This window comes from Bos javanicus, chromosome 3 (assembly GCF_032452875.1).
Source record: "Bos javanicus breed banteng chromosome 3, ARS-OSU_banteng_1.0, whole genome shotgun sequence".
NCBI classification, from domain to species: Eukaryota; Metazoa; Chordata; class Mammalia; order Artiodactyla; family Bovidae; genus Bos; species Bos javanicus.
In genome coordinates this window covers 16,829,531-16,952,282 of record NC_083870.1, presented here as the reverse complement: position 1 = coordinate 16,952,282, position 122,752 = coordinate 16,829,531, and the positions used below count along the sequence as shown (strand labels likewise).

The 122,752-nt window shown below is 47.1% G+C and overlaps 8 protein-coding genes, 1 long non-coding RNA gene and 1 other non-coding gene across 25 annotated transcripts; 5 read left to right on the top strand and 5 right to left on the bottom strand.

Annotated features, from left to right (window-relative positions):
- Positions 1-19,522: 19,522 nt before the first annotated feature.
- Positions 19,523-38,278, bottom strand: S100A16 (S100 calcium binding protein A16). 5 transcript variants are annotated; one of them, XM_061405879.1, is made up of 3 exons: positions 38,255-38,278; positions 20,556-20,733; positions 19,523-20,267 (listed from the first exon to the last, which is right to left on the bottom strand). In XM_061405879.1, exons 2-3 carry the CDS (start codon positions 20,706-20,708, stop codon positions 20,109-20,111), a joined length of 312 nt encoding a protein of 103 aa, XP_061261863.1. In that variant the 5' UTR covers positions 20,709-20,733; positions 38,255-38,278; the 3' UTR covers positions 19,523-20,108. The 5 variants fall into 5 exon arrangements, with proteins under 5 accessions (XP_061261863.1, XP_061261861.1, XP_061261859.1 ...); XM_061405877.1 differs by lacking the exon at positions 38,255-38,278 and adding an exon at positions 26,709-27,091; XM_061405875.1 differs by lacking the exon at positions 38,255-38,278 and adding an exon at positions 26,336-26,538.
- On the bottom strand, positions 27,559-29,862 carry S100A14 (S100 calcium binding protein A14). 2 transcript variants are annotated; one of them, XM_061405867.1, is made up of 4 exons: positions 29,617-29,862; positions 29,136-29,243; positions 28,552-28,698; positions 27,559-28,329 (listed from the first exon to the last, which is right to left on the bottom strand). In XM_061405867.1, the coding sequence occupies exons 2-4, from the start codon at positions 29,163-29,165 to the stop codon at positions 28,192-28,194; spliced, it is 315 nt and encodes a 104-aa protein (XP_061261851.1). In that variant the 5' UTR covers positions 29,166-29,243; positions 29,617-29,862; the 3' UTR covers positions 27,559-28,191. The 2 variants fall into 2 exon arrangements, with proteins under 2 accessions (XP_061261851.1, XP_061261854.1); XM_061405870.1 differs by having other exon boundaries at positions 29,659-29,806.
- S100A13 (S100 calcium binding protein A13) lies at positions 32,860-39,602 on the bottom strand. Of its 2 annotated transcripts, none has more exons than XM_061405881.1 (3): positions 39,500-39,602; positions 38,367-38,560; positions 32,860-33,084 (listed from the first exon to the last, which is right to left on the bottom strand). In XM_061405881.1, exons 2-3 carry the CDS (start codon positions 38,517-38,519, stop codon positions 32,941-32,943), a joined length of 297 nt encoding a protein of 98 aa, XP_061261865.1. In that variant the 5' UTR covers positions 38,520-38,560; positions 39,500-39,602; the 3' UTR covers positions 32,860-32,940. The 2 variants fall into 2 exon arrangements, with proteins under 2 accessions (XP_061261865.1, XP_061261864.1); XM_061405880.1 differs by having other exon boundaries at positions 38,722-39,518.
- A 1,143-nt stretch (positions 39,603-40,745) lies between these two features.
- Positions 40,746-44,374, top strand: S100A1 (S100 calcium binding protein A1). 2 transcript variants are annotated; one of them, XM_061405851.1, is made up of 3 exons: positions 40,746-40,854; positions 42,742-42,894; positions 44,070-44,374. In XM_061405851.1, the coding sequence occupies exons 2-3, from the start codon at positions 42,754-42,756 to the stop codon at positions 44,211-44,213; spliced, it is 285 nt and encodes a 94-aa protein (XP_061261835.1). In that variant the 5' UTR covers positions 40,746-40,854; positions 42,742-42,753; the 3' UTR covers positions 44,214-44,374. The 2 variants fall into 2 exon arrangements, with proteins under 2 accessions (XP_061261835.1, XP_061261844.1); XM_061405860.1 differs by having other exon boundaries at positions 40,748-40,854; positions 42,694-42,894.
- Positions 44,375-45,575: 1,201 nt separating this feature from the next.
- On the top strand, positions 45,576-55,080 carry CHTOP (chromatin target of PRMT1). Of its 9 annotated transcripts, none has more exons than XM_061405783.1 (7): positions 45,585-45,881; positions 47,014-47,095; positions 48,407-48,560; positions 49,174-49,257; positions 51,061-51,244; positions 52,064-52,201; positions 53,850-55,080. In XM_061405783.1, the coding sequence occupies exons 2-7, from the start codon at positions 47,031-47,033 to the stop codon at positions 54,053-54,055; spliced, it is 831 nt and encodes a 276-aa protein (XP_061261767.1). In that variant the 5' UTR covers positions 45,585-45,881; positions 47,014-47,030; the 3' UTR covers positions 54,056-55,080. The 9 variants fall into 9 exon arrangements, with proteins under 9 accessions (XP_061261812.1, XP_061261821.1, XP_061261795.1 ...); XM_061405770.1 differs by having other exon boundaries at positions 51,058-51,244; XM_061405779.1 differs by lacking the exon at positions 45,585-45,881 and adding an exon at positions 45,922-46,131 and having other exon boundaries at positions 51,058-51,244.
- Positions 55,081-59,894: 4,814 nt separating this feature from the next.
- On the bottom strand, positions 59,895-71,696 carry LOC133240776 (uncharacterized). Its single transcript, XR_009734381.1, has 2 exons — positions 71,365-71,696; positions 59,895-61,003 (listed from the first exon to the last, which is right to left on the bottom strand). It is a non-coding gene; the product is annotated as an uncharacterized LOC133240776 (long non-coding RNA).
- Positions 71,697-71,788: 92 nt separating this feature from the next.
- Positions 71,789-73,509, top strand: SNAPIN (SNAP associated protein). The gene is made up of 4 exons (XM_061405862.1): positions 71,789-71,987; positions 72,249-72,295; positions 72,527-72,645; positions 72,895-73,509. The coding sequence occupies exons 1-4, from the start codon at positions 71,845-71,847 to the stop codon at positions 72,994-72,996; spliced, it is 411 nt and encodes a 136-aa protein (XP_061261846.1). The 5' UTR covers positions 71,789-71,844; the 3' UTR covers positions 72,997-73,509.
- A 182-nt stretch (positions 73,510-73,691) lies between these two features.
- On the bottom strand, positions 73,692-84,182 carry ILF2 (interleukin enhancer binding factor 2). Its single transcript, XM_061405758.1, has 14 exons — positions 84,077-84,182; positions 83,314-83,373; positions 83,061-83,103; positions 79,323-79,427; positions 78,864-78,941; positions 78,464-78,566; positions 77,910-77,975; positions 76,592-76,708; positions 76,058-76,136; positions 75,325-75,412; positions 74,857-74,918; positions 74,664-74,778; positions 74,365-74,455; positions 73,692-74,224 (listed from the first exon to the last, which is right to left on the bottom strand). The coding sequence occupies exons 1-14, from the start codon at positions 84,079-84,081 to the stop codon at positions 74,064-74,066; spliced, it is 1,173 nt and encodes a 390-aa protein (XP_061261742.1). The 5' UTR covers positions 84,082-84,182; the 3' UTR covers positions 73,692-74,063.
- Positions 84,183-84,417: 235 nt separating this feature from the next.
- On the top strand, positions 84,418-84,489 carry TRNAM-CAU (transfer RNA methionine (anticodon CAU)). The gene has a single exon. It is a non-coding gene; the product is annotated as a tRNA-Met (tRNA).
- Positions 84,490-95,337: 10,848 nt separating this feature from the next.
- NPR1 (natriuretic peptide receptor 1) lies at positions 95,338-109,738 on the top strand. The gene is made up of 22 exons (XM_061405720.1): positions 95,338-96,629; positions 97,308-97,507; positions 97,922-98,035; positions 98,445-98,580; positions 98,939-99,030; positions 99,627-99,762; positions 100,129-100,213; positions 101,163-101,283; positions 102,336-102,410; positions 102,568-102,645; positions 103,049-103,153; positions 103,407-103,478; positions 103,586-103,742; positions 104,018-104,173; positions 104,414-104,582; positions 105,533-105,679; positions 105,764-105,887; positions 106,044-106,112; positions 106,598-106,772; positions 107,004-107,102; positions 108,483-108,574; positions 108,727-109,738. The coding sequence occupies exons 1-22, from the start codon at positions 95,918-95,920 to the stop codon at positions 108,787-108,789; spliced, it is 3,177 nt and encodes a 1,058-aa protein (XP_061261704.1). The 5' UTR covers positions 95,338-95,917; the 3' UTR covers positions 108,790-109,738.
- Positions 109,739-122,752: the final 13,014 nt, after the last annotated feature.

Below are 122,752 nucleotides of genomic sequence, written 5' to 3'. Positions count from 1 at the left end.
GGGGAAGGGAGAGTTAGGGAGTTTGGGACCTACATGTACACACTGCTGTATTGAAAATAGATAATCAACAAAGACCCACTGTGTAGCACAGGAAAATCTGTTCAATGTTATGTGGCAGCCTCAATAGGAGGGGAGTTTGGGGGAGAGTGGATACAAGTATATGTGCGGCTGAATTGCTTTGCTATGCGCCTAAAACTCTCAAAACATTGTGAATTTGCTATACTCCAATATAAAATAAAAACTTTTTTAAATAAATAAATAAACTCCTCAGTGTGGCTCTCAAGGGTACAGCTCTCCATTTCATTCCTCATTCATACACTCAACAAATGTTAATTAGGTAGTAACATTGCAGCAGGCCCTGGGGATACCTTGGTGAAAAAAAAAACAGACACATTCCTTACACTGGTGGGGCATGTAATCAAGTGAGGATGACAGCAAGTAAACATAAATTACAAGTTATAGTAAGAGCCATGCATGAAAACCAATGCATGCAATGAGAGAGAATCATCACCTGGGCAGGGTGGTCAGGAAGGGCCTCCTGCGGGATGAGGAGTTCCCCCAAAGGGAGTGGAGGATGAGCATTCCAGGCATTGACCCAGAGATGGGAGGGAATTTGGGGTGTGAAAGAAGCACATGAAGACCGGTGTGGATGGGGCATGGATGGCGAGGCAGAGAATAGCACAAGCTGGAGCTGCAGAAGTCAGAAGGGGGTCAAGTCATACAGAGCCTTGTAGGCCAGTGTAAGGAGTTACGGATTTTATTCTAATAGGACACCGGGGAAGGATTTTAAGTAATAGAGTGGCATAATCTAACTTCATTCTTAAACATGACTCTGGGGCACTCTCAATGAAAAATGGCAGAGTACACAGCAATATGGACGGACCAGAGATTATTAAACTGAGCGAAGTAAGTCAGACAAAAACAAATATCATATGATATCACTTAATACGTGGAATCTCAAAAAGTGATACAGGGACTTCCTTGGCAGTCCAGTAGTTAAGACTCTGAGCTTCCAATGCAGGGCATATGGCTTCAATCCCACGTTTAGGAACTGAGATCCCACGTGCCGCGAAGTGAGGCGAAAAAATTAACTAATCAAAAATGTTTAATAAAATTTAAAAATGATGTAAGTGAACTTATTTACAAAACAGAAATAGACTCAGACCTAGAAAACAAACTTATGGTTACCAAAGGGAATGGGGAATGACAAATTAAGAGGTTGGGATTAACACATACACACTACTTATAGGACATTCCATCCAAAACCAGCAGAATACACTTTTTTCTCAGTGCATACGGAATATTCTCCAGGATAGATCACATACTGGGCCACAAGCCAAGCCTCGGTAAACTCAAGAAAATTGAAATGATATCAAGCATCTTTTCCAAGCACAAGGTTATGAGCTCAGAAATCAATTACAAGAAAAAAAAAAAACTGGAAAAAACACAAATACGTAGAGGCTAAACAATATGTTAGCAAATACCAATGGACCTCTGAAGAAATCAAAGAGGCAGTCAAAAAGTAAATAGAGGCAAATGACAATGAAAGCACAGCAATCCAAAACCCACGAGACCCAGCAAAGCAGTTCTGAGAGAGACGTTTATAGGAATATAATCCTCCCTCGGGAAACAGAAAAATCTCCAATGAGTATATACACACTCCTGCATACAGAAGAAGTAAACAACAAGGATCTACTGTATGCACAAAGAACCATACTCAGTGTCTTGTAATAGTCTATACTGATGGTAAAGAATCTGAAAAAGCATGTGTGGAATGTGTGCGTGTAACTGAATCACTGCTGACACTTGAAACCGACACAACAGTGTGAATTAACTATACTTCAATTTAAAAAAGGAAGAAATAAAAAAGAATCAGACTTCTATCTCCCTCTGATTGAGATGTAGCATTCGTACTTTTTCTAATTCATAGCTGAGCTCACAAGAAAGGAAATTTTCAGAGGCCCAAAGCAAAGAAGAAACTATAAAGAGTGAGCATGAGTTAATGCTACAGCTGTCCTTGGGAAGGGGTGGTTTCTAGTCTCAGAAACAAAGGGCTTCAGTTTTTAGGGACCAGTTGAGAAGAAATGAGTCTTTTATCTGCAAGTATCTGGGGACTGGAAAGCCCCTTACACGAAGCAAGACCCTCAAAGGACTGCTTCCTCAGTGAAAGAATGGCCTGAAAGGAAAATCTCCCACCAGCAAAATGAGATTACAAGGAAGCTCCTATAGCTTGACCTGGACTCTGGATGGGGGAAAATAGGTTTCCTAGAGAAATTTTAACCTTGGGTCTGTCTTTGTGCAGATTTGGGACTTTAGTTTATGGGGCTGGCATAGTTCAGAAAATCTGGAAGTAAAAAGTTAGCATAAAATGTGGTGCTAAACTGGTGATGGCCTGGGGTACTCAATAAACGAAAAATGATTTTGAAGGCCCAAACTCTTAAAACAGATTAACCGGGATTTCCCCGGATAAAACTGAGCGTGACATTTGAAAAATTACATAAAATAGGCAGTTTTGCAGGGGAGAAATACATACATATATATAACTCATCAACATGGACTAAGAAGACTGAAGCCCTGTAACTATCAAAGAAATTGATCACTAGTATAAATCCATACAACAAAGATAAAAATTAAAAATAAAACAGATCCTGACGATTTTTGCCGACGTTTACCAAATAGCCAAGAAAAAAAGTCTTATACAAAACTTATATTTCCAGAAAACAGAAAAAGAGAAAATAGTGCCTAGCTTACTTTATATGGAGAAGGCACCGGCACCCCACTCCAGTACTCTTGCCTGGAAAATCCCATGGACGGAGGAGTCTAGTAGGCTGCAGTCCATGGGGTCGCTAAGAGTCGTGTCATTTTCCCTTTTCCCTTTCATGCATTGGAGAAGGAAATGGCAACCCACTCCAGTGTTCTTGCCTGGAGAATCCCAGGGACGGAGGAGCCTGGTGGGCTGCTGTCTGTGGGGTCGCACAGAGTCAGACACAACTGAAGCGACTTAGCAGCAGCAGCACCAGACTTTATGAGGCAGATACGATAGTCTCTGAGGTAAAGACTGCTGGTTGTCCCATTACTTATTCTCCTCTTATCTCTTGTAGCAAAAGAACGCTTACTTTTAAGTTCAAGTAAAGGCCACAGGCCCCAGTCCTCCCTGCCACATGACTAAGCTCTGGCCAAGAGAAGTAGATAAAAGTGATGAAACAGAGCAGGAAACTGTGGGGCCTTCCCGGGGCAAACCCCACTCCACCATCCATGCCCTCCACTTGCTGCTTCTTCATAGGAAACCTTTGGTCTCCCAGGCATTCCATGAGTCAGGAAAAGCCAGCTCAAGCGTCAAGGATTGAAAGAATGTGAATATATAGTAACAAAAGATAGTAGCTGGGCCAGGAGAACCAGTAACAATTTAAACAACAGGTCAGCCATCTGGCAGTCCCAGAAATCCTAGCTTCTCCTGAAAGACATGGAAACCAGTGTCCAGCACAAATTCCTGAATTGTTTTGTGAATACTAAAACCATCACCAGGAGGAAACGGCTAGCTGCATGATGACCAAACTGTAGCCTTGATATAAGCTGCTCCATCTTGAGCAGTACTGATATCTACAGCTTGCCTAATGTCAGAAATGGGCCTCAAGGAAATGTGAACAAATCAACCCTGGAGCTGTAGATTACAGATGTTACTGACCAGGTCACTGTATGGCTGGTTTTGAGATGCTGGTCAGAGCCGACTGTGCTGTTCTGCATGTAACCCCTGCCTGCACACCCTGGAAGTTCCCAGTTTTTCCCTATAAAATCCTTTTCCATCTAACTGGCAGCTGAGAGATGGTTTGGGTAACACTCATCCATCTTCCCAGGTTGCCAACTTCCTGAATTAAGCATCTGTCTTTTCCCATCAACCCTTGTCTCTCAAACATTGACTTCTGAGCTGAACCTGGATTCGGTCCCAACTCCAGCCAGTAACAGTGATATGCGAAACTTTTGTTTGTTTGTTTGATATGTGTAAGTTCTGATTCATGCCCTTAATAGCAGAGAACATGCCATTGTTCCTTCACTGCTGCTTAAAATAAAGATGTGCCATTTGAACCATACAAACCAGAGACAGCTGAGCAGAACCACCAAACCAGCCCTATACCACAAATCTCCAGATAGTACAAGATAAACAAATCAATTTCTGCCTCCTCCTTGCCTCTGCTATTTTTGATATTCGTTACACAGCCAAAGCTGTGGACTAAGTAGATCACCCTAGATGCTAGCACCAGAAATGTACCATATGAGACAGGAAAATTAGAAATCAATCTCAATTATGCTTACAGATGCAGAATCCTAAATAAACTATTAGCAAATGGAATCCAGCATTACAGTTAGGAAAAATGCATCATGATTAAAAGTTGGGTCAATGCCATGAATGCAGAGATGGTTTTAACTGTATTAATGTAAGTTACCTCATTAACAGGTTAAAAATAAAAATTATATGATTATTTCAACAGATGCCAGAATAAATTCAATACTCATTCATAATAAAAACTCTTAGTGATCTAAGAATGGAAAGAAATGTCTTAACTAACAAAGAGCATCTATCAAAAACCTACTGCAATTTCATTCTCAATAGTAAATGACTGCTTTAAATTATTCTTATAAAAGTCAAGAACAAAGAAAGGGTTCCCACTGTTACCACCTTGCTGCTGCTGCTCCTGCTGTTAAGTCGCTTCAGTCGTGTCCGACTCTGTGCGACCCCATAGACGGCAGCCCACCAGGCTCCACCGTCCCTGGGATTTTCCAGGCAAGAATACTGGAATGGGTTGCCATTTCCTCCTCCAGTGCATGAAAGTGAAAAGTGAAAGTGAAGTCGCTCAGTCATGTCCAACTCTTCAAGACCCCATAGACGGCAGCCTACCAGGCTCCTCCGTCCATGGGATTTTCCAGGCAAGAGTACTGGAGTGGGGTGCCATTGCCTTACCACCTTACTCAACATTAAATTGAAGATTATGGCCATTTTTCTTAAGATCTCAGGATTAGAAAAAAGATAATAAGATGATTGCCTCCATGGAAAGACAAGAACTCTTGGTAGCTGACTACAAACAGGGCAACATAAAAGCCCTGTCAAGAAACTGATGAAAACAGGTGTGGGCTGACCTAAGGCAGCCAAGCCTCCTCCTCCTGTAAATCCCCAGAGCTGGAGGATGAAAGAGACTGCCTCTTCCCAGAGTTTAAACTTAAAGTTTGGAGGTACATCCCTCCCCACAGTGCTGCCTAGTAGAGGGGCAGCAAAGAAAAGAGTGACCCTAGTTCTCTGGTGTCTTTGGCTGAGGGGCCCAACACCATCAGCAGACACGGTGACTGAGAACAAATCCCACCCCAGCCCAGGAAACGTATACCTGCAAGCCAAAATAATCAGAACCTGAAGTGATTAACTATTATAATGACATAGAAAAAAGAGCAACCTAAACTGTTTGAAGCAAAAATGTTGAACTTGATGAACCAAGAAGTTAAAATAAGATAATAAATATCCTCAAAATACAAAGAACAAATGATAGAAATAAAAAATAAGAAGCCATAAAAAAATAACTGAGTAGACATATCCAATATAAAAGACATATTCATTGACATTAAAAGCACGACAATTGGGGAAAAAATAAAGGATAGACACAGCTGAAGAACAAATGGGAGATCAGGCTGAAGAAATCTCCCAGTTCAGTTCAGTTCAGATGCTCAGTCGTGTCCAACTCTTTGCGACTCCATGAACTGCAGCATGCCAGGCTTTCCTGTCCATCACCAACTCCCAGAGCTTGCTCAAACTCATGTTCATTGAGTTGGTGATGCCATCCAACCATCTCATCTTCTGTTGTCCCCTTCTCCGGCTTTCAATCTTTCCCAGCCTCAGGGTCTTTTCCAATGAGTCAGTTCTTCACATCAATTAGCCAAAGTATTGCAGTTTCAGCTTCAGCATCAGTCCTTCAAATGGATATTCAGGACTAATTTCCTTTAGGATTGACTGTTTGGATCTCCTTGCAGTCCAAGGGACTCTCAAGAATCTTCTCCAACACCACAGTTCAAAAGCATCAATTCTTTGGAGCCCACCCTTCTTTATGGTCCAACTCACATCCATCCATCCATGACTACTGGAAAAACCATAGCTTTGACTATACGGACCTTTGTCAGAAAAGTAATGTCTCTGCTTTTTAATATGGTGTTTAGGTTCATCATAGCTTTTCTTCCAAGGAGCAAGCGTCTTTTAATTTTATGGCTGTAGTCACCATCTGCAGTGATTTTGGAACCCAAGAAAATAAAGTCTCCCAGAGGGCAGATGAAAAGATTAAAGAGACAGAATATTTCAAAAGATGCTAAATGACATAAAAAGTGTGAGATCAGGATAATAGGATTCCCCAAAGAGCGGAAGAAAAAAAGGGGGCAGATATAGCTAAAGAAACATGGTAATATATTTCTGAGAATTAGAGAAAGGTTAAAGGTCTCAGATTGAAGGCATTTGCTAAGTGGTAACTGGGGTAACTAAGATGGGGGAGGTGGGAAACACATTCAAACTCATATTGAAATTTAAGAACATCAAATCAGATAAAATTCTAAATATCTTCAAAAGAAATACAAAGGAACAAAAATCAAAGTGACATAAGACTCCTCAACAGAAACACTAAATGCAAGAAGACAAAACAGCAAATTTTTTCCCTAGTTTTCTTTTTTTATTGGAATATAATTGCTTTACAATGTTGTGTTAGCTTCTGCTATACAATGAAGTGAATCAGCTATATGTGTACATATATCCCCTCCTTCTTGGACTTCCTTCCCACCCATCTAGGTCATCACAGAGTGCCAGGTGACCTTCCTGTGCTTTCTAGCAGGTTACCACAATGTTTTAAAATATTCAAAGAAATCTTGCAAAGAGCTAAATAGTCAATCAAATGTGAGGGTATTAAAAAATATCCTCAGTGCAGTCCAGTGGTTAGAACTCTGTGATTCCACTTCAGGGGAGAGGGAGGAAAGGGGACAACTCCAGGGAACTAAGATCCCACAACCTGTGTAGTGTGGCAAAAAAATAAAATAAAATATGATTATTTTAAAAGGCCAAAGGGCAATGAGGAGAGAGAGAATGAAATGGTTAGTTGGAGAGCAGAGTCTCCAGCTGCTGCAGGTTATAGTTGCAAAAAGAAAAGGGACTTGGCACAGAATTTTATTGTCAGCCTGAGGGAAAGCACTTGAAGGACAAGACAGCTAGCATTTGGTTGGGGACTTAAGCAAAAGAAGAATCAACCTGAATTTTAGGGACTGTCAAGATGATGGTATAAGAGAGAGAGGAAAGGACAAGATTAAAAGAATACAAGGGTGTGAAAAAGTACTTTTCCTGTTAAGGGAAATACAAAATGAATGATACACTTAGAAATTATTCCAAGGAGGAACGTGGGGTTGAGTTAAAGCAATCACAATATTTTTAAAATTTAGAAGGTATAACTTTTGAAATATAAGAAGAAAGTTGGCTTTATCCATTGGAAAGCAAGAAAGAAAAAAAAGGAGGGGGGGAATGACTTAAAAAGCACACTATATGAAAAATCAAAATAAAATGGCAGAATAAGTCTTAATGCTATATAGATATCTGTAATGTGTGTTATCAGCTCAGTCCTGTATGACTCTTTGAGACCCCATGTACTGTAGCCCGCCAGGCTCCCCTGTCCACGGAATTCTCCAGGCAAGAATATTGGAGTGGGTTGCCATGCCCTTCTCCAGGGAATCTCCCCAACCCAGGGATGGAACCTGAGTCTCCTGCATTGCAGGCAGATTCTTTACCATCTGAGCCATCAGGGAAGTTCCAGTGTCTGTAATAAAGATGAACAAAAGAAACATACTTCTTAAAAGATTCTCAGATTGGGTTTAAAATTATTTTCAGCAATATGTTGCAACAAGAGAAACATTTAAAAGAAATGTTTTAAATATTTACATGTATGCAGATGACACCACCCTTATGGCAGAAAGTGAAGAGGAACTAAAAAGCCTCTTGATGAAGGTGAAAGAGGAGAGTGAAAAAGTTGGCTTAAAACTCAACATTCAGAAAACAAAGATCATGGCATCCGGTCCCATCACTTCATGGCAAATAGATGGGGAAACAGTGGAAATAGTGTCAGACTTTATTTCTGGGGGCTCCAGAATCACTGCAGATGGTGACTGCAGCCATGAAATTAAAAGACGCTTACTCCTTGGAAGAAAAGTTATGACCAACCTAGATAGCATATTGAAAAGCAGAGACATTACTTTGTCAACAAAAGTCTGTCTAGTCAAGGCTATGGTTTTTCCAGTAGTCATGTATGGATGTGAGAGTTGGACTGTGAAGAAAGCTGAGCGCCGAAGAATTGATGCTTTTGAACTGTGGTGTTGGAGAAGACTCTTGAGAGTCCCCTGGACAGAAGGAAATCCAACCAGTCCATTCTGAAGGAGATCAGCCCTGGAATTTCTTTGGAAGGAATGATGCTAAAGCTGAAACTCCAGTACTTTGGCCACCTCATGCGAAGAGTTGACTCATTGGAAAAGACTCTGATGCTGGGAGGGATTGAGGGCAGGAGGAGAAGGGGACGACAGAGGATGAGAGGGCTGGATGGCATCACTGACTCGATGGACGTGAGTCTGGGTGAACTCCGGGAGTTGGTGATGGACAGGGAGGCCTGGAGTGCTGCGATTCATGGGGTCGCAAAGAGTCGAACACGACTGAGTGACTGAACTGAACAGAATTGATATATATAGCTAACTCCCTTTGCTGTTCACTTGAAACTACCACAACATTGTTAATTGGCTATACCCCAATACAAAATGTTTTTGTGTTAAAAAAAAAAAAACACATTAAATTTAAAATATTTTAAAGTAAAAAAAAAAAAAAAACAGAATGTGGTGCTGGAGAAGATGCTTCAGAGTCCCTTGGACAGCAAGGAGATCAAACCAGTCAATCTTAAAGGAAATCAACCCCAAATATTCATTGGAAGGACTGATGCTGAAGCCGAAGTTTCAATACTTTGGTCACCTGATGCGAAGAGCTGACTCATAGGAAAAAACCTTGATGGCTGGGATAGATTTGAGGGCAGGAGGAGAAGGGGAGGACAGAGGATGAGATGGTTGGATGGCATCACCAACTCAATGGACATGAGTTTGAGCAAACTCCAGGACATAGTAAAGGACAGGGAAGCCTGCCATGCTGCGGTTTATGGGGTTGCAGAGTCAGACACAACTTAGTGACTGAACAACAACAACAAAAAAAACAGGTGAAAATATACCAGGTAAATATAAAGCATAAGAAATATCAGGGGGACTTCTCTGGTGGTCCAATGGCTAGGACCCTGTGCTCCCAAGGCAGGGCGCCCAGGTTCCACCCTGTCAGGGAACTAGATCCCACATGCTCCAACTAAGACTGACTGCAGCCAAATAAATAAATAAATACTTGCTGTTGTTGTTATAAAGAAATATCAGAGAAGTAATTTTGATGTTTGATAAAAGAGAATTCAAGTTGAAAACATATAAGAAACAAGAGGAACATAATACAAGAAAATACAAACATCATGAACATACAAACACCAGTAATATAGCCTCAAACTATATAAAGCAACAGCTAACAAAACTTCTGGAAGAAATAAATAAAAATTATGGTTAGAAATTGTAATACACTCTTCTCAGAAACTGATTAAGGAGACAAAAAATAAACATAAATATAAAATAGCTGAATGATGTTATTGGTAAATTCATACTATTAGTCTCTATATATATATAAAATTCTACACTCAACAAAAAGAAAATAAACACATGTGGATCATGTAATATTGAATAAACTCTAGGATGCAAAAGAAGTCTCAATCGGCTCCAAAGAATCATTATTACACAGGTTATAATTATGTTTCCTTATTATAATACAATAAAAAATTTAATTAATAGGTAATAAAATAGTTTTAAAAGAAATAGAAAGAAAATGAAAAGGGCTCTAGTGTTCATCAACAGTATAGAGAAATAAATTAGAGCATATTTAAACAATGAAATATGATACAGCAATGAAAACAAATCAACTCCATCAGTTTGGATAAAACAAGAGAGGAAGCTACAAAAGAATCTCTGCATTACGGTACTGTTTACTTAAAGTGCAAGAACATGCAATACTAAATAACATATTGCTTAGGAATATGTATATAGGTGATCAAAATTATCTTTTTTAACCAAGAGAATCATAAACACATAATTGGGGATGGTGATGTTTGAAAGCAAACTTTGCCACCCCAAAATGAGTCCCTTTGGCTTGAAGATTCATTTAATTTTAAGAAACATCAGGAAGTCTTTCTTTTTTGTTATTGTTCTTCAGTCACTAGGTCGTGTTCAACTAGAGATCCCATGATCTGCAGCACGCCAGCTCCTCTGTCCTCCACTGTCTCCTTTAGTCTGTTCAAAATTCATGTCCATCGAGTCAGTGATGCCATCTCATCCTGTGCCACCCCCTTCTCCTTTTGCCTTCAATGTTTCCCAGCATCAGGGTCTTTTCCAATGAACCAGCTCTTTGCACCTTTTTACCTCCCCCTTAGCTGCCAAAAAGTGTCTATATTTATTTTTTGGTTGAGCTGGGTATTTGTTGCTTTTCGTGGGTTTTCTCTAGTTGCGGCCAGCAGTGGTGGGGGAGGGAGGGGTGCTACTCCTCCTTGCAGCGCCCTGGCTCCTCGTTGCACTGGCTTTTCCTTTTGCAGAGAACAGGCTTGACTCAGTAGTTGTGGCGCATGGGCTTAGTTGCTCCACAGCATGTGGAATCTTCTGGAACCAAGGATCAAATCCATGTCCCCCTGCACTGGCAGATGGATTCTTATCCAGGGCACCACCAGGGAAGCCCTGCCTAAAGAATTTAGATAAAAGCCAAAACAGAGCTATCACCAAAGATATCTGCAAAGAATCTAGGCTAGGTGTGGTAGGGCAAGATCAGAGTCCACTCCTATCCCATTGTCATGGCCCAGCAAACATTTATTTACCAAATATTTGCTTTTCCATCTCCGACTGAATTGTCTTCCTTCCCTCTGAAGTTCCAAACCACTGCTCCCTAAATTCCTCTTTTGTCTTTAGTTGAAGATGTTACTCAAAGTGAGGGTTTTGACCATTCTGGTGAGATACTAATATGCAGTTTTCCTGGGTCTTTCCCACATAAACGTATTATTAGACTTCTGTTTTATTTTCTCCTGTTAATTGGTCTCATGTCAATTTAATTCTTAGACCAGCCAGAAGAACCTAGGAGGGCAGAGGAAAATGTCTTCCTCCCCAACACTGGCTACAGCTGTGGAGAAGGTCAGTGCAATAAATGATTACACGTGGAGGCCTTCGCCTAGATCTGTAAGTTTTGTTTGTTTTAAGGGACCTAAAGCAAATATTTTTTAATGTTTAAATTCAGAAAAGATTATAATTGGATGCTGTGCTATTTTCTGTACTTTTCTATATACATGAAATATTTCATCATGAAAATTGTAGAAAAAGAATATGAAAGGAGAGAGCGTCCATGAAGGGAAAGTAAGCCATAGACAAGGTAGGAAAAGTTGTTTAGCCTGAGATTTTCCCATGGAACTCACATCAGCAGCAAATGGAGGAGCCATATCTACAGGGTACAGAGAGAAAGAATGTAGGACCTGAGAATTTTATGCCCTGCCAAGCAGCAAGTCTCAAGCTGAAAGAACTCAGGAAATGCAGAAGCCAAGAGCCCTTTGAAATCCAATCAACCAAATAATTACTCAAATAAAGGATGTTGAAATGAAGCCAGGCTTAAAGGTCTGTTTGTGAGTGCTGAATTCATAGAACTAAAACTAAACTTGCCTTGGAAATCGTGGTTACAAAACAGAATATAAATATTGTATATGTCAACATTTTAAAATTAACTAATATAACTCTCAGCAATTGGTAGATTGGGAGAGGGGAAATGGAAGTAAACATAAATATACTGTTTTCCTCATCCTTCTGGTAGGTGATGAGGAGTTGTTTTTTCATCTCTGACTCTTTTACACATTAATATTTCTCATGATGAAAAATAATTTACCTGAAATTCAATAATTTGTTCATTTTCCCGCTGCTGCTTGTCCCTTTTATCTACAAGCAAAACTTAAAATATCTTCTTTTATTATAAATAACGTGTACTGTGGTCCCATTTTTATAACTTTTTATTCTGTAATCAATCAGTCTCTCTAGCTATCTGTACTGATAGAGAGAGCACCAAATGATATTGAACAAATGGTTAATGTGTATTTCTGGACAGTGGGATAGTGATTAATTTTTTTTCTTTCTTCTCTGTACCTTGCTTCTTAATTTATTGTTCTTGTTGCTGCTACTGATGGATATGGGTCATGGGCATTCCTTTAGAAGGAGAAAAGATGACCTTGGCAGTTATTTCAAGAATGAATTGAAGCAGGATTTGTGGGAAGCAGAGAATACTGGCCCTTGCAGTGACAGGGAGATAGTGATGGCTTTGAAATGATGGGAAGGGTGGTGGTTCAGTGGTTAAGACTCTGTGCTTTCATTGCATGGGGCAGGGGTTTGATCCCTGGTCAAGGAACTAAGATCCTGCATGTCACATGGCCAAAAGAAAATTTTTTTTAATTTTTAATTGAAAAATTAATGAGGTGATGGGAAGGGCATTATAGAGAGAAAGAAGTGAATATTTTGAGATTTATTTTTAAATAAAAGGACTTGTTGATCAATTAGGTATGGGGAGTAAGATGTAAGGAAGAATCCAGGAAGACTTCTGGATTTGACTTGAACATGTGCAGATGGTTCAGTTCAGTTCAGTTCAGTCGCTCAGTCATGTCTGACTCTTTGCGACCCCATGGATCGCAGCACGCCAGGCCTCCCTGTCCATCACCATCTCCCCCACCATTAATATGGGAGGTGGGGTTGAGGAAACGGATCAGGAGGGAAAACCAAGAGTTTGTTGTTGGACTTGGTCAGTTTCATGTACTGTGAGTCATCCACATGGAAGTTCACTTATTCAACAAATACTGTGTGTGTGTGTGTGTGTTTGTGTGTGTGCGTGTGTGCGCTCAGTTGTATCCGGGTCCTTGTGACCCCATGGACTATAGCCCTCCAGGCTCCTCTGTCCATGGGATTTCCCAAGCAAGAATACTGGAGAGTGGGACATGGAAGCAACCCAGATGTCCATCAGCAGATGAATGGATAAGAAAGCTGTGGTACATATACACAATGGAGTATTACTCAGCCATTAAAAAGAATACATTTGAATCTGTTCCAATGAGGTGGATGAAACTGGAGCCTATTATATAGAGTGAAGTAAGCCAGAAAGAAAAACACCAATACAGTATACTAACACATGTATATGGAATTTAGTAAGATGGTAACAATAACCCTGTATGCGAGACAACAAAAGAGACACAGATGTATAGAACAGTCTTTTGGACTCTCTGGGAGATGGCAAGGGTGGGATGATTTGGGAGAATGGCATTAAAACATGTATAATATCATATGTGAAATGAATCGCCAGTCCAGGTTCGATGCATGGTACAGGATGGTCAGGGCTGGTGCACTGGGATGACCCAGAGGGATGGTATGGGGAGGGAGGTGAAAGGGGGGTTCAGGAGGGGGAACACGTGTACACCTGTGGCAGATTCATGTTGATGTATGGCAAAACCAATACAATATTGTAAAGTAAAAAAATATATATATATACTGGAGTAGGTTGCCATTTCCTTCTCCAGGGGATCTTCCCAACCCAGGGATTGAACCCAGTCTCTTGCATCTCCTGCATTGGCAGGCAGGTTCTTTACCACTGAGCCACCTGGGAAAACCCAACAAATATTAAGTACTTACTATGTGCTAGGCACTGGGGGACACTGCCGTGAACAAGCGAGACAATGAAATCTTCCCTTGTGGTGCTTGCAATGAACAATGAAGAAAAAGTAAAAGCACATGGAATTTTAGAGGTCATGAGTGCCATGCGGAAAAATAAAGCAGGCAGTGGGAATAGGGTATACCAGCCTGTGGAGAGGTTCAATTTTAAATAAAGTGATCAGGAAGGTTCTATTGGGAGAGTGACATTTGACCAAAGACCTTAAGTAGATGAGGGAGATGCCACGTGACTATCTGGGGAAGAGAACTGTGCTCTAGTACTGAAAGAAGGGGTTGTGAAAACCTCTCTTTATAGGCAGACTTTCGATTGGTAACTGAACTGGGAGGGTTTGGGGGGACGTTTTGTAGGACTGAACCCTTAACTGGTAGGTCTGATGCTGTCTCCTGGCAGATAATAGTGTCAGAATTGAGCTGAGTTTAGGACACCCTACTTGGTGAAGTGGGGGGAAAACTCACACTCTAAAATTGGAATTGGTGTCAGAATTGCAGATGCTCTTTAGACAGAACCTCTTCTCTTCTCATTTCACTCTCTATCCCTTGCAAGCTCATCCATGCCCCATGCTTAGGTTTCCATCTATATGTCTCTGCTTCTCAACCTGCCAATCTAGCCCTCTCCTCTGAACTCTGGTATGTATATCCAACGACTCCTTTGACATTACTACATAAAACTAAACTTGCTGTATCCACACACCTACTCCCCCAAATCTAGGCCTCCAGTTTTCCCTGTGGCAATAAATGGCACCACCATCCATCTGGTTTTACAAGTCAGAAATATTGGTCTCCTGGACACCTGCCTCTCCCTGGTCCGTTATGCCCAATCCATCAAGACCTGATGATTCTACCCCCTAAATCTCTCACAAATGCATCTGCTTCTCACATCTCCCTACCACCCCTCTCCCCACAACTCACTGTTCTTCATCTCTGTTTTATTCTTCTTTACACACCATATGATTTCCTTGTTTGCTTGCTGCTCATGTATCTCCACCTGACTAGACTCCAAGCTCCCCAGAGATAGAATACTGCCCCGCAGGTAATGAGCACTAAACAAGCACATGCTGATTGGGGTAAATGAGCCTGCACTCTCACTCTCTCTACCGGAGGTCAGGAGACAGTCGTAGTTGAGAGCCGCAGCTCCCAAATCAGACTGCCTGGGCCCCACCGCTTATCAGCCGTATGATCTCTGGTAAGTTATGCAGCTTCTCTGTGCCTCGGTTTCCTCACCTGTCAAATGGGGATAACAGAAGTACTTAGTTCATTGGGTTCTGGGGATTAGGGATTTAGTATGTGTGAAACACTCAGAACAGTGCCTGTATAGAGTACGTTTGTTTGTTTAGTTGCTAAGTCGTGTCTGATCCAACTCTTTGCAATGCTATGGACTGCAGCCCACCAGGTTCCTCTGTCCATGGGATTTCCCAGAAAGAATAGGGGAATTAGGTGTTATTTCATTCTCTGGGAGATCTTTCTGACCCAGGGATCAAACCCGCATCTCCTGCATTAGGCAGATGGATTCTTAACCACTGAGTCACCCGTTGTTCAGTCGTCCAGTTGTGTCTGACTCTTTGTGACCCCATGGACTGCAGCAGGCCAGGCTTCCTTGTCCTTCACTGGAGAAAACCAGAGAGCCACCAGAGAAACCTCGTATAGAGTAAGTACTCAGCAACAGTTAACTATTATTTGTTAAAGTATCTCTTCACTGGTCTCCCTGCCCCTACTTTACCCCTTCTCTTAATCTTTTCCATGTGGCAAAATAAGTGAAATTTTTCAAAATGCAAATCTGGGCACATCACACACCCAAGTGCGCGCGCGCGCGTGTGTGCACACATACACACACACACACAGTCACACACACACTCACATTGCTGAAAGAAACCATTCAGTGGCTGTCAATCCTTAACATGCCCCTGAGGGAACTCTCCAGCCTGATCTTGTTACGGGGCTTTAGCCACACGCACTTTCCCTCAGTAAAAAGGAGCTTCCTGCCACAGAAACTTTGCATATGATGGTCTATTTGGGTAGCACTTCTTCCCCTCAACTTTACTTTCACAATCTTCCCCTTGCCTGGATAACTTCTGCTCATCTTTTAAATCTCAAGAGTCACTTCCACAAGGACACTCCCCACTCCCAGACTAAATCAGGTTTCTTTGTTTAAAAATACTATAGGGAATTCCCTATGGTCCAGTGTTTAGGACTCAGTGCTTTCACTATCATGACCCAGGTTTGATCCCTGATCCAGGAACTAAGATCCCACAAGAGGCCTGATGCAGGGAAAAAAAAAATTTTGCTGTAAATATGATCCCTTGGCAGTTGACCTCAGTTTGTAATCATCCACTTGTTTGTGTGATTGCATGGTTATTTGTTTTCTTCTCTAAACTGTAAGTCCCATAAAATCAGGAAACATATTTTTCCTTCTCTTTTTACTGCACTATCTACTGTGCCTGGCACATACAAGTACTATATTCATTTTTTAAATTTATTTCTTTGGCTGCACTGCCGGGATGGAACACATGCTCCTTACACTCCTTACAGTGGAAGCTCAAATTCTGAACAACTGGACCAGGGAAGACCCCAAAGAACTATGCTCTGAATGAGTAAATGAATAAATAAATGAATGTTTCTTCAGCAGAAGCAACCACGACCACCATCCAGGGCCTATAAGGGGCTTAAATGCTTCATACTCACTGAGGCCAAGACACAGACACAGCCTCTGCCCTTTGGGCAGCCCACACAGAGTTAGGAATAGCAGGGGCCTGAGCGGCAGGTCCACTGGTCAGATCAGCAGTGTGTCTTTAACTAAGTCATGTCACTTCTCTGAGCCTCGATATCTTCATCTGTAAAATGTGGATTATGATTCCTGTCTCATAGGGCTGCCAGGAGGACCACAAGAGCCTTGGATGAGAAAAGTGTTTTTAAAACTTTTAACACTGGACTTACAGAAAGGACTGCTTTGTTTTCTGAAAGGGACTTTACTAGGAATAGAAATGGAACAGAAAATCAAAATGTATAGGAAATACAAAAGCTGACCCAGGTGGTTTTAGGGTTCTTACCCTAATGTGGGAAGATAAGCCAGGTTCTCCCCCTGTAGAATGACAAGCCTGGAGACAGATGGGTTTGATGGGCACAATTTATTGGGTACCCACCCCCTTAGTCCCAATAGTTTAGATACTAGGGCAGGCCAGTGTGAGACCCCAGACAGAGGGACCCTTCTCAGCTCCACTGTGGGACCCCCACAGGAGCCTGTTTCTGGGCCCCATCCCCCTGCTCTGCTCAGGCCCTGCTCATGCCATCTGGTCCCTGACTCCTGGGTGAGGGAGAAAGCCTGGCCCTTTGCTGGCCCCAACACTCCCCAGGGAGGCCTCCAGCTGAGCTGCCTGACCTCAAAGTGGCTGCTTTTGTTCCTTTGGGGCCTCTCTGGCTCCAGGCCCTGGAGCTCAAGCAGTGACTGTTGGTAAGCTTCTCTGACCTCCACTGAAGCTCAGCGTCATTGCCAGCACTCTAGGGTTACACTTAGAACCCTCTAGAAATAAGCCGCTAACTGGGGTCACACATCTGCTCATTTCCCACCTGCTGTTCTAAACTCTTGATGAGTAAAGTGTTGGTCTCCAGGCGCAAACCAGGGACAGTGAAGGGAGCTCTATTCTGAGTTGCCTCCAGGATCTTTCATGGCATCCTCACAACTTAGGCTTTAAGGAACTACCACATCAAGTCCTTGGCAAAAGGCTTGTACACAGAAAACTACAAAAGATTGCTGAAAGAAATTAAGGAAGTCACAAATAAAGGGAAAGACATCCCAGATTCATGGATTGGAAGGCTTAATATAGTCTAATGTTCGTACTATCCAAAGTGACCTAGAGAGTAAATGAAATCCCTATCAAAATCCCAATGGCATTTTTTTCAGAAATAGAAAAAAACTATCCTAAAATTCATATGGAATCTCAAAGGACCCCAAGTAGTCAAAACAATCTTGAGAAAGAAGAATAAAGCTGGAGGCCTCACACATCCTGATTTCAAAACACATTACAAAGCTACAGTAATCCAAACAGTATGGACAGGCAAAAAGACAGACATACAGGCCAATGGGCCAGAGTGGAGAGCCCAAAACTGCACCCTCACATATTTGATTGAATGATTTTCAATAAGGATATCAACACCACACAATGGGAAAGTGATAGTCTCTTAAATGGTATTAGGAAAACTGGATATTCATATACAAAGGAAAGAATCTGGACCTTACCTTACACCATATACAAAAATTAACTCAAATGGGAACCTAAACATAGACCTGAAACTATAAAACTCATAGAAGAAAAGTTACGGAGACAGCCTCATGACATTGTAACAAGCCAATATTCCTTGACATCAAATACTTTGGCCACCTGATGCAAAAAACTGACTCATTGAAAAAGACCCTGATGCTGGGAAAGACTGAAGGCAGGAGGAGAAGGGGACGACAGAGGATGAGATGGTTGAATGGCATCACCGACTCGATGGACGTGAGTTTGAGCAAGCTCAGGGAGTTGGTGATGGACAGGGAAGTCTGGCGTGCTGCAGTCCATGGGGTCTCAAAGAGTCAGTCAGACACGACTGAGTGACTAAATCAAACTGAAGTGATGACACCAAAAAAAAGTAACAAAAAAACAAACAAACAAAAAAAAAAAGAAAGAAACCAAGTAACAAATAGACAAATGACACCATATTAGACATATAGTTTGACTGCAAGCTCATACTGAGGCAGGTCACTTTTAGAAGGTTGAGGATCTGTAAACGGAGAAGGCAATGGCACCCCACTCCAGTACTCTTGCCTGGAAAATCCCATGGATGGAGGAGCCTGGTGGGCTGCAGTCCATGGGGTCGCAAAGAGTCAGACACAACTGAGCGACTTCACTTTCACTTTTCACTTTCATGCATTGGAGAAGGAAATGGCAACCCACTCCAGTGTTCTTGCCTGGAGAATCCCAGGGATGGGGGAGCCTGGTGGGCTGCCATCTATGGGGTTGCACAGAGTCGGACACGACTGAAGTGACTTAGTAGCAGCAGCAGGATCTGTAAAGGATTCCAATAAAACTGTAAAACTGTTTATGACTGTGCATCTTTTGAAAAACCTTAAACCTTGGGGTACACTTCCTGGAGTTGAAAACCACTGATCCAGACCCCTGCAGGCTAGAACTCCTGCCCTATTTCTCCTGGGGGCATGTGCTGTCTTTCCATGTCAGGGAAGAAACACAGAAGCTGTCATTGTCCCCCACATCAGGTGTAACGCCTAACTCTGCCTCCCACACCCCTCTTTCTTTGCACCCCACTTCCTCATCCCATAAACTTCTCTGTGTACTAGAATCATCTATGGATGAGAATTTAGTATCTCAGTCCTACTCATGACTCAACATGAGAGTCGTGGCCCCTCTCTCCTGGAATTGCAGTGAGAACTAAATGGGATGCAGTGTGTGCCAGAAGTTGAATGTGAGTTGAGTTTGGGCTATGAGGGCCCAGAGGTAACGACATGTGACCTTGGCCCTTCAAGGAGGAGGGAAGAAGTTGCTGACCCTTTGCTGACAGCACCTGCAGGGTCCCAGAGTCCTTCTTTCTTCCTCTGCCCTTGGGGTTTCTCATGAGATTCCCCCTTGCTGCTCCCTTGCCTTAGGGCCCCTGGCAAAGATCACCAAAACAAGAGGAGGTTCCAAGGAGTGGAAAGGCTTTAATAAACACGACAAAGGGACTGGGTGAGGGGGAGGAAAACTCCAGATCAAGCCTTTTTCCCATTTCAGTGGCTGAAGAGAAGGGAGGGGGCTCGACCCTGTTTCCAGACGCAGAGGCAGCTGGAGGACAATCCCTGGAAATCTCCTCTACCCAGCAGAGGGGCTAAAGGGAGAGCGAGAGAGAAGTCCTTGCTGGTGCTGCCAGGAACCCGGAGACCTGAAACAGCAAGCTGACCTCTGAGGTCAGGAGAGGCCTGGAATCAGGCAGGAACATCGGAAGTCAGAAGGGTAGATGGACTGAACAGGTAGGGAAACTCTTGGGTCCCCATACAGCATTGTCACAGAGGGGCCCCAGGGTCCTCTGGCTCCAGGGACTGAGACCCACAGGGAGGCACCCCCAGACTGAGACACTCACAAAGGGGCCCTGACGTTTCCCCTTACCCTGTTCGGCTATGGTCCTAGGAGGGTCTAGAGGGAGAAGAGAGGACGGGCCTGGGTGGGCAGAGGAGGCTGAGGAGGGAGCCTAGGAAGGGCGTGGCGGGAGGGACGACGGGAGGGCCTCTAGCTGCTGCTCTGCTGCTCCTGCTGACGGATAAGGTTGGCGATAGGGCTAGTGATGCCGCCTATCAAGGTCCAGTACTCGTCAAAGCTGATGCGCCCGTCGTGGTTGGCATCCAGGTTCTGGATGAGCTTGTCAGCAGCCTTCCGGTTCCCCGTGTCCTGGGGGAGAATCAAGGATTAGCAGTGCTGATGTGGCAGCTCTACAGCGGCCCCAGGCAGGACCCCAGGCCTGGGCTGCTGCTGCCTTCAGAAAATGGGAACAGAGCCTTCACTGGCTCAGGCCTGGGCACGCTGAAGACAGAGGCCCGCGTGGAGTTGAGACCCTGGTTTGGGGGGCGGGGGGGCGGGAATCTGAAAGGACAGAGAAAGCGGTCAGGAAGGACACCCAGAGGGGACAGGGCTTTGGGGGCTGAGGAGGGCCAGGCCCCTGGGTCGGGGGAAGCTCACCGTCAGCATATGGTTGAGCTCTTTCTGAAGCATCTTCCGGAAGCTGCTCTTGCTGATCTTGTTCTTGACCAGGCTGTGCTTGGAGACGTATTTGTAGAAGTTTTCCACCAGGACGACCACCGCCTTCTCTAGCTCCGTGTAGGAGTCCGCCATCTCACTGCCTCACACCTCACGGGGCCTGGGCGCCAGGATGAGGGGAAGAGAGGACAGCTCACAGACCACATCTCTGCCTAGGTCTCCCAGCCCCTGTCCTCCCGCTGGTCCCACCCCCTGGGCTCCTGCCCCCCATGCTAGCCGGCTAGACCCCGGACCTCGGGAGGAGGGAGAGAAAGGAGAACCCAAGAACCCAGGCTGAACGTGGAGGTGGGCCTGGAATGAGAACTATGTGTCTCCTCTCATCCAGGTGATCTCCAGCTCAACCGCCTCAGCAGGTTTTCCAGGCCCTTCCCCAGCCCCAGGCACTGGGCTTGTCAGAGCCCCAGAGAGAAGAGAGGATCCGTGGGAAGACAGAGAGTGCCAGCACCCATCCCTCTGCCCTCTCCATACCCAGCCTACCCAGGGTCCCTGCCCCGGGAACAAGTATCAGCTAGAAACTCATAGGATGGGCCACGGGGGCTGGGGAGGGACAGGAGCCATGTCCCCCACCCCCCAGGTGGCCTGAGACCTGGCCCCAGGCCACAAAGCAGGAGGCAGACCTAGGATCTCCCTAATCCTTCAGCTGGGCTCCAGGACGGTACATTAAGGGTCTCAGGCCATGGCTGTCCTTCTCTGGTTAAACAATATCCTGATACACCAGGTCAGGCTTTGTGCAGGTCCCCACCCACCCCCGGCTAGCCTAACCTCCCTCATACCCCCTTCGAAATATACAGCAGGATCCAAGGACCGCCCCCCCACCCCATTACCTAAGGAGGAGCCAGGCCTGGTCCTGCCCTAGCTGGAGACCGCTGGAGATGGAGCCTCCGAAGCCAGCCAGAGGCTACACACGTCACCCTCTCGCCCCAGGACAAAAGGCACTCACATTCCAAACGGATACAGCCAACAGAATAACAGGATATGAGGGGAGCAGGCGGATCTACTCTGTGAGTCACCACCCATGCCCGGAGCCCCCCCAAGTGAACCCTGGCAAATGAGCCTTCCCTCCCACCCCCAAGCCCAAGGATGAGTTGCAGCCACCTTGCCCGTTGGTCCTGGCTCTGGAAGATGGACACCGTTATCAGGGCATCCTGTGGTTCGCTTTGGAAGGGAGGTCCGCTTCCCTGGCCCACCACAGCTCCCACCCCTGCCACCTGCTCTCTAATCCCCTCTTGGCCCTCCATCCCTCTTCCTGGGCCCTTTACCCTGCCCTCTCCACCTAGCTGAAGCCTGCCCAAACCCCACCTCCTGGGGGAGGTTGCCCTGGCCCTTGCCGTCAGTACCCCCCTCCCCTGACTCCCACAGACTCTCAGCCGCTGTCGGCTGGGCCCACTAGCTAGTATGGCTGCAATCTCTTCTAAGATCTTCTCTCCTCAGACACCAGACATTCCTTGACACAAGGATGGTGTTTCTTACATGCAGCCACTGCGTTTCCTGAACCAAACAATAGGACACGGAGACTTTGGGACCACTTTTTAAAACCCAAGATATACAACCATCTCTGCATCTCCCCTGGCCCACATGACCTGGTCAATGCCTTGCTCAAGGTAGAGGTTCTATAAATATTTCACCTCCTTCCAGCCCTGACACTAGGCAGCCAAGGTCCCTGACCACCCTTCTAAGATGTCTCTTCTATGAAACTTCTTCTAAAGGAAGGGTGAGTTCAGAAGGAAAGCCAGGATGCAGGAAGGAAGGAGAGTTGAGAGGGAGAGAGGTCAGGCTGAGGCGACTCTAACCAGGTATTCTCCCCTTCTCTCTGCTGCCTCGTCCACCTGACCATCTGGCCTGTGGCCAGAAAGATGAAATATGGAACCAGAAATATAGGAAACCCTACTCTTTTTCCAGTGAAAGTGAAAAATGAAAGTGTTAGTCGCTCAGTTGTGTGCAACTCTTTGCAACTCCCGAGGACTGTATATAGCCCGCCAGGTTCTTCTGTCCATGGAATTCTCCAGGTAAGAATACTGGAGTGGGTTGACATTCCCTTCTCCAGGGGATCTATCTACCTGACCCAGGTCTCCCGCACTGCAGGCGGATTCTTTTCTATCTGAGCCACCAGGGAAGACATCTTTCTTTATTGTGTGTAATTGTGTGGTTCAATGTTCACACCTTTGTGAGACTTTCATACAAACGCTCTAACATTCACAAATGAAGACAAAAGTGTTTCAGCCCGTGAACCGTCTGCCTTCCTGCCCCCGGATGCGGAATGGGCCACGCCTCTGACCAGTATTCCTGAGAATTCCTGATGCTGCATTCATGTCAGCAAGAATTTTATCAACTACTCCCAACTAACCTTGGGAGTGGGAGAAAGTTCAGAGAACCCTTGACTTTACCCATCCCAGACCTTGTTCCCCAAATGAGGAATCCTGAGGGAAATAAGAATAGGAAAGGGAGGGACTCCCCTGGTGGTAGGATGGATGAGAATCCGCCCACCAATGACATGGGTTTGATCACTGTTCTAAGAAGATTCCACCTGTAACAGAACAACTAAGCCCAGGGAACACAACTACCAATCCTGCGTGCTCTAATGCCTGAGCCGCAACTACTAAAGCTCTCGTGCCTACAGCCTGTGCTCCATAGCAAGAGCAGCCCCCACAGTGAAACCTGAACAGCGCAACTAGAGAGTAGTTTGCAGTCACCCCAACTAGAGAAAGCCCATGCACATGGACAAAGACCCAGTGCAACCATAAGTAAATAAATAAACGATTAAAATAAAAAAGGAGAGCAAATGGGAAGAAATGGGTTTGGGGGCAATGTGCCACTGTCCCTCTCCCTGCTGGTCACCCACTCCCCTCCCACCACCTGCCTTCTTGGAGCCCAGTCCTGCCCTTCCTTTTTACCATGTCTCATGGCACCCCACTCCAGTACTCTTGCCTGGAAAATCCCATGGGTGGAGGAGCCTGGTAGGCTGCAGTCTATGGGGTCGCAAAGAGTCAGTCAGACACAACTGAGTGACTAAATCAAACTGAAGTGATGACACCAAAAAAAAGTAACAAAAAGCAAAAAAAAAAAAAAAAAAGAAACCAAGTAACATAGACAAATGACACCATATTAGACATATAGTTTGACTGAAAGCTCATACTGAGGCAGGTCACTTTTAGAAGGTTGAGGATCTGTAAACGGAGAAGGCAATGGCACCCCACTCCAGTACTCTTGCCTGGAAAATCCCATGGATGGAGGAGCCTGGTGGGCTGCAGTCCATGGGGTCGCAAAGAGTCAGATACAACTGAGCGACTTCACTTTCACTTTTCACTTTCATGCATTGGAGAAGGAAATGGCAACCCACTCCAGTGTTCTTGCCTGGAGAATCCCAGGGATGGGGGAGCCTGGTGGGCTGCCATCTATGGGGTTGCACAGAGTCGGACACGACTGAAGCGACTTAGCAGTAGCAGCAGCAGCCTCTATCTGGCAAGACATAGGTGAGCTCCCAGGAGACATCTCAGCACCTCCTGTCAAGCGCACAGTCACCCAGCGAGGTAGGCTTCAGATCCCAGGCTTCCCAAAATTCCCCACCCCACCTTCTAGTCAACCGGACAACTCCGGAGTTAAAAAAATGCTCTTCTTTTTTCTGAAGGAAAGATATCAGAGGCTAATAGTCAGGTGTCATCACCTCCCTCCCCTGGGGGCCAGGAGACAGGCCCTCACTACACCCATGCCAAGGCCACCTGCCCCTCCTGCCTACCAGGCCACAGGGTCCCCAGACAAGGGGCTGGGGTGAAGGGAGGTGGTGGGCCTTCCCCTCAGCCCCTCCCTGGGAAGGGCGGGGCAGGAGGTAACTAGTGCACTGACTTTCCTCTAAGCAGATCCTGTCCTGAGAGTGATAGGGGAGCTGGACTGTATACTACAGCCTTCAGAAAAAGCAGAAATAGAAGGACTCATCCTGCAAAGGACCCTCTCAGCTGGGGCAAAGCTCTCATTGTCTTCACCTTGGCTGATTCATCATTGAGCAACTGAGAGGCCCCCACCCCCACCCCGCCCACCTCAGCCCAGCTTGCTGACTTCTCCAAAAGCTCAAATTGCCCTGACACCACCTTCCTGGGTCTCAGTCACTCCAGCCCCACCCTGTCACCCCCAGGCACTGGGCCCCACCCCTCCAAGGGCCTCTTCTTCACCCCCTCATCTGTTTAACTCCCCAGTCCCCTTCCACATGGAGCCCACACCCTCTAAAACTCACCTTTTCTTCCCCACTCCACACATACTTCTTGAATCTTAAATTGTTCCCAAGTTTTGGGATATGTCCCTGGACTCCTATCCCTCCTAGTCATCTCTCCTCTAGAGCCTAGTCCATCCTCAAGCTTAAATTTGGCATTCTCTGCATCCCTTCCATTGACCTCACTCCTGTATCCACCATTCATTTGCTTACTCATTCATTCATTGACTCATTCATTCACTCATTCGTTTCTTTCTTAATTCACTCATTTGCCCCAGCTGTCTGCAAAGCACAGGAAGGCAAAATCTACCACCAGGCTGGTAATGCTTTGCTCCATATGCAAGGCTGTTCCAAACTACTTCTCCAGCCTCTACAACTCCACTGTCTGTCCCCCTCCTCTAGCTCTTTTCCCAGTCCCAGAATATCTCAAACAGGTGTCCCTGCCTCACCCCTCCTCACCCTCACAGAACTCACAGCATCTAATACACAAATATACATAATCATAATAAGCAAGGAATTCTGCCATTTCTGATCCTCTCTGCTTGGGTGACCCATCTACCTTCCAAACGCTTCTGCTTTCAGAGTGTGTAGCTGGAGGAAGAAACCTGTTTATCTGAATTTTTTTTCCAGACAAGTTACGCTGGAGGAGCTTGCTATGGACACACACATACTGCTGCACTTGGCCTCACCAACACCCAGCCGGCGCCTCTCTAGCCGAAGGGGAAAGTGTGAGCCCTGCTCCCCAGCACTCAGGGGCTCCATCTCCCAGCATCCCTGCCCCCACCGCCACCCTCCTGGGCAGGGCAGGGCAGGGGAATGCTCCATAGGGCCGGTGGCTCCACTGAGCAAAGCAAGTCAAGCCAGAACCTGCCTGGGTCCTGAGGTAGAGGAGAAGCTGCCCAGTTTCCCAGCCCCTCTCCTAGAACTCGGGCTCCAGGGGGCCTCACCCAGGTTTCTCCTGGTCTCAGAGCACTGGGACCTGCTGGAGTCAGAGCTACAGAGAGGCCACCCAGGAGCTGCCTCCCCTCCTCAGGCTGCTCTCAGACCCCCTCGGCCCTTGCTGGCTCCTCCTGGACTTCATCACCTGTTCCAGGACACAGGCCTCAGAGCCCAGCGAGGCCTGTGTCCAGGGTCTGGCTATTCCCCAACCCCCACCAACACACATCTGCCCTGAACTGTGAGTGAAAATCGGAGCAAAGCTCAACACTTTACCCGGTGGCCCAACCCAGGGAGACGATCCCAGGCAGCTGCTGGGCTGGGGAAGGGGGTCTCACCACTGCAACCACTCCTCTGAAGCCCTCTCCAGCCCCCGACCCCACTAGAAAGCTCCATTCCCAAACTGGCTTTGGGGGAAAGTTAACAATTAATGAAACCTTCCTGCTCAGTCCCTGCAGGGCCCCTCTCCTCAGGCCCCCTTCACCGCCCCTTGTCCCGGCCTCCCAAGCCTACGGGGGCCCCTCCGGCAGCCCCAGACCTCCCAGGATGGGCCTGAGGTGCTCACCTGCCTTCTCGGTCCACTTCCTCTCCTGCAGGGCTCTGGGGCCTGGGCTCTGGCACTGCCAAGCAGCTCCCCACGCTCAGCCCAGCCAGGACTCCTCCCCGCTGCACTCCCAGATTCTGTCCCACTCCCTCCCGGCCCTGCCCGGCGGAGCTGGCTCGGTGGGGAGGTAGTCACTGAACTCCCTCTCGACTGGGCCCTGGGGTTGGGCCCTTGTTAAAGGGATACACACCTTTTTTAACACCCTTCTGCCCCCACCCCAGAGGGAGTGGTAGAGGTGGCGCTCCCCCAACCCCACCCTCCTCGTTCCCCAGGCTCCAAGCAGAATTTACAACTTCGAGAAAGGAAGGGAAGGACAGTCACCTGCCCTACTCACCTGGGGTCACTGGGAGCCCAGTTTCAGCGGCCCCTGACAGACAAGTTCAGTTAGCATTCCAGGCCAGCCTGGCTGGCCACAGAAAATATGACTGTTTGGGATTTCAAGAGTAATGCCCATTTCTGTCAGCTCCAGTCAGAAGGATCCAGAGTGTGGCTCCTGTCTTCCCCATTCAGTGCATGCATCCCTAAGACCTCATGTGCAACAGAGAATTCTTCTGAAAACGACCCCTCCATCCCTTTCTCTGAAATACCATAGGAAACTGGTCAGGGATGTCCCAGAGGCAAAAGCTGACTCCAGGAGGGCCCCATCCCCCGTTCCAGTGACTTCAGCTCCCTGGGCTCTCACTCTGCGTCAGCCTCTCTGTTGAGTAGTCACATCACATGTCTGATCCCATTTTTACAGATGAGGAAACTGATACTCTGAGATGATGCCCCCAAGTTCCAAAGATAGTAAGCGGCAGAGCTGAGATTCAACCCCAGGTCGGTCAGCCCGTTTCGCAGCCTCACGGCTCCCTCGCTGCTAGTCATGCAGGCCCCAGCACACCTGGGTTCATGTCCTTCTCCCCACATGTGCATACATGCCCCGCTCTCCTGCCAGAAGGCCAGGCCACTGGCAAAGTACAGCTTGATCCTCAGAAAGGACCAGGTCTCCCACCTTTTAGGCCTGGTGCCCTCCTCAACCCAAATTCACGGGAGAGTGTGAGTCCCCCCAGTCACTTCCGCTGCCGACAACTGCACCTCCACATGAACCCTGCCACCCAATGACTCTGCTATTCACCCGCACTCACCCCAACTCCTTCTTACCCATGGACCCTTGGGATGGGAGGTAGACCAATCAAGACAACATCTTTCATTTTTTTCCATTTTTTTTATTAATCAAATGATACAAAACAACCATCATCCTGTAAATGCCCAAGCGCCCAGCTGGTCCTCTCACTCCCAAGTCCCCGTCCTCAGCCTCTCCCCGAGCCTGCTCTTTCTCCCTTCCCCTTTCCTAAGTCAGGGAGACAGGGTCCTGAGAGGAGGCTGAAGCAGAGCTAGGGACAGGGAGGGAGAGCACTGGACAGTTTGGGTTGGGGAAGAGATTAGGAGGGGTAGTTTCATAGAGACCCTTCTTAGTACCAAATGTCCATCCCTATTGCCACACCCTCCAAATCATTTCCCACAGCTCAGCTCCTCTCTGCCCTTCCCCACTACTAAATGATGTGGCCCTTACACCATCCTCAACCCTCCAGCAGCCTTCCACATATGTCCCTGGCCCCAACGGCTCCCCGAGCCTCCCCTTGGTGGGGACCCCTGGACTCATAAGCTCCACAGGGATGAAGTGCACAGAGGCCCCAGAAGGGCCATTATGAACCTGAACCCTGCAGAGGCGAGCCAGATGGGGCTGGGGAATAGTGTGGGGGTGGTGGAGAGAGGTGTTTAAGGTCCCCTTTCCCCAGCATCCCACCCGACCCATCCAGAATTCCAGGGGAAGGTTTTCAGCTCCCCTGGACAGCATTCTCCAGCTTCACACTCTTGGCTGCTTCTCCAATCAGCTCCCAGAAGCTCCCAAACTCCAGTTTAGAGTCGTTACAGTTGCCCAAGTTGGCAATTTTCTCTTCCAGCCCACAGTTGCTCTGCAAGGAGGGAAGACACCACAGCTCAGACAGGCAGTACCTTTCAACCTTCCCACCACACCCTGCCCAGGGGCAGGAAGCAGGACCTGAGCCTGCCTGGCATTGACAGAGGAAGGGCTAGGGGTTGCCAGTGCCAGGGGCTGTGGCAGCGTGGGTGGGGTCTTGGAGCACTTGCTTGGGAAGTCAGGGTACTGCCTGGGGCGGGGTTCACTCTCTCAGTACCGGCATGAGGTGGGGCAGCTGCTGGGTGACCAGGTCCCGGAGCTCGGAGGGAGTCAGCGTCTCCTTCCCACCCTCCACCGAATACTGGTGGAAATTCTTGATCAGGGTCTCAATGGCCCTCTCCACATCACTGAGTTCCTGGGCATCCTAAGGACAAGAGACATCACCCATGTTAAGGAGGCCTCACCCACCCTATGACAGCCTGCTTCCCCAGGAGCCTGACAGAGCCAACAGAATAAGACAGCTGACAGGCCCATGGGCCCTCGCCCACCCCCAAAGCCCAGCATCCAGCACCCTTTGCCCCCACTGTCCTCTGCCCTCAGCCATGGGTTGGACAAGGCTTCCTCCCCGCCTCCCCCAGCCTCCAGGCAGGGCAGGTCCTAGCATGAGGCCCAAGCATCCTCTTCAGGGGGGCCCATCTTCATCACCCTGTGTGGGCACCAGAGAGGAGGTTCAGGTCTCACAGGCAGGGTCTGGAGTGCAGAGCAAGGCCAAGGTGAGGGGACAGAAGTCAGTGGGGGACACAGACCCTCAGGGTGAAGGAGAGGAGCGGGAACAGGAAGGTCAGGAATGAATGGGCCCACCTCAGCGTTGGCTGACCGACACTGTCCCATGATGCTCGACGCGCTTGGCCCTGTGGTGAGAGTTTTGTCGTCCTACAGCAGGCCCCAGAGGAGCTGATGGCTCATGATCTGCTCAGAGGAGAGGGGCAGCTGAGCTAAGGGGAGAACTCAGCATTTCTTGCTCAACTATCCCCTTTGGCTGCACCCCAGATATTCTGTGCCTCACCCAGGGGGTCAGAGCCAACACCACATAAGCCCTTCCCTGCCCAGGCTCCAGGAGCTAAGGTCACAGCCCCAGGCCTACTATCTAGAGGCCTCTCCTCAGCCCCCCACTGTTCTGTACATACACACACACACACACACACACACGCACACACACACACCCCAGCCTCCAGGGCCTGGTCCCCCAGACCTTCCCCAGCCAGACTAAGCTAGGATAGGCTAAGCATGCCCTCTGAACCTGGTTCAGTCCATTTGGGTGAAAAGCCCTGGGTCTCCTTACCCGCTGGCAGCCTCTGAGACAGGACTGAAGAAGCTAGCTCACCTGAGCTCAGCTCTTATACCTGGGCGGAGGGAGGGGAGGCAGGGGGCTGGGCCTCCCAGCTCTGGCTGGGCCACCCAGCTCTAGCTGCCGCCTGGACTGTGAGCCTGCAGTAGGGGCTCCACCTCCTAGGGCCCCACCTCCATTGGCTGCAGTTCCGGGAGCCCGCCCCATCCTGGCCGAGAGGAGGGAATCGTGGAGAAGCTGGGTCTGGGATCCCCCTGGCCCCAGACCAGCAGGCAGAGTCCAGGGAAGAAAGGGGAGGAGAGGCTGCTGAGGGAGAGAGGGAAGACTTGGAAACACAGTGGCGCAAAGCCTGGGAGGAAAGGCCTGGAGGAAAAGTAAGACAGAGAAGCAGAGGGGCTCTGAGAGGCCCTGAGTCAACCACCAGGAAAGGAGAAGAGGCTGGTCAGGGCGGGTTTTGTGGCCTAGGGGAATGAAGGACACGTGGCTTGAAAGATGTCCCCAGGGACCTCTCTGTCCTTTAAAGTGTCACACACACACTCCTTTCCCCTCAAGGCCAATTTAGATAGCGACACTCAAGCCTGCTGAGGTCCCAGACCCCAGCCTTCCCCAGTCCTGAGGGAAGAGACTTGGGTCAGGAGAAAGGAGCCAGAGAAGGGCAGCCTGGAGGAGGGAGCCGACTGAGGGTTGTCTGGGACTTCCTTTCAGTTCCCAGAGCAGCTAGCACGCAGGCTATCTGTCAGCTAACAACCTCTCCAAACTGGTTGGGCTAGCTGCTCCTCCCTCCCTCAGAATTCCATATCTTCCCTGAACAGAGGCTGCATTGCAACCCCCTTCCCCCAAACACACAATCCAGCACCCACGACGACATCCAGGGAGCCTGGACCGGAGTTTGAGGTGGGGGGACTCAGCCCAACCCCAGGGGCCCTCCTCAGCCCATGGGGAGGAAGAAGGCAGGGGAGTCAGTGTGATCAGGCGAAGCTCAGAGCCAGAGTCTCTAGGCTCCTTTCCTAAATTCTGAGGTCCAGGCATATCTCTCAGTGTCCCTCCCTCGTCTCTCTCCTTCCAGGGTTCCTCTGTACTTTTGCCCTCAATTGGGCTTCCCTGGTAGCTCAGGTGGTAAAGAATCTGCCTACAGTTCAGGAGCTGCTGCTATTGCTAAGTCGCTTCAGTCGTGTCCGACTCTGTGCAACCCCATAGACGGCAGCCCACCAGGCTCCCCCGTCCCTGGGATTCTCCAGGCAAGAACACTGGAGTGGGTTGCCATTGCCTTCTCCAATGCATGAAAGCGAAAAGTGAAAGTGAAGTTGCTCAGTCGTGTCCGACCCTTAGCGACTCCATGGACTGCAGCCTACCAGGCTCCTCCGTCCGTGGGATTTTCCAGGCAAGAGTACTGGAGTGGGTTGCCATTGCCTTCTCCAATGCATGAAAGTGAAAAGTGAAAGGGAAGTCGATCAGTCGTGTCCGACTTAGCGACCCCATGGACTGCAGCCTACCAGGCTCCTCCGTCCATGGGATTTGTCAGGCAAGAGTACTGGAGTGGGGGTGCCATCGCCTTCTTGGAGTGGGGTGCCATTGCCTTCTCCAACAATGCAGGAGACCCTGGTTCAATTCCTGGGTTAGGAAGATCCCCTGGAGAAGGGATAGGCTACCCACTCCAATGTTCTTGGGCTTCCTTGGTGGCTCAGACAGTAAAGACTCTGACTGCAATGCGGGAGACCTGGGTTCGATTCCTGGGTTGGGAAGATCCCCGGAAGAGGGCATGGCAACCCACTCCAGTTTCTTGCCTGGAGAATCTCATGGACAGAGGAGCCTTGGCGGGTACTGTCCATGGGGTCCCAAAGAGTTGGACATGACTGAGAGACTAAGCACACAGGGGTGTCTGTGTCTCAATGAGAGGACCCTTCTGGAAGTGTCTTATTCTTTTTTTTTTTTTTGGCTGCACTCCGAGGTATGTGGGACCTTAGTTCCACAACCAGGGGTTGAACCCACATCCCCTGCATTGGAAGGTGGATTCTTAACCACTGGACCACCAGGGAAGTCCCCAAAGTGTCTTATTCTGAGAATTCTTCTGAAAGGGTCTCAATCTGGGGACCCCTCTGAGGGTATTTCAATCGCAGTGTTTCTCCAAGAGTGCCTCAGCCCGAGGTCTCTAATATCTCAGTCTGGGCGTCCCTCTTAGGGTACCTGTCTTGGGGGAGCCACTCTGGAATGTCTCAAGTAGACCCTCAGAGCTCCAGCCTGGGGTTCCCTCTGAGGTTTCTCTGTCCAGGGGTACTTACAGGGCAAATCTCAATCTAGGACCCTTTTATGATGTGTGATGAGGAGACTGTCTTAGACTAAACGTTCCTCTGGACTCAGCGGCCTCAAACGATAGCCTCCTGACAGTAAGGCGGTGCCAGGCCCTGGAAGGCAGCACCTGCTGAGTTGCCCCACCCCTGTTCCCTCTGGTGGCAGATAGTGTAAACCGCATGCCTCTCCAGCCAAGAAGGATGAGAACCTGGCCCAGTGTACCCATTGAGAGACGATCCCAATTCATCACAGAGGCTCTGGAATTTCAACCCAGTTTCATCTATTCTTTTTTTTTTTTTTTTTGGCTGCACCGGGTCTTAGTCGTGGTACGAGGGATCTTCGACCTTCACTGTGCAGGATCTTTAGTTACAGCATATGGGATCTAGTTCCCCGACCAGAGACGAAACCCAGTTTCTCCACATTGGGAACGTGGAGTCTTGGCCACTCCACCGGGGAAGTTCCAGTTCCACCTATTCTTGTCTTTGTGACTTAACCTCTCCAAAATCTGTTTCCTCTTCTTTGATACAGGACTTAAAAATAGTACTTCCCTCAACAGCCTGTGAGAATTAACTAATGCAAGAAAATGCTCAGCACCATTCCTGGCACAGACCAAGCCCTCAACACATGTTCACTGCTATCATTACCATCCAAGGACACAAACCCCAGGAATAAGAAAGTAAAAGCCAAGACCAAGCCCCAGAGCAGCTGGCGGGATATAAGTCCCCTCACATGTCCCAGAGATCTCAGTCTACCTTTCATATATTCACTCATCAACCATGTATTACTGAGCACCTACCCGTTCGAGACCTGATGCTGCAGAATATTTGAAGACGAATTATGTTGGTGCTCATAATTTTTGGACTTGCCCTCAGGTGGGGGCAGAGCTTTCCCACCCCCCTGGTCTCAAGAGAAGAAATCAGGATGGGTCTGGAATAAGCAACATCCGTGTTTCAAGGAGAAAGCTTTATTTGCGGGGAGTGGGGTTCAACCCAGCCATGCCATGCCCGCCCCCATCCCAGCCAGCTGGCGTCACTTCTTCCGGATCTCCAGGGCCTTCTCTTTCCTAATCTCCTTTGCCAGCTCCCCAATCAGCCTCCAGTACTCGCTGAACTTGAGCTCTGAGTCCTGATTCACATCCAAGCTCTTCATCTTCTCATCTAAGGAGCCCACATCCTGGGGAGACACCACAGCAAACAGTAGAGTTAGAAATGACTGTTTGGACACAGGGAGACAGGGAAGAATTGCCAGTCACTATTCCCTTCCCTCAAAGAGCACTAGAGCTACCCTCACACCTTCTGGGTGAAGCTGCAGCCTCAACATGGCACTGCCCTGGTGCCCGACTCCAGGGGGAAGCAAAGGGTGGAAGTGGGGAACCTGGTTATAGTGTGTGCTGTGGTCTAAATACACCCACCATGGGGGATTGTGAACCATAAACGTGATGTCACTGAACGCAGAGAGGGGAAGAGATGCACAAATGGGCCTTCAACTGCAGGTACCAGGAGGTTTCAGCACATCACTGCACCAGCCCTGGGATAAGCCCAAGGACACTTGGGGAGCCCTTGTAGGCATGGACTCCCTCTGACCACCCTCAGAGTCTTCTCAGGCCACCCTCCTCCCTCACAGAAAGTTGGAGGCATTCACAGCACTTTGCTGCCTGCTTGTGTAACCCTAATGCCTTCTCATTCTTCCAGCCGGGTCACTAGCCTGGTAGATCAGGGGAATGGCAAGGACACAAGGTATCTGGTTTTCTAGGGGGTCCTTGGCAAAGTCTCTCCCAGCAGACCTGTGAAATCTAAGGATATTCTAAGTTGGACCACCGTGATCAAAGGGTTTGTTGCCAGATGGATAACCACAACAGAAAAGTTGACTGTTGAACAACAGATCCATGTCAAACCAGACAAGGATGCCTCAGGCACAGCGCATGCCCAACATTTGAATCAACGTTTGGATGAAGGCTAAGGCGGCTTTCCAGATCTATAGATGGCACGAAACTAATTCATAGAAGAGCTCAACAGACTTTTTTAAAGGACACAGTCACACTTAACTGTAAAATACTATAAGCATTGCCAGGGGAAAGCAATTGCAAGTGTTACATGGGGAGGGAGAGGGGAAACATACAATTAGTCAAGAGAAAGAAATAAAAAGTAAAATTGTTAAGAAAGAGGATGTAAATTCACCCCTTGTAATATTAGCAATTAGATAACTGTATACCTAGGAAAAACCAAAAAGAGCAATAAAAGCTAACATTTCAGCAAGTGTAAGCATTTAATAGTTCTGACTGTTCCAAGCATTATGCTGAACATATTACATGCTTTACATCATTCAGTCTTCATAATCTGCTAGAATGAAAGGCTCCAGGAACATAGGGCCCTTGTCCATCTTGTCCACCACCGTGTTACCAATGCCTGGGAAAGTGTTTGGCACAGAGTGGAGGCTTGGTCACTACTATAACCCAAAGCCTAGGTCAATGTCAGAACAGAACATAGTAGGCACTCAATAAATACTGACTGAATAAATGTAAGACCAATCCAACAAGAACGGTACGAGTCCAGTTCACAGGTGAGAAATCAAGGCTCAGAAAGATTAAAGTACTCACCACAGATGACAAACTAGACCCTGTATTTGAACCTAGGTTGTCTAACTCGGAGCTTATGCTCTTAGCTACAATTCTGTATTTCTTTCCCCCCAAAAAAACTATTAGAAATGATAAAGTATCTGGTGATAATATTAATACTCAAAAACAAATACCATTTTGGAAATATAATATGAAAGATTCCACTGAGAATAGTAAAAATATAAAATAAAGCACTCAGGAAAAATGTAGAACTATATTTTAAGCTTTTGTGAAGAAAACTGAACTGAAGGATATGGAAGAAAACATGGATAAGACTGAGGGCAGGAGGAGAAGCGGGCAACAGAGGATGACATGGTTGGATGGCATCACTGAGTCAATGAACATGAGTTTGAGCAAGCTCCAGGAGACAGTGAAGGGCAGGGAGGCCTGGCATGCTGCAGTCTGTAGAGTCACAAAGAGTCAGACAAGACTGAGCGACCAACCAACACCACCTAAGAGTGAGACACCACTCTAAGTGCTGAAAATAAAGCAGTGAGCAGATTCCTCCCCTTTATGAAAATCAGAATGTTTCCTCCAATGGAAAGGAAGGAAATTACATGTTACTTCTTGGTAACATAAAATTATATAATGGAAGAACTTCCCCGGTGGTCCAACAGCTAAGACTCCACACTCGCGATGCAGGAGGCCTGGTCAGAGAACGAGATCCCACATGCTGCAACTCAGACTTGGCGCCGTCAAATAAGTAAATAAATATCTTAAAAATAAATTAAATTAAATTATGTAATGGAGGCTGTTGTGAAGAAACTGTCCTGAAAGAAAACAGCTCTAGGGTAAAGGGGACAGAGGGCTACCCAGGTGACACAGTGGTAAAGAGTCCACCTGCCAATGCAGGAGACGCAAGAGGTGCAGGTTGGATCTCTGGGTTGGGAAGATCCCCTGGAGCAGGAAATGGCAACCTGCTCCAGTATTCTTGCCTGGGAAATCCCATGGACAGAGGAGCCTGGTGGGCTACAGTCCATGGGGTCGCAAAGAGTCAGACACGACTGAGCGACTAAGCACATATCAGTCCTGATGTCTTAGGCTTCCCTGGTATCTCAGCAGTAAAGAATCCACCTGCAATGCAGAAGATGTGGAGATGAGAGTTCAATCCCTGGGTCGAGAAGACTCCCCTGGAGAAGGAAATGGCAACCCACTCCAGTGTTCTTGCCTAGAAAATCCCATGGACAAAGGAACCTGGCAGGATACAGTCCATGAGGTCACAAAAGAGTCAACACGACTGAGCAACTCAACAATAACAAAGGTACAGGGCACAGGAGGTGATTTCTGTGCTCGGTGGCGAAGGAGGGCCACGCTGAGGACGTGCCATCTGAGTCAAATGAGGAGTAAGTCTAGCAGACCCCTGGGGGATGTGCATTCTGAACCAGGAGAGGAAAAGCAGGGACGGCAAGTATAAATAACTCTCCCTGCTTTTGAGGAGTTTTACTACAAAGGGGAGCAGAGGTGTAAGGCATAGCTGGAGGGAATTACAGGGTCAAGGGCGGTAGAGAGGGAAGTTTTAAGATTTTTTTTATGTGGGCCATTTTAAAAGGCTTTATTAAATTTGTTACCGTATTGCTTCTGCTTTACGTTTTGACTTTTTGGCCACAAGGTATATGGGATCTTAGCTCCCTGACAAGGGATCGAACCCGTGTCCCCTGCATTGAAAGGGGAAGTCTTAACCACTGGACCACCAGGGAAGTCCCTACAGAGGGAAGTTTTGATGATGCAAGAGAAGAGAGGAAGAATTGGGAGAGTTACATCTTTCAGAAGGTGAGAAGGGATGGGATTTAGCGCCACCAGCAGAGGGACCAGCCTTAAAAGCAGAGAGAGATCATTCCCGTAACATGAAGGCAGGCAGGAAATGGGCTGATCAGTTAGTAAATTTGGGGGAGGAAGCACACAGAAGTTTCCTGATGGCTTTTATTTTCTCAGTGAGAAAAATTCTCAGTGACAAGGAGATTATGAGAAGAGGTCCTGGAGTTGAGGAGAAAGGAAAAGTTGTGAAATAATCATCTGAAAGGGCTGGTAAATGAATCAAGTAGGGGAATGGAGAATGACCAGGCATTGCCAACAGTCATAGATTTAAAGTAAGACAAGTCAACGTGGAAGTATATTTTTCTCCAGCCAAATTCAGCCGCAGAATGGTGGGTTTCACCAGCAAGCTAATGGCGTTGAAATGTCGGATTTAACCCGGGTTGAGATTTTGCCAAGTAACTAGGACAGAAACAAAGAGAATCAAGGGGAGTTGAGCAAGTGATTATAGTGGTGAGCCTTAGAACCCAGCAGAGTAAGAAGGGAAGTGAGGTCTTGAGGGATGGTGATGGAAGATGGAAAAGTGTTAATTAAGGTCAAGAGACTGAAGGTTCCAGTGGAGTCAGAATGGTGGAGTGAAGGGATGGAGTGGATGGAATGGCAGGAGGTGGTCGATGAAGACAGGCCTGAAACTGAGATTGTGGAGACGATGCACTGGTAATGACAAGATGTAAAGATCTTGAACAGGGCAGTGGGGCAGAGAGACAAGAATGCTGAGATGCAGGAAGACAGAATCTTTGAAAGTAAGGAACTGAAGAAATCGAAAGGCCCAGGTGTGGAATGAGTTGTCTGTGTGGATTCTGACAGTGGCAATGACGAGAAGAAAAACAGTAAGCCAGAAGCTGAAGAGCTATAAGGTGTACAATTAGAATGGCAGGCGTATATATGAGCTTCCAAGGAGCTGAGTGTCTCACGATGAAGATGGAATTTCCTGGCAGTGCAGTGGTTAGGGCTCTGTGCTCTCACTGCCAAGGGCCTGGGTTTGACCCCTGGTCAGGGGAACTAAAAAAAAATCCCACAAGATGCCACAGGTGCAGCCAAAAAAAAGAAGAAGAGATGGGGAGAGCAGGGACAGGAGAGGGAGAGTGGGGGAGGAGAAGGAGAGGAAACTATCATTTGGAAGTTGCAATGAAAAGCAAAGAGGTCACTACCTGAATTTCCAGGCCCAGAAGGAATTAGATTTGGAAGAAAAACCAGTCATTATTTGACAGGGCTACAGGGAATGCTGTATTTTCAGGGGAGAGCCTGACGTTTCCTGTGAGAAGAGGAAGGGAGAAGTTTAAGGATGTAGGAGATATTCCAGATGATAGACTACGCATTTCAGAGACTAGTTTGTAGGGATTTTTTTTTTTTAATCCATATTCACACACTTTTGTGTGCCTGTGAATTTTCAGAAAGGATGTAAATGAAACTGAACAGCCTGGGATGATGTGCCAACCCAATGAAGATGAAACGTAAATCCCTACCCCATCCTGTAAGTAGGAGAGAAAGAATGATGGTGTCAGTTGCATTACCGAGGGGATTCCCAGAGAGCGCAGGGAATAACCACAAACCACTTACAGGAACCTCCTGCTTTGAGATTCTGCGACTCTGTGAGTTCGGCTGTGTTTTTATTTTTAACAAACCCTTTCCCATAGCTGAGCCTCAGTTTCTATACATGTGAAGTGAGGACTTTGGACCATATTTTCTCTTGGCCTCCTTTCAGCTCTGACGGCCTATGAATCTTCCGGAAACCAGCTCTGGGTCCAGTCCTGTGCTGGGAAAATGAAACCAGAGAGACCCAACAAGAACCCAACAGCCTCGCTTGGCAGGAGCACAAAGCCCTTTGCAGCAACACACATGCACTCATAGTATTACCTAGTCACACACACAGCAGGCAAGAACAGCCAGAACCATTTACACATGCAGTTGCCACACACTTCTTCTCAGTCCACCTGTGGTCACCTTATGCTCAGCAATATCTCCTCACGGACCCAGTGTCCTTCAGTCCCTGGCTCCCAAAACCGCATGCCCAGAGACCCCCACCCACCTTGAGCAGGTGAGGCAACTGCTGAGTGACCAGTTCCTTAAACTCATTGACGCTGAGGCTGCCTTTTCTGCCTTCCCGCCCTGCAAAGGTGAAGAAGGTGGTGACCACTGTCTCAATGGCCGCCTCCAGCTCAGTGAGTGGCTCGGCTGCCATCAGGACCCTGCAGCTGGGGCTGATGTCCTCACGGGGCTGGCCTGCCGGAGGGGAAGGAGAGGAAGGGAGAGTCAGGACAGGCCAGAGGCCCCTGCCCTGGCGCTGCCACCTCAAGTCTCTGCCTGAGGAAGCCTCACAGGGAAGAAGAAAAGGGACAAGGATGAGGGGATGGAGCTTGGGGCAAGGGACCAGGCAACGGTACCTCAGCGTAAGGAGGCAGGAATGTTCACTTCCAGGAACCCCTTCCTCTCTAGGTCTCACAGTCTGGGGATCCTTTTGCTGTATCCGTGTCTCAGGGACCCCTGTGCGTTGGTCCCTCAGTCTGGAGACCCCTCCATCTGGGAGGAGGCTTTCGGACTGGGGTCTTTCTTTGGACTCCTCTCAGTCTCGTGTGGCCCCTCTCGTGGGGTTTAGTCCCAGGGACCCTTTCTTGGAGTTTCACCAGCCTCAAAGGGTCACGGGGTTGTTTGTCTCCAAAGCTTGTTTGTGCAAGGACCTGGGTCTCCACCCGCCTGCACTGCACCCGCCCCCACACACACACACTGGCCGCTCTTCCCAGCAGAGAAGCCAGGGTCTGGCAGATGCCCAGCTGTGGTCAGGGCTGGCTCGGTCTGGACAGAACCCGCCTCTCTGTCGCCCCACGCACATCTCCCCTCGGGGGCAGCTGGGCAGAGTGTGGAGCTCAAGACCCCACAGCCCTCCCTACCCTCGTCTCCCAGAAACAGCGGTCTGGGCTGGGTACTGGCACTCACAGCCGGAGGCAGTGGTGGAGGGGAGACTCGGGGGGTGACGGCTGGGGCCATGCCCACTCATCCTCCCTTTTCCAGCCCACCCCCTCCCCTCTGTGAGGACTGTTGCTGCATTTCCCAAAGCCATTTCCTGAATCCCAGTCTAAGCCAGGTCCAGGGGAGGGACTTGGGAGCCCAGGGCGGAAAAAAATGCTCCCCAGGCTCCCTCCAGGGTTAGAGGGAAAGACTCACCGGGGCAAGGAGATGGGGTGCAGCAAGCAGGAGCCCCAGGGCTGTGGTTTATAAACCTCCAGGAAGGAGGAGAGAGCCCCTCCCAAGCCCGGAGGTGTCAAATTTCCGTCGTAGATTGTGGAGAGGAGACCTGCCCAATCACACATACGGCATCCCACCCCTGCTCCAGCAATCAGGCCAGGAACCCTGGTCCCCACAACCCAGCCCACCTGCCTCCACTTGGTGAGGGAGGGGACTCCCTGGAGCTGCCTGGCCAGATCCCACTCATCAGGCATACTGGGATCCCATCACTCCCAATACAGGGAGCCTGCTGGCCCACCATACCCCCTTCTCTAATGAGGTGTATGTATATTTCCATTGCAGAGAAGGCAATGGCACCCCACTCCAGTACTCTTGCCTGGAAAATCCCATGGATGGAGGAGCCTGGTGGGCTGCAGTCCATGGGGTCTCTGGGAGTCAGACACGACTGAGCGACTTCACTTTCACTTTTCACTTTCCTGCATTGGAGAAGGAAATGGCAACCCACTCCAGTATTCTTGCCTGGAGAATCCCAGGGACGGGGGAGCCTGGTGGGCTGCCATCTATGTGGTCGCATAGAGTCAGACACGACTGAAGCGACTTAGCAGCAGCAGCAGCCTATTGCCATTGGGAGAAGGCACTGCAGATTGGAAAAACAACTGGGGGAGCTCAGCACTGAGAGGTCCCATCTAAGAAACACCACAAAGGGCCCCTCAAAATGAGACCCCACTAAGGATCCTGCAGCCCAAGACCTCCACAGAGGATCCATTCTGAGACCCGACAAACAGAGCGGGACCCAGGCTGAGTGCCCCGCACAGAGGAGACCCTGGATTGAAATCCCTCAGTGGGGTTGTCAGGATGAAACCCCTCAGGGAGACTCCCAAGACTAAATTATTCACCGAGGAGTCCCCTCCAAGATGAGCCCCCTCAGTCAGGTGCACACACCTCCTCTCTGCCCGGCTGCACACCCATTATTACTGGGAGGGGAGGGTGGAGCATGGGAGGAAGAGTCCAGAAGGCCTCTCAGTGTTCCTTCTTCCCAGGACCTTTCCCACCTCCCTTCCTCCTGGGCCCTGCCATTTGGGGCCCCTGCGTGGGAGTGGCATCCAAGGCTGGAGAAGAGGACACAGGGCAGCCTGTTTCAGCCCAGGAGACAGAGGGCGCCTCTGTCCACTCCTGGCCCCTCGCCCCACTGGGTGTCTGTCTGTGAAGGGGTGGAGCCGGTGCGGAGGGGGCGTCGCAGGGGAAGGACAGCTGAAGACAGGTCTTCCTGCACAGCTCCAGGAGCCACATTTGCAGTCTCGTCTGCCTGTCCAGAACCTGCTCCCAGGCTGACAGTGAGTATCCTGCCCCATCTGCCCTGCTCCCTGCCCTGGCCAGCCTGGGGAAGAGGGGGCTTCAGCAGGGTTCCAGGAGACGGAGACGGATGGCACTGCAGTGCCCTGAGGGTCTGAGAGGAGTTTGGGATTTGGGGGAGACATTGTTTGGAAGGTGCTGGGGGGAGGCAACTGAAGGTCAGAGGGAAATCTGGGAGCTTGGCGGGTGAGGAAGCCAGTGGGAATCCCAGCCACTGAGCTTCCAGGAGACCCGGCCCTCCTACCACAGAGCCCTCAAGAGCCCCCACAAAGCTCCCTCCCTCTCCCAGGTGCTGGGGAGGAGAACCAGCTCTTGCCTTGCTTCCAGTGGCATAAGAATAAGAAAGCAGATGGAACTGCTCCTTCTGCACACCCACCCACCAGCAGCCTTTGTGTATCTGCCACCCCACCCAGCCTTGCCCAGGTTCCCTCCGAGAGCATGGACCATGTGATACCAGGAAGAGGGGGCACTAGGGAACTCTACCCACTCCCACCCTCCCTTCATATGACCTCCCTTTCTCCTCCTCCTCTTTCTTGTCCCATACCTCGGCTCCTCTTTCCTCTCGTTCTTTCCCTTTGTTTTTCTGTCTACCCCCTCCCTGCCAAAGTCCTTTCAAAATGGCCCCTACGCAAAATCCCAGGCTGCTCGAGGTCTCCAGGCACCCTCTAGGTGCCCTTCCTGGATGGGGCTGGTAACTGAGCCATGAGCACCCCTCCCTCTTCCTCCTTATCCCCTCTATCAGCCCCGGCTTGGGTTCCATCTCCCCCAGGTCTCTGTGACAACCGCTTCTCATGTCCGGAGTTCAGGTGACACATACAAGGGCTCCATTGAAGAGCTAGGATGTCATCTGATCAGAGCCCATTGTCTGACCCCTCAGGCCTGGGGAAGGATGGGGATACCTGATCTGAGATACCTGAGCTGCCCCCGGAGGCTGTGGAGGGGCCAACTGTCCCAAGGCCAAGGGAAAGAGGCCTTGGTAGTCCCCTCTCTTCAACAGACCCCTCCATTTTTCCCCTCCTCTCTCCCAGCCCCTTGGATTTAGAAGATCTCATGCATTCAGCCTTTATCTCCCCAAACACATCCCAGCCCCATCCTCCCTGCTGCCACTGTCCTAATATCACCCAAGTTGGCCTGGGGACAGGAGCGGCCAACAGCAGAGACAAGATCCCGCAGGTATCTTCTCCCCTTCCTTGGGAGCCCTGGCTCCAGGGAAAAGGCTCAGACATTCCTCTTTCCCTTCCCACTACTACCCAGTAGAAGGGCTGATTCTGCAGAGAAGTAAGAGGAACCAAACTAGAGGTAATGGAGGGAAGCCAAAGTGACATGTTCAGGCTCCCTCCCCATGAATCTTGGACCATCCACTCGGACTGCCACCCTTTCCACCAAGTTGACCAAGGGCTCCAGGCTGACTCCTTGTTTATGGTGGGCCACAGAGTCAAGGTTATAGAAGGGAGCCCAGCCCACCATCCCCAGTAGCAGAGCTTGGCTGTGCTAGGCAGGCAATCCAAGGGTAAAAATAGAGCCAGAGGAAGCCAAACTGGGTCCTGTGACCACCCCCGCCTGCCTGCCCCACCCACCTCAGTGTCTGTCCAGGCAGCCAGGAGCCAAGCAGAGTCCACTCTAGGCCTCTAAAGTGAGCCCAGCTCCAGCTGCTCCACCTCCATGCCCAAAGCCCTGACTCTTTCTGGCTAGGGTATGGATTGAAGGGCTCAGAGAATGAGTCTAGAAGTTCTGTTTGTGTAAAATCTCAGGAAAGATGAATTGTGGTGGGGATCCGATCTCATGGCTCTTTGAGCTGTGGGACCCTACCCCAACCCCAGGTACCCTAAGCATGGTCCAAGCTCACTTCCATGATGGGACGTGGGTAGGTAAGCTTCGAGATGGGCTCTGAGCTGGAGACGGCGATGGAGACTCTCATCAATGTGTTCCACGCCCACTCGGGCAAAGAGGGAGACAAGTACAAGCTGAGCAAGAAGGAGCTGAAAGAGCTGCTGCAGACGGAGCTCTCCGGCTTCCTGGATGTGAGCACAGGGTGGGGGTACAGGGTGGAGTTGGGGAGGGATGGGGGAACAAAGTATGCTCCTCTCTGCCATCTCCCCACCCCAGCTCAGCCCAACCATCCGTCTCCTACCCCTCCCCCCGCCCCCCACTCCTCTGGGTTCAAGTCAAAATGCCCTGATTTACTGATCACCTGTTAAGGGCTAGGCGATGTGTAGACGCATCAATAACAAAACACACAGCCTAGAAGGAAAAGACTGACACTTGAAAGCAAACCTTGATCACCAGGAAGCACCCAGGGCCTTAACAGAGGTGTCAGAAAGGATTATGGGAGAATATTAACCTAACTGCAGTGGGAGAACCTCTCCAAAGAGGTGGCACTCAAGCCCCTGGAAGATTATTAGAGTAAGTAAACACATTTTAGGAGGAGGTACAGTATCTGAAGTGTTCCCAGGTGGCTCAGTCTCAGAATCCGCTCCAATGCAGGAGCCACAGGAGACACCCCTGGGTCAGGAAGATCCCCTGGAGGAGGGCACAGCAACCCACTCTAGTATTCTTGCCTGGAGAATCCCATGGACAGAGCAGCCTGACAGGCTACAGTCCAGAGGGTCACAAAAAGTTGGACACGACTGAAGCAACCTCACACGCACAATATCTTAACAAGAGGATGGGAGAAAGAAGATGGAATATGTTCAGTAGTTTTGATTGAACTGAAGGATGCAGAAAAGAAACCAGTAGAAAGTGTATCAGCTTTTAGATTTTATGAGACCTGGGTTCAAATTCTGATGCTATTACTTTCTAGCTGTGTGAGTTTGGGCATGTTCTTTAACCACTAACTGTCAATTTGTTTCTTCTCTAGAATGGGAATAATGAAACCCACTTCATTCTAATTGTGCTAGAATTAAATGAGAATGCTTGTAAAGCTCCTAGTGCAGAACTTGTCACATTGTAGGCACTCAACATATGGTAATTGTTTTTATTATTCTGCCGTGTTAGGGAGCTAATTCTGTAGGCAACCGGAAGCCACAAATGTTTTGTTGGTTTTGAGGAAGGAAACAAGAGTCCCATAATTATAAGTAGTTTTCCTCTTGCTCATCTCTGCCTTTTTCTCCCCAATCAATCACCCCTCCCCCCATGCCCCTGATTCAGTGCTATTCATCTCCCTGTATACCTGTCTCTCCATCTCCTCCCTCCACAGGCCCAGAAGGATGCAGACGCTGTGGACAAGGTGATGAAGGAGCTGGATGAGAATGGAGATGGAGAGGTGGACTTCCAGGAGTATGTGGTGCTGGTGGCTGCCCTCACGGTGGCGTGCAACAACTTCTTCTGGGAGAACAGTTGAGGAGACAGCCCCGCGGCAGCGCTCGTCCCCTCCACCCTGCCATGCCTGCTCCTTCACCCTGCTTCCCCTCACCTTACTTTTCCCTCCCCACCAACAAGGGCGCAAGAATAGTGGGCCAGGCCTGCAACTCCTCTTTCATTAAAGGCTTCTGTCTCACCAGCCGCCCGTTGCTGTCTGTCTCCTTTGGTAACAGCATAGAGTAGGTGGACAGTGTAGAGTAGGTGGGGAAATGAAGGCTGCTCACTCACAACTTGCCTTATTTGAGGAGAGATCTTTTTGGAGATAGGTCAAGGGACCGTTGCATCTTCCTATTTAAGGAATGCTGAAGGCCCAGGAAGGCTGGGATTCAAGGTTCCAGCTAGAAGTGGAGGATGTATGAAGCTAATACGTGTACCAGCGTCTCAGCTATAAAGGCAGAATTTCCCTTCAACCTTCAAAGTATTTACTTAAGACCTACCATGTGCTAGACATCGTATGGGAGCTGGGGACACAGCAGTGAGCCTAACAACACACAACCCTCAACGTCACATAGGTAAAGCCCAGTAAGGATACCAAAACATTAAACTCACAAATATATGCTAAGAAGGAAAATGAAAGGATCTGATGCGCTTATATTGGGGGCAAGGGTGAAGATGTGTTCATTCACTCATTCTTCAAATATTTGAGCCCTTTATTGTGTGTCAAGGCATAATAAAAATCCCGTATAGGTCTGCATCAAAATCCACACGAACGGAAAACGGCGAGAGCGGACACGGAAACGGGAGGGGAGACGCAAAGGCCCCACAAAATAAGGATTTAACAATATTCAGGCCAAGCTGGGGAGGGAAGTGAAGAGGGAAATACGGACAGACGGTGGTGAGTGGCGCAGAACCCAGTAGAGGTGTGCTCTGACCACTGGCCCCCCCGGCCTCCGTTGGGGCTTTTGCTATAATCTACAATTCTCTGACCCGGGCCCGGGGTGAATAAGGGGAGTGCAACTACCCGAGTGCAAACTCCTCGAGCCCAGTGGTCCGCAAGAAAGATCGAGGCACATCCGCCTAAAGAATTTTAGTTGTTCTGTCTTAGTTTCAGGGGCAGAAGGACGCGCGAGAAAATACGGACCACTCTTTCACAGAGATTAAATCAGCCCCAGAGACGCAAATCACTTAATCATCCGCAGCCCCTTAAAACCCAAGAGCAAAACCATTTGGCCACGCCCTTCCCTGGGCGGGGCGCTGCGTGTAATACGGACGAGGCCTTTGCTAAAGTCCCGCCTTCTCCCTAGGGCTCCGCCCTAATCCCCGCACAGGCGTGGCACAAGTTCTCCCGCCCCTCTAGGGGTGCGGCGGATCTGACGTCTGACGTAGCTGCGTCGACGCCATTTTAGCCGGTCCCATTCTGCCCTGGGCGTGGCGGCCATTTTGTTTTCCACACCGAGCGGGAGTTGACGGCAGCGGCGTAGTGAAAGGAAGGAAAGAGCAGGCCGGGTGAGCAGGCGGACCGGCCGACCGGACAACCAGCCAGCAGCAACGAACTAACTTAACAATCTACCGCTTAACACATCTAACCAACCGCCCACCAAGTTAACCCGAGCCCCTCCACCGTCAACTCAGGTTCGGCCGGCCTCCGGCCCGCCTGCCGCAGCCGTGGTGGCAGCCCCGGGAGGAGCACTGGCGTCCGTTTCCTTCGGTACGTGTCTGTGGTGAGGAGGGCAGGAGTTTGGGGGAACGGAGGGGCCCGGCAGACGCGGAACAGGAGCTGGTGGGATGTGGAAGCAAATAGAGGAGTCGGAGGCCCCGAAGGGGGCGGAGCCCAGAAGAGGGAGGCGGGGGAGACCACGAACTGGAAAACTCGTCGCGGGATTGATGGAAAAGGTCGGAATTTGATAGGGATGAAAAAGGAACGTTGGCGAGTTGAGCTACGTCGGCGGTCCTTACAGGTTTGAGACGAAAGGAGGATTACACGACTTCAAGTAAAGTTGGAAAGTAATGGCGGCTTTAGGGTTAAATTTTGTGGCGCGCTCTCTGGGAGCGCACGCCCAGGGGAATGTTCGTGTAGGAAATCTTTCCTATTCCCTTCCTCCCCCAGGTCGCCAGGCCCTTGCTAATGCCCCTAACGTGATTGCGAAATTGGTATACCTGTGTCATCTCTCTAGATCAGTAGTTCTCAGTTTTAGCTGCACGTGAGAAGCAGCGAGGTAGACGTATTTTCCCTTGCTATAAATGGCTCATCCCCAGACTTCACCATCAGAGATTGTGCTTGAAATGGTGTGGGCCCAGCCTTCTGAGTGCTTTTTGTTTTGTTTTTTTAAAGCTCCTTGCTGCCAAGGTTGAGAAGGACCGCTGTTGGTAAAAAACCAGACTCTTAACAACACTTGCTTTGGGTCTGCCATTTTGGAGGCTTGGGCACATATTTTTTGTCCTGCGGCCTTGAAACTTAAAGTGTGTGTGTTCAGTCGTGTCCTACTCTTGGCGACCCCATAGACTATAGCCCTCCAGGCTCCTCTGTCCATGGAATTTTTCAGGCAAGAATATGGAGAGGGTTGCTATTTTCCTACTCCAGGAGATTTTCCATACCCTGGGATAGAACCCATGTCTCCTGCATTGGTAGGCGAATTCTGTACTACTGCGCCATCTGGGAAGCCCCAGGAGTTTATTAGTTTGAAGTAACTAGCTTCTGTTTCAGTACCTGAAATGAGTTTTGGTGTGATTGTTGATAGTCATCAATACAAGCCTTTTCATTCATTTTGGGGTCTTTCGGTCTTGTTGAAATGAGATAGTCGCCGTTCTGGTTTGCTCATTCTGCCCATTGTCCTTTGTAGATTCTCGGGATTTGAAGATGGCTGCACAGTCCGCGCCGAAAGTTGTGCTAAAAAGCACCACCAAGATGTCTCTAAATGAGCGGTGAGGCAGCCAACAGCAACTTCAGCTCGTTCATAAGAAAACATTACTTAAATTGGCGCTGGGGTCCAATGCACAAAAGTCTGTTTTAAACTAAGTACCAACAGAAGGCTACAGACCTCTGTTCTTAGTTGCATCGTATGTGGTACACAAAACAAATTGGGCGGTTGTTTCAAAACCCCTTATCAGTAGATTTTTATATTATGCTATCTGAAATATTTATCTGGTGGGATGTATTTTAAAAAGACTCCTCACACCCTCCCTTTTCTTCACATATTTTTACGTTGATACAGGGGTGGTGCAGCTCGGTAGCATGACCCTAGCTGCAGTAGGCTTGCTGCCCAGTCCAAGGCCAGCAGTGTTGTGTCTGGCCTGTAAGAGGCAGGTAGCAAGCTAAGAATATGTCCAAAGGCCCTTGAATGTCATTCTTGGGCCTTGTAAGAGGCACTTGCTTTGCTCCATTTCACTTTCTTTCCACTCTGCTTTAGTTTGTTTTTGTTTTCAATTCTTTTACAGTTGAGTGTTCTCTTTCATCCCATTAAACTTAACTTGACAGGAGTAATAGAAGAGTGTCTTCACAAGCTCTTAGATGATTGAACTAACCTTTTCAGAAGTTATACTTTGGAGTCAGAAAAAATATATCATTTGATACAAAAAAAAGTTATAGTATTTAAAGGCACTTTCTGTCTGAGAGCTTTGTTCATTGAGTGCCTTTGACTAGTGACTTTATTAAGCTGGTATTAGCCACTAAATGATTTACTTATGTTTGTCTTTTCTGAAGCATATTTACTTCTCTTTATCTCTTAGGGTGTGTTACTCTGATTCTCTATATTTGCATATTACAAGTGACCAAATACATGCGAAAATGTGATATGCTCTTATAATTTATGTGGGTATATCATTTTCATGGGCTTTGAAGGTGCTCTTGTCCTTCCGTATATTTGCCCGTAAAATAGCACCCTCAGGTCTCCTGAGGTTTTGGCTTGCTTTGTCCGTCTTTGAAACTACATCTTCTGTCTCTTGTCATCATATCTGCTTATTGCGTGTTTTTCATGCTTTCCACCTCTAAAAGCCGTTACCTGAGCCCTTGTTATCACTTTTGATTGAATGTGCTACACTTAGCTGCATTTCTGAGTTTCTGATTCTTGCAAGTTTGTGGAAGCAGAGGAGTCTTGAACCCACATCAGCATTGATCTAAGTGTACCACTTTAAGTTCGTGGGATCTGGAGCTCCTGGTCTAGCAAGCCATGAAAATGCCAATAAATGTTTTGTAAATAGCTTTTATTTAAACATCCATTTTGTTCGACCTTGAAGCTTTACTAATATGCTGAAGAACAAACAGCCGATGCCAGTGAATATTCGGGCTTCGATGCAGCAACAGCAGCAGCTAGCCAGTGCCAGAAACAGAAGACTGGCCCAGCAGATGGAGAATAGACCCTCTGTCCAGGCAGCATTAAAACTTAAGCAGGTGAGAGCATGGGTCATAATGCTCCAGAAGCAGCTGATCTCTGTCAGGCAGTCCACTGAGGCTGTCAGGACATGATGGGTAATTATGAGGTGGCTCAGGGCAAAAGCTGAACTTCTCTGGAGGAGAGAGAAGCTCAGAGGATTCCCATTTGGGCAGGTACCAATAAGTAACTTTTTGTTGTTTTTCTCTTTTAGGGAGTTTGCCATCAATGTGGCCTGTTTCTATGTTATCAATGAGTATTAATCTCTTGTTTTCTGATCCTTTGCCCGTAAGAATAGATTGACTGGCTTTTCCACAAAGAATTTTTAGTTTTCTGTTTTAGATGATCTTCAAAAGTCCTATATTCCCCATTAAATTATTTACAAATTAGGGAAATGACTTTATTCTTGCTTCCCTAGTACAGGGAATCTGAAAGGCCTCTTAGTCAAAGGTTTTCAGTGCTAAACAGTGGAAAGAGTAGGGTGACCCTCATCTCCACAGCACCTAAAGTCTTGTCAGTAAAATAGAACTACAGCACTGAGTAATTTAAGAGTTAGTGGGTTCGCTTTCAAATTTCCATTAAGAAATAATCCTATTCAGATCTGAAATAAAACCTGCTCTTTATTATTCATAGACTTTTTATGCAAGTCCGGACAGTGGCTGTGGAAGGATATGTCCAAGCTGTGGCTGGGCGTCTGGAGGGCGGTGCCATGCAACTGTAAGGACTTTAACTGGAAGCACTGCATGGCTGTGCATAAAATCAGCAGTTAAATATAACTCCCACCCCCATCCTGAACCACTGGGCTCATTGACCAAAAATAAACAAGGCCTTCTGCTTCAGCTACCTTAAGCCTTGGAGTGGCTGCATTCATCCCTGACTCAGGAAAGCAGTAAAAGGCACCACTGTTTTCTAAGAGTAAATATTAAAAATTGCTGAAGACAAGTCTGACATATTATTCCAAAGGACATTTTAACAAGCTTTAAATATAATCTGTGCAGAAAGTAGCCTCTAGAGCAGTGGTGTCCCATAGAACTTGCTGTAATGATGGAAATGCTCTATCTATATCTGTGCTCTCCAGTACAGTAGCCATTAGCCACGTGACTGTTGAGCACTGAAAATATGACTAGTGTGATTGAGGGGCTTAAATTTTTTATTTTACTTTTTTAAGTTTTTTTGTGTGTAATAGCCACGTGTGGCTAGTGGATACCTTAGCCTATAGCAAGCACAGCTCTAGAGTGGAAACTAGATGGCATAGCTGACATACTTGAGCTTCTTGTTAAGGTAGAGAATAGGGTGGTGGCAAGGCAGGACTGGGAAGGGAGAAGAACTTCTAAGTACTATATAGTCTCCCCTTAAAGCACAGATCTTGAGAGGATATACTTGGAATGACCAAGCACAACAGACTTGTAGAATGAAGTCTTGACCTCGTGTCATTCAGAGCCTGTCCCTCTGATAAGCAGTTTGTAATCTCATGCTAATAATAATTCACAGCATATGGTTGCAGAGAAAATCATTTGTAGTAACTTGTATGTGAAGCCTGAGGATACATAATTTATTTTCATTCATATTGACTTAGTGTTTTTAGGAGAACAGGTTTGCTAGGGCTTTGGTGTTCAAGGCGACACAGTCATCCATTCCTTTGAAGGAATTTAATTGTCTGAGATCTTGTTTTCATGGTTTCTCTTTGAGGGACAGATATATTGAAAAATCTGTATGGTATATCCTTGTTCTCACATGTGACCCTGAGTTTTATGATTATAGCTCAATTCTAATGCAGGTTTGGCTGGTTTTTTATGGACATATATTTGAGTTACATGTTTATTATAAAGTAAAGGTCATTACACTGACTTAATGGAGCTGTTTGCAAAGGTAGACATGGAATTATCACTATTGAAAATATGTAAGGAAAGGAGATTTGACTTTTTTGTGTTTATTTACATCTTAAGGTAAAAAGTGGACCGTCTGGAGATAGATACTCAGAGGAAAAATGGACACACTGGCCTCTTTGACTGAGAAATCAAACTTGTTCTTATGTCACAAGAATTCAAATGAACTTATAATTTAAATTTTGCCCAGAGTGTGATGAACTTCCTATGGTGTTTGAGTAAGCCTTTGAAGAGAGTGGTAGTCCTTGGGCAGGTATGAATCAAGTCATATCATTGTCAACTGGTGGTTCAAAATCAGCAGAATCCACGATTTGAAATATAGTGTTCTTATTAAAACTTGCATTCCAAGTAGTGGTATATGACTTCTGTAGCCAAACTAGTGAGATAATTTGTGGTGATGCCAATTTCATGGAACCATACTCAAGCTTCTTAGAAGCTCTGGATCAAAATTCTGCTTCTCTTACACTGTGTTCTGAGGCAAAGGCTTGCTTCTGGTTTGGGATCCTTGACAGCAAGTGCAGGTTTATTTCCCACCACACAGACATCTCGCTTCTTTTTCTCTGCACTTTTAGTTGCTAAATCCCATTGGATTGCTTTTTTGATCTCAATTCCCTAACACCTTTTCTTCCAGAAGAGCTTAAAGCAGCGCCTGGGTAAGAGTAACATCCAGGCACGGTTAGGCCGACCCATAGGGGCCTTGGCCAGGGGAGCAATCGGAGGAAGAGGCCTGCCCATTATCCAGAGAGGCTTGCCCAGAGGAGGACTTCGTGGGGGACGTGCCACAAGAACCCTGCTTAGGGGCGGGATGTCGCTCCGAGGTCAGTGCTGTGTACCTGACAATTGTTCGGGACCCATCCCCTTCCCTTTTCTCTTGGGCTGCTATGGACACATTTGTTTAACATCTTTAAGCTTGAATTTGTATTAATATAATTAATAACTTTTGAAATCACGTATTTTTAATAGTGCTGCATGTCTTTTATCGATACCATTCCTTTTCTGATAATGTGCAATGGTGAGAGGCTATGACCTGCGTAACAACAGGTAATTCATGTCATCTCCATTCCATCTTAAAACACCCTGCTGCTGCTTGAATCAGAGCACGTTCAAGTTCTAGAAATAAGTCAAATTAAGAAATTTCTGGGTCTTTTGGCCTATATCTTAACTAATCATCTGTTCCTGGTTCTATTCTAGTGAAACACTGTTACACCTGGAAAAAAAGGACAAGTTGACCCATAGCTCTTAAATATATGTAACATTTTGGGCACTGTTACACTGTTCCCTGTATAGTTCTTGTCCCCTGCAAAAATATGCTAAGAGCAGGAATCATATCATTTATTTTTAAATCTATCATGATGCTAGGCACCTATCTGATTATTCAATATATACTTATTAATGTGTATACTTACTAATTTATTTAACTGCCAACTTCTTCCAAAAATGGATTTGTGGTCAGACTTGTTTAATTGATTGAATAAAGAGCAGCTTAATCTGTTCATACTCAGTGTGCAGCTTGCCCCACCCAACCTAAAAATTAACTGAATTAACTCTCATTTAACCCTCACCGCCTTCCTTTGGTTAGAATCTACTTTGTCTCTCTTGGATTTACCTGCATATACATTGTATGCCTCCTCTCCAAGGTCAAAACCTGCTCCGAGGTGGACGAGCCGTAGCTCCCCGAATGGGCTTAAGAAGAGGTGGTGTTCGAGGTCGTGGAGGTCCTGGGAGAGGGGGCCTAGGGCGTGGAGCTATGGGTCGTGGCGGAATCGGTGGTAGAGGTTAGTCAGCTACCAACTTCAGAGACTAGCTTCCCCTTATTTCTCTCCCTTCAAAACTCAGAGCCACCTTTCTGCACAGCTTCAAGTCATAGGCAGGCTTATTTGTTTGTCTTGTTTGTTTTATGAAACTGGCTTATATTCTAAATACACATGCTGGTAGTGTGAAAGTCTGTCATGGTTTTTCCAAGAACAGTGAGGTATGTGTTACAGAGCCAGATTATATGCAGTCTTCTTTCAGGCTCTTGCAAATTTAAAGTGTATTATTAAAATGACAAGATGGTCAGTTAAGGGTTTTATCTTTTTTTGTCCCTACCCCACCACCACACAATCCACCTCGTAGCTCAAAACCCCACTTTGAGTCTAATAATAGAGAAGAGGGGGATGAACAAAAGTAAAGCAGAGTTAAAAAGACGGTAGACTTGGAGATAGGTATTGACTGAGTTTGTGTCTCTGCAAAACCAGAGATTTTTCCATCACAGTAGAAAAAGCAAGATGGTATTGTGTCAGTTAATTAACTGACTCTTGTTGATAATCTTACCTTCAGACTTAGTGATACTTGTCTTGTGACTTCATGGCCCAGATTGGAAAAGAATTTTTAATGGTGTTGCTGCTGTTAATACCAAATCTCATGGGAGTTTTCTGGCTTAGAGCTTAGTGGAAAACTCCCAACAACACCTGTCCAGGAAAAAAATACATATATTCTTGTAGCCCCTGTGTATATTTGCTTTGGTCCTTTTAAAGTGTGTGGTGGGTCTTCCATAATTTATGACCTTGAAGTAGCCAGGGGATAATAACTGTTGAGAAAGGACATTTGATAACTTGAGGGCTTATTTTCTTCTCTCACATTATATGTTGCTTGGCTTATTGAGTGAAGTGCAAGCTAGTTTGGGTTTCAGGATGAAATAGCATGTTCAAATTATCTTGACTTGGTTTCTGAGAGAGACATCACAAGGATTTTGTGGGGAGGAGTCTAAAGTAGCTTTTCAGAAAGCTGGGTATGTTTTGTTAAGTGAATTGAAACCACCTCTCAGATAACCGTAATTGTTACAATGTGAATAGAATCAGGAGATCCAAATGGCTGGAACTAGTCCAAGTGTTTTTTCCCAACTCCCTTAATTGTTCCTATGTCAGAATAACTCCTCAGTCTCCTGACATAGGATCAGCCAGCTCCTTAGGTTTGATAAATTTGAGGAGAGATGAGCTAATTTTTCTGAAGGATCGCCAATAAAGTTTAATTTGAAAACTGTCTAGCTTCACATCCCTGTTTCTCTGTGCCCTTGTTACTTCCTCCCTATCTTACTAAATGGAGTTATCTATAATGTATTTGCATTTTAATTATAAACATAGAGTGAGTCTCAAATTTTTTAGTTTCTCCATTTTGAGATTAAGAAATTTTTAATTAGCAGTTATTTTCCCTTTGATAGAATTTAAAAAATTAGCATTTAGAGATGAGCATGTAATAAGGGATTCATTATGTGTGCTTTCCATGTGTTGCTTTCTACCCAGTGTGTTTCCTGTTTTTCCAGATTTCTCCTCTTTGCCCTGCCCTTCAGCCTTTCTCAGCTAGGCCCCGCTGCTCTGAGGGGCATTTACCATTGTACCCATTAAACATACTTGTAACTGTTCTCTTCTTTTTCCTTTGGGCCAGGTCGGGGTATGATAGGTCGGGGAAGAGGGGGCTTTGGAGGCAGAGGCCGAGGCCGTGGACGAGGGAGAGGTGCCCTTGCTCGCCCTGTACTGACCAAGGAGCAGCTGGACAACCAGTTGGATGCGTACATGTCGAAAACAAAAGGACACCTGGATGCTGAGTTGGATGCCTACATGGCTCAGACAGATCCCGAAACCAATGACTGAAGCCTGCCCACCCTCCTGGAAGACTCTTGTTCAAGTCACACATCTGTAAATAACTTAGGATAACAGATGGGAAGAAAGCTGACTGATACTGAAAGGACCTATCATAATAGGCTCTGGACTGACTTGCCACCAGTTTGTGCATCTAGTGTGTTCCTTTTACTTTTTGATACTATGTTGTATGAAACCCTTTTTTTCCCCTCTGACTGGGGTTTGGTTTTGTTTTGTTATTTGGGGGGGAGGGGTTTCCTTCACCCAGACTTTTCTTTGAACATGAATGTGTTGGCCTTGTGGCTAGTACACCCTCTTCCCCCATCTGCCTCCCCTCATCTGTCATATGCTTTGACAGTCTAACATTTCCTCTATTCATTTTGGTGCCCCCGTGAAAAAGTCCCAAAAAGAGCCCACCAGCGTTCCACCTTAATGTCTAAGTTTCTGAGAGAGAATTCTGTTTTACATTATTTTTAACAGCCTCTAAAGTGTTCAGAAAATCTGGAGCTCATAAATGCATTCTGCCACATTGATGTTTTAGTAAATTGGGAACATTGACATAGCTACAGGGCTACCAAACACGTTAATCGTGCTAGCAGCTCTGATTTAATTAAAGTTATTACCGTGTACGTTTGTACCACTTAACCATTGTGCTGGGTTGGATATGTGCACTTTTACCCAGGAATGAGATTTATAAACCTGCCCTCTTGGTTTTGCATCATGCTCTAAGGGATGTTTTGGGGTTGGCTTAACATCCTACAAAAGAGGAGAAAGCCTTTTGGTTTGGCAGATGCCTCAGAAGGGAAAGGGCTGAAAATCGATGACAGATACCTGGTGGGAGGGGTCAGAAGATAACCTTGCTAAAGTGCTGTTGTCCTTCTGTTTACCCCAGACCAATCTTGGGCTTCTCCATTTGTTGACCCTCTTCTCAACTCCCCACGAAGGTTAAAGTTCAAGCATAGTCTGTCAACTATTCAGTTTCAGTAGAATCTTTTGTTTCTGGCTCATGATAACAAGAAATTGTTCTCTCAAATCCAGCCAGGACTTTCTCTTTATTTGTTGGGCTATTTGAAATGCTATGGCCACTATAACAATATTTCAACTCTACCCCTGTAGAGTTGTGAGTCCTTCATGGTTGTATTATAATTCAGGGTGGGGAGGTTGTGAGTTTGGGGCAGAAAGTGAACAATTTTCCCTCTTTTGAATAATCCCCAAGGCAAGATTAACCGTACAAAGTAAAGTACTAACTCATTTGGTGCATAGAAAGCTCAAAAGCATTAAAGTCTCAGAAGGCAATACCTGGTACTCCCAGGACTGGTCTCCCTTTTCCCCAGTGCTGTTTAAGGGAAAAGAAGAAACTAACCACCTCCAATCAAACCAGTACATTGAGCTACTTAGTACCCTAAACTGTGTGTGTTGTTGCAGACTGGGAAGCAAATTTTGGTTGGGAAGACCTGAATTTGAATCCCTTCTATATGACCTCACCTATTTAACCTCTAGGTGGGGAAGCAAGTAGTCTAGTGGTAGATGGGGGAGTTTGAAAAGACCATATGGGGTTGGGAGAGTCATGTTGACATAACCAACCTGACCCAGTTTTGAAGTTCCTATACTACAACTAAATGGAACGTGGGACTGGAGGTCTTCAGCCCAGACATACGTTGATAACCTTTACATTGTAAAGAGTAAAAGGTGTGTTTGTGTGGGCAAGGCTAATCTTAAAGATAGCTCCTTAGAACTCTGACTCCGAGTAGACCCCCAAGACTTTTGTTGCAGAGGTACTGATTGGCAGTGGGCAGGCTACACCTTGAGATCTTCACTTCCAGGGCTTCCTGGACATGCTTGGGAGAAAGGGCGGGAGCTGCAAGGTGAGTGGGTCCCTTTACCCTCTTCAGCCACACAGTTTGGTATGACCGAATTTCTGAGGTCCATTACCACTGTCCTTCCCAAATACTTTGAACTTAGCAGAAGATGACTAACATGCATGTGTTCTTCAGGATATTTTTAAGTTGGTATCTTTGGTCCCATCTGTAAGCCACTGAGATCTGTAAGAAAAGGGGTGAAAGAGGCACTGGGGCATCCTGGGGGTGAGGGGTTGCTCTGTGGATCGCAGTGAAGCTGGGCAATGAGGTGACCACTGTAGCTTAAGCCCCCTTCTCTTCTGTATCCCTCTAACCACTCCCCCTTTTTTCTCCTCCTACCTTGAAAGAATGTCCAGTGTGAGTAAAGGAGCTTCCCTGCCAGTCATGGGCCCTGCAATCCCACCTGTTGCTCACTGCAGTTCCAAATCTCCTTGAGACCTATTCCCACTTCTGCCAAACTCTGTCTTAATGAGTGCCTAGGTGGAGTCAGCCTAGCTCCTGGGTCAGCCTTTTACTCATTCATCCACCATCTGCCAAGGACTTACAGACACGAACACATCATTTGTTAGGCACTGAGAGTACAGAGAAGAGACTGATGATGGATCATTAAACTCAAGAGAAAGTTTTACAGAGAAGGGGGAAGAATATTTGAAGGAGAGAACAATAAAAAAAGGTACAGAGGTCTCAGATGTATGCCCGGGAAGGCATTCAGCAGTCCTTCATAGTAGGGTGGGAGACACAACTGACCAGATTGAGTAGCCTGGAGCATAATTGTCTTGCTAAATACCTTTGGCTTTGTAATTTGGGTGATGGGAAGTCATTGAATTTAAGCCAGAGAGTGCCATGGGGTGATTTACACAGAATGGTGGAATATGAAAATGGGCTAAAGGGAGGAAGACCATGGAGTCTAGGAAACTGATGGGTTAGTCAAAAAAAAAGCTGGTCTGAACCTGGACCAGCCACATCCTCAGCAGTTATCTGATGTCTGGGATTCCTGTCACAGAGGAGTCAGGGGTGACCTGAGCAACCACTGAGGAGAAGGAATGAGACATACTCCTCTTCCTGGCCTGCTCTTGCTGTCTCACTAGTTCCCTCATATGATCCCATGCCTGAGCTAAAGCCACTGGAAGTGCTGCTGCCCAAGCCAACCTTCACCACAGGTACCCACTCCCCTTGGCCTCATACCCTGGGAAGAACTAAGTGTCCAGGCAAGAGGAGCTGGCAGAGGAAGGGCTCCAGCCCCCATCAGCCCAAGTGGCAGCCCCTTTCTCCTGTCCCCAGGACCCTGTAGCCTCATCAGGTGTACTGAAACTGAGCAGCGGCCTGTGGGGCTCCCAGGCATGGAGGCATTTCTGCCCATTTAATAGGCAAGACTCCATGACCTCCCTTGCGTTCCAAAGGGTATATTCGAACAGTTGTTAATAATGAAGGGAGGAACAGCCAAGAAATCACCTGAGTCATAATTAAAGTTGAGGGGAGAGGGGCTTCCCAGGTGGCTCAGTGGTAAAGGATCCACCTGCCAATGCAGGAGACTCGAGTTCAATCCCTGGGTCAGGAAGATCTGGAGGAGGACACAGCAACCGACTCCAGTATTCTTGCCGGGATAATCCAATGGATAGAAAGAGCCTAGCAGACTACAGTCCATGGGGTCACAAAAGAGACTGAGCCTGACTGAGCATACACAAGATTAAAGGGACCAGAAAAGCTCAAGATTAGTAGACCAGCCACCTGAGAGTACAAGCCCTACACACACTCTGATCTTGTCAGGGACCTTACCTTTGAACCAGTTATTAAACCCCTCATCAAGTTCTCTGGAGGGGAGACACAGAAGCCCACTGGTCCCCTTTGCCTGGCACAGCAAGAAAGCTATCGTTTTCTGCTTCACCCAAGACACTGGGATTTGATTCACTGGCACCAGTGTACAGAGAGGCCGAGCTTTGGGCAACAGTACTCACCTATCAGCAGTGACCAGCACCCAGACCAGCACTGTAAGTGGGGCAGGCCTGGTGGGAGGCTCCTAGAAGGAGGCACGGGGCCCAGAGGGGCTGGGACCTGGGAGGAGACCTTGTCTGGCCTGGCCTGGCCTCTGTGTCCCCTCTCCTGTCCATCCCACTGCAACCCCAGGCCTCCCACTACCTCTCCCACTGATTCTCCAGGCAATGTGAAGAAGGCCAAGGGCACCCAATCTTCCAGTTCCCTAGGGACTTTTAAGAACCTACCACCTGCTCCCTCTCGTTCCCCCCAAACACTCACATATAGACACAGGTGTCACAATAGGGGTATATCATATTTCTAATCCTGGACCTTCTCCGGGCAACACCTCTAGCTTCTTAATTAGGAAATCTCCACATCTCCAAACTCATGTTCTGCTTCTAACTTTTAGTTGGTAGCGCCAAGGGGAGAGGTGTTGAGGGGCCGCTGGATGGCCTACACTCTTGCCTAAAAGGGCTTTCTGACCTCACCATACCCATTCTAGTGACTCACCCAGGCAGGATGATCCCCGCCCACCCCCCCAACCCCCCAAGGGTAGAGTCTGAGGCCCAGGATGGCTCTGGGACCTGTGACGGTGGCAGCAATCTACCACCAACCACCAGACAGGGCCTCTTACTGTGTGAGCAGACCAGTAGACCTGGGGTATCTATGGTACCATGAAACCTCTTTAAAGGATTCTCTTGATTCCCCCTTTAGTCTTGGATTGATTTCTTTACCTTTTAGTGTAAGGTGACTATCAGTTTAAGATTTAAACACATCTATGGGTTACCAAGTCCAAACTCACTCTGCTCGCCAGACAACAGGCCAACGAACCCAAGAGACAAGGTGTTGAGGCAAGGAATATTACTTCAATCAGAAAGTCGGCTGACCAAGAAAATGGTAGATTAATGTCTCAAAATGACCATCTTGTCAGGGTCTGAATGCCAGGCTTTTATAGAACCAAAGATGGAAGTTGTGAGGAGCTAAAGTCAAAAGGCAGACTAGAGAGGGAGAGGCCCTGAGGAAGTAAAGTAAGAAAGTCTTCAACCTTGCAAAAGATCTAGAATGGTCAGGCTTTAGAAAGGGTGTGTTAATCTCTCCTTTTTGTAGCCATTCACAGGTGAGCAGGGTCAGAGTATCTCTCGATGAGCTGAACAAAGGCCCTTTAGTACACTCAGGCAGAGGAGCAGGATCCTCTGAGGCATGACACTGTGTGTGACTATAACCACAGAAACAAAAAGCAAGTCAAAGAAATAGTTTCAACATAGAGTCAGAATTGATTCTTTGAAACATGTGGTAGGGGGTGCTGCAGAGAGAAAGCCAATTCTGACTCCAAGTTGGGAAGTGCTTCTTTGACTTGGTTTTCATTGCTTTTGTTGTTACAATCATACATAATAGCTTGCCTCAAAGGACCCTGCCCCTCTGCCTGAGTGTACTAAAGGGCCTTTGTTCAGCTCCTAGAGAGAGAATTTGACCTTCAGTTCAGTCACCCAGTCATGTCCAATTCCTTGCAACCCCATGGACTGCAGCACAACAGGCCTCCCTGTCCATCACCAACTCCCAGAGCTTGCTCAAACTCATGTCCATCGAGTTAGTGATGCCATCCAACCATCTCATGCTCTGTCATCCCCTTCTCCTGCCTTCAATCTTATCCCAACATCAGAGTATTTTCCAATGAGTCAGTTCTTCACAACAGGTGGCCAAAGTATTGGAGTTTCAGCTTCAGCATCAGTCCTTCCAATGAATATTCAGGACTGATTTCCTTTAGGATTGACTGGTTGGATCTTCTTGCTGTCCAATGGACTCTCAAGTATAGTCCAAATCTCACATCCATACATGACTACTGGAAAAACCAAAACTTTGACCAGATGGACCTTTGTCAGCAAAGTGATATCTCTGCTTTTTAATATGCTGTCTAGGTTGGTCATAGCTTTTCTTCTAAGGAGCAAGCGTCTTTTAATTTCATGGCTGTGTTGTAGCCATCCGTTCCAGGAAACAAACTCACTCAGAAGGACAATGCAGATAGTGCAGTGCAGTTTATTACATTGGCGGGCCCAAGGCAGAGTCTCCTCTTAGCCAAGGACCCCAACCAGTTTTTGTGAACACCTTACACACCCTAAGTGTATTTGCTCAAACCCACCTCCCCAAATTCCTTGAAACTAGTCTGGACAAGGTAAGAGAGAGATACGATCAAAGTTAACCCATGATTCATGTGTCACAAGACTAGATAAACAGTGGACATTTATCAATAGGCCTGTGGTCATATCCCAATAAACATAATGGAATTTACCACTTTCTTCTGTTACAGAGATAATTAGCATATTCTTTTAGGCAACTGAGAGTCCAAGTACAAGTCCTGAGGCTCTTTTATGGGGGGAGGGGGGGTCTGGTTTTCCATTGTTATGCCATTTCTATAGACACCAGGCACCAAGTTCAGAGTCCACTGGGAGGCTGACCATGCGTGTAGCCTAATGTTCGCAGCCTGGCCTAAGATGGAGTCCAGCTCTGTCTGTTTCCTCCTTCAGTATTCCCATCTCTTGAAGAATTTTTCACAGTTTGTTGTGATCCACCCAGTCAAAGACTTTGGTGTAGTCAGTAAAGCAGAAGTAGATGTTTTTCTGGAACTCTTGTTTTTTTAATGATCCAAGCAATGTTGGCAATTTGATCTCTGGTTCCTCTGCCTTTTCTAAAACCAGCTTGAACATCTGGAAGTTCATGGTTCGCATACCGTTGAAGCCTGGCTTGGAGAATTACTTTCCTAGCGTGTGAGATGAGTGCAATTGTGTGGTAGCTTGAACATTCTTTGGCATTGCCTTTCTTTGGGATTGGAATGAAAACACCTTTTCCAGTCCTGTGGCCACTGCTGAGTTTTCCAAATTTGCTGGCATATTGACTGTAGCACTTTAACAGTATCATCTTTTAGGATTTGAAATAGCTCAACTGGAATTCCATCACCTCCACAGCTTTGTTCATAGTGATGCTTCCTAAGGCCCACTTGACTTCACATTCCAGGATGTCTGGCTCTAGGTGAGTGATCACCTTGAGTGATTGTGGTTATCTGGGTCATGATCTTTTTTATATAGTTCTTCTGTGTATTCTTGCCACCTCTTCTTAATCTGACCTTGCCCACCTGTGAACAGAAGAGATTAACACAGCCCTTCCATAAACTGGTCATGCCCTTGGAGATGTTTTGCAAGACTGAAGACCCTTTCACTTTACTTCCCCACTGCCTCTCCCTCTCTCTTCTGCCTTTGACTTGCCTTCTCTCTTTGACTTTGCTTCTTTCTCTCTAAGTCTACAAAAGATCCTGGCATCCAGACCTCGACAAGATGGTTATTTTGAGGCCCTAGCCTCCCATCTTCTCAGTCAGTTCCCCAGATAAAGTCCCTTCCTTGTCTTAACCCCTAGTCTCTCAGATTTATCAGCAAGCAGAGCGAGCTTGGATGCGGGTAGTGGGGGTAAGAGTATGTGTTAGGCCACTCAGTCCTGTCCTACTCATTTCGACCCCATGGACTGCAGCATGCCAGGCTTCCATGTCCATCACCAACTCCCAGAGCTTGCTCAAACTCATGAGCAAGTGATGAGTCAGTGATGCCATCCAACCTTCTCATCCTCTGACCTCCCCTTCTCCTCCCTCCTTCAATCTTTCCCAGCATCATCATGAACCTGATGAGTTGGTTCTTCTCATCAGGTGGCCAGAGTATTGGAGTTTCAGCTTCAGCATCAATCCTTCCAAAGAATATTCAGAACTGATTTCCTTTAGGATTGACTGGTTGGATCTCCTTGCAGTCCAAGGGACTCTCAAGAGTCTTCTCCAACACCACAGTTCAAAAGCACCAGTTCTTCAGTGCTCAGCATTCTTTATGGTCCAACTCTCACATCCATACATGACCACTGAAAAAAATCATAGATTTGACTAGATGGACCTTTGTCAGCAAAGTGATGTCCCTGCTTTTTAATATGCTGTCTAGGTTTGTCATAGCTATTCTCGAAAATCTCATGAACAGTACGAAAAGCTTTGTCATACTCCTTTCCCAATTTTGAGCTAGTCCATTGTTTCATGTCCAGTTCTAACTTTTGCTTCTTGTCCATTTGGTCCTGCAAGAGTTGGACATGACTTAGCAACTAAACAAGAGTGCTATGATGGAATTTACACAAAAAATATTATATATTTGGTCATCAGTCCCAGTTCCTGCCACAAGATCCTAAAGTCCTTAGTATTTCCTGTGACGATGATAAAGCTTTTGACTGTGTGGATCACAACAAATAGTGGAAAATTCTTAAAGAGATGGGAATACCAGACCACCTTACCTGCCTCCTGAGAAACCTGTATAAAGGTCAAGAAGCAACAGTTAGAACTGGACACAGAACAATGGGCTGGTTCCAAATTGGGAAAGGAGTACTTCGAGGCTGGATATTGTCACCCTGTTTATATATGCAGAGTACATCATACAAAATGCCGGGCTGGATGAAGCACAAGCTGGAATCAAAACTGCCAGGAGAAATATCAATAACCTCAGATATGCAGATGATACCACCCTTAGGCAGAAAGGAAAGAACTAAAGAGCCTCTTGATGAAAGTAAAAGAGGAGAGTAAAAAAGTTGGCTTAAAACTCAACATTAAGAAAACTAAGATCATGGCATCCGGTCCCATCACTTCATGGCCAATAGATGGGGAAAGAATGGAAACAGTGAGAGACTATATTTTCTTGGGCTCCAAAATCACTGCAGATGGTGACTTCAGCCGTGAAATTAAAAGACGCTCCTTGGAAGAAAAGCTATGACCAACCTAGTCAGCATATTAAAAAGCAGAGACATCACTTTGCTGACAAAGGTCCATCTAGTCAAAGCTATGGTTTCTCCAGTAGTCATGTATGGATGTGAGAGTTGGACCGTAAAGAAGGCTGAACACTGAAGAATTGGTGCTTTTGAACTGTGGTGTTGGAGAAAACCCTTGGACTGCAAGGAGATCAAACCAGTCCTGAATATTCATTGGAAGGACTGATGCTGAAGCTGAAACTCCAATACTTTCGCCACCTGATGAGAAGAGCCAACCCATTAGAAGAGACCCTGATGCTGGGAAAGATTGCAGACAGGAGGAGAAGGGGATGACAGAGGATGCGATGCCTGGATGGCAGCACTGACTCGATGGACATGAGTTTGAGCAAGCTCCAGGAGATGGTGAAGGACAGGGAAGCTGGACACAACTGAGGGACTGAAAAACAACAATAAAGACTAATAAAGATGTCTTTTTTTTTATGTTAAATAGGTGGCTTTTTGAAAGTCTAAGGGGGTGGACTGGGGCTGGTTGCCAGGGCAATCAGTCAAATCATTAAAACCTTGGAACTTTCATTCCCTTCCCCAGACCTCTGGGGAGGGGAGATGGGCTGGAGATTGAGTTTTGTTAATGAAGTGGTTTCGACTGGACAGGGAAGCCAGACGTGCTGCAGTCCCTGAGGTAGAAAAGAATCAGATACAACTGAGCGACTGAACAACAAAAGGATAGTGGTTGGTTACCAGGAGAACCAACCTGGTAATTAGAGGGATGGGACTTTCAGTCCCACTCCCCAGCCTCCATGGAAGGGAGAAGGGCTGCAGGTTGCCTATTAATCACCAAAGGCCGATGATTCACGTGTATGTACTGAAAATTTCCTAAAAACCAGAAGCTCTCTTGGTTCTAAGAGTTTACAGCTGATGAGCACATGGAGATTTGGGGACAATGTCATGCCTGGAGAGGGCGTGGAAGCTTCACACTCTTTCCAACAAAATACGTTTGAGTTTTTCAGCAGGAACTAAGGCCCGCATCCAAGTGGAGAATGGGGACTTCAAGCTGAGCACAAGATTCTAGGAACACCGCACTACCACCACCAAGCAATTAGAAGAAAGTCCACACACAGCAGAATGAAGACTCCGAACCCCTCCCCAAACGATTTTCCCTTTAAAAACCTTCACGGTCAAACCAGAATCCTCTGAGTTAGTTCTTGGATGCGAGTTCGCCATCTCCCCAAGTTGCCAGCCACCAAAATAAAGCAAGCTTTCCATTCCTACCATCACTTGTCTCTAATGTTGGCTTTTGAGTGGCAAGCAGCCAAATCTGAGTTTCGCCAGGAGAGGGTCATGGGAATCTCTGACTTAGAGCCAGTCTGGCAAAAGTATAGGTAAGCCTGAGCTAGCCTGGAGGCTGGTGTCTAAAGTGGAAAGATTTGGGTGGGGCTTGCTGGTGGCATTTATAGGACAGCCCTTAACCTGCTGTGGACCAAGAATGCCCTGCCTTTTCAGTAAGCAAGTGATGTTGAGGCTAGCCATCGAGCTCTCAGCCACTGCAGCTGCCCCAAGGATGCACGGTGAGGGGATTCGGGATGGAGAAAAACAGGATATTGGCCCTATCCTTTGATAACTAAAGAGCATGGGAATAGTTTCCACCTTTTTTTGTTTTTTGACTGCCCTCCTGCCCCATGGCATCTTAGTTCCCCAACCAGGAATGGAACCCATGCTCCCTGCAGTAGAAGTGTAGAGTCTTAACCACTGGTCTGCTGGGAAGTCCCTCAAAGGAATTATTTTAACAAGCCCAGACTCTTGCTTCTTTTCATACATAGAAAAGTGCTAGGGCTTCCCTGGTGGCTCAGCAGTAAAGAATCCGCCTGCCAATGCAGGAGATTCTATCCCAGGTCGATCACAGGTTCGATCCCTGGTCCAAGAAGATCCCACATGCTGCAGGGAACTAAGCCCGTGCAGATGACAGCTACTGAGCCTGTGCTCTCGAGCCCATGCTTGTGCTCAGTCGCTTCAGTCATGTGTGATTCTTTGCATCCCTATGGATTGTATTCTGCCAGGCTCCTCTCTCCATGGGATTCTCCAGGCAAGAATACTGGAATGGGTTGCCATGCCCTCCTCCTGGGGATCTTCCTGACCCAGGGATTGAACCCAAGTCTACTGCATTGCAGGCGGATTCTTTACCTACTGAACCACCTGGGAAGGTAACTGACCACACACCCAACAACTGGACTGATTTTTAAAACTAGCATACAACAATGCCTATGATAGAAAAACATTTGATTTACATGCAGGTGTCCTGGGTTCTATAGCCCAGGTTCCACAGCTACTGAAGCCTGAGCTTGCCAGGAAGAGGACACTGTAATGAACAATAAAACAAGACCTCGTAGGACCTACTCTTGCCAGACCCTGCCCACTAATTCCTCTGCCTGCCTCTTCCTTGTAAAAGTTGTAGTCTCCCAGTCACAAAATCCTGGGTCACAAAATCCTGGCTCAAGAATTGAGTGAAGGAATTCCCTGGCAGGCAATTCCTTAGGACTCTGTACTTTTAATGCCAAGGGCACAAGTTCAATCCCTGGTTAGGGAACTAAGATCTTGCAATCCATGTAGCATGGCCAAAATAAATAAATAAATAGTACAACAACTCTAAACATTAAAAAAAAAAATAAAAGAATTGAGTGAAAAGAGTTGGGCCAGGAGAACTGGTAAGAATTTAAACAGTAAGTCAGCCATATGGTAATCACAGAATCTTAAGTTTCTCCCTGAAATGCCTAGATAAAAGTATCTGATGGAAATTTCCTGAGCTGTTTTACAGATGCCAAGATTCCCACCAAATGGAAAAAATTAATTGCTTGATGACTATGAGACTGTAGTCACAAGACCAACTAGAGCATGATGACTGATATGTTAACCCCTGAGACACTACCCTATTACCTCATGATCAACCAATCAGAGAACTGTGCACAACCCAAAACTCCCTTCACCCACCTTCTCCTTAAAAACTCTTCCCTGAGACCCTTTGGGAAGTTCAGGTCTTTTGAGAATGAGCCATCCTGTTCTTCTCGCATGGCCCTGCAATAAACTCCCAAACTTGTGAAGTTTCAGCCTCACTGTTCATCAGGCACACAAACTTGGATTTGACAATGGCTGTACTGCCTGAGCCACAGCAGCACTCAGCATAGCCTGGTGCAGAGATTTCTTATGGACGTACCCCCAGAACCATCTGCAGCTATCCAGCAAGAGGGGACAAGGCAACCTAAGCACTGTCCACGGATGCAAGTTCAAACCAATCCGAAAGGAAAGTCAGTTCTTTAGGATTCAAGTCAATCCTAAAGGAAATCAACCCTGAATATTCATTGGAAGGACGGACGCTGAAGTTTACGCTCCAATACTTTGGCCACGTGATGCGAAGAGCTGACTCATTGGAAAAGACCCCGATGCTAGGAAAGATTGAAGGCAGGAGGAGAAGGGGACGACAGAGGATGGTTGGATGGCATCACGGACTCAATGGACATGAATCTGAGCAAGCCCCAGGAGATGGTGAAGGACAGGAAGCCTGTGTGCTGCAGTCCGTGGGGTCACAAGGAGTCAGACACGACTGAGCGACTGAGCAACAAGGGGCTGGGAGCTCAGGAACAGAAGAAACGGGGCGTTTTTATGACTTGCGTTTCCTTCAGCCTCTGGGGGAAAGCCAAGGACTAGGAGATCACCACTGTGACGTGGGCACAGGTGGGGAGAAGTGCGGTTTGAGGGGAGAACTGAGTGCCACTATCCCTGGAATTTGATAAGTGTTTAGAATATGAATAATTGAACCAGCACCAGCTTTCAACCTGTTATCAAACGTCAGGGTTTCTGGAAGACTCTTGCCCAGTCTCCTTCACAGAGCTGTCCAAGGAATCAAGAAAACATGGATTCTAAAGTCCCTTTCAGCACTTATTTTCCCTGAGCAGGCTTATTATGTAATCTGACTGATATTGAGTGCAGGCTGACCTGGAAGGTAGAGAGACTAGAAGCAAGAAGATCAGTCAGGAGGTTGATTACAATGTCCTCATGAGATATAACAGCTAACTCAAAAAAAAAAAAAATTGCTAACTCAAGGTGATAAGGAGTGAAAAAGAAAGCATGAAAATAAAAGAGTGACTTTCCTCAGAGAACCAGCCTTTGAAGTAGAATTACTAGATAAGATAGTTATATTACAAAATTTATTTGTTGTTTATCTGAAATTCTAATTTACCTAGTGTCCCAGAGTTTTTTGTTCTGTCTTCTCAATCTGGAGACATTACTTTGAAGACGTATCTTTGAAAGGACCGTGGCCTAACTTGGGGGCTTCCTGTCTAGACATGGGCCATCCACCTCTTTTCCAGCCAAGGCCAGCCCCTGTTCTCTGTCCCTAGCACCGGACCCAAGGACTTGACTTTTTTTCCTTTCCTCTTCAACACTCACGCTGCTTTATCCCCTGGGCTTCCTTTACTGAAAGCCGGCTGTTGTTGCCCTAGCTACCCACTGCTTTGCTGCTTACTCCCAAAATAAGACCCCAGCCTCTCCTGAGAGCTTCACCTTTAATCACTAGAGGGAACAATACAGGGAAACGAACACAAAGAACAGCAAAAACTGTGCTAGGTTTTAAAAGTTGCCATGGTTTGGGTCTCAGGTTTGCAGCTGCTGACCACCACTCTCCCACAATGATTTAAACACCTTTATTCCTGAGGATGTGGAGAAGGAAATGGCAACCCACTCCAGTGTTCATGCCTGGAGAATCCCAGGGACAGGGGAGCTTGGTGGGCTGCCATCTATGGGATCACACAGAGTCAGACACGACTGAAGCGACTTAGCAATAACAATTCCTGAGGATGAAGTTGTCAATAAAAACAAATTAATCAACAGTCAATCTAAGAAAGAACTGGAAAATTTTATTCGAACCCATCTAGGAATTGTAAGGTGGAGACAGTCTTTCAGAAAGCTCTGAGGACTGTTCCAAAGAGCTAAGGGGGAAGGCTAGAACTTATGTGATTTTTGACCAAGGGGTACAGTTTTAGTACTTGTCTAACTAGGGGAAGATGCAAGAAACTGAGTTCATAAAATTTTCTCCTGAAAATTTGGAACTAAGGGCCAGTTCTCCCAGTTTTCCCAGAGCACAAAATACCTCATCCTTATCCTGAATTCCTTTCTGGATGTACTGTAGGTCTCTGACAGCAGTGGCTAATGACTTATTCTTATAGAACTGGGTAGTGGGCAACATCCTTTATTTTCCAGTCCTCTACAAAGGTGCATATGCTGCTGCTGCTGATGCTAAGTCACTTCAGTCGTGTCCGACTCTGTGCGACCCCACAGACGGCAGCCCACCAGGCTCCGCCATCCCTGGGATTCTCCAGGCAAGAGCACTGGAGTGGATTGCCATTTCCTTCTCCAATGCATGAAAGTAAAAGTGAAGTCGCTCAGTAAGTGTCCAACTCTTCGTGACCCCATGGACTACAGCCTACCAGGCTCCTCCGTCCATGGTATTTTCCAGGCAAGAGTACTGGAGTGGGTTGCCATTGCCTTCTCTGACGAAGGTGCGTATAGTTATGGTTTTTTCAGTAGTCATGTATGGAGGTGAGAGTTGGACCATAAAGAAGGCTGTTCATTCCCAAGTCAGGCAAGGAATTCACTGATGGGCCAGTCAAGGTGCTGTTACTGGACTAGGCCCCTGTTAACAGTATCCAAAAGCCTCTGGACCATCTGTCTTACTAGTCTGTTATGGCCTAGATAATGTTTCCCTCTTGTTTCTTTCATATATAGAGTTATGCTATACTATTTTTGATTTTTTTTTTATAATTTTTTTATCTTATAGAAGTATATATTTGGTCAATTGTTTCAAGTTGCCTAGTTGTCACTATTTTCAGTGGCAGCTTAGTCACACATTTGGTAATGGAATAAACAGTAATCTTGTAAAATAGGCAGAATACAAGTAAGATAGCTAGTAATATTAATTAGGTCATAAGTAAGCATTTAAGCTAAGAAGTTTCATTAGGCATCTCTGCAGGTCATCTGACTTAGTCTGTCCTACTGCAATCGCTAGCTCTAAGGGAATAATATATTGGTATTGCACATAAAGTTTGCCAAAGATATCTGCATGCATAAGGTGAGTGGTGAGTCATTCTAATGCCTTACAGGACTGAGAAAGAAATGTAATCTTCTAAGGAATTACAAGGCTGGTGTCAGAAGACAAAAAATGTATGGTTGAGCAGCTATTTCTGACATGGTAAAGATCTGGTTAACTCATAATGCAGACACAGACTGAACACAAGAGGGAAGAGAAGAGGCCACCGGACTTCCCTGGTGTCCAGCAGTTACGACTTTGTGCTTCCACTGCAGAGGGTACCGGTTTGATCCCTGGTCAGAGAACTAAAGTGAAAGTGTTAGTTGCTCAGTCATGTCTGACTCTTTAGAACCACATGGACTGTAGCCTGCCAGGCTCCTCTGTCCATGTCCATGGAATTCTCCAGGCAAGAATACTGGAATGGGTAGCCATTCCCTCCTCCATGGATCTTCCTGACCCAGGGAGCAAACCCATGGCTCCCACATCTCCTGTATTGGCAGGCAGATTCTTTACCACAAGCACCACCTGGGAAACACATGACTGTAAGAGTTGGACCATAAGGAAGGTTGAGTGCTGAAGAAAAGATGTTTTTGAATTGTAGTACTGGAAAAGACTTGAGAGTCCTTTGGACTGCAAAGAGATCAAACCAGATTCAAGGAAATCAACCTTGAATATTCATTGGAAGGACTGATGCTAAAGTCGAAGCTCCAATACTTTGGCCGCCTGATGCCAAGAGCTAACTCATTGGACAAGATCCTGATGCTGAAAAAGACTGAAGACAAAAGGAGAAGGGGGCGGCAGAAGATGAGATGGTTAAATAGCATCACCAACTCAATGGACATGAATTTGAGCAAATTCCAGGAAATCGTGAAGGACAGAGGAGCCTGTGCTTTAGACCACGGGGTCACAAAGAGTCAGACACAACTGAGTAACAACAATAACAGGGAACTAAAATCTGGCACGCCATGAGACGTGGACAAAAAAAGACTTTCAGGATCTTAGTTCCTAGGCCAGGGATTAAACCCAGGTCCTTGGCAGTGAAAGCTCACAATCCTAACCACTGTACCACTGGGGAATTCCCAAGCAGTTTTCTTGCCTTAAAATAGGAACTGTATTTCATCAAATCTCAAGAATGAATATTTTGATGCCCATTTTTTTGTAAGCCACTGGAACACATTAGGATTTTAGAGAGAGAGGGCTGTGCCTCTTGTTGAGAGTTCAACAAGAGATGTAAACTCTCTGGAAAGCCATATAAAACAAAAGTAAGGAAACTTTTTGAGGGTAGAAAAAAATAAAAATATGGAAACATGCAGGTTAAAATTTTTTCCCTGTGGCAAAATATGTATTACATAAAAATTAGCACTTTAATCATTTTTAAGTGTAAGGTTCAGTGACACTGAGTAAACTCACATTATTGTGAAACTATCACCACTACTCATCTCTACAACTAAAAGCTATGACAAACCTAGGCAGCATATTAAAAAGCAGAGACATTACTTTGCCAACAAAGGTCTGTCTAGTCAAAGCTATGGTTCTTCCAATAGTCATGGATGGATGTGAGAGTTGGACCATAAAGAAGGCTGGGCTCCAAAGAATTGATGTGCTTTTGAACTGTGGTGTTGGAGAAGACTCTTGTGAGTCCCTTGGACTGCAAGGAGATCAAACCAGTCAATCTTAAAGGAAATCAATCCCGAACATTCATTGGAAGGACTAACGCTGAAGCTCCAATGCTTTGGCCACCTGATGCAAAGAGTTGACTCATTAGAAAGACCCTGATGCTGGGAAGGAGAAGGCGATGGCAACCCACTCCAGTACTCTTGCCTGGAAAATCCCATGGACGGAGGAGCCTGGTAGGCTTCAGTCCATGGGGTCGCGAAGAGTCAGACACGACTGAGATACTTCCCTTTCACTTTTCTCTTTCATGCATTGGAGAAGGAAATGGTAACCCACTCCAGTGTTCTTGCCTGGAGAATCCCAGGGATGGCAGAGCCTGGTGGGCTGCCGTCTATGGGGTCACACAGAGTCGGACACGACTGAAGTGACTTAGCAGATGCTGGGAAAGATTGAAGCAGGAGGAGAAGGGGGCAACAGATGATGAGATGGTTGGATGGCATCACTGACTCAATGGTCATGAGTATGAGCAAGCTCCGGGAGATGGTGATGGACAGGGAAGCCTGGCATGCTGCAGTCCATGGGGTCATAAAGAGTCGGACACGACTGAGCGACTGAACAAGAAATACTGAAACTGTATCTGTTGAGCAACAAATCCCCACTCCCCTCAGCCCCTGACAACACTGTTCTGATAGAACCACATTTTAGCTCCATGAATCTGACTGCTGTAGGTACTTCATATAAGCAGGACTATTAAATATTTGACCTTCTATGTCTGGCTTATCTCACTTAGCACAATGTCTTCACATTTAACCCATATCATAGCACACACCAGAATTTCATTCCTTCTTAAGGGTGAATAATATTCAGATTCAGTTTTGTATATGTTTTAGTGCCATTAAAAATACACTTAAATTTAGAAATATACTATCACTTGGATTTCCCACAAAATTAACATGGGAAAGCTATGAACAATAGGGTATGTAAGCAATTATTTTTCAACTTTGGAGAAAACAAAAAGTACCCACCCCAGAAACGGTTCCTTTGGACTTCCCTGGTGGCTCAGACGTCTGCCTACAATGGGGGAAACCCGGGTTCAATTCCTGAGTCGGGAAGATCTCCTGGGGAAGGAAATGGCAACTCACTCCAGTATTCTTGCCTGGAAAATCCCATGGACGGAAGAGCCTGGTAGGCTACAGTCCACTGGGTCGCAAAGAGTCGGACACGACTGCGCGACTTCACTTTCACTTTCAGCTCTAGAAGTCTGGAAACTTTCTCCACCAGTCACGTCAAAGCCTACAAAGAACTACAACTCCCAGTAGCTCTAGGTTCTGTCCCTTCTCTTCTCTCCGTCCCGCCCCTCCCCTCTGGCTCCGGAGACTGCATTTCCCAGAAACCCCTCGCAGGGTCGGGGCCGGCACTCCCCGGGCGCCCCCTGGCGGCGCTTTGGCGCGGCTTAAGTTCCCGGCGGCCTTCGCGGCGGGTTCCGGGCGTAAGGGCAGTTCGTGATGGCGGGGGCTGGTTCCGCCGCTGTGTCCGGTGCAGGGACGCCCGTGGCGGGGCCCGCAGGCCGCGACCTCTTCGCCGAGGGACTCCTCGAGTTCCTGAGACCGGCTGTGCAGCAGCTTGACTCTCACGTCCATGCCGTCAGGTGCCCTGGAGGGCAGCAACGGGCGGGGCCTCGCCTTGATTTGGCTTTTTAGGGGCGGGACCAAGAAAGGGCGGAGACAAGATGAGTTCGCTGGCGTTCTGGTGGGACTAGAAGCGGGGAAACAGATTGGAGGCGGGGCCGACTGGCGGGAGGGCGTGCAGGTGGAGGCAGAAGCTGGCTTCTCTAAGCACTTGGGAAACATAGGGGAGGTTTTTTATCCCATTAACTGTCTGACCGTGTAGGCCTCGTACTTCTTTGCAGAGAGAGCCAAGTAGAGCTCCGGGAACAAATTGACAACCTAGCCACCGGTGAGTAAGCATCCCTGTATACCCAGGATCCTACAGCTGACTTCAGTACCTTGTTTTGCTAACGTCTTGGGCTGGGTTTCTCTCACTTGCTTCTAGGGCTGCTGACTGACTCCTAAGTTTCTAGTGACAGTATCCATGTGGTAAAGAGTGTTTTCCATAACATTTACTAGCTTACTCGTTCCAAGAACAAGGCCATTAGGTGTTTAGTTGCCTCTTCCTTCCGTCTCCCAGAACTGTGCCGTATCAATGAGGATCAGAAAGTGGCCCTGGATCTCGACCCCTATGTGAAGAAGCTCCTTAATGCGCGACGACGAGTCGTCTTGGTCAATAACATCCTACAGAATGCCCAGGTAAAGGAGTTTCCTACCAACAGTAATTCAAGGTACTTTCCAGTTTTCAAAAGGTGTCATAAAGTCCCCAACACAATGAAAGTCACCGTCATTTTTAGTCTTTGGGGAAAGGGAGTTGTCAACTAAAACTTACTGTTCTTAACCTTGAGATGAATGAAGCAAGCCTAAGATATTTTCCAGCACCTAGTTGACAGCAAGCTCTAAATCCTTTGACAGGGCAGTTTTCTGATTCCAAATCTTGTTTTGCAGGAACGGCTGAGAAGGCTAAACCACAGCGTGGCCAAGGAAACAGCCCGAAGGAGAGCAATGTTGGATTCAGGAGTATACCCCTCTGGTTCCCCAAGCAAGTAACAGGCCAGAAGACGGCCCATGGCCGCAGTGTAGCACGACTACTATTCCCCAGCTGCCTGTCTCCTCTAGGACTCCCTGTAGGTGTTGGGACATCAAAAAGGGAGCCCTGTGGTTTGTTTGAAACACTTCAGAGTCTTACCCATTTATGTGGGGCCCAAAGAAACCTGTGTACAGCAGGACTCAGGATCCCAAAGGATTTATTATGGCTCTTACTTCCAGGAATGAGTTGAGGCTTCTGCATTTTTTTTCTAAGCTGTGTCAAGGCCCACTTCCTGTACCATCTCTGAGCCTCATTAACAAGGGAGGGGCTTCCTGTTACATGCCAGGTCGTTGGACCTGGGCAGAATGTCCTCTGTGACTTCCAGTTTTCCTTTGTTTACGCTAAGGATTGAGAGGAAAGGACAGGCAAAGTCAAGGTGAATAACCAATCTACCCCCTTCTGTTGACTGCACTGGCTTGACTACTGTAGCAGTGTTACTAGAAATATTTCATTCAATAAATGCATAAATGGTATTCCAGTTTACTCTGGTATATGGAAGTGTTCCAAGAGTCTTCTACATTAATTCAAATATAGCTTCAAATTGAGATCTAGCATTCACAATGAAAAAACTCCAGTATCATTTTCAGTGAAAAGTACAGAAAGTAAATGGAAGCAAAACGATTGCCAGATGCCAAGGAAAAACAGTACCAAGAGCCCTACTAGGAAGTACTTTAATCTTTTTTCTTAGAAAAAAAAAAAATCCAAACACAGTTCACAACATTTCAACAACAAAGTACTGGCTGAGAGAGGTTTCAGGAGCTGGGGATTCTAGAATATTAGGAAGAAAAGTTGGTATCTTGCTTCACTGTAGATGGATGGCACAGGTCATAAACGGGAGACTTCTGATTACTAAGACAGTTTCAGAACCCAGTGGAATGACACTTCCTTCTACAGAGTCTTTCTTTAAATCTTCCTTTCTGTCTCCCTTACTCCCTCAGAAATGCCACCACATAAAGCCCAGTAGCAGTCAGCTTAGACTCCAGCCTTCCCCTTGGGTAAGAAAGGGGGCGGTGAAGAGATACGGAGGTCACTCCTGAGTTTCCATGCTTTCCTCTTCCTCTCCTTGAGGTGGCTCTTCTGTATTCTCCTCCTCTTCCTCTCCTTCCTTCTTCTCTGGTGGCTTCTCATAAGCCTTTTCTGAAGGTGTCACTATCACTCCATCCCAGGTAGATATTTCAGAAGCAAGATCTAGAAGAGAAAAAAGGTGACTTGACAAGCAGCCCACATGCAAGTCATGACCTACACAGAGGAAACATGGAGACCACTGAGTGGAGTTACTCTGTGGATCAGAGCATCATAATGGACCCTGTCCCACAGTGGCCACTCACAGCTGGCATCACCCTCCTGGCCAAGGATCTTCCTAAAGCCACCATGTGAGAGGATTCGGACCAGAGTCTGAGCTGTGTAGCAGACCATATCCTGAGGGAGAGCAAAGTAAGAGTAAATTAGCAAGGAGAATCAAAATACCTTCTCATTTTCATGACAGATGAAGAAAACTTTTAATTTCAAAACCAAAATTTGTGAGAACCCCCAAATCTCTGACCACTAAGATCACATTTCCTTTGCTTTCTGACACGGGATATTCAAGAGGGGGGCACAACGGACCATTTCAGAGCTGCACCAATACCTGCTGTTCCAGAGTCATGACTGTGTGTACTCTGAAGTTGCCACTCTCACAGGGGTCTGTGATACCCACCGACCCTGGCAGGAACAGTCCTGCAGCCAGAATCTGCAAGCATCGTCTGAAACATGGAGAGGTATTAAAAGAACACACAAGACAACTTACAGTCAAACCCCAAGCCCAGAGCAGCATGCTATACCTGTATGCCACGTTCAGGGCCAAAGGCTGTCTGGTGGGGTTGTTCATCACGGCATAGTGTCCCTGTAAGAAAATCTGCTAAGTGTGCCATAAAGCGGCAGTTCTATCTTCAAACAAATTAAAACTTTAAACCATCATGAAGAAAACTTTCATGTTCAAGAAGCAGTTTTGAAATGACTGCTCATTCAATAATTTCTCTCTTTACATTAATAACAGTAATGAAAAAGATAAAGGAGCAGTAATAACTACCCATGTAATTGAATACTCCAAAAGCCCAAGAAATAATAAACATTGAATCTTTATTGGATTACTTGTCCTTGTCCACTAATGAGATTTCCTTTTTTTTTTGGTTCCTCCATTCCTCCAAGATTTCTTTTAATCTGTACGAAGTTTCATTTTATGGTAGGTTTCAGACTACCTACTGATTCATAGGGTGGATCAGGAATTCCAGTTGCCCTTCATTACTTACAAGTAGGTCAAGTATCCAAGGAGTGAGGGGCTCAAAGCCAGGAAAACGAATCCTCAGGTCCTTCAGCAGTCTGATGAGAACTTTAACTCTGAAGATAAGAGACACCAGGAATTAAAAGCCGTAACAGATGATAAATCAGTGAATATAACAAAAAGGAAACAGAAACAGACCCACAGATACAGAGAACAAGCTAGTGGTTACGAACGGGGAGAGAGAAGGGGAAGGGGCACAACAGGGGCCATGGGATTAAGAGGCACAAACTACTACGTATAAATGTTACAAGGATATACTGTACAAGATGGGCATCCTATAACCTTTAAAAATTAAAACAAGGAGATTTTACTTCCATACCTAAGGCACAGAGCTGAAGCTATTACCAGAATTGTTCCCTTCTTTCCCTCAACCTAAGTTGCTTGAAGTGAAGTGAAAGTCACTCATTCATGTCTGACTCTTTGCAACACCATGGACCATACAGTCCATGGAATTCTCCAGGCTAAAATACTGGAGTGGGTAGCCATTCCCTTCTCCAGGGGATCTTTGTGACCCAGGAATTGAACTGGGGTCTCCTGCATTGCAGGCAGATTCTTTACCAGTTGAGCTACCAATTACTTCAGGTAAAAAAAAATCAAAATCCAGACAATCAGTCAAAAACAGTTGTCAGAATAAGACTGGGTTCAATGTAGTTAGAAGGATTAGGATATAATTAGGATCACTCAAATAGGGAGGGACTCACGTGGACTGAGAAGCATTTTCCTCAAACCAGCGGGCATGTCGGATGGCTGCTAAGGCACTCTGTAACACCTTGATATCCACTGGAAGACAAGCATGACATCCACCAAGATGAAACGTTCCGATTACTGAGCAAGCAATTCAATTCCACTGCCACACTCCAAGAACTCAGGAGGAGGACAGGATAACTTAGTAATTCCTTGAACTAATCCCCATGTCCCCAGATCAGCAAATCCCCAAACCACTGTTCCTCCCCTAAACCAGATGTGGAAGCATGAAAGAGCCCCAGTTTTCTCCAAAAGGTCCTTTTTCTTAAGTCCTCAAACTGCTTTCTTGGCCTGGCTGTTTCTGACAATTTCATTAGCAAGCTGATAAAACTGCTTCCAAATTACAAAGGAAGATAGCAAAGTTTGGGGGTAAACTTGGGTCCCCAAAAGGTCTCATGTGGAACAGCAACAAATGAGGTAAATTCAATAGCACTTTATACCACGTTTTAAATTTCCCCCGAATTTCACAGCAATGGAATAAAAGGACTAACAGTGGAGTTCTGGGTCCAGTTTTCGCAGATTTGGTGGCACTGTTGTAATGAGAATCTTCACTGTAGCATCAGAAGAGCTGATTTCAAAGCCAGTTTCATTGGTTAGCATGGTCAAAACTGAAAGAAGAAAAATCAGAAGTTGCACTCACATTTCCATTAGATGACCAAAGGTAAATCCAGGATGAGGATAGGGGAATAGATATTTTATTTATCTATTGATTTACCTAACAGATCTATCTATCTGTTATTATTTGTTATTTGCTTGGCTACGAGATCTTAGTTCCCCAACCAGGGATCGAACCCATGCCCCCTGCATTGGTAGTGTAAAATCTTAACAACTGGATCACTAGGGAAGTCCCAAGTTTTTAAAAACAGCAACAGTCCAGAGTCAGAATTGAGAACACAGAATTTTAAAAGTAAGGGAAATGTATTCTTTTTAATGGCTGAGTAATACTCCATTGTGTATATGTACCACAGCTTTCTTATCCATTCATCTGCTGATGGGCATCTAGGTTGCTTCCATGTCCTGGCTATTATAAACAGTGCTGCGATGAACACTGGGATACACGTGTCTCTTTCCCTTCTGGTTTCCTCAGTGTGTATGCCCAGCAGTGGGATTGCTGGATCATAAGGCAGTTCTATTTCCAGTTTTTTAAGGAATCTCCACACTGTTCTCCATAGTGGCCGTACTAGTTTGCATTCCCACCAACAGTGTAAGAGGGTTCCCTTTTCTCCACACCCTCTCCAGCATTTATTACTTGTAGACTTTTGGATCGCAGCCATTCTGACTGGTGTGAAATGGTACCTCATAGTGGTTTTGATTTGCATTTCTCTGATAATGAGTGATGCTGAGCATCTTTTCATGTGTTTGTTAGCCATCTGTATGTCTTCTTTGGAGAAATGTGTAAAATATCATGTATGAAAGGAGATGCCAGTCCAGGTTTGATGCACGATACTGGATGCTTGGGGCTGGTGCACTGGGATGACCCAGAGGGATGGTATGGGGAGGGAGGAGGGAGGAGGGTTCAGGGTGGGGAGCACATGTATACCTGTGGCGGATTCATTTTGATATTTGGCAAAACTAATACAATTATGTAAAGTTTAAAAATAAAATAAAATTTAAATAAATAAATAAAAATAAAAGTAAGGGAAATCAATTAGATTTTGAACACTGGTGATCTCCACTAGAAACTTCCCCAACATAAAACTCTGCACTCACTCTTCCTTCTAGCCTGACCTGACTTTGTTAAAATGTACTTATAATTATAAACCTGGCTTCTGTGACCACTGTATTACATGTTCAGCAACAAACTCAAACCTTCAGAAGGATCCTGTGCTCTTAGGCTCTCCACGACCTTGTTTCCTAGTGCAGCAACAGCTTCCACTAGATTGAGAGAGAGAGATAACGAAGATTATAATTATTTTAGTCGACTTTCTATATGTCTCAAAGCTACTTTGCACTCTGATTCCTGCGGAGCAACAACAAGCAACTGAATACACACTTTTGCAAGGGGAAGTTTGTAAAAACAGAGAAACTGAAGGCTCGGCGACACCCCCTCCTTTACACACACTTTTTTTTCCACAGTAGGGATTTTTATCAGTAGGACTAATGCCATTTTGGCCTGGATAATTCTTTGTTTGGGGTTGGGAGGTAGGGTCTGTCTTGTCCACTGCAGGACGCTTAGCAGCAACCTTGGCCTCTACCTGAAGACGTTAGCCTCAAATATCTCCAGACACTCCCGAATGTCCCCTGGGGAGCAAAGTCTGTCCTGCAGTAACTGGTCATAGATTCTTTCACATACAGCACACATTTAGATGCCTCGAATCCAACTGCTATGTTCTGCTGCTGCGGCCAGAGAGAGGCACACTCACATGTTGGCAAAATCTTTAGGATCACCACCAGGTCAGCCACGTTGTGTCCTGTAGTCATCGTTCCCTTTTTATACGATCCGACTTGTCGGACTTCTTCAATTTGCTGTTGGAAAAGGGATTTAAGAAAGAAAAAACAAAACTTAGAAGTGAGAAGCTTATTACCCGGATTTGGAAGTAGCAGAGTTCAAATCATATGCCAACATGAGCAATGAAAAGCCTGATTCATTACGGCCAGCTGATAGTCTGGTCCCCAAGACCAGCACTACAAAGGAATTCCACTGTACTTTCCCATTCCAAGAGTGGCTTTCAATAAGCATCTGAAGAATCAAGCAACAGGAACCAAGGAAACTTTCCCACACCATGGCTTCCCTTTCCTAGGACTAAATCTTCAAAAACTCACCACTTCAAATGTCCCTGGAGCCACAATCAAATTGTCAATCACATTGTTTATTTTTGTAACCAGGGAAAGGATAGAGGCCTGAAAGACAGCAGGAAACAAAAATACCCTCAGGTGAAATACCAAGCAACTTTTCATCAAGTTTGACTATTTCCCCCAATTCCTTCAATAGGAGATGAATCAACACCTACACCGGATTCTGAGAGCACTCTGACCCTCCCAGCCTTGAATATGCCAGAAGAGAAAACTTTTTGATCCCAAAGATAGATTCCCCAATAATAATATGAATGCACATGTAATCTGTTTATACATTCACCTGATGCTCTCCCTTTACCCACAATGAAAAATAAGAATAATTAAATCCATGGAGTTCAGGCTCTGATAACAGTAGCCTCACCAAATAGCTATATACTTCTCTAGCTTCCTTCATGAAATCTCAGGAAGAAAACCAACAGAATATACCTGTTCAGCAGAATTAGGAGCAAGGTCCTGATTCCTCTTCAGCAAGGCCTCACTGAAGGAAGTTTCATCAGGTGCTGGCTTGACCCGGGGAAAAGCCATTTCACACTAAACAAGAAATAAACTACTATTTACTACTTACCAAAAATAATATACAGCAGATTTTTCTGTTGCCACAACACAAAAAAAGAGACAATTCTACAACACTTATGCTCTCAGTACCCTACTATTAACAGATGAGGAGATACCCCTCGTCCAAGGTAAGGAGCAATGGCTGCACTTTGCTGGAGCAGCCGTGAAGAGATACCCCGCACCCAAGGTAAGAGAAACCCAAGTAAGACAGTAGGTGTTGCAAGAGGGCATCAGAGGGCAAACACACTGAAACCATACTCACAGAAAACTAGTCAATCTAATCACATTAGGACCACAGCCTTGTCTAACTCAATGAAACTAAGCCATGCCTGTGGGGCAACCCAAGATGGGCAGGTCATGGTGGAGAGATCTGACAGAATGTGGTCCACTGGAAAAGGGAATGGCAAGCCACTTCAGTGTTTTTGCCTTGAGAACCCCATGAACAGTATGAAAAGGCAAAATGATAGGATACTGAAAGAAAAACTCCCCAGGTCAGTAGGTGCCCAATATGCTACTGGAGATCAGTGGAGAAGTAACTCCAGAAAGAATGAAGGGATGGAGCCAAAGCAGAAAGAATACCCAGCTGTTGATGTGACTGGTGACAGAGGCAAGGTCCGATGCTGTAAAGAACAATATTGCATAGGAACCTGGAATGTCAGGTCCATGAATCAAGGCAAATTGGAAGTGGTCAAACAAGAGATGGCAAGAGTGAATGTCGACATTCTAGGAATCAGCGAACTGAAATGGACTGGGATGGGTGAATTTAACTCAGATGACCATTAAATCTACTACTGTGGGCAGGAATCCCTCAGAAGAAATGGAGTAGCCATCATGGTCAACAAAAGAGTCCGTAATGCAGTAGTTGGATGCAATCTCAAAAACGACAGAATGATCTGTGTTCGTTTCCAAGGCAAACCATTCAATATCACAGTAATCCCAAGTCTATGCCCCAACCAGTAATGCTGAAGAAGCTGAAGTTGAACGGTTCTATGAAGACCTACGAGACCTTTTAGAACTAACACCCAAAAAAGATGTCCTTTTCATTATAAGGGACTGGAATGCAAAAGTGTCAAGAAACACCTGGAGTAACAGGCAAATTTGGCCTTGGTATACGGAATGAAGCAGGGCAAAGACTAATAGAGTTTTGCCAAGAAAATGCACTGGTCATAACAGACACCCTCTTCCAACAACACAAGAGAAGACTCTATACATGGACATGACCAGATGGTCAACACCAAAATCAGATTGATTATATTCTTTGCAGCCAAAGATGGAGAAGGTCTATCCAGTCAGCAAAAACAAGACCAGGAGCTGACTGTGGCTCAGACCATGAACTCCTTATTGCCAAATTCAGACTTAAATTTAAGAAAGTAGGGAAAACCACTAGACCATTCAGGTATGACCTAAATCAAATCCCTTATGATTATACAGTGGAAGTGAGAAATAGATTTAAGGGCCTAGATCTGATAGATAGAGTGGCTGATGAACTCTGGAATGAGATTCGTGACACTGTACAAGAGACAGGGATCAAGACCATCTCCATGGAAAAGAAATGCAAAAAAGCAAAATGGCTGTCTGGGGAGGCCTTACAAATAGCTCTGAAAAGAAGAGAAGCAAAAAGCAAAGGAGAAAAGGAAAGATATAAACATCTGAATGCAGAGTTCCAAAGAATAGCAAGAAGGGATAAGAAAGCTTTCTTCAGCGATCAATGTAAAGAAATAGAGGAAAACAACAGAATGGGAAAGACTAGAGATCTCTTCAAGAAAATCAGAGATACCAAAGGAACATTTCATGCAAAGATGGGCTCGATAAAGGACAGAAATGGTATGGACCTAACAGAAGCAGAAGATATTAAGAAGAGATGGCAAGAATACACAGAAGAACTGGACAAAAAAGATCTTCACGACCCACATAATCACAATGGTAGGATCACTGACCTAGAGCCAGACATCCTGGAATGTGAAGTCAAGTGGGCCTCAGAAAGCATCACTACGAACAAAGCTAGTGGAGGTGATAGAATTCCAGTTGAGCTATTCCAAATCCTGAAAGATGATGCTGTGAAAGTGCTGCACTCAATATGCCAGCAAATTTGGAAAACTCAGCAGTGGCCACAGGACTGGAAAAGGGCAGTTTTCATTCCACTCACGCGCTAGTAAAGTAATGCTCAAAATTCTCCAAGCCAGGCTTCAGCAATATGTGAACCGTGAACTTCCTAATGTTCAAGCTGGTTTTCGAAAAGGCAGAGGAACCAGAGATCAAATTGCCAACATCCGCTGGAGTTTCAGAAAAACATCTAGTTCTGCTTTATTGACTATGCCAAAGCCTTTGACTGTGTGGATCACAATAAACTGTGGAAAATTCTGAAAGAGATGGGAATAGCAGACCACCTGACCTGCCTCTTGAGAAACCTATATGCAGGTCAGGAAGCAACAGTTCGAACTGGACATGGAACAACAGACTGGTTCCAAATAGGAAAAGGAGTACGTCAAGTCTGTATATTGTCACCCTGTTTATTTAACTTCTATGCAGAGTACATCATGAGAAACGCTGGACTGGAAGAAACACAAGCTGGAATCAAGATTGCCGGGAGAAATATCAATAACCTCAGATATGCAGATGATACCACCCTTATGGCAGAAAGTGAAGAGGAACTCAAAAGCCTCTTGATGAAAGTGAAAGAGGAGAGTGAAAAAGTTGGCTTAAAGCTCAACATTCAGAAAACGAAGATCATGGCATCTGGTCCCATCACTTCATGGGAAATAGATGGGGAAACAGTGTCAGACTTTATTTTTCTGGGCTCCAAAATCACTGCAGATGGTGACTGAAGCCATGAAATTAAAAGACGCTTACTCCTTGGAAGGAAAGTTATCACCAACCTAGATAGCATATTCAAAAGCAGAGACATTACTTTGCCAATAAAGGTTCGTCTAGTCAAGGATATGGTTTTTCCTGTGGTCATGTATGGATGTGAGAGTTGGACTGTGAAGAAGGCTGAGCGCCGAAGAATTGATGCTTTTGAACTGTGGTGTTGGAGAAGACTGTTGAGAGTCCCTTGGACTGCAAGGAGATCCAACCAGTCCATTCTGAAGGAGATCAGCCCTGGGATTTCTTTGGAAGGAATGATGCTAAAGCTGAAACTCCAGTACTTTGGCCACCTCATGTGAAGAGTTGACTCACTGGAAAAGACTGATGCTGGGAGGGATTGGGGGCAGGAGGAGAAGGGGACAACAGAGGATGAGATGGCTGGAAGGCATCACTGACTCGATGGACGTGAGTCTGAGTGAACTCCGGGAGGTGATGGACAGGGAGGCCTGGCGTACTGCGATTCATGGGGTTGCAAAGAGTCGGACATGACTGAGCGACTGATCTGATCTGATCTGATCTGAAGGCAGTGATACAATTAACTGTTCAGAACAAAGATTATAATCATGTTACTGTCAATTGTATGAAGGAACTATCTTCCTCACCCAGGTTACACTGTTTTTGTATGCAAAGCAACACAGATGACTCAAAACCTCCCATTTTCTACTCCAACTACCATACGACTTCATTAACACGGAGACGCCAGGTTCCAAGAAACAACAATTGAATAGTGGCCAAGGTACTCACCAAATAGAAGTCAAACGGAATATGTGGCACAAAGGGCCTGAACCTAAAAAGCGGAAAAACAATCCAGATTACTCACCACATAAATCAAACTGACTTCACATAATGGGGCCAAACTCATTTATCAAGAGCGCATGAGAAGAATACTTCTAAACTACAGCTGGATCTCAACAAGGCAGGTAAGATTACTCCACTCCGAACTATAGATGACTGAAACGGAAACCAACGGGCACAGATGCTAAAAACTGGCACTCACCCTCCTCCTGGGCCTCCTCTGGAACCAAAGCGCCCGCCACGACCTCGGCCTCTGTCACCCCTAGAAATGCATTATTAACATATTTTAACTTTCTTTTCACCTCGTTGAAGCAATCTCCTCGATACCGGCCGTATGGTTTCAAGTTAACCTACCTCTATCGCTCTGCACTTCCCTTTGGAATCCACAGGATCCCATTCTCACTTACACTTCTACACCTTCCAAATGTCCAGCCTCACTCCCCATGACTGGATAACTGAATCACATCAAACCACATTAAATACTAAAGAGGCTCAGAGCCCTACAAGAAACACCCCGTAATCGCCGGGCCCCGCCAACCCTAATACTTCGGAGACTAATGTGACTGCTTATTTATTCGTTCATGTAGTAAAAGCATCTATCAGGCGTATCGTGCATGTCAAGCGCCTGGCATTGAGGATGAATGAGACACGTTCCAGCCGTCTCAGTCTAAACAGGAGGTGTGGGGGTGCTCCTCCTGGAACCTGAGGACACCCCGTCATCTGAACCCCCCAGAGAGCGAATATCGAAACCGCCTCTAGACTCCTGGGCCCCACCCCCCATCCCCGGCCAAGTTTCCCCGCCTCCGCTGCCCCCGACCTCCCCCTCTCTTAGACCCGGAGTTCTCAGGTTTCCGTGCAACCCCCAGGTACATGGCCCTTTCCAGTCCGCCGACTCCTTTGGACCAACTTCCTAAAGTTTTCGGTCGAATACCCGAAACATCTCCAAAGCACCCCACAACCCTTACCGCATGGCGTCCTAGATCCCGAACAATGGAGGCCAAGCCACACCAACCGCCCCTTTCCTCTGGGGATCCGACAACTGGAGAGGCAGCTTGCCGGCGTGTCCCAATAAACTCCAGCGCGATTGGCTCCCGCCGTACTCCGCTGCTTGTGCCTATTGGTTTACTTTGGCAAACCGGTTTATTGAGCCAATGAAAAGGGCCTGCTATGTCAGTAACTAGCCAATAAGAACGGGTTAGACGTTAACGCCCTTTTGCAGACACTAGAGAGCGCTGTGTAAAGAAGTTAGGATGGCTGGCATTCAGAGACCTTTCTATATGATTCTTGGGGCACAGAGCACTGCGACAGCAGAGTGGCGCAGCGGAAGCGTGCTGGGCCCATAACCCAGAGGTCGATGGATCGAAACCATCCTCTGCTAGTGGTGTTTTTCTTATTTCTTTTTCTCCTGGGACAGTTCTATTTTAAATCTCTTCAGTAAATGGAACTACCATAATCCTACTTTTTTCTCCCTCAAAAATGCAGCCTTTAAAAGCTGTTTTTTGCCATCAGCGAGTGAAATGGAAAAGGCAAGCGAAATCATGTAGGAAGGGATTTTGGGTGACTGAACACTTCATGTCTGGATGTCGTTCACAGAGGCTCTTGAGGCAGAAGAAACGGATATGAATATGTATGTTGATTGACTCAGAGAGGGAAAGTACTGATGGTAAGGGACTAGAAGGGAAACTGAGACAGCCTTTGGAAAGAAAGCTCAGAAAAGGAGGGCAAGGGAAGCGACAGGAGAGAAGGACCAGCCGTCTGCCGTTTTTTGTCGTTTCTTCTCCTTTTCCTCATTCTACAACCTCTCTGGCGGATTCCACCTTTATGCAAAGTTTCACAGCCACGTATATGGATATACTGTGGTTGCATTTACGTCAACTCATATTACTATGTGCTTTTTGTCCTTCCTATAATCCTGTTTTTCCTATTTGGAAACAGTCTGTTGTTGCATGTCCAGTTCGAACTGTTGTTTCCTGACCTGCATATAGGTTTCTCAAGAGGCAGGTCAGGTGGTCTGCTATTCCCATCTCTTTCAGAATTTTCCACAGTTTATTGTGATCCACACAGTCAAAGGCTTTGGCATAGTCAATAAAGCAGAAATAGATGTTTTTCTGGAACTCCAGCGGATGTTGGCAATTTGATCTCTGGTTCCTCTGCCTTTTCGAAAACCAGCTTGAACATTAGGAAGTTCACGGTTCACATATTGCTGAAGCCTGGCTTGGAGAATTTTGAGCATTACTTTACTAGCGTGTGAGATGAGTGCAATTGTGCGGTAGTTTGAGCCTTCTTTGGCATTGCCTTTCTTTGGGATTGGAATGAAAACTGCCCTTTTCCAGTCCTGTGGCCACTGCTGAGTTTTCCAAATTTGCTGGCATATTGAGTGCAGCACTTTCACAGCATCATCTTTCAGGATTTGGAATAGCTCAACTGGAATTCTATCACCTCCACTAGCTTTGTTCGTAGTGATGCTTTCTGAGGCCCACTTGACTTCACATTCCAGGATGTCTGGCTCTAGGTCAGTGATCCCACCATTGTGATTATGTGGGTCGTGAAGATCTTTTTTGTCCAGTTCTTCTGTGTATTCTTGCCATCTCTTCTTAATATCTTCTGCTTCTGTTAGGTCCATACCATTTCTGTCCTTTATCGAGCCCATCTTTGCATGAAATGTTCCTTTGGTATCTCTGATTTTCTTGAAGAGATCTCTAGTCTTTCCCATTCTGTTGTTTTCCTCTATTTCTTTGCATTGATCGCTGAAGAAGGCTTTCTTATCTCTTCTTGAAAGTGAAGAGGAACTAAAAAGTCTCTTGATGAAGGTGAAAGTGGAGAGTGAAAAAGTTGACTTAAAGCTCAACATTCAGAAAACGAAGATCATGGCATCCGGTCCCATCACTTCATGGGAAATAGATGGGGAAACAGTGGAAACAGTGTCAGACTTTATTTTTCTGGGCTCCAAAATCACTGCAGATGGTGACTGCAGCCATGAAATTAAAAGACGCTTACTCCTTGGAAGGAAAGTTATGACTAACCTAGATAGCATATTCAAAAGCAGAGACATTACTTTGCCAACAAAGGTCCATCTAGTCAAGGATATGGTTTTTCCTGTGGTCATGTATGGATGTGAGAGCTGGACTGTGAAGAAGGCTGAGTGCCAAAGAATTGATGCTTTTGAACTGTGGTGTTGGAGAAGACTGTTGAGAGTCCCTTGGACTGCAAGGAGATCCAACCAGTCCATTCTGAAGGAGATCAGCCCTGGGATTTCTTTGGAAGGAATGATGCTAAAGCTGAAACTCCAGTACTTTGGCCACCTCATGCAAAGAGTTGACTCATTGGAAAAGACTCTGATGTTGGGAGGGATTGGGGGCAGGAGGAGAAGGGGACGACAGAGGATGAGATGGCTGGATGGCATCACTGACTCGATGGACATGAGTTTGAGTGAACTCCGGGAGTTGGTGATGGATAGGGAGGCCTGGCGTGCTGCGATTCATGGGGTCGCAAAGGGGTGGACATGACTGAGCGATTGATCTGATCTGATAATCCTGTTTATCCTCCTTGCCTTCTTTTGCATTAATTACTGTTTATTATTCCTTCCCTGCTTCTGTCAATTGAGAGTTCCCACTCTTTCTACATTTCTAGCGGTTACCCTAAAAATTATGACGCGCCTCCTCGACTGTCAAAGTCTAATTTTATAAAATCTTTTCTCTCCTCGAGAAAAATGCAAGAATAATTTAATTCCGTTTATCACCATCACTCCCTCCAGGATTGTATATATTGTTGTGTAACTCCTTTAAGTACTATATTGGTGGATTATTTACTACAGCAGAGTGCACAGATCTTAAGTTTACAGCTTGATTAATTTTGAGTAATATGTTTTGCCCAGGTATCCACCACACAGATTAACAAAAAACATTTTTATCACCTCAAAAAATTCACTGATACCCCTTTGCCCTTCTCCGAGAGGCAATCGCTATTCTAATTTCTATTATCAGAGATTACTTTTGTCTGTTGTTCACATAAAAGGGCTCTCATCCTATGTACTCTTTTTTTGTCTAGCTTCTTTTGCTTGACCCATTTCAAAATTCCTCTCAAGTTTTGCGTCTGTCAGCAATTTGTTCCCTTTTATTATGAGTCGCATTCCATTGCATAAATATTCCACAGTTTGTTTATCCATTCTCCTGTGTTGAATACAGGACCTCTGACTGGCTGAGACACAGGCTAATACATTTGGGTTGTTTCCAGTTTGAAGCCTTTATGAATAAAGCTGCTATGACCATTTTTGTACAAGATTCTTGTGAGATTCAATTGTTTCTATTGGGTAAGTGTAGGTGTATATGTTTACAGAATTTAAATTCCATATATATTTTCAATCCCATAGGACATTAATGCTTACTAAGATAATGGTCACTGAGATTTACCATTTTTAAAGCTCTTTATTCCTTCCTGTATCCACAACACTGTGGAATAATACTCCTTCTTGAGAATTAGTGCCCTTCTGCTGGTGGCTAACTTTCTTGTTTTCAGCTTCTCTGAACACATCTTTATTTCACCTTTGTTTTCGAAGGACATTTTCTCTAGATATGTAATTCTAAATTGGAAGTCATTTTCTTTCAGCACATTTACAATATTATTTTACTATTTATGGCTTCCATTTTTGCTATGAATAAAGAATTATTAGTCAAATGATTCCTCTTCTGAGAGTAACGAATCCTCTTTTTTCTGATTGTCTTTAAAGATTTTAAAGAATGCCGGGAAAAATATCAATAACCTCAGATATGCAAATGACCCCACTCTAATGGCAGAAAATGAAGAGGAACTAAAGAGCCTCTAGATGAAGGTGAAAGAGGAGAGTGAAAAAGCTGGCTTAAAACTCAACATTCAAAAAACAAAGATCATGGCATCTGGTCCCATCATTTCATGGCCAATAGATGGGGGAAAAGTGGAAACAGTAGCAGATTTTATTTTCTTAGGCTCCAAAATGACTGGGGACGGTGACTGCAGTTATGAAATTAAAAGACACTTGCTTCTTGGAAGGGAAGCTACGACAAACCCAGACAGCATTTTAAAAACCAGAGACATCACTTTGCTGACAAAGGTCCCTACAGCCAAAGCTATGGTTTTTCCAGTAGTCATATGAATTTAACAGTTGGATCATAAAGAAGGCTGAGCACCAAAGAATAGATGCTTTCAAATTGTGCTACGGGAGAAGACTCTTGAGAGTCCATTTGGACTGCAAGGGGATCAAGCCAGTCAATCCTAAAGGAAATTAATGTTGAATAGTCATTGGAATGACTGAAACTGAAGTTGAAGTTCCAACATTTTAGCCTCCTGATGTGGAGATCAGACTCATTGGAAAAGTCCCTGATGCTGGGAAAGATTGAAGGCAAAAGGAGAAGAGGGAAGCAAAGGATGAGGTGGTCAGATAGCATCACTGACTCAATGGACATGAATTTGAGCAGGAGACAGTGAAGGACAGGGAAGCCTGGAGTGCTGCAGTTCATGGGGTTGCGAAGAGTTGGACATGAGTTAGCAACTGAACAATCACAGTGTCACACACCAACTAATTTGGTTTAGATTTAAAAGTAAGACCAAGACTTTTTCAATTACACTCTCACTCCAGCAAATTGTATTATATAGTAAATATTTTCAATGACAAATAAGTGATGCCAGGTACTCACTAATGGATTTAATTATGATCCTAATACCATAATCAGTGAAGGACTAGGAAGCTTGGAGTTTGCAGTCCATGGAGTCGCAAAGAGTCGGACATGAGTCGACTCATTGGAAAAGACCCTGATGCTGGGGAAGATTAAAGGCAGAAGGAGAAGGTGGGGACAGAGGATGAGATGGCTGGATAGCATCATCGACTCAAGGAACATGAGTTTGAGCAAACTACAGGAGACAGTGAAGAACAGGGAAGCCTGGTGTGCAGCAGTCTATGGGGTCACAAGGAGTCAGACACGACTGAGAGACAAATCTTTCATTTCCTGCAGTTTCACTCTGATGGTTCCAGGTATGGATTATTCTTTTTAGTCTTGAGGTTTGTTGAGCTTCTTGAATCTGTGGCTTGATGTATATATTTTTTTAAGCTTCTTGGCCACCGTCTCTTTAAATATTGCTTCTACCCTATTATTTCCCTCCTTTCTTGGCTCCAAATAAAGGAGAGCCAGACTTTCTCATGATATGTTTTATGTCTGCAACCTCCTCTTTTTTTCCCCTCTAACCTCCTCTTTTATATTTTTCATTCCTTTTTTGTCCATGCTTTGTTCTGAGTGGTTTCTTCTATGCTTTCTTCCAATTCATTACTTACTCCTCACTTGAGTCTAACTTGCTCTTAAACCCATCAATTGGTTCTTAATTGTGGGCTTTTGACTATTTCAAGACTGGACTTTCTGTTTACTTCTGGTTTCCCCTACTCCTGGGTTTCCCCTAAGAGTGCAGCCTTTCAGGATCCTAAGCCTCAATAGGAAGATGGTTTCCCCGGGTGATCATCTTTGGGGACATTTGGACTCCAACTTTTGCCTCACTTGCCCCATGTAGCCTATTTTCTGCCACCAATTTTGGATCAGGAAATGACTCCAGGGGGAAAAGGCCTCCTACTGCTGGTCTCCTGCTTTCCTGTCCTCTCATGCTCTCACTGTCTTCCTAGACTGTTGATTTTCAAAAGCATTTCATCTACCATTTTTTAGTTCTCTTCAGCTCAGCTTGAGGGTTGGACAGACTATTTAAGCCACCATGGGTAAAAGGGAAGCTCAGTTACTAAGTTAGATTTCTAGTCTAGTTCTCCTGAGTTCCAGTTCCACTATTCCAATGGCTTATTGGATACCTCCACTTGGGTATCTATAGGCACCTCAAAACCAATAAACTAAAATTGTCATCTTCCCCCCCAAAACCTTTCAGCTTCTCAACTAATGGGTCAGTGTTGCCTAGACTTCAGTTATTTGTATGCTGTCATCTTTTCCTGAATTCCAATTGGTTCTACTTATATAGCCCTATAATGAACAAGACCACATTATACATTTCAAATTTTGTTGAAAGGGTAGATCTCATGTTAGGTGTTCTTATACACACACACACACACACACACACACACACACACACACACACAAAAGGACACAAGGACATTTTTGGAGGTGATGAAAACGTGTATTACTTTGATGTTGTGGTGATGGTTTCACCAGCATACATGTATGTCCAAGCTCATCAAATTGTAATATATGTTACAAATGTACAGTTTATGGTATAACAGATATACTTCAATAAAGTTGTTTTATTTTTTTATTTCCCTATCTGCTCTCCACCTCTATAGTTTCTGGAGCCCTCCCTTTAGGACAAAGACATTTTGCCTGTTGCACAAAGCTTGCATTATCTGCCCTCTGCAGCCTTTTCTTGCCTCTCCTCCTCAGTCACTCTTACACCCATATAACTTATATCTTAGATCAGGGTTGAAAACATACACTGGTGCCGCAGCCAGTGATGCAAATGAGTCAACATGGTGTATAGGAGCTGTGATGAGCTAGACTCATCTCGAAGAAATACTGGATGCTTGGTTTCAGATGATTGTTCATAGAGAGATGCACCAGCTCTGCAGTATTTTAAGACAAGTCAGAAGTCTAAATATTCATGTGCCACCTGGTGATATAAAAATGGGGGCCAATTAAATTACACATACACGAGTGTGTGTGTGTGTGTGTCTGTGTGTAATTTAATTGCCCACATTCTTGGTCAATTCCAAGAGAGAGAGAGAACAAGTGAGATAAAACATGCCTGCCGTCTAAAAGTTGGCCTATGGGCTACTGTTTGCTCTAGACCATAACAATATTCAAAATTCTCCTAAATATGTAGGAAACATACTTCAGAATTCTTTCTCTGTACAGAATAACTTTCTCATCCTCCCAACCTTTCATGGATCACAGCCTTGTCGTGGTGAAGGGGCTTGTATAACTCAGTGAAGCTGAGACATGCTGTGCAGGGCCACCCAGGACGGACGGGTCATAGTGAAGAGTTCTGACAAAATGTGGTCCACCGGAGGAGGAAATGGCAACCCCTTCCAGTATTCTTGTTGCAAGAACCTCATGAACAGTATGAACAGGCAAAAAGATATGACACTGGAAGATGAACTTCCTAGGTCGAAGGTGTCCAGTATGCTACTGGGGAAGAGTGGAGGACAATTACTAATTGCTCCAGAAGGAATGCAGCTACTGGGCCAAAGTGGAAACGACACTCAGTTGTGGATGTGTCTGGTGGTGAAAGTAAAGTCTGATGCTGTAAAGAACAATATTGCATAGGAACCTGGAATGTTAGGTCCATGAATCAAGGTAAACTGGATGTTAAGACGGCAGGAGACAGCAAGACTGAACATTGACATCTTAAGAATCAGTGAACTAAAATGAATGGGAATGGGCGAATTTAATTCAGATGATCATTATATCTACTACTGTGGGCAAGAATCCCTTAGAAGAAAGGAAGTGCGTAACCCTCATAGTCAATAGAAGAGTTCAAAATGCAGTACTTGGGGGCAACCTCAAAAACAACAGAATGATGTCTGTTTGTTTCCAAGGCAAACCATTCAATATCACGGTAATCCAAGTCTATGCCCCAACCACTGACACCAGAGAAGCTGAAGTCGACAGGTTCTATGAAGACCTACAAGAACGTCTAGAACTAACACCAAAAAAGATGTTCTTTTTATCATAGGGAATTGGAATGTAAAAGTAGGAATTCAAGAGATACTGGGAATAACAGGTAAGTGTGGCCTCAGAGTGGCTTCCCTGGTTGCTAGATAGTAAAGAATCTGCCCTTAATGCAGGAGTGCTGGGTGGGGAAGATCCCCTTGAGAAGGGTATGGCTGCCCACTTCAGTTTTCTTGCCTGTAGAATTCCATGGACAGAGGAGCTTGGTGGGCGTTATAATGGTCCATGGGGTCATAAAGAGTTGGACACAACTGAGCTACTAATACTTTCACTTTCAGTTGGCCTTGGAGTACAAAATGAAGCTGAGCAAAAGCTAACAGAGTTTTGTCAAGAGAACACACTGGTCATAGCAAACACCCTTTTCCAACAACACAAGAGATGACTCTACACATGGACATCACCAATAATCAATGCTAAAATCAGATTGATTATATTCTTTGCAGCCAAAGATGGAGAAACTCTATACAGTCAGCAAAAACAAGACCAGGACCTGACTGTGGCTCAGATCATGAGCTCCCTGTTGCAAAATTCAGACTTGAAGAAAGTAGGAAACACCACTAGGTCATTCAGGTATGAGCTAAATCAAATCCCTTAGGATTATAAAGTGGAGGTGACGAATAGTTTCAAGGGATTAGATCTGATAGAGTGCCTGAAGAACTATGAACAGAGGTTCGTAACATGTACTTGAGGCAGTGACCAAAACTATCCCAAAGAAAAAGAAATGCAGGAAGGCAAAGTGGTTGTCTGGGGAGGCTTCATAAATGACTGAAAGAAGAGACACGAAAAAGCAAGGGACAAAGGGACAGATAAACTCAACTGAATGCAAAGGTACAGAGAATAGCAGGGAGAGATAAGGTCTTCTTAAATGAACAATGCAAAGAAATAGAGCAGAACAATAAAATGGGAAAGACTAGAGATCCTCTTCAAGAAAATTGGAGATATCAAGCCAACTTTTCATGCAAGGATGGGCATGATGAAGGAGAGAAACAGTAAAGACCTAACAGAAGCAGAAAAGATGAAGAGGTGGCAAGAATACACGGAAGAACTATACAAAAAAGGTCTTAATAACTAGGATAACCACGATAATGTGGTCACTCACCAAGAGCTGGACTTCTCGGAGTGTGAAGTCAAATGGGCCTTAGGAAGCATTATTACAGACAAAGCTAGTGGAAGTGATGGGATTCCAGCTGTGCTATTTCAAATCCTAAAAAATGATGCTGTTAAAGTGTTGGACTCAAGATGTCAGCAAATTTGGAAAATTAAACGGTGGCCACAGGACTGGAAAAGATCAGTTTTCATTCCATCGCCAAAGAATGTTCAAACTACCATACAATTGTGCTCAGTATTCTCGCCTGGAAAATCCCATGGACGGAGGAGCCTGGTGGGCTGCCGTCTATGGGGTCGTACAGAGTCTGACACGATTGAAGCAACTTAGCAGCAGCAGCAGCAACATGATAGCAAGGTTATGCTCAAAATTCTTCAAGCTAGGCTTCAGCAATATGTGAACGGAGAACTCCAGATGTACACACTGGATTTAGAAAAAGTAAAGGAACCAAGATCAAATTGCCAACATTTACTGGATCATAGAGAAAGCAACAGAATTCCAGAAAAACAACTGCTTTGGCTTCATTGACTACACTAAAACATTTGACTGTGTGGATTACAATAAACTGTGGAAAATTCTTCAAGAGATGGGAATACCAGACCACCTCACCTGTCTCCTGAGAAACTTGAATGCAGATCAAGAAGCAACAGTTAGAATCAGGCAAGACCGGTTCAAAATTGAGAAAGGAGTACAGCAAGGCTGCATATTGTCACTCTGATTATTTAACTTATATGCAGAGTACATCATGTGAAATGCCAGGCTGGAAGAATCACAAGTTGGAATCAAGATTGCCAGGAGAAATATCGATAACCTCAGATATGCAGATACTAAGATTCTAATGGCAGGAAGTGAAGAGGAACTAAAGAACCTCTTGCTGATGGTGAAAGAGGAGAGTGAAAAAGTTGGCTTAAAACTCAACATGATTAAAACTAAGATCATGGCATCTGGTGCCGTTACATCATGGCAAATAGAAGGGGAAAAAGTGGAAACAGTGACAGATTTTATTTTCTTGGGCTCCAAAATCACTGCGGACAATGACTGCAGCCATGAAATTAAAAGATACTTGCTCCTTGGAAGGAAAGCTATGAAACCTAGACAACACATTAAAAAGCACAGACATTACTTTGCCAACAAAGGTCCATATAGTCAACATTATGGTTTTTCCAGTAGTCATGTATGGATGTGAGAGTTGGAGCATAAGGAAGGCTGAGCGCTGAAGAACAGATGCTTTCAGACCGTGGTGCTGGAGAACACCCTTGAGAGCCCACTGGACAGCAAGAAGATCAAGCCAGTCAATCCTAAAGGAAATCAACCCTGACTTTTCATCAGAAGGACTGAAGCTGAAGCTCCAGTACTTTGGCCACCTGATGTGAAGAGCCTACTCACTGGGAAAGACTCTGATGCTGGGAAAGACTGAAAGTAAAAAGGAGAAGGAGGTGGCAGAAGATGAGATGGTTAGATAGCATCACCGACTCAATGGACAGGAAATAGTCAAGGACAGAGGAGTCTGGTGTGCTTCAGTCCCTGGGGTGGCAAACACTGGGACATGACTTAGTGACTGAACAACAACAAGGACAAATATACACACAGACAATCTTCATATTTATGCCTTCAGCATCTAGTTGGTGCTTAACATGTAATAGGTCCTTTGAAAGTCTACAGTGCAGAAGTTTGCTGATCTTTGGTCCTGAGCGACTGATCCGAACTGAACTGAGGCAGAAGTTTTCAGAGGTTGGTGCGCAATACCGCCAATGACTTCTTCTGGCCACTAGGGGGCAGACTGATTCCACAGCTGTCCTGCCCCGGGCCCAGCCGTCAAGGGCCCCCCAAACACTCCCCAGTATACGCCTCCGCTTGTCATTTCCAACACTGTCTGCCACTGTCCCGACAAATCTCACTTTAATAATCCTTTTTAAGACAAACCAAACGCACACGCCCGTAGCGGCCCCGAGGTCACACCTCTTGGTTTCAGCTGCCACCCACCACCTCTCCCTCCCGTTCCTACGGCCTTTTGGGAACTAAAGAGTTAACTCCGCCCTTCCACCTGGCCCTTTTTCTCCACTAATCCGCTCAGTCTGGAAGCTGGGGGGTGGGTGACATCCTAGATAGAGTGGTCGCGGGACCCTGGACTACTTTAATTTCTTTTCCAAAAACCGTCACCCTCCTGCCCCACAACCTGACACCCAAACACTCACACCTTCTCCGGCTAAGATCCCAAACCTGCACCTCTTTCTTCCCGAGACGGAGCCAGGAGGAGGAGAGGGACAAGGTGGGGCGCAAGAGGCACTCTGTTACTTCCATTTATCTCTGTTCTTCCCATCCCGGTGAGGGAGCCCCTTCTGCGAGTACCGCTTCTCGGAGGGAAACACATTTGGCCCGCCGAGAAGCGGGAAGAGGATCTAGAGGAAACCGAGCGGGTTGAGAGGCTCGGAGAGTCTACGACTTCGGGGCGGGGAGGAAGGAGTTAAAGATCCAGGCTTGGTTCTACGGTCTCGGAGTCTGGGAGGGGAAGCGGCCGGGAGGGAGGGTTCGGAGCTTGGCTTGGGTCCTCCCCAGTTCCCCTCGGACTGTCGGAGACTTGGGCCGGCCGGACGCCCCTTCTGGCACACTCCCTGAGCCAAGCGCTCACGCACACACACAAACACACTCCCCTTATCCTCCCTGGAGCCCTCTCTCCCATCCTTCTCCACCGAGCGCTCGCTCGCGCTCTCTTTTTCTCTCTCCTAACATACACACAGACACCCTGTGGTTCACACTCGGGTCCTCTCGGCCCCCGCGCTCTCCTCGCACCCACCTGCTCCGCAGAGCCCTGGGCACACCCCTAGGTCGCGCGCCCCTGGCGCCCCAGGCGCGGACTGTCGCAGCTAGAGGGGGAGCGTGCTCCGGGGTGAGCGCCCCCGCTCCGCCCCTCCTCCCTCCCACAGGGGCGCTCCCGGTGCCCGTACCGGCCGCTCAGCCGGAGTGGACGCTTGAGGCCATGGTGGGAGCGCTCGCCCACCACGGTGCCCGCTGAGGCCATGCCGCGCCCCGGGCGCCCCTCCGGCGCCCGCCTGCGCCTGCTTCTGCTCCTGCCGCCGTTGCTACTGCTCCCGGGCAGCTACGCTGGTAACCTGACGGTGGCCGTGGTGCTGCCTCTGACCAACACCTCGTACCCGTGGTCTTGGGCGCGCGTGGGACCGGCGGTGGAGCTGGCCCTGGCCCGGGTGAAGGCGAGGCCGGACCTGCTGCCGGGTTGGACAGTCCGCACGGTGCTGGGCAGCAGTGAGAGCGCGCTGGGCGTCTGCTCCGACACCGCCGCGCCCCTGGCCGCCGTGGATCTCAAGTGGGAGCACAGCCCCGCGGTGTTCCTGGGCCCCGGCTGCGTGTACGCCGCCGCCCCCGTGGGCCGCTTCACCGCGCACTGGCGGGTGCCGCTGCTGACCGCCGGCGCCCCAGCCGTGGGCTTCGGAGCCAAGGACGAGTACGCGCTGACCACCCGCGCGGGACCCAGCCACGCCAAGCTGGGCGACTTCGTGGCGGCGCTGCACCGACGGCTGGGCTGGGAGCGCCAGGCGCTCGTGCTCTACGCCTACCAGCCCGGTGACGACCAGCCCTGCTTCTTCGTGGTGGAGGGGCTGTACATGCGGGTTCGCGACCGCCTCAACATCACGGTGGACCACCTGGAATTCGCCGAGGGAGACCGCGACCACTACACCATGCTGCTGCGCACCGTGCGGCGTAAAGGCCGAGGTGAGAGGCAGGGCACACCCGCCTGGCCGCTTTACCTCCAGGCCCTCCTGGGGACTCTCTCCCGTCTGCACCAAACGTCTCCTCCTCTGGGCCCTTCATTCCTGCCTCGGCCTCCTCCGCCCCGTCCACCTCTGAGTTGCTTTTTCCCTGTCTTTCTCCATGGTCCCCTCTCTTCTTCCTAGGCTCGCCTGTATTCTCACCTCCCCACTCCCTCGCCTCCTTCCCACCGATTCCTCCGGAGTTAACAGAGGTAAAAAAGGCCTCCAGCTACCACCTTGACACTTAGTGGGGCCCCGGCTTAGTTCCTAACCCTCTTTTTCTCCCCTATTTTCCGTCTTTTCCCAGCAGCCTCCTTCCCTCCTCCAGCTTCTCCTCCCGGAGCTCCCATATGCCCTCTCGTCTTCCAGTCCCCTCTCCAGCTGGCCCTCCTCTGCTCTCCCTGCTCCACACCTCACCTTCCCCACCTTCAGCTCCACCATTCCTGCTCTCCCTATCTGGCCTCCTTCCTCCTCCCCCTCCCACCACCTTCTCCCTCGGCTTTCTCCTGCTTAGCCTAGACTGAGCCAGGAGTTCCACTTAACCACTACAGGGTCTCAACTTCCTCCCCTGGGCCCGCCAGCTTCAGTTTCTCCTCCGTTCCCTGACACCCTGGCTTCCCTGGCTTCTCTCTCTCCCCAGTTATCTACATCTGCAGCTCGCCAGATACCTTCAGAGCCCTCATGCTTCTGGCCCTGGAAGCTGGCCTGAGTGGGAACGACTATGTTTTCTTCCACCTGGACCTCTTTGGGCAAAGCCTGCAAGGTGCACATGGCATTGCTCCCCGCAGGCCCTGGGAGAGAGGAGATGGGCAGGATGTCAGTGCCAACCAGGCCTTTCGGGTGAGGGTTCAGCTTGGAAGCCCAGGCTGTGGGGCTCTGGGTTGCTGGCACATCGCTTCCGGGTCCTGGGTGCCTCAGTGTCTGAAAGGATTCCAGAAAAGGAGTTGTTGATGCTCGCTCGTAGGGAGTTAGATGACAGAAGGGCAGGGGGCTGGGGCCAGGGGCACATAGAGGGTCGGAGGACTTCAGAACTAGGAGGCTAAAAATATGAGAGAATGCCCCTGAGGCAGGATAATGTTCACATCCCGTCGACATTCTCTGCTTTGATGCAGGCAGCACCTCATGCAGGACATGGGGTCCTATCTGACCTTGAGCTAAGTAGAGGTGCAACTCTGGGAGGTGGGCACTCAGGGTATAGGGAGGACCAGAGTCAGCATCCAACCAGCTCTCCCCTCTCCACTGACTCCTCCTCAGGCTGCCAAAATCATTACATATAAAGAGCCGGATAATCCCGAGTACTTGGAATTCCTACAGAAGCTAAAACGCTTGGCCCTTGAGCAGTTCAACTTCACCATGGAGGATGGCCTGGTAGGAGGGGGTCCTGGGTGATGTGGGCCCCAAATCTCCACTCCACAGCCCTCTGCTGGTCTCTGCCCTGCTTTCTCAGCCTCCCTCCTCTCCCCAGGCCTGCCCTTTTTTCCCTTCCCTTTGCTCCCCCGTCTCTCCTGATGATGGAGGACGGCACTGACAACTGTTCAACCTCTGAACCTCAAATCTTTATCAGTAAAATGAAGACGATACGTCCTGCCCCACGTGCCTAGCAGGTGTACACAGATGTGTCTTATGAGTAGTGAAATCTCTCTGTCCGTACATGGGTGGGGTTGTTTTCGCCCATCCTCTTTCAAGTTCCCATTACCTCCCATTCCCTGCCCCACAGCACCCCACTCTGCACCCCTCATACTTCCCCCCAGCAGCCCAGCTCTACCTGCCCCTGCAGGTGAACACCATCCCAGCGTCCTTCCACGATGGGCTCCTGCTCTACATCCAGGCGGTGACGGAGACTCTAGCACACGGGGGAGCTGTCACCGATGGGGAGGGCATCACTCAGCGGATGTGGAACCGAAGCTTCCAAGGTCAGGGACTGCAGGTGGCAGGAATGGGCTACCCTGGGGCCCCAGGCAGGAGGCAACAGGAAGCCTCTAGGCCTGCAGTGCAGGTAGTCATTTACACACACCAGTCTCTTCCTCTCCTCCAAGCTGCCTTTAGGCTTTCTTCCCCATCTCCCTAGAGTCATCAAGAAGTCTTCTTAAGTGCCCAACACTAATCATTCCTGCTGATGACACATCTGTCTCTTTTATTTTATATATATATATATATATATATATATATATATGCAGAGGGCAAGACAGATAAGATCAAAAGATAGAGATGAGGTCTGGAGTCCCTGAACTTCCACTCTCAAAACACAGCCATCATCCTCCATACCCCCAGGTGTGACAGGATACCTGAAAATGGACAGCAATGGAGACCGGGAGACCGACTTCTCCCTCTGGGATATGGATCCTAACACTGGCGCCTTCAGGGTAAGGTTGTGCCCCCAAGAAGGCACTGCCAACTGGGAGTGACATCTCACCTTCCTACCTCCCTGCATAAGAGCGGACCCTGGATAAAAGCGATCCAGCCAATCTGGAGGAACAACCAGAATGATAGGGACTCAGGTGTTGTCCTTGGGGAGCCCCACGTGTAAGAAGGGAACACAGTCCTGCCCTCAGCAAGCCCCATGTCTCTGAAGGTAGGCAGGATCCCCTCCCAGCAGAGACAGGCTATATTCAGAAGGAGGAGTATATGGTTTAGGCTTGGGAATGTGGACTGAAAACACTGCCTTTTCCTATTTTCTGGGTGCTTCAGTCCCAGATTACAAACTTCCTGAGTGTGGGCCTGTGATTCTATATAGAATATAGAAGCGCTTAAGTCACTTTCAAGTTTGTCCATTCTGATAACATGGGGCGTGGGTATGAGGCTCTTTGTATCCAGTCATGCCAGGGGCTCAGTGAGCTGCTGACAGTGCAGACACAGTCTCTGGCAGCGGAGACGGGGTAGGTGAGGGGCAGGACTGCTACCCTGGACAGGAGGCCTCACCAAGGGCCCTTGCCCACCCACCACTCCTGCCCCTCCACAGGTTGTTCTGAACTTCAATGGGACTTCCCAAGAACTGGTGACCATGTCAGGGTGCAAACTGAACTGGCCCCTGGGGTATCCACCTCCCGATGTCCCCAAGTGCGGCTTTGACAATGAGGACCCAGCCTGCAACCAAGGTGACTGCCCCTTGCCTTCCTGGCCTCCATTCTGGAGACACTGCATGCTTCCTGTTCAGGGAGTCGAAGAGGTGCTACTCTCTGGCACTGAGGGTTTCCCGCAGAGACTCCGCCTGCCTTTTTTGTCCCTTCATCCACTATCTGAGTTCATTGATTAAATATTAAAAAGTTCTGGGACTTCCCTGGCAGTCCAGTGATTAGGACTCCATGCTTCCAGTTTAGGCATGGGTTCAAATCCCAGTCAGGAGAGGAGCCTGCATGCCATGCAGTGTGGCCAAAAAAAAATTATATATAAAAAAGTTCTTCTTTCTCCTCTCCAATGTCTATCTCACATCTCTCTTGCTACAACTCGGTCCTCCTCTGTAGACCACTTCTCCACCCTGGAGGTGCTGGCTTTGGTGGGGAGCCTCTCCCTTCTCAGCATCCTGATCGTCTCCTTCTTCATATACAGGTGAGCCTGGGGATGAGGGTGGTGACTGAGGCTGGAAGGCCCGGAGAACCAGTAGCAGAGGAGGTGGCAGGGACCAAGAGTGGAGAGGGAGGGGTGTAGGGACAGCACAGCAAGGCCCAGGGGGATGGGGGAGAAAAGATACTAAAAAGCCCTACAACGAAGAAGGAGGGGAAAGGGCAAGAGCCCTACAACGAAGAAGGAGGGGAAAGGGCAAAAGCCCTACAATGAAGAAGGAGGGGAAAGGGCTTCCCAGGTGGTGCTAGTGGTAAAGAACCCACCTGCCAATGCAGGAGACTTGAGGAGGGACCAGAGATAGGAGTGGCCAAGGAGGATCTGGGAGATCCAAGAAGGAGCAGATCTGTTGGAGCATCATAGTATGTGGGTTCTGGGCTGAGGCTGGTCTATCCTCCCTTCCTGTTTGTACAGACCAGATGGGAAGCAATGTGTTGGACCCATATTAGCTGAGCAAGGATGATGGCTTGGCCATGTACCAGGGGCTGCACCCAGAGCAGAGAAGAGAGAAGGAAGACTCACTCCTGCCTTCTGGTGGGAGGCTGACAGGTGCAGGAAAAGTTGATGACAGAGGGAAGCAAGGAGGGAGAGAAGAAAATCAGGGCTGGTTGAGCATAAATTGTGTGCCAGGCACTTCCACACACATTTCTTTTCATTTTTATAACAATGCTTTGAAATAAATGTCAAGATCCCCAGTTTCCACATGAGGACTTTTAGACGTGAACATGAGACTCAGAGAAGAGAAATGACTACCCCAAGGTCCCCAGTGAGGCAGAATTTCACCCAAGCCTCCTGACTCGGAGCTGAGAGGCTGTAACTGCCCCACCCATCTCTCAGCTCCTGCAGAGATCCCAGGGCTCTGAGGAGGGGCTGCTGAGTACCCCCGCCCTGGGTCAGGGGCTCAGACGTGGGCTCAGGTGCAGGTTTCGTGCCCCAGGAAGATGCAGCTGGAGAAGGAACTGGCCTCAGAGCTGTGGCGTGTGCGCTGGGAGGACCTGCAGCCCAGTAGCCTTGAGAGGCATCTCCGGAGTGCAGGCAGCCGGCTGACCCTGAGCGGGGTAAGAGCTCCACTACTGGGGGGACGGGGCTGAGCTGGGTACGGGGGCAGCTGGGTACGGGGGCAGCACCTGACAAGTTAGTAGAGAGCAAGGTTCTCATCCCAGCTCGGCCTTCACTTGCTATGTGACCTTGGGCAAGTCACATACCCTCTCTGATCAGATAAGATCAGATCAGTCGCTCAGTCGTGTCCGACTCTTTGCAACCCCATGAATCGCAGCACTCCAGGCCTCCCTGTCCATCACCAACTCCCGGAGTTCACTCAGACTCACGTCCATCGAGTTGGTGATGCCATACAGCCATGTCATCCTCTGTCGTCCCCTTCTCCTCCTGCCCCTAATCCCTCCCAGCATCAGAGTCTTTTCCAATGAGTCAACTCTTCACATGAGGTGGCCAAAGTACTGGAGTTTCAGCTTTAGCATCATTCCTTCCAAAGAACACCCAGGACTGGTCTCCTTTAGGATGGACTGGTTGGATCTCCTTGCAGTCCAAGGGACTCTCAAGAGTCTTCTCCAACACCACAGTTCAAAAGCATCAATTCTTCGGCGCTCAGCCTTCTTCACAGTCCAGCTCTCACATCCATACATGACCACAGGAAAAATCATAGCCTTGACTAGATGAAGCTTTGTTGGCAAAGTACCATCTCAGATAATGATTACATCCACAGAGCCTCCCTCACAGGTCAGTGATAGCATATGTGAAAATACATTTTTTTTAAAGTAAATAATGAGAACCTACTGTATCACACAGGGAACTTCTAGTCAATGCTCTGTGGTGACCTAAATGGGAAAGAAATCTAAAAAAGAAGGGACAGATGCGTACATACATTTGACTCACTTTGCTGTACAGCACAGACCGACACAACGCTGTAAAGCAACTACGCTCCGATAAATTTTGTTTTCTAAAAAGTAAATAAATGAGGATTTCAGGATGAGCTGAAATTCCACACACTGAGCTGACGTAGGGGGACAGGATGAGGCAGCAGAGCTCAGCCAGCCAGGATGGAGAACTAGGCCCTCTGGCTGACCATCCCTCCTGCACTCCACCCCTTCAGAGAGGCTCCAATTATGGCTCCCTACTAACCACAGAGGGCCAACTCCAAATCTTTGCCAAGACAGCGTATTATAAGGTAAGTCTGGGTAAGACCATTGGTCTTCTGGATGGGGCAGGGCTGTGCTCTGATGAAGGACTGGGGAGGGTTCTAGGGCAGCGGTGGGCTGTCAGAGCAGTGGGGTTCCCAGTGCTGGGCTCTTTCCTCACAGTGACCACCTCCACCCCTTGCTCAGGGCAACCTCGTGGCTGTGAAACGTGTGAACCGGAAACGCATTGAGCTGACACGGGAAGTCCTGTTCGAGCTGAAGCATGTAATGTGCGGAGGGAGGGAGGCGGTGGCCTGGGGAAGAATCTGGGGATGCGGGGAGGTTGGCCCACAGAAGCAGCATGGAGGGACATCAGCATATCCTAGGAAAGGGTGGGCCCTAGAGCCGTGGGAGGGGCCCTTGCACATTGTGAGTAGAATCACAGATGGGAGAAGGGCTACTGGAGATTTCCTAGGGGCTCCGCTGGATGGGCTTAGGAAGCAGAGGGAGTAGGGAGCAGATTCTGGGGACAGGTTCTTTCGAACAGGAGTGGGAATCACGGGAAGCTCATACAATGTCTGGAGAGAATACATTGGGACTTAGGAAGAGTGAGGGGTCCCTGAGGGCAGGGGCGATTTGGTGAGGAGTGAGGTCTCTGCCAGGCTCTGATGCTGGCTCTCACCTGCAGATGCGGGATGTACAAAACGAACACTTGACCAGGTTTGTGGGAGCCTGCACTGATCCCCCCAACATCTGTATCCTCACAGAATACTGTCCCCGTGGGAGCCTACAGGTGAGGGTGACAAGGGAGTGTCAGGACACCTGGGTCCAGCCCTGAGTCCACCCTTGACTGACCATAAGGGAAAGCCTCTCCTTTTTTCTGACCTTTATTTTCCCCATCTGTAAAATGGAAGTGAGGGAGGGTGGTGGCACTAGAGTAAATGCGAAGCTTTGTTCTGTTCTGCCAGTTTATGTCAGCGGGACCCCTGCACTTCTCCTCCTGGGGGTGCGTGCAGGGTACAGGGCTGACTCTCACTGTCTTGCAGGACATCCTGGAGAATGAGAGCATCACCCTGGACTGGATGTTCCGGTACTCGCTCACCAATGACATTGTCAAGGTAGGTCGGGTAGAGCACACTGGGTGTGGGGCGAGGGGCCAGGCAGGCCTCTTCTCTGGCCCTGGTTGGAGGTCCCACTCAGACCCCTGCCTCCCCGAACTTCCCAGGGTATGCTGTTCTTACACAATGGAGCCATTTGCTCCCATGGGAACCTCAAGTCATCCAACTGCGTGGTAGACGGGCGCTTTGTACTCAAGATCACCGACTACGGGCTGGAGAGCTTCCGGGATCCAGAGCCAGAGCAAGGACACACCCTCTATGCCAGTGAGCTCCGCATGACTCTGACCCCTAACCCCTCCGGCTAGCACAGCCCAATAGGGAGACTGGTGGCCTGGCCTGTGATGGGCTCGGGCCCACCTTTCCTGACTCCCAGTTCAATTCATCATCAGTAGAAAGCCGAGTCAGACGAAGTCGTCTCAAGCCCCTTCTAGCTCTAGCACCCCATTTTGTCTTCAGATCAGCCCAGCCACATCCTTGTTTCCTGTCACCCCTTAGCTTTGGGGCCCTTCACCCTGTGACTCCTGACCTCTGACCCACAGAAAAGTTGTGGACAGCCCCTGAGCTCCTGCGAATGGCCTCGCCCCCTGCCCGGGGTTCCCAGGCTGGTGATGTGTACAGCTTTGGGATCATCCTTCAGGAGATTGCCCTGAGGAGCGGCGCCTTCCACGTGGAAGGTTTGGACCTCAGTCCCAAAGGTGAGAGGACCACACTTTCCCCTAATGCCGCCACACTCCACTGACCCCAGCTCCAGAGAGAGGGAACCCTGGAAACGCTGCCCCCTTCTCCCCCACTGTGGCCAGTGACCCTGAGCACGGTTGGCCCAGGTCCCTGCAGGGCTTCCCTGGCCCTTGCCCTGGTCCTGGGCTTCCCCACCTGGTTACTCAACAGGCCCCAGGCTGAACCCATCTCTCATCCTCTCTCCCCGCTCCACACAGAGATCATCGAGCGTGTGACTCGGGGTGAGCAGCCCCCCTTCCGGCCCTCCCTGGCCCTGCAGAGTCACCTGGAGGAACTGGGGCAGTTGATGCAGCGCTGCTGGGCTGAGGACCCACAGGAGCGGCCGCCCTTCCAGCAGATCCGCCTGATGTTGCGAAAATTTAACAGGTCGCTGGCGTTAGTCCTGGGTCGTCCCAGCCTCCTCCACCCATGGCAGCCACCATGTATCCCACGCTTAAGTCTTATCCCTGTGGTGGCAGAGCCCATGCACAGCCCCCCAGACATATCCTGCTCCAGCCCACCACAGCCCCTCAGCCCCCTTTGCGAATACCGGAGGACCCAGTTGTCCCCACAGCCACCCACTTTTCATACCAGTCTCCTCCCTGGCCCCTTCTCCACAGTCTTCACTGGTAAGCAGAGTAAATGGACTTCAACCTCCTCCCTTTGCCTCTCTGTCCTCCCTGGGAGCTCCCATCCACCCATTGATCCCCTTTCCCAGTTGCTCTGTGGGGGCCAGTCCCCCAGGCACACCCCTTAGCTAGTCTGTGCCCTCACTCTCTTCTCAATTGATCCCTGTTCCTCTCTACCTCCTCTGTGTGCATGTGTGCTAGGTCACTTCAGTCGTGTCTGACTCTTTGAGATCCTATGGACTATACAGCCTGCCAGGCTCCTCTGTCCATGGGATTTCCCAGCAAGAATACTGGAGTGGGTTGCCATGCCCTCCTCCAGGGGATCTTCCCGACCCAGGGATCGAACCCTCGTCTCCTGGGTCTCCTGCATTGGCACACGGGTTCTTTATCACTAGCACCACCTGGGAAGCCCTCTATCTCCTCCACCTCCTTCTAGCCTACTGGTGTTCAACAATATGAGCAAAAGAGCCAATACGTCTGAAGCTTCACACTTGACCCTGGGGACTCAGGGATGAGTTGGACTTTCTTCTTACCCTCTTCCCCTGCACTCCCATCCTGCTGTGCCCCCCAACCCTGACCATCTCCAGGGACTCTGCTGCAGTATAAGTTAACTTAAGTCTGGGTAGGGTGAGAGCCTGGGGTGGGCACTGCAGGGTTGGGCATGCTGCTCCCCCTCACCACCACCCCCTCCGCCACCCCCCTCCCCAGGGAGAACAGCAGCAATATCCTGGACAACCTGCTGTCACGCATGGAGCAGTACGCCAACAACCTGGAGGAGCTGGTGGAGGAGCGGACCCAGGCCTACCTGGAGGAGAAGCGCAAGGCTGAGGCCCTGCTCTACCAGATTCTGCCTCAGTGAGTGCCTGTGCTTGGTGCCCCCGCCAGCCCTGCCCTGGCCCCGGCTCATCTTCTGATCCTGCCTTGTCCCTGACCCCTCAGCTCAGTGGCTGAGCAGCTGAAGCGCGGGGAGACGGTCCAGGCCGAAGCCTTTGACAGTGTCACCATCTACTTCAGTGACATCGTGGGTTTCACAGCCCTATCAGCAGAGAGCACGCCCATGCAGGTGAGTCAGGCACAGCTACAGGTGTGAGAGCAGCCAGGTGTGCTGTGCTGGCTTTTCATCTCCATCTCACAGGTCTGCCTTCTGGGTCTGCATTTCCACCTGAGCCCAGGTGGGGTCCCTTACTCCTCACCCCTTGTGGATTCTCTTTTCTTCCAGGTGGTGACCCTGCTCAACGACCTGTACACTTGCTTTGATGCCGTCATAGACAATTTTGACGTATACAAGGTGAGTAAAGATGGGAAGGAACAGGCAGACAGTTGTGGACAGGGTTACAGAAAAGTGAAGGGTAGAATGACATAGAGCCTTAAGAGAGAAGACTATCCTGAAGAGGGAAATGGCAACCCACTCTAGTATTCTTGCCTGGAAAAGTCCATGGACAGAGGAGCCTGGTGGGCGGCAGTCCATGGGGTCACGTGACTGAGCATGCGCGCATGAGGTGGGTGGAGGGAGATGGCAATAAACAGGTGGAACTAAAAAAAAAAGAGAGAGAGATAAAGTAGACCAAGGGACGTGAGCAAAGACAGTGTCACGAGGAGGTGTCACGGGGAGACCCAGGAACCGCCAGAAAAACCGGGCGGAGTATGGAGGATGAGCAAACACAACGGCTGGTAGACGGGTGGACTAGGAGCCAGTGCCCTCTGGGTGACGGCCCACACTGGGAAGAGAAAGTTGGAGCCCTCAGGTCCTGCTCTCTCTCGCGACCCTCACAGGTGGAGACCATTGGTGACGCTTACATGGTGGTGTCCGGGCTCCCGGTGCGGAACGGGAGGCTGCACGCCCGCGAGGTGGCCCGCATGGCCCTGGCGCTGCTGGACGCGGTCCGCTCCTTCCGCATCCGCCACCGGCCCCAGGAGCAGCTGCGCCTGCGCATCGGCATCCACACGGGTGAGGCCGCGAAAGATGGGAGACCAGCCCCAGCGCTCTCCAGCTCTCCCTACACACGCGCATACACCTACACCTCCTCCTACACACACCCCTGGGCTCCCACGGACCACGGATCCCACCTGCTGCCTCTCCTGGGGCACCCTACTCTAGCCTCACCCTCTGGCCCCACCTAGGTCACCCTCCATTCCTCCCACCTACTCCCCTGAACTCATGCGCTTTCACTCCCTTCAGGACCCGTGTGTGCCGGCGTGGTGGGGCTGAAGATGCCCCGGTACTGTCTCTTTGGGGACACAGTCAACACTGCCTCACGAATGGAGTCTAATGGGGAAGGTACTCTGGGTCCCCTGGGTGGGACAGGGAGGGCAGGAGGGCTGTAGTTGCCCGACTGGCAGCGGATGCCTTCCACTCCCTGTTCTCTCTCTTCCTGAGTTGCCATCTCATAAGGGTTCAACCTGGCCAGGTCACCTTGAGTCTAATCAGAGACGCAGGTCCCAGCTGCTCCCTTTGCCAAACGACAGAAAAGTCTTTCCAGACCAACGTCTGACAGTTTCCAGCAGGAATCTTACCTTTAGGGCCCTCTTGGGTGTGGTCAAAAGGGCTTCAGAGAAGCCCACTTGGGTGTGAATCTCAGTTCTGCAACTGATGTTTCATGTCAATTTGCTACACCTCCCTGAACCCCTGTTTTCCTTATCTGGAAAATGAGAATTAAACATCTACCTCAGAAGAGTTATTTGAGAAAGTCATATAACATGACTAGCACGTAATAGTTGTTCAGCTTGTCTGAGCTTCAGCTGTTTGTCTTTAAAAGGATGATGTCTTGGGGTTATAAAAAACACAGCACAACCCCTGGAACACAATGAGTATCTGATAAATGCTTGCTCGCAGCTCTTCCCTTAGGCTTGCTTCCTGTTGATCTGCTTCCTGCTGTAGTCAACACAATTCAATTCAGTCACCATTTATTGAGCAACTACTGAATACCAGACCCTGGAATACTAAGATTACCTAGACCAGTTTGCTATGGAGTCAAGGAAGGGCTGCGGGGAACAGTAGTCAGGAGGCCTGGGCCTGACCTCAGCAGCCTGCGCAGATCTCCTCTCCAAGGCCTGGGCTCCCTCAACCCTAATGTGAGGGTGCTGAGTTAAAAAACGATGATAGCAACCAATTGTACAGTGCCTCCTAAGTGCCAGATTCTTTTAAAATACTTTATGAATAACATTAAGTTTAATCCATTCAGGAAAACTTTGAGATGGGTCCTGTCACTCTCAGCATTTTGTAGACAAGGCAAATGAGGCACAGAGAGTTAATATTACTTCCCCAGCCGAGTGTCCAAGCTCGGGTTCGAACTAGGCAGCGCAGGCTCCAGTGTCTGAGCCCTTGACCTCTACACTCTACTATAAGCTGTGTTGTCCAATATGGTAGCCTCTGAGGCATTGCATTTTATTTATTTATTGCATTTTAACTATTTCATTTTAATTGCAATTTAAATAGCCACATGTGACTAGTGTCTATCATGGTGGACAACACAGCTCTGGAATTCTTAGGGCAAGCCCTGTGTGGTCAGACACCATGTGGAATGGGTGGGACTCTGAATTAGGAGGCTTTCAGGGCTAAAGGAAGGTGGGAAAGCATCTTTCTAGCCCCACGGCCCCCAGTCTCCTGCTCCCAACTCTTGCATCTCTCGTCTCCCTTCTCCTCCCTTATCCTACCCAGCCCTGAAGATCCACTTATCTTCTGAAACCAAGGCTGTCCTGGAGGAGTTTGGTGGTTTCGAGCTGGAGCTTCGAGGGGATGTAGAAATGAAGGTAGAAAAGAAAGTCCCTGCCCTCACGACCCCTTGAGGTCCCTGCAGGGCTCACCTTCCTCCAGGCCCCTTCTCAAGCAACCATCCCCATTCCCACCATTTGGGAAAGTGGATGTATCACTCCCCACCCCAATGGCCTCTTTTTCCCTCCAGGGCAAAGGCAAAGTTCGGACCTACTGGCTCCTGGGGGAGCGAGGGAGTAGCACCCGAGGCTGACCTGGGTCCCCTCCTGGCCTTCCACTCCCCCCTTCCCTGGGCCGGAGATGACAGAGAGATGCCAGCATCAGCCCGTCCACAGCAACCCCACATTGCCAAACAAGTGGCTTGAATAACTCAGATGCGCTGACCCCAGTGGAGACACCAGATACTACCTCTGACAGAGGACTGGTATGGGGGAGAACTTGGAGCCCACAGGACGGGACCAAAACTCACAGTCATGCCCAGGGAACACACACACACACACACACACACACACACACACGTAGGCACACACACTCACTCTCCATCCTATCCCAGCCGAGGCCAAGGTGGGATGTGGATTCCTTAATCCTCCTGCCCCTCCCTGTGCCCACTGTGACTATTATGGGCGGGGGGGGGGGCCGGGGGGGGGGCAGTGGGAAGAGCCCCCTGAGTGGGAATAGGAGAAGGGACTAAACATGGATCTAGGGGCTGGGGGAAGCCCACATCTGGGCCTAGCCCACATGGGCCACAAGCACCCTGAATCCCCCGTGACCCAACACAAGATATTCAGCACATAGGGGAGAAAGGGAAGTACAGAGGGCTGTGGGCTTGCATGCCTTGCTTCTCCTGTGAGTGGAGACCATGAAATCTTTATTCCGGTGACAGTGTCCTTTCTCGAGCCAGGGTTGCCAAGAAACACAACCATATTCTCTACCCTCAGCTTTAAATAAGACGTTTCTCAAGCTGGCAATTTAATATGTGAGAAAGTTCCCTTCAACTTTGAGGAGCCAGTGTAACAGCCTATGAGTGACCCCAGCAGTGCTGACTCTGTTGGTCTCAGGATCTGTTTACACCCTTAAGAAATACTGAGGGCCCCAAAGAGCTTTTATGTGGGTTTTATCTATCGATATATTCTGTATTAGAAGTTAAAACAAGTCTTTATTAACTCATTTAAAATAACTTTAATAAACCCAGCACATGTTAATTTTTTACTGCTTTATCAATGACATTCTTGAGAGAAACTGGCTTTTGTTTTTTGGGGTTTTTTTTTGACAATGACTGGTTTGGTGCTACTGCCTTGATTTATGCTAAGACACCAGCCTTATCAGTGCACATAACAACACAGTCAGTAAGGTAAATAAAAAACTTCCCTGGAAATCCAGTGGTTAAGACTCCATGCTCTTGATGCAGGGGCACAGGTTTCATCCCTGGTCAGGGAACTAAGATTCTGTGTGCTCTTCAGTGCAGCCAAAAATGGTAAAATAATATATAATTAGTAGGATTATGGGGAAAAAAACTTTTTTTTTTTGGCAATGCCGCGCAGTTTGCAGGATCCTACTTCCTTGACTAGGGCTTGAACCCAGGCCACAGCAGTGAAAACACCAAGTCCTAACCACTGCACTGTCAGAGAATTCCCATGAAAATCTTTTTGACCTCATCCATCCCCTGAAATGGAGAAGGAAATGGCAACCCACTCCAGTATTCTTGCCTGGAGAATTCCATGGACAGAAGAGCAAAGCAGGCTACAGTCCATGGGGTTGCAAAGAGTTGGACATGACTGAACTGACTGACTGAGCAACAGCCCCTGAAAGGATCTTGGGGGCTCACAGAATCTGTGGACTACACTTTGAGATCTCTATTTATTTGCTCTATTACCCAATGACCAGCATACAGTAAGAATATAATGAGTGCAGACTGAATGGGCAGTCCTGGCACCTGCCCCAGGAGGTCTGGGAGCCAAGAAGGAGGGTGGGGTGGGAACATAGGGATCCCCTTTTACCTCAGTTGAAATGTGGGAATTGTCCACCTGCCCATCCATTCCCCTGACAGTGCAGGCAAATGTGAGTGATAGTTTACAACTCTCAGTGGGGCTAAGGGCCCTCCTTTCTCTGCTCCGGCCACCCACCCCACCCCCTTCCTGAGCAGGCAGGCAGGAATGTGAATGCGGGGGAGAGGTGGCTGCAGTTTCACCTCCCCCATGGGGAAAGAAAGTGCCAGACATTTCTTCAGTACCATCCATCAAGTGCAGACAGGCCCCTCCTCCGACCTTTGCAAGCCTCTTCCTGGAGTCCACGCCCAGCGGCACTGGAGGTCAGGATGGTCCAGGGAGAGCTTGGAGGTCTGCCTTGGAGACAGCGCTCCTTGATACACAAGTGGCTCAAGAAAGGATAAATTGTCCTCCCTTTGTCTAATGAGCCTTCTAGAATATCCTGTGCTCCCTGCCCACCATTTTTGGCCTCAGTCAGATTTGATTTATTGGGAGAGGGACCTAACACAGTCAAATCCTCACCCTCCTCAGCTGGGGACAAATAGCTCTGGGAAGGCCTAACACAGAAGGGTGGTTGCCTTGGTAACACGGCAGCACATCCAACTTCCTGATGGGCCCTGGTGGCCATGTTGACTCCCAAACCCCCATTCCACCTCCCCCAGGGTAGTGACAATCCCAGAAGAGAGAGGAAATGCTAAAGAGAACTGTGGGGCCTAAGAAGTCAGATCAGGGTGGAGGTTGGGATATCCAGGAGACTGGGGCTTTGGGGAGGGGAGACTGCAAGAGATGAGGTGGGGAGGGAAGCGGGGAGCTGATAGACTGAGGAGCCCCAGTCAGACAATTGTAGGAAATTGCCGGTCAGATCCTTCCGGGGCAGCCTGGCTCCGCTGCGGGCACTTGGAGGGGAGGGGGCTGGGGGAGTGGGTGTGAAGACAGGCCAAGGGAGTCGATAACTTCAGTAGCTCGAGAACTTTCACTGGAACTGAGGAGATTTCCTTCCGGAGTTAGGCCCCCGAAGCCAGGAAGGACTGGGAAAACCATTACTGAGGGGAGGTGGGGGGGCGGGTAGGCGGGTAGGGTCTGAGGCAAGCAGTAGCGCCCCCCCGCTGCTAGAAGGAGAGACGGATTTGCGCCAGGACCTCCGCCCACGTGGGAGGGGCTGTCTAGCCTCGCTTGAGTTTCGCCGGCTGTCCTGCAGAGTAGGTCTGGGAGGGTGGGAGGCAACAGGGTTTCCCTGGAGTATGATAAGAATAATAACAACAGTCATCATTGGCATTAGATTGTGCCTTGCCGTTGACCAAGGCTTTCACATACATTATCTCATCAGCCCACGTGACACCCTTGGAAGGGGAGGGAGTGCAGCTGTGGGTAGGAGGGCCCACTGTAGACAGTGTGCAGAGGGAACCAGCGGTGCCAGAGCCTGGGACCCGAAAAACAAAAGCTGACAGAAAAAGACAAATATCTTCACACACCACGCCCCCCTCCATCCTCTCTTTTCTCTAGGTCGAAGAGCTTGGGTAGTTTATTTATTATAGCAGTACGTTTAGTAATGATGTTTTTAAAATGATTTATATCTTTCAGGACAGATCCATGGAATCTAATTAGCAGTAGAGGCCAGTTTTGCAGCCTGAAAGTCATTTTTTTCTTTTTAATTGCAAGAGTTGTCAAAATACAAAAATAATCAACCATTAAAAAAATACCTAATGCTGTTCCGGGAGGTTTAATCTCATTGAACTGGAATTCAATAAAGATTCCAGGCGAGGTGTTTATCATCAAGATGCTGATAAATTTGGATGCTGGAGAGGAGGATAAGGCCTTAGAAGAGGGATGGTGTGGGGCACGAACCCACTTAACTGTAGTGCTAACTGCAGGTGTAGTGAGGGGGTCCAGATGGGGATAAAACCTACCCACCCAGTTCCCTATCACAAATTTCACCCGTGAGTGAGTGGTCAGGCTGGTTGCCCTGTAAGAACCTTTCCATAGCAAAGATTCCATAATCAGATGCATCTGAAAATCACTATGAAACCTCTTCTGGACTGATCCATCCCACTGTTTCTGTCTGCCTTAGGCTTTCACATGTGGACTGCACATGGCATACATAGACTATTGATAATGTCCTGTGATCAGGTCAGCTTATCACCAAACTCCCAGCAGGCCAAGACCAGGCCATCATACAATATAGAACTCAGGATTCAGAACTGGAGCAACCTCAAACCTCTAACAAGTGAGAGGCATTATGATGCTGATTAAGAGACTAATTCTGGATTCAAATTTCAGCTCCGCCTAAAAATATATATTTTAGCCTCACTGTGTGGCATGTGGGATCTTAGTTCCCCCACCATGGATTGAACCTGTGCCCCCTGCAAAGGAAGGGTGGAATCTTAACCATGGGACCTCAAGGGACAACCCTCTGCCACCTATAATTCAAGTAGCTTTGGGCAAACTTCTTCTCTAAGCTTCAATTTTCTGCTCTAACGTGGTTGTTGTTCAGTTGCCAAATCATGTCCAACTCTTTGTGACTCCAAGCATGCCAGGCTTCCCTGTTCCTCACCATCTCCTGGAGTTTGCCCAAGTTCATGTCCATTGAATCGGTGATGCCATCCAATCATCTCATCCTCCGTTGCTCTAACATGGGAATGATCGTAAAAAGACCTACCCCATAGGGTTGCCTGGAGGATTATGTTTTTTCCCATCATATCCTTAGAACACTGAAAGGCAGGTAATAGGAACTCATTAAGTTGGCTGCTATTATTAAAAGTCTATATTGTGCAAACTATAATGATAAATGTAAGTAGTTACTGATATCCAGGAACGGTTGTAAGTGAAATGCAACATGATTAGACCCCCTCAATGAGAGGTAAGATCTAAAAATCTTAGAAGAAAAGCTAGAGGTTATGCATTTCAACCGCTTATCTGGGACTGAAATCCTTTTAAAAACGTCTGTGTATCTTTCATGTTCTACTGGAAAACTTTCAAGGACTTGGAACCAAGACCATTCTATTTTTGAACAGCTGTGATTAGAATATTCTCCATGATATAAGAAGATGGAGGTATTTCAATCACAGAATTCCTTTTGAGGAAATAATTTGTGTTTACAGACAAGGAAGCACGCCCATGCTCCTTCAGCTGCCTTCTAAGGAAGGCGCATCTTGTTGGATGAAGGGTCCTTTGTTTTTCGGAGCCTCGAGCTGAGTTTTTATATAAATTGTGAGCTCAGGATGAGCTTGTCTAATAAACCCACTTGTGTGATAGTTGAGAGAAGAAGCAAGGATAGAGTAGCTGAACGGTGACTTTGGAGACCAGATATATCTAATAGAGACTTAAAAAAAAAAAAAAGAGGTAGTGATTGGAGTTCCCTGGTGGTCCAGTGGTTAGGGTTTTGCACTTTCACCTTCAGAGCCTAGTTTGATCCCCGGTTGGGGAACTAGGATCCCACAAGCACTGCCAAAAACAAACAACAACAACAACAAAAACTTGTGACTTTATTGTTTTCTAGAAATGACACACTTCTATAAAGAGGTACAGAGAAGAAATTAAAACTTGGCCATTGAATAGTTATTGGTAACATTTGATGAACATCATTCCAGTGTGAGTTATAAATTGTTTGATGTTGGATGTTTAATACAAATTCCCTTTATGTTTATGGAAAGGCCAATCTGCCTCTTACCTCTTCCACTGGCCCTAGCACTGTGGTTTCTAGCTCTGTAAAAGTCTCCTCTCTGTTCCAAAGACAATCTGCCTCCCTAATCCTAACTGCCCTTCCTCCCCCTCCTTCCCCCCATTGGAGTCTCAGCAATATAACATCACTAGTTTCTTTAGAGATTCCTCTAAAATATGACTCTAAACTCTGTACCATTCTGGGTGAGCTCCTATGTGTTCACCCTGGTTCATCAATGTCCGTTTGACAGCCTACCTCCCTGTCTGGAGCAGAATCACTCAGGGGAAGTCTAAGGAGGGCAGAGAGCAGGAAACTATCACCTCCTAGCACCTGTCACATGATGGGCTATTATGGAACTTGTGGCCACACATATCCCTCTCTCCCCCGACCTCCACAGTTTTTCTGACGTTGCTACTGTTAATCAAGTCTCTCCCAACTTGTTCTTTGTGCAATTTCAAAATAAAAAATACCTATTTTACTAAAGATTTCACATAGTTGATGATGAGGAGGAGGGTTATGTCACTGAGAGCACAATCAGTTCAGTTCAATTGCTGTCGTGTCCGACTCTTTGTGACCCCATGGACTGCAGCAACCCAGGCTTCCCTGTCCATTACCAACTCCCAGAGCGTGCTCAAACCCATGTCCATTGAGTCAGTGATGCCATCCAACCATCTCATCCTCTGTCACCCCCTTCTCCTGACTTCAATCTTTCCCAGCATCAGGGTCTTTTCCAATGAGTTAGTTCTTCACATCAGGTGACCAAAATACTGGAGCTTCAGCTTCATCATCAGTCTTTCCGATGAGTATTCAGGACTGATTTCCCTTAATATTGACTGGTTTGATCTCTTTGCAGTCCAAGGGACTCTCAAGAGTCTTCTCCAACACTATAGTTCAAAAGCATCAGTTCTTCAGCGCTCAGCTTTCTTTATGGTCCAATTCTCACATCCATACATGACTACTGGAAAAACCATAGCTTTGACTAAATGGACCTTTGTTGGCAAAGTAATGTCTCTGCTTTTTATTGTGCTATCTAGGCTGGTCATAGCTTTTCTTTCAAGGAGTAAGTATCTCTTAATTTCATGGCTGCAGTCACCATCTGCAGTGATCTTGGAGCCCAGGAAAATAGTCTCTCACTGTTTCCATTGTTTCCCCATCTGTTGACCATCAAGTGATGGAACTGGATTCCATGATCTTAGTTTTCTAAATGTTGAGTTTTAAGCCAGCTTTTTCACTGTCCTCTTTCACTTTCATCAGGAGGTTCTTTAGTTCCTCTTTGCTTTCTGCCATAAGGGTGGTGTCATATCTGAGGTTATTGGTATTTCCCCTGGCAACCTTGATTCCAGCTTGTGCTCATCCAGCCCAGCATTCCATGTGAGGTACTCTTCATATAAGTTAAATAAGCAGGGTGACAATATACAGCCTTGATGTACTCCTTTCCCAATTTGGAATCAGTCCATTGTTCCACGTCTGGTTCTAACTGTTGCTTCCTGACCTGCAAACAGATTTCTCAGGAGGCAGGTAAAGTAGTCTGGTGTTCCCATCTCTTGAGGAATTTTCCACAGTTTGTTGTGATCCACACAGTCAAAAGCTTTGGCATAGTCAATAAAGCAGAAATAGATGTTTTTCTGGAACTCTCTTGCTTTTCCTATGATCAAACCAATGTTGATCTCTTATTCCTCTGCCTGTCCTAAATCCAGCTTAGACATCTGAAAGTTCTCGGTTCACGTACTGTTGAAGTCTGGCTTGGAGAATTTTGAGCATTACTTTGCTAGTGTGTGAGATGAGTGCAATTGTGCAGTAGTTTGAATATTCTTTGGCATTGCCTTTCTTTGGGATTGGAATGAAAACTGACCTTTTCCAGTCCTATGGCCACTGCTGAGTTTTCCAAATTTGCTGGCACACTGAGTGCCACACTTTAACAGCATCATCTTTTAGGATTTGAAATAACTCAGCTGGAATTCCATCATCTCCACTAGCTTTTTCCGTAAAGATGCTTCCTAAGGCCCACTTGACTTTGCACTCCAGGCTGCCTGGCTCTAGGTGAGTGATCACACCATCACGGTTATCTGGGTCATGAAGATCTTTGTTGTATAGTTCTTCTGTGTATTCTTGCCACCTCTTCTTAATATTTTCTGCTTCTGTTAGGTTCATACCATTTCTGTCTTTTATTGTGTCCATCTTTGCATGAAATGTTTCCTTGATATCTCTAATTTTCTTGAAGAGGTCTCTGCTGCTGCTGCTAAGTTGCTTCAGTCGTGTCCGACTCTGTGTGACCCTAGATGGCAGCCCACCAGGCTCCCCCTTCACTGGGATTCTCCAGGTGAGAACACTGGAGTGGGTTGCAATTTCCTTCTCCAACGCGTGAAAGTGAAGACAGTCAGTCATGTCTGACTCTTAGCGGCCCCATGAAGCACAGCCTACCAGGCTCCTCCATCCATGGAATTGTCCAGGCAAGAGTACTGGAGTGGGTTGCCATTGCCTTCTCCGAAGAGGTCTCTAGTCTTTCCCATTCTATTGTTTTCCTCTATTTCTTAGCATTGATCATTAAGGAAGGCTTTCTTATCTCTCCTTGCTATTCTTTGGAACTCTGCATTTAGATGGATATATCTTTCCTCTTCTCCTTTGCCTTTTGCTTCTCTTCTTTTCTCAGCTATTTGTAAGGCCTCCTCAGACAGCCATTTTGCCTTTTTGCATTTCTTTTTCTTGGGGATGGTCTTGATCACCGCCTCCTGTACAATGTTACAAACTCCCATCCATAGTTCTTCAGGCACTCTGTCAGACCTAATCCCTTGAATCTATTTCTCACTTCCACTGTACAATTGCAAGGGGTTTGATTTAGGTCATACCTGAGTGATCTAGTGGTTTTCCCTGCTTTCTTCAATTTAAGTCTGAATTTTGCTATAAGGAATTCATGACCTGAGCCACAGTCAGCTCCTGGTCTTGTTTTTGCTGACTGTACAGAGCTTCTCCATCTTCGGCTGCAAAGAATATAATCAGTCTGATTTCGGTATTGACCATCTGGTGATGTCCATGTGTAGAGTCAGCTCTTGTGTTGTTGGGAGAGGGTGTTTGCTATGACCAGTGCATTCCCTTGGCAAAATTCTGGTAGTTTTTGCCCTGCTTCATTTTTTATTCCAAGGCCAAATTTGCCTGTTACTCAAGATATCTCCTGACTTCCTACTTTTGCATTCCAGTCCCCTATGATGAAAAGGTCATCTTTTTTGGTGTTAGTTCCAGAAGGTCTTGTAGGTCTTCATAGAACTGTTCGCCTTCAGCTTCTTTTACATTAGTGGTTGGGGCATAGACTTGGATTACTGTGATATTGAATGGTTTGCCTTGGAAATGAACAGAGATCATTCTTTCGTTTTTGAGATTGCACCCAAGTACTACATTTCGGACTCTTTTGTTGACAGTGAGGGCTACTCCATTTCTTCTAAGGGATTCTTGCCCACAGTAGTAGATATAATAGTCACCTGAGTTAAATTTGCCCATGCAGTCCATTTTAGTTCACTGATTCCTAAAATGTCAGTGTTCACTCTTGCCATCTCCTGTTTGACCACTTCTAATTTACCTTGATTCATGGACCTAACATTCCAGGTTCCTGTGCAATATTATTGTTTATAGCATTGGACTTTACTTCCATCACCAGTCACATCCACAACTGAGTGTCATTTTTGCTTTGGCTCAGCCTCTGCATTCTTTCTGGAGGTATTTCTCCACTCTTCTCCAGTAGCATATCGGACATCTACTGACCTGGGAAGTTCATCTTTCAGTGTCATATCTTTTTGCCTTTTCATACTGTTCATGGGGTTCTCAGCGCTAGAATACTGAGGTGGTTTGCCATTCCCTTCTCCAATGGACCACTTTTTGTCAGAATTACCCACCATGACCTGTCTGTCTTGGGTGGCCCTACCTGGCATGGCTCATAGTTTCACTGAGTTAGACAAGGCTGTGAGCCATGTGACAGCACAATATTCCTACCTAAAAACTCATTAGATAGGCTTACTGTCTCCTCAAATTCCCTCTCCAGCCAGCCACTAGCCAGGATGGATCCAGGTTTTGTGGGTCTGGAAGCTTATACAATTTGGTGGATCCTCTTTAAGAAAGACAATACAAAATTAGGGATGAAATATTTAATTAGAATGTGACGATAAAGTTACAAATCAAAAATTTTACAAAATTTAAATTTCCAAAAGCTGACAAACATGCAAACATACCAAAATCTAGAAAAATAACTTTTTTCTCTTCCTTTTATTATTTATTTATTTGGCTTCATTGAGTCTTAGTTGCATCCTGTGGGATCTTTTGTTGTGGCGCACACACACACACACACACACACGCTCTCTAGTTCTGGCGCCCAGGCGCAGTAGTCACAGGGCACAGGTTTAGTTGCTCCGCAGGATGTGGGATCTTAGTTTCCCCGACCAGGGGGCAAACCAGCATCCCCTGAATTGCAAGGTGGATTCTTAACCACAGGACACCCAGGGAAGTCCCTCCATTATTGTTTATTACAAGACATTGAATATGATTCCCTGTGCCACACCACAGAACTGTGTTGTTTGTTTTATATATAGCAGCTCGTATCTGCTAACCCAAACTCCTAACTTATCCCTCCCTCCCTCCCTTTTCCCTTTGGTAACCGTAAGTTTGTTCTTTATGTCTGTGAGTCTGTTTCTGTTTCATGGATACGTTCATTTGTGTCGTATTTTAGATTCCACATGTATACGATATCATATGATACTCGTCTTTTTCTGATTTAGTTCACTTAGTGTATGTTAGGTAACTGAATATATTCCTGATAGGAGAGAACTTCTGCCTTGACTAGTTATCAATGAAAGTTGAATTCTCCCTTTACAGTTTTATATATTTGATAATTGGAAGGATTTTCCATAGACTATTTTCTGGCTCTGTATATTTCAAATCTTGTTTCTCCTCTGCTAACCATGTGCTTCCAGTGCTCAGCATAAGGGATATGTTCACATGCTGTGTTTATATAGCCTCTGGCCCTGTTCTTGTCATCATGTTGGAGGAGCCTGCTTAGACCATGGTAGACTCCTCCTGAAAGCTACTCCTACATGGAAATGATTCTTAATAACTGTGTATGAAAGTGACTGCAAACTATGTCAATATATATAACTGAACTCCAATAAAGTGTAGTGCCAACTCAACCTCACCTTAGCCAGATCATCAAAATGCCTGTGGCCACCTTCATACTATACAACAGAAGGGGAAGCTTGTAGAGGGGCCAGAGTGAAAGAGTGGTCTTAGCAAATTATAGTTAAAATATCCCCCTTTTGCAAATTTTACAAACACATGTGAGCACATTGCTACACCCTCTTCCAAGGCCTTGGAAGCAATCAGTGAAAGTGAGTAGCTCTGAAGCCGAAGCTCCATGTGGAATCTCCCTCTTTGGGCTTCCCTGGTGGTCTAGTGGTTTGGAGTCTGCCTGCCAATGCAGGAGACATGGGTTTGATCTCTGATCCAGGAAGATTCCACATGTTGCAGAGCAATTAAAATCTGTGTACCAAAACTACTGAGCTCGTGTGCCTAGAGCCTTGCTCTGCAACAAGAGAAGCCACTGCAATCACAGCCAAATAAATAAATAAATCTAAAAAAAAAAAAAGTCTCCCTATTCTATATCCAGCCTATATCACCTTCTCTACCTCACCTCTGGAGAAAGAAATGGCACCCCATTCCAGTATTCTTGCCTGGAGAATTCCATGGACAGAGGAGCCAGAGGGACCGGGCGGGCTATAGTCCATTCGGGCACAAAGAGTCAAACACAACTAAGCAACTAACACACATTCACACGTCACCTCTAAAATTTGCCAGGATCCAGTTCCCAGGGGATCACAGAGCCTCTCCACTTTTTGCTGCTGCTGCTGCTGCTAAGTTGCTTCAGTCGTGTCCGACTCTGTGTGACCCCATAGATGGCAGCCCACCAGGCTCCCCTGTCCCTGGGATTCTCCAGGCAAGACCACTGGACTTCTTAACTGAGATATAATCGTTATATTAGCTTCAGGTATAAAACATTCAATATTTGTATACATTGCAGAATAATCACCACAGTAAGTCTAGTTAACATCCATCACCATACAGAGTCACAGTTTTTTTTTCTTGTGAGAACTTTGAAGATCTACTCTCTCAGCAACTTTCAGATAGACAATACAGTGTCATTTACTATAGTCACCCTGCTATGCATTATAAGTGAGATTGTACAGTAGTTGTCTTTCTCTGATTTATTTAACTTAGCATAATGTCCTGAAGGTCCATCCATGTTGTCTTTTGTTGGTGGTGGGTTTTTTTTTGGCTGCACTGGGTCTTCACTGCTGCATGCAGGCTTTCTCTAGTTGCGGAGAGCGTGCTTCTTGCGGTGACTTCTTTTGTTGCAGAGCAGGGGCTCTAGCTGCATGAGCTTCAGCAGTTGCAGCACAGGGGCTCATTAGTTGTGGCTCTCGGGCCCTAGAGCATGCAGGGTTTAGTCATTGTGGTCACAGGCTTAGTTGCTCCACACCATGTGGAACCTTCCCAGACTAGGGATCAAGCCTGTGTCCCCTGCATTGACGGGTGGATTCTTATCCACTCTGCCACCAGGAAGTCCCATGTTGTCTTAAATAGCAAGATTACATTCTTTTTCATGGCAAAATAATATTCCATTAAATATACATACCACATTTTCTTTATCCATTGCTTTAACAGAAACTTGGGTTGTTTCCATATCTTGGCAGTTTTAAATAGTGCTGCAGCGCACGTGGGGATACATATGTCTTTTCAACTTAATGTTTTCATTTCCTTCATCTCAATATCCAGAAGCAGAATTGCTAGCACATATGGTTGTTGTTGTTTAGTCACTAAGTCGTGCCCAACTTTTGGCAACCCCATGGACTGTATGTAGCTTGCCAGGCTCCTCTCTCCATGGGATTTCCCAGGCAAGAATACTGGAGTGTGTTGCCACTTCTTTCTCCGGGGGATTTTCCCAACCCAGGGATTGAACCTGCATTTCCTACACTGGCAGGTGGATTCTTTACCACTGAGCCACCAGGGAAGCCCATTATAGCCTCTTTTAAGTTAAACTAGTTGAATTTTAAAGTCAGTAATTACACAGTTGAAATGTATATAAAGATACACTGTGAAAAATTTCTCTTGCATCTGCCCCATTGTCCTCTATATCCATGTAAATATAAGTAGGCACTTTTATTAACTTTTTTTTGTTCTTACCAAGTTTCTTTATGTGAGCATGAGCACACACAAGTATAAATTATGTTTTCCCTTTCTTACACAAATGGTAGCATCTTGCTCAGCTCACTTAATAACATATCTTTGAACTCTTTACATTGAACTTGGAAATAGTTTCTTTTTTAAAATTTAATTAGTTTTAAATTGAAGGATAATTGCTTTACAATATTTTGTTGGTTTCTGCCATATATCAACATGAATCAGCCATAGGTATACATATGTTCTCTCCCTCTTGAACCTCCTTCCCACCTCCCACCCCATCCCACTTGGAAATAGCTTCTTTATTCTTTTTGAGCTGCATAGTATTAATTTTTGTGTTTATGTCATAATCTATTAACCTCATTGGTAAACATTGACGAGTTTTCAATATTTTGCTCTTTTTTAAAGTCTGTTTTATTTACTTATTTTGGCTGCACTGGGTCTTTGTTGCTGTGTGCAGGCTTTCTCTAGTTGTAGCAATCGGGGGCTACTCTCTAATTGTGGTGCGTGGGCTTCTCATCACAGAGGCTTCCCTTGTTGTGGAGCACCAACTCTAGAGCAGGCAGGCTCCAGGAGTTGTAGTGCACAGGCTTAGTCAGTTGCCCTGTGGCATGTGGAATCTTCCCAGACCAGGGATCAAACTCGTGATCCCTGCATTGACAGGGAGATTCTTAACCACTGGACCACCCCGGCAGTCCAATATTTTGCTGTTTTATGCAATGTCATAATGTTTAATCTGATTCATCTACCAAATGTGTACTCTCATATCTTTGTCATGTTGCATGCAGTATATCTACAAGATAAACTCCTAAAAGTGAGATTCCTGAGTCAAAGAGTATATATGTTTGTAGTTGTTATATCTATTTCAAATTGTCCCCATATAAAGGTTACCAACACGTACATCCAACAACCAAACATGAGTATGCCTAATTCCCTAAAACTTTGACAACTGTTTTCCAAATTGAGGATTTTTGCCAACCTGACAGATGACAGATTTTGCCAACAGAGGTCTGTCTAGTCAAAGCTATGGTTTTTCCTGTGGTCATGTATGGATGTGAGAGTTGGACCGTGAAAAAAGCTGAACACTGAAGAATTGATGCTTTTGAACTGTGGTGTTGGAGAAGACTGTTGAGAGTCCCTTGGACTGCAAGGAGATCCAACTGGTCCATCCTAAAGGAGATCAGGCCTGGGTGTTCATTGGAAGGACTGATGCTGAAGCTGAAACTCTAATACTTTGGCCACCTCATGCGAAGAGTTGACTCATTGGAAAAAACTCTGATGCTGGGAGGGATTGAGGGCAGGAGGAGAAGGGGATGACAGAGGATGAGATGGCTGGATGGCATCAGTGACTCGATGGA

Excerpts from the sequence above, each read along its gene's own strand:
- S100A16 (XM_061405879.1), bottom strand. The coding sequence starts at position 20,708 with ATGGCGGACTCCTACACGGAGCTAGAGAAGGCGGTGGTCGTCCTGGTG. Across the intron at positions 20,268-20,555 it reads AGCTCAACCATATGCTGACG|GACACGGGGAACCGGAAGGC; the intron begins GTGAGCTTCCCC and ends ATTCTCCCCCAG.
- S100A14 (XM_061405867.1), bottom strand. The coding sequence starts at position 29,165 with ATGGGACAGTGTCGGTCAGCCAACGCTGAG. Across the intron at positions 28,699-29,135 it reads GTCGGTCAGCCAACGCTGAG|GATGCCCAGGAACTCAGTGA; the intron begins GTGGGCCCATTC and ends TCTTGTCCTTAG. Across the intron at positions 28,330-28,551 it reads AGCTGCCCCACCTCATGCCG|AGCAACTGTGGGCTGGAAGA; the intron begins GTACTGAGAGAG and ends CCCTCCTTGCAG.
- S100A13 (XM_061405881.1), bottom strand. The coding sequence starts at position 38,519 with ATGGCAGCCGAGCCACTCACTGAGCTGGAGGCGGCCATTGAGACAGTG. Across the intron at positions 33,085-38,366 it reads AGTTGCCTCACCTGCTCAAG|GATGTGGGCTCCTTAGATGA; the intron begins GTGGGTGGGGGT and ends GTGTCTCCCCAG.
- S100A1 (XM_061405851.1), top strand. The coding sequence starts at position 42,754 with ATGGGCTCTGAGCTGGAGACGGCGATGGAGACTCTCATCAATGTGTTC. Across the intron at positions 42,895-44,069 it reads AGCTCTCCGGCTTCCTGGAT|GCCCAGAAGGATGCAGACGC; the intron begins GTGAGCACAGGG and ends CTCCCTCCACAG.
- CHTOP (XM_061405770.1), top strand. The coding sequence starts at position 47,031 with ATGGCTGCACAGTCCGCGCCGAAAGTTGTGCTAAAAAGCACCACCAAG. Across the intron at positions 48,561-49,173 it reads CAGCATTAAAACTTAAGCAG|ACTTTTTATGCAAGTCCGGA; the intron begins GTGAGAGCATGG and ends TATTATTCATAG. Across the intron at positions 52,202-53,849 it reads TGGCGGAATCGGTGGTAGAG|GTCGGGGTATGATAGGTCGG; the intron begins GTTAGTCAGCTA and ends CCTTTGGGCCAG.
- SNAPIN (XM_061405862.1), top strand. The coding sequence starts at position 71,845 with ATGGCGGGGGCTGGTTCCGCCGCTGTGTCCGGTGCAGGGACGCCCGTG. Across the intron at positions 71,988-72,248 it reads TCTCACGTCCATGCCGTCAG|AGAGAGCCAAGTAGAGCTCC; the intron begins GTGCCCTGGAGG and ends ACTTCTTTGCAG. Across the intron at positions 72,646-72,894 it reads ACATCCTACAGAATGCCCAG|GAACGGCTGAGAAGGCTAAA; the intron begins GTAAAGGAGTTT and ends CTTGTTTTGCAG.
- ILF2 (XM_061405758.1), bottom strand. Across the intron at positions 75,413-76,057 it reads GAAAATGCTTCTCAGTCCAC|AGTTAAAGTTCTCATCAGAC; the intron begins GTGAGTCCCTCC and ends TCTTATCTTCAG. Across the intron at positions 74,456-74,663 it reads TCATGACTCTGGAACAGCAG|GATATGGTCTGCTACACAGC; the intron begins GTATTGGTGCAG and ends GCTCTCCCTCAG.
- NPR1 (XM_061405720.1), top strand. The coding sequence starts at position 95,918 with ATGCCGCGCCCCGGGCGCCCCTCCGGCGCCCGCCTGCGCCTGCTTCTG. Across the intron at positions 98,036-98,444 it reads TCACCATGGAGGATGGCCTG|GTGAACACCATCCCAGCGTC; the intron begins GTAGGAGGGGGT and ends CTGCCCCTGCAG. Across the intron at positions 105,888-106,043 it reads CAGAGAGCACGCCCATGCAG|GTGGTGACCCTGCTCAACGA; the intron begins GTGAGTCAGGCA and ends CTTTTCTTCCAG.